Genomic DNA, 144,179 nt, shown 5'->3' on the forward strand with positions numbered 1-144,179 from the left:
AATGTAAATAAGGTGACAGACATTTAAGTAGTCAAATTATTTTGGATTACCCAGGTGAGTCCAACGTAATTACATGACCCCTTAAAAGCCAATCACCTCTCCATCTAAAAGTAGAGAGAGATTGCACAAGGATTACTCAGAGAAATTCAAAGTGTGACAATGACTCAATTAGTCATTGCTGGAGGGATTCACACGGAAACCCTAAGAAAGGTTGAGTGTAGCTTCTAGGAGAAAAAAACTGGCCCCCAACCAACAGCCACAAAGGAAACAGTGATGTGAGTCCTATGACTACAGAAAACTGAAATTTGCCCGCAACCTAAATAAGTTTGGAAACAAATGTTTCCTCAGACCCTCCAGTAGGAAATGCAGACCTTTCGGTACCTTAGTTTTAACGTTGTAAGACCTGGAGCACAGAAACCAGCTAACCCCACCTAAACTTCTGACCTACAAAACTGTAAGTTAAAATATTGGAGTTCTTACAGGCTGCCAAGTTTATGGAAATTTGTTACATTAGCAATGAAAATCTAATACAAAGTTTTCCTTAGAAATAAACATCATCCCTTAGAAATAAGCATTATCTTTTAGAAACAAACGTTCCATCTTACACAATATATGTATATGTTTTATTGTTCTTTCATTGCATAATATATGTGTATGTTTTATTACAGTTATTTGTATTCCTTCTTACACAATATATGTATATGTTTTATGACAGTTATTTGTATGTATATTCTTTACTCTTAGGACCTATAAATAACTTGTGGCAGATGTTCTTTAAGCTTGTTAGTATTCCAGTCTATCTAAACTCACCAACATGGGATATATGGCAGATTTGTTTTCCAAAGAAAACCACAATAACATCTCCCATCCCGTATGTGCTTCTGCAAGGTGATTTGCAGCTTCCCTATGAAGAAGTGAAGTTGAATTTTTCACAAACTTAAAACCAGGTGGGCTTTGTAGGCTGGTTTTGAATAACAACAAGGGCAGAAATGACCCTGTGCTAGTTCTGGGTATTGTTCTTAATGGACCTCTCAGCTTCCACTTCCTGCCTGTTGGGAGCCATCCACCGTGAAAAATTTAACTACCCTAAAACCACTAAGTTGTGAGAAACCCTAGTTGCACAGAAAGGCCCAGAAGTTAAGACATCATCAAACCTTTGTGTTGTGCAAATGGGGAGAGACACGGGGTAGAGGAGGGAGAGAGAGATAAAGGGAGAGAGAGAGAATAAAGAACGCTGATTCACCACATATGTGAATAAGGGAGCCACAAGGGAACAGTGTCTTCCAGTCACTCCTGACTCTGCTGACAGACACCAAAAGAATCACAGACGTCAAACTGTTCAGCCTAGCCCTTCCCAAATCCTTTACCCTCAAATTATGAGCAAATCAAAATGGTCAGTAAGTTTGGGAGCAATTTGTTACACAGCCATAGATAACTGAAATAGACTCATTGGAACAGGACTCTAGCCATTAACAAAAAAAAATTAACTACCAATTATCTGCCTCTGGTTGCAGAACAGATACATTCTTGGTCTTGCAATTATATGTTGAGGAGTGTTAAACAAAAAACAAAACATAAACTTTAGACAAATTAAATTTAGCGGGGCTTTGAGCAAAGTAAATTCATGAATCAGGCAGAACTCAGACCCAGAAAAGATTTATGGAACATCACCCAGCTGTGTGAACAGCTGGCTTTTATGGATCAGACACAGAGGCAAAGTACAGAGGTCACCTGGTTGTCCACAGCTGGGTGTCTGCATTATTTGGGCATGGTCTGATGAGTTGGCTGGCCTGTGGTTGGATGAACCTTGGCTGTTTGTTATACTTCTAATTTAGGTTTCAGATTGTTATTGTAGGAACTCAAAGTATAAAGAGTCTCAAGCTAATGTTGTCTTGATTACTGATTTATCAGGAGTCTGTCTTCCGGCCAAAACACTTTTGTGTGATATTTTAGGCCTGATCATAGGCCTGGCAAACCTCATGGGGTAAAGCTACCTTCTCTACACCAGGCTTGGTGCCCAGCCAGTGCACTTCAGTCTGTGATGGGAGTTTCAGTCAAGTACTCAAACTTCGTGGCTGGTTATGCTCTTAGGCATATCTGCTTTATTAACTGTATTAGTTCGTTTTCACACTGCTATAAAGACATGCCTGAGACTGGCTAATTTATAGAGAATGGATAATTTATAAAGAAAAGAGGTTTCATTGACTCACAGTTTCACATGGCTGGGTAGGCCTCAGGGAACTTACAATCATGGCAGAAGGGGAAGAGGCACGTCTTCCATGGTGGCAGGTGAGAGAGAGAGCCCAAAGGGGGAAGAACTCCACACTTATTAAGCAACAAAATCTCACGAGAACTAACTCACTATCATGAGAAGAGCATGGGAGAAACCACCACCATGATCCAATCACCTCCCTCCATCCACACTTGGGGATTACAATTCCAGATGAGATTTGGGTGAGGACACAGAGCCAAAAGATATCACTAACCAGTCGTCTTCATTCTGAGACCTGTTTCCCTGGGACCTTTGACTGAGGCTTTCCTCAGGCACCTCTCTGCTGAGACTTCCTAATAAGAGCAGGAAGGGAAAAAGTTGAAACTTTTGTCTACTCTTAGTATCTAATAAGTAGTTTTCCACTCCCTCTCCTTCCCGCATAATTTCTTGTGACTCCAGGGTCTGTAAAACTGAAAGAAGCTCTTACTGGGGTTGTCTCAACAGTGAGACAATCCCCTAGTTTCTGTCTGTGTAGATCTCTCTCATCCTCAGTCAGTGCAACATTCCATGTGGGAAAATGAAATAGGTGGAGTTGGAGCTTTCTCCAGTTTAGCCTCTTGCTTGTAACATCACAGTAACTGATTAAAGCCTTGACCATTGCTTTCATTGTAGTTTGCTTCTTAAATTGACAGCTGACAGCTGAGTTCTTTCTCAAGTCAGCTGAGCCTGTGACATGTTAATGGTAACTACAGCTGCTTGTATTAGGGTATTCTATGTTATGCTACTATGATTTATATTGAAATGTCAATCCCCAAATCTCAGCAGTCAAAACAACAAAAGTTTACTTCTCACCCAGGATACAATTCCTTCATCGAGTGTCAGTAATGACTTCTCAACATAGTTCCTGAGGGATCCATGAAGACAGAATAGCTATTGTTCTAGTTTTGGTGTTAGTATGTGAGGGGCAAAGAATGTTCTAGAGGGTCTTGCATTGTCATTTTAATATTGTGGCCTAGAAATGGCACTGATCTATTTTGCTCACCCTCCATGTTTTAATTACAGGTCTCCCTCAGCTGTAAAGGGGCCAGGGAATATAATCATATCACGTTTCTGGAGTGTGAGAATCAGAAATGTTTGGCAGTCAATTCTTAATACTATGCCTCTGAAAATGGCTTTCATGTTTATACACACTCGTTTCCCTTAGAACTTGTATCATCTGCTTCTGTACACTCCACAGATTATTTAGTGTGAGGTTCCATGGGTTCTTGTGAGTCATCTTCTGATTAAAGGTGAAGTTTAATACATCATTCCCAAGTCTGAATCCTCATGGGTCTCCCTAACCCTGGTTCCCATTTAGCAAAAGCATCTCCTTCTGCTCAATGGGTCCGCTTTCCACAGGTCTGTCAGACAAGAAATTTTAACTTACATGGAGTCTGATTGATTAATTTACTTTCCATACCAACTCACAAAAAGGGGAGAGGGTCATTTGGAGACTTAGCAAGTTCATTTTGCCTGAAAAATAAGTTTTCCTATTGGCCAGGCATGATTTAATCATCTGCAGAATGAATGATAAATACCAGTATATCCATTACAGATCTCAGTTTTTAAAAGGAAATGGAGACTTTAGAGAATTAAGTCAAAGGCAACTGGAATAAGTAGATGGAGAAAACTTTTTGAAAATGGGCTGTAAACATGTTAGCACTATATGATTAGCAAGAAGGATTCATGATAATGCTTTTGAGACAGAAAGCTCAGTTGAGGTTTATTTTCTAGGGTATGTAAACTTAAAAACACACACGCAAAAAATCTATAAGTTTAGAAAAGGAGGATACTTTATTTCCTATAAAGGGTAACAGCCTGCAAAGTAGCCATCTGCAGGCTGGGAATAGAGCCTCTGTCTGGCCAAAGTCCAGAGATGGGTGCCTCAAATGAAGAGGGAGTGCAGTAGGAGAATTATGTTGAACAGGCTGGTAAAACATACATATTCAACCAGTTACAGGAAGAGCTATGAATATTCATGAAGGTGGTTCTGACACATGCATATTGAACAAACATGCATGTAACATAGAATTCACGTTCACCTTGGGGTGGGACCATAACGTTTAAATGTACTACGATTAGGCCCTTGTGTTAGTCAGTTCTGCCTTGCTGTAAAGGAATACCTGAGGCTGGGCAATTTACAAAGAAAAGAGGTTTATTTGGCTTATGGTTCTGCAGGCTGTACAAGCATGGCACCAACATCTGGCTTGCTTTTTTTGAGGCCTCAGGAAGCTTACAATCATGGTGAAAGGCAGATGGGGAGCCAACATGTCACATAGCAAGAGGGAGCGAGAGACAGGAGGAGGTGCCAGGCTCTTGAAAACAACCAGATCTTGCATGCACTCATAGAGGGAGAACTTACTCATTAACCTGATGAAGGCACCAAGTCATTCATGAGGAATCCACTCCCATGATCCAAACACTTCCCACTGGGCTCACTTCCAACACTGGGGATCACATTTCAACATGAAATTTGGAGGTGAAAAATATCACCATATATATTCAAAGGTCTTTTCAGGACATGAAGTTACACAAGTGTGCAATCTCCATAAACTAGCCAGAACCAGTCCGTGGTTGGTGGTCTTCTTACTAGGAGAAAGTTACTGAATTTAGTAGCTTGTCCAATTAAAGCTGTAGTTATGGCTAGTAGAACAAGGGTTCAGGTAGTCAGCTTCTGTGAGCTGGATGAGTTGTGATTATTTTAATGTTGCTTATCTTGAAGACAGTACTTGTTTAGTTGCTAGGGAGAAAGAAAAACCTTGTGGCCATTAGAACATAGTTTATTTTTTGTAGTTTAAGTCTAGGGATGTGTAACCGAACTCTTGCCTGGCATGGCCTTAAGCCTTGTTTAAAATTTGATATCTTATTGCCACAAAGAGCCTATTCTGTCAGTCTTATGAATTCTATTTTATCATTAATGCTGGTCAGATGTTGTATTGAAACCATAAAAGAGAGGGGCTTATAACAAGGTGTGTCTGACCTCCTGCCTTGGCATGGCTGGGAACTAAGTTTTTAAGTCATTTCTGAGGTTCCCTGGCTGAGGGGGCAACCATGCAGTCAGTGGGGATGGGGGGGGGGGTTAAGATTTTGTTTTTAGTTTACGGAAGCATTAACTCTTTTGTTCTTGGTTATGCTGCAAAAGTTTAAAATTCGTACCCATTCCACAATGTATCCATATATCAAAAATCAATTTGTATACCATATATATATATATGTATGCATATATATATGGTGTACAAAATGGAATATATATATATTTTTCAATTAAAAATCTCCAGCTAGGTCATCTGAATTCCTACGTATTAATTATGGTCTTCGAGCAGATGAAAGGGTTGGAAAAATTAATGTAACTGAGGGATACTCTAGGGACACCCTTAAGATTCTACCCTGTGAGGACAGGCACCTAGATTTACAACTCTATCAAGTTTTCACAAATTGAAAAGCAGTGATTCTCTGGGAAAAAAAAAAAAAAAAAAAAACCTAGAGTTAGAAATGGGGAGCGAAAAACAACAAATATCAACTACTCCTAGGGAATACAATTTGCTCAAGGCAAATTTTACTGACAAGCACAAAGTTTTCCCTAATTCATTTACTGAAAATGCTGCATTCTAAGACAAAACATATTTAGCATGACCTTCATTTTTTTTTTCTTTTCTCAAGGTGGTAAGAACAAAGTAATATGCTACAGAAAATTCTCCATAGCCTTGAAGGGAGCAACTGCCATGCTTCATTTTGGTATGTCTCCTGTGACTTGCTCACTGACTAAATGCCTGAGCCAAAGTCACTTCCTATGATGACAGCAGGTTATTGGCAGATCTCCACAGAAATATCACGGTGAGGCTGATACTAAATTAGGACAAAGCTATTTGGCTTGATTGAAGCTGAAGCTATTTTTCTGTCATATAATAGATCTTATATCAGTACCTTTCAAGAAATAGCCCCGAAAGCATCAACTATATTATTATTTCAGAGACTTGGTCAGATAATGGGAGCTATTTAAAAATAAAAAGTGAAGTGTATTCTTTTGTTTGGACCTAAAGTAAATCCCATGTTATTTTCTAAAACAAAAAATTTATTGATTATGAAAAATGCCTTCTTGCATTGGACATAGTCCATAAATACGTATAATCGGAGAGCTCTAAAATCTGTGAGTATGGTGGGGTAGTGATTTCAGATGCGGTGATCGGGTCAGGATTAAAGGAACAGGAGAGTTCTTGAGACCTATGACATCTTCTGAAACCTGCATCTTTCTCCACATCATAACTTAAATAATTTTAAAGGAAATATACTAATTACTGGAAGATTCTGTCGCTTAAAGGAGAATCTCTGGTCTTGACTTTCCCATGTAATTCACATGCTTTAAAATTTTTTCTTGTTTAGTTCATTGATTTTGATCTATAGCAAAAAAAGTTGATTTGTTTCTCCCTAAACAAATATTAGAATGAAACAATAGGAGGTCATCTAGACCAGATCAAATGGGCTTAACTACTGACTTAATATAGTCAACTAGTTCTGAAGTTCGTTGAAAACAATCGCCTTTATTATTTTTTTCCCAAATGCTTTAGTAATTTGCCAAAAATCATATAAAAAGTAAATAATGAAATTAGACGTAGAATGCAGATCTTGTGAACCCAAATCTAGACCTCTGAATCAATAAATTTTGCAAAACATTGGTGCAAACACTTTGTAAAAACATTTATGTTACAAATTTTTAGAGTGTTATTTAACCCTTATATGCAAAGAATACAATTAATTAGAAAAATTAGATTTTGAAACACAGAAGTTGATATGACCTGACTAAATCTCAGTTGCCCTCATATTAAAATGAGCTTTGTCATATAGACATAAATGGATTAATATGTGTTATAACATCTGGAAGAAATGCAGATCAACAGTAAGATTGTCTTTTCCTCCCTGCCTTTTCCTATTCTCTCTTCCTTGATCTTTCTTTTGTTTTCGTGCCCCTCTTTCTTCCTGTTCATCTTCTTGTCATCTCTTTTTTTATTTTCCTTGCTTCCCTTTTTGTGAATTATTATATTTAATTTTTAAATTTTAATGTATATTTTAAGCCTAGAGAAAACCATTTAATCATGCAAACGTGAGCTTTGAGCACTTTTCAAAGCTGACAAATTCTATAAAACTGGGAGTTTGGTTTTTAGTACTCCCGTTGTTACTATTTTATATTTACATTTTGAAACATTTATTCTTTACTTATTATCTAATTTATTCCATCAACCAGCATTTGTTGGGTAGCTAGTAAACACCAAGAAGATCCTAAATATGGTCAGTTACTGTGAATGAACTTTGAGTACTTTAATGCAAACATCAAGGTGTCTTAATTGATTCCTACTCTACATGCAAACAATTTAATTGTTACTAAGGTTAGATATGTTGCGTAAGTTTTAAATCTTTTTGAATTTGGACAAGTCTTTTCAAGTTGATGATATAAATAAAATTCACTAAATCGTCATGTTAATTGTCTACTAAATTTATGTTGATCATTCTGTCATTTTTCCATGTTAACAAAAAAATCTACATTGAAGTTAACATTATTGAAACATTAATACTTCTTGAATTTGAAATTAAATGAATTTAATTCATCACTAGATGGCACTCTACATTTAGACTGTAATATAAGTTTCTTCAAATAGAAGCTAAATATGTTTTATAAGGAAGAATTCATTTTATAAACAAAAAATTTACCCCCTTGTTCAAACACAAAGTTGAGAATTCCCTTTCTATCTATCAACAGTAACAAAGAAAACCTACAACATGTAATAAAAAGTAGAAAAGCAACTACCAATACAATAGAGTATACAGACTGGATTATAAAAAGAATATGGTGGTTATCTGAAAATATTTCTCATATATGTTTGAATCTTTCTATTTTTAACTTATAATTTTGAGACTTAATTTTTCTATATACAATAATCCAGGAAGTGTTAAAGTGTTTTTGTTGATTTACCCACCATTTTAAAAACTGACTTGCTTCTTAAAAGTTAGTCAGCTTTCAGTATCCACAGGTTCCATCTGCAGGCTCAACCAACTGCAGATCAAAAATATTAGCAAATTAAAAAAAAAACTACAAGTACAATATACAAATAAAAATACAGTATAACAATTTACAAAGCATTTACATTGTATTAGATATTATAAGTAACCTAGAAATGATTTAAAGGTGTCCACAGATTATGTGCAAATACTATTCTATTTTATGGAAGGGACTTGAGCATGCTCAGATTTGGTCCTAGAACCAATCCCTGGCAGTTATAGAAGGATAACTGTATTTTTATTTGTAACAAATATATAAGCATGATGGATACAATAAAAGTGAATGTACTTCTGCTAAAACATGCCTTTTGTGTCAGATATAATTGTATGTAGACTGCCTCAAATACAAGAAAATAACTTGTATAATTCCTTTTCTCCTAAATGTTAGAAGCTGTACAAATTTTTCATTTTTCTAGAGAAGATTTTTAGCTTCCTAAGAAGACTAAGCGCTTTCTTGTGTTACTTTCATTTGTAAGTGATGACATCCCCCATAAAATCATAAGAATGAGCCTTTCGAAACGTAATTCTGACCATTTGAAAAGTATCAGGCCAATGATACTATGACCCCAGTATAATTGAAACCATCAACTGTTCTCTGTTCAGGGACCACAGCCTGGGTGGTTAGCATAAGGGCTGCTGAGGTGGCTCGGCCTCATATTCAGACTCTCAATTAGACTGCATTAAGGAACACTTCTAGCAGGGTTAATGCCACTGCAAGAGTAAAGCAGGCGTTTAAAAATAGCCGACATTTAAAAATATTCTGTATTAGAAGTCCAAATCTTCCATGGATGAAAGTCAATATATTTTGCCCTTATTCTATGCTAAGGTCGTGACTCCAATTATTATGTAAAAATGGGTTTCTCTGAATATTTTTGACTTTGCTGATGACTACATTTTTTTTTTCTTATCCTGACTGCACAGTAAAGATTGACTCTCTAATTCTCTGGGTCAGATATGTGTGGAAATGACTATTATATTCTTGTTTTCCACATCGGAGAATGAGATCTTTGAATAAAATTCCTTCTGGACAAATGAAAAAACAAGTAGAATAATGTTGCATTTCTGCATAGTTTCTTTTTCACTGGGTAAGTCTCTTTGTAATGAAAATGAGGAGAGGACTCCATCATTATTAACATTGATAAACAGGTAAAATTTTAATCTTTATATTTTTATTCTGTTATTGTAAAGATGATATAAAATGAGAAATTTTAAAAATATGTTACTTTGAAATATGTATTTCATAAATATGTATTGTATAAATATGTATTGTATAAATATTTATCTTAGAAAATATTTTTCTTTAAAATCTTCAAAAATGTTCTAATGTATTATAAAAGATAAGAAAACAGATTTATTTTAAAATTGCACTTAGAAATTAAGTTTTCTCTATCAATATTTGTGTATTATAGATAGTAACGCAAGACCAATACTTCAGGAACATATATATTTTTATTCATTGCATGTGAGAACAAACTTTGAAACAAATATTTACTTACTAATGTCAAATTAACAAAGATTTTATGTAGGATATAATTAAAAAGTGCTATAATGTTAAGTGACATTGGCAAAAATTAAAATATGTTATCCAAGTGTTCATAAATTTACAGAAGATTTGTGTCAGGGGATAGAACTTTAGGAAATATACTTAAACACAAACCTTAGTCACAAATTTCTCACAGAAATCAGACTGGTTGCTACAAATGTCTAATTGAATGCATCAATGCATCAGGAGAAGTCCTTCAAATAACCTCAAAAGGTGGGAGACTGGCAGGACTTATTTTCTAGTCACAACCCTGCTGACTAAAACAGGATCTGGTCCAGACTGGATAAAGCAAAAATAGTCAGGAACCAGCAGATGGCAACAAAAGAGATCCCTGTTTGCCCTCATTGCTCATTAGCAGAAGACACTCCCATCAGCACTATGGCAGTTTATAAATGCCATGCCAGTGACCCAGAACTTAACACCCTTTTCCTAGAACGGTCTAAATAACCCATCCCTCAATTTGCATTGATCCACCCCTTAATTTGCATGAAATGGGAAGTGAGTTTATGTAAGTACACATACAGTTGCCAACCCATACATTGCCTAATCTGTGTACACTGCCCATGAATTAGATCTGTTCTGCAAGGAGCAGTACCATCCAATGAAAGATTGCTAACACCACTGGCTCACTCTTGAATTCTTTCCTGGGTGCTGCCAAGAATCCTCCTGGGCTAAGCTCCAATTCTGGGGCTCACCTGTCCTGCAACAAGATGCATTTGTTAAAAGAATAGGCAATTAGAATCGCCCGAATCCTGACATTTTTCTTGCTATATTTGGAAACTTGGACAAATGATTAATCTCTTTAAGCCTAGACTTCCTCATTCTAAAATAAGAAAAATCATGCCTAAACAATCTCACTGGCAATTTCCTCTTTGGAGAAGTCCTAGAACTGAAATGGCTGGTGACTATGTCCAAGCATTCATTATACAGATTAACTCTAGCTTCTTCTGGAACGTAACTGTGTATTTTCATAGTCCTTCCACAAATTCCAGCTAGGCTATATCATTGAGTGTTCTAAACTATGTCAATTACTAGGATTTGAAACACACCACAGATTTTTCTTAAAATAGAGTGGAAACATGTCTTTGAATTACTTAAGAATGCAGCAAGTAACTTTATCATGTTAATGTTCTGCTCATTACAAAAAATGTTTTTGGGCAACTATATGTACCTTTAAATTCAAAATACACTTGCCTAAAGTGCTTGGTGATTTGCCAGGTTCATGTATCATGACTTTTAGCAAGAATTTTCTAGGATATCAAAAAATGTAGGCCACATTTTTTATTTGTTTCAAATCAAGAAATATAAAAACTAAAAAGATATATAGATTATATTAAGAAATAATGTGAATAAAATGATACATGCTTACGCTAAGGATTTGAATTAAGCAAGAGTACTGAGCCCACAGTAATCTGCTTCCACATCTTGATGGTGTGTCCTAAGACCTTGCTAATCAGAATATTGGTTCACAAGCATGCAGGATCCACACGACCTGAGAACTTGTGAAAAATATGGGATTTCACATTACAAAACAGATTTACTGCATTTAGCAACATCTCCACTTGGTTCATAAATACAAAGGTTGGAGAAGCATTTCTATCTTTGCTACTGTACATAAGTTCATAACCTGAACATTACTAAACCCCTTAGTCTTCATTTTATCATTTCATAGAGCCCATAGAGAGCAATGATCTGTAAGTCAATTGTGTTGACTTTGACCGACAATGCCGTTTGAAGATGCCAGAGTAACTATAAACAGCTTGTCTTCATAAGTAGAAAGGGGGAGCTTATATGCTTCTATTTTCAAGACAGTAATCAATTGAATAAGTTGAAAAACTCTTTTTCTTACAAAAAGAAAAAAAAGGCTGAACAAATAATTTTGTTTGAAAAGTCAGACAATATTATTCTCAGGCCTCTATTTATCATCTGTCTCTTCTTTCCTGAACCAGTGTGATCTTTGGATGTATATTTTTAAAAATTATATTTTCTCTGACACATTTCAACCTTTTTTTTTTCTTTATTGTCTGTCACACAGATGCACAGAGTAGGATCAAGGAACTGCAATGGATAAAGAGAATGATCATCTAAAAATGTTTCATTTTCTTTCCAAATTAATAGCCATTAGTGGTTTCACTCCTAGGCCAAGTAATCATAATCACTATCACTGCAAATATTTGTGTTGAATGTAAAATAATATTTCCAAGGGACTCTTCAGCTGGCTTTATCTTAATACACAGCAAAATCAACATTTGATGGCCTTCTTTGTGTCTTATGAAAAAATTGCTCTATTATGTTAAATTTAATTGCTTTGGATCAAATATCCAGTGTTGCTAGCAAAAATAGTATAATATAATATAGAACATTGTTTAAACAATTGTTAAATATTAGGCATTGTGCTAATCACTTTACTTTTCATAACACTGTGAATTAGTCATGGTTGTTATCCTCACTTTATAGATGAGAAAACAAAAGTTCAGATAACTTAGGTTACTTTCCTAAGGCTTGAATCTTCCTCGGTCTGTCTAACTCTAAAATCCTTGCTGATAATTGCTGTAGTATGCCTTACCTAAACTAGAGAATTTATACCTTAAAAAGAAAAATATATATATCTTTTTATATTTTAGGAATTAAACATAGACAATATGAAATAAATATTTGTGATTGTTCAATAAGCTTTGCCTAAAAAATACTGGTTTGGAATTTTTATAAATAAAATTCCACAGATAGAAATATTTGATAAATGTATCTTACACATAAATTTTACAGTCCCTATGTAAATTTATCATTTGTCCAAATAAGTATTTTTTTTCTTCGTGGTTCAAGTTTTCAAACATTAGCTTATCCTTTTGGAAGGAGTGAACTAACCTTTTTATTTAGTTAATTTTCTGTAACACAATAAAGAGAACCAAGATAAATAGATGTGCAGTTTTTGGTTAATATAATGTAATTACCAGAATAGATCAGACTAACTTATCTAAAATTATACAAGTTCCGTACATTTAATGTGTCGCGGTAGAATTGTACCCAGTATTTTGTTCTAACAGCAGAACTAGAAGAAAATTTGTTATCTGATTTTCATTATACTTTCAACTATGGTCTGTAAAGGAAGCATTGATAAGCAGTTTCTCTCATGGATTTAATAGGTTCAGAACAATCCTTTTAAATGTCATCTCTTTCATTTATTTGTTTAGTGTTTTATTATAGATATAGATATATAGATTTATAGTATATAAAGTCAGTTTCACACAGCAAAAAAATCATATAAATGAAGATTTAATCAATAGCTAAATGAGATAAAATAATCCAAATATATTCATAAACAATCATTTCTATTATGCTCATAGAAAATTATATTTATAATTGCTTGCTTTTACTAGAATGATAGAATACAGATTTTGTTTCTCAGTATAACAGTCTACTACTCCCCTCAGAAAACAACTGGTTTAATATTCAGAAAATGATTTTAGATATTAGCATTAAGTACAGTTGAATATTCAGAATCACTATATTTCTAGCTTATAATAGAAAAGCTTTTATTAAGATAATATTTCTTGCTACTATGTAAAATTTAATCTAACATTTTTTAAACCAAGAAGTGCCAATAATTTTAAGATAGCTTGCAAAAAAAATTGACATCAAAGACATTGATATTGTGCATTTTAAGTTCAACTGCAATGAGAAATTCTTATTTTGGAATTAGATACATACATTTTGAGATAGAATATTTATTATGGAAAATTAGAATAGGTGCATTATTTTACAGATAAATAAACAAAGGCTGAGTACAATTTAGTAAGATGTAAGATTGCATTTTATTTTATCGTCTGCGCGCCTGTGAACCTACACTAAACATACTTCCTTTTTAACTTTTATTTTAGGATCGAGAGTACATGTATGAGCATGTTATACAGGTAAATTATGTGTCGTGGGGGTGTGGTGTATAAATTATTTTGTCACTTAGGTAACACACATGGTACCCAATAGGTAGTTTTGCATTCCTCACCTTTCTCCCACCCTCCACCCTCAAGTAGGACCTGGTGGCTATTGTTTCCTTATTTGTATCCATGTGTACTAAATGTTTAGCTCCTGCTTATAAGTTAGAACATGGCAGTATTTGTTTTTCTCTTCCTGTGTTGGTTTGCTTAGGTTAATGACCTCCAGCTCTATCCATGTTGCTTCAAAGGACGTGAGCTCATTCTTTTTTATGGCTGCATATTACACCATGGTGTATATGAACACATTTTCTTTATCCAGCCTACAACTGATGGGCATCTAGGTTGATTCCTTGTCTTTACTATTGTGAATAGAGCTGCAATGAACATTCACATGTATGTGTGTTTATGGTAGAATGATTTCTATTCCCTTGGGTATTTACCCAAATAATGGAATTGCTGGGTCAAAGGTAGTTCTAAGTTCTTTGAAAAATAACCACACTGCTTTCCAAGATGGCTGAACTAACTCACATTCCCACCGGCAGTGTATAAGTGTTCCCTTTTCTCTGTAATCCCATCATCATCTGTTACATTTTGACTTTTTTAGTAAGAGTCACTCTGACTGGTGTGAGACGGTATTTCACTGTGGTTTGAATTTCCATTTCTCTAAAAATGAGTGATTTTGAGGACTTTTTCATATGGTTTTTGGATGTGTGTATGCCTTCTTTTGAAAAGTGTCTGTTCATGTTCTTTCCCACATTTTAATGGGGTTGTTTGTTGATTGTAAATTTGTTTAAGTTTCTTATAGATTTTACACATTAGAGCTTTGTTGGTTATCTGTTTACTCTGTTGATAGTTTCTTTTGTTGTGCAGAAGCTCTTTAGTTTAATTAGGTCCCATTTGTTAATTTTTATTTTTGTTGTAGTTGCTCTGGCCATCTTCGTCATAAAATGTTTGCCAGGGCCTATGTCTAGAATGGTATTTCCTAGGTTTTATTCAAGGGTGTTTACAGTCTTAGACTTACACTTAAGTGTTTAATCCATCTTGAGTTGATTTTTGTATATGGTAAAAGGAACGAGTTCATTTTCAATCTTTTGCATTTGGCTAGCCAGTTATCTCAGTACCATTTATTGAATAGGTAGTTCCTTGCCCATTACTTGTTGATATGGTTTGTCTCTGTGTCCCCATCCAAATTTCATGTTGAATTGTAATTCTCAGTATTGGAAGAGGGGCCTGGTGGGAGGCAATTGAATCATGGGGGCAGACTTCCCCCTTGATGTTTTCATGATAGAGTTCTCATGAAATCCAGTGGTTGAAAGTGTGCAGCAATTCCCCTTTCTTTCTGCCTCTTCCTCCTGCCCTGGCCATGTGAAGATGTGCCTCATTCCTCTTTGCTTTCCGCCATGATTGCAAGTTTCTTCAGGCTTCCTCAGTCATGCTTCCTGTACAGCCTACAGAATCATGAGCCAATTAAGCCTCTTTTCTTTATGAGTTACCCAGTCTCAGGTATGTCTTTATAGCAGTGTGAGAATGGACTTGTTATTGTCAATTTTGTCAACTATAAAATGGTGATAGGTGTGCAGCTTTATTTCTGGGCACTATATTCCATTCTGTTGGTCTATGTGTCTGTTTTTGCACAAGTACCATGCTGTTTTGGTTACTGTAGCCTTGTATTATAGTTTGAAGTTGTGTAATGTGATGCCTCCAGCTTTGTTCTTTTTGCTTAGAATTAATTTGGCTATTCAGGCTCTTTTTTGGTTCCACATGAATTTTAAAAAAGTTTTTTCAAATTCTGTGAAAAATGTCATTGGTAGTTTTGCTTTGGGCAGTATGGCCATTTAATAACATTGATTCTTCCTATTCATGAGCATGGAATGTTTTTCCATTTGCTTGTGTCATTTCTGATTTCTTTCAGCAATGTTATGTAATTTTCAATGTAGAAATCTTTCACTTCCTTGGTTAGCTGTATTCCTACGTGTGTGTGTGTGTGAGTGTGTCTATTGTAAATGAGATTGTGTTCTTGAATTGGCTGTCAGATTGGATGTTGTTAGTGTGTAGAAATGCTACTGATTTTTGGATACATATATAACAAACCTGCACATTGTGCACATGTACCCTAAAACTTAAAGTATAATAATAAAAAATAAAAATAAATAAAAAAAAAATGCTACTGATTTTTGTACCTTGATTTTGTATCCTGAAACTTTGCTGAAGTTGTTTATCAGATCTAGGAGCTTTGGGACAGCGACTACAGGTATAAAATCATATCATCTTTAAACAGATAGTTTGACTTCATCTCTTCCTATTTGGATGTCTTTTATTTATTTCTCTTGTCTGATTGCTCTGGCTGGGACTTCCAGCACTATGTTTACTAGAAGTGGTGAGATTGGGTATCCTTGTCTTGTCCTGGTTCTCAAGGGTAAGACTTCCTGCGTTTGCCTATTCACCATGATGTTTGCTGTGGTTTTTTCACAGGAGGATAACTTTTATTATCTTGAGGTATGTTCCTTCGATGCCTAATTTGTTGAGGGTGTTTAAAATGAAGCGATTTTGAATTTTAATGAAAGCCTTTTCTGCATCTATTGAGATGATCATGAGGTTTTCAATTTTAGCTCTGTGTCTGTGATAAATCACATTTATAAATTTGTGTATGTTGAAGCAACCTTGCATCCCAGGCATAAAGCCTGCCTGATCAGGGTGGATTAGCTTTTCAAAGTGCTGCTGGATTCTGTTTGCTAGTATTTTGTTGAGGATTTTTGTATGTGTCTCTGCTAGGTTTTTGTATCAGAATGATACTGCCTCATAGAATAAGTTAGGGAAAAGTCCCTCCTCCTAAATTATTTTGGAAGAGTTTTAGGAGAAGTATTGCCAGCTCTTCTTTATAGATCTGGTAGGATTTGGCTGTGAATCTGCCTGGTTCAGGAATTTTTCTGGTTGTTAGGCTTTTTATTACTGATTCAATTTCAGAACTTGCTGTTAGTCTCTGCAGTGACTCAATATCTTCCTGGTTCAATTTTTGGGGATTTAGTGTTTCCAGGTATTTATCCTTTTGGGGGGCCAGGGGGTTCTAGTTTCTGTGCATAGAGGTGTTTGTAATTGTCTCTGAGGATATTTTATGTTTCAGTGGTTTTGGTAGCAATATCTCCTTTCTCATTTTGATTGGTGTTTATTTTTTTGGATCTTCTCTCTTCTTTTCCTTTAGTAGTCTAGCTAGCAACCTATCAAGCTTATGTATTCTTTCAAACAATCACCTTCTGATTTTTGTTGATATGTTGTATGATTTTTCTCATCTTAATTCTGTGGTTTTAAGCTATCTTCTTTGTATTGATTTTTGTTTTTATTGTGTGTCTCTTGAATGTCAATGATCTTTAGTCCAAAACTTGTGGTCCATGTTTTGTTGGTATGATTTTTTTTAATTTGTTGAGAATGTTTTAATGATTTATTGTGTGGTGAATATAGAGTATGTGCCATGTGCAGATGAGAAGAATGTATATTCTGTTGTTTTTGTGTGGTGAGTAATGTAGATGTTTGTTATTTCCATTTGGTCAAGTGTTGAGTTCAGGTCCCAGATATCTTTCTTAGTTTTCTGCCTCTATGATCTAATACTGTCTGTGGGGTGTTGAAGTCTATCACTCTAATTGTGTGGTTATCTATGTCTCTTATAGGTTTCTAAGAACTTGTTTTATGAATCAGTGTGCTCCTTTGTTGGGTACATATATATTTAGGATAGTTAATTCTTCCTGTTGATTGAACCCATTACCATTAGATATTGTACTTTGTCTTTTTGGACACTGTAAGTTTAAGTCTTTTGTCTGAGTTTAGAATAGCAATCCCTGCTATTTCATTTATTTATTTATTTATTTATTTTGCTTTCAGTTTGCTTGGTAGATTTTTCTCTATTCTTTTACTTTGAGCTTGTGAGTCTCTTGAAGACAGCACAGAGTTGGGTCTTGCTTCTTTACTCAACTTGCCACTCTGTGCCTTTTAATTGCGAGTATTTAGGTCTTTACATTCAAGATTAATATTGATATGTGAAGATTTGACCTTGTCATTGTGTTGCTATCTAGTAATTATGTAGGCTTGATGTATCTTTGATTCATAGTGTCAATTATTTATGTATTTAACTGTGTTTTGTAGTGGCCAGTAATAGTCTATTGTTTCCATATTTAGCACCCCTTAAGGACCTCTTGTAAGACACTTCTGCTGATAATGAATTCCCATGTCATTTGCTTACCTAAGAAGGATCTTATTTTTCATTTGCTTATGAAGCTTAGTTTGGCTGGATATAAAATTCTTGGTTGAAATTTCTTTATATAAGAATGTTGAATATAGTCCCCCACCATCTCTTCTGGCTTGTATGGTTTCTTATAAAAGGTCCACTGTTAGCTTGTTGATAAGGTTCCCTTTGTAGGTGACCTGCCTCTTCTCTCTAGCTGTCTTTAATATATGTTTTTTCCTGTTGGCCTTGGATAATCTGATGACTATGTGTCTTGGGGATGGTCATCTTGTATTACTTAACCAGAGTTCTCTGCATTTCCTGAATTTGGATATTAGCATCTCTAGTGAGGCTGGGGAAATTTTTATCAACAATATCCTTAAAAATGTTTTCCAAGTTGTGTGCTCTCTCTTCCTCTCTTTCAGGAATGTCAATGAGTCATAGATTTAGCTGCTTTACAAAACATGGCTTTGGGATACTTTTTCGACTCTTTTTTATTATTTTATTTACTTTTTCTGAGTAAGTTTATTCGATGTCCCATTCTTTGATCTCTAAGATTCTTTCCTCAGTTTGATCTATGCTGCTGTTAATACTTGGAATTTTATTATACAATTCTTGTATGTTTTTTAGCTCTATGTGATCAGTTTGGCTATTTCTTAAAATGGCTATTTCATCTTTCAGTTCCTGTATCATTTTATTGGATTGCTAAGATTCCTTGAATTGAATTTCAACTTTCTCTTGTTTTTTTTTTTTTTTTTTGAGATGGAGTCTTGCTCTGTCGCCCAGGCTGGAGTGCAATGGCACACTCTCGGCTCACTGCAAGCTCCGCCTCCCGGGTTCACACCATTCTCCTGCCTCAGCCTCCTGAGTAGCTGGGACTACAGGCGCCCGCCACCACACCTGGCTAATTAATTTTTTTTTTTGTATTTTTAGTAGAGATGGGGTTTCACCATGTTAGCCAGGATGGTCTCAATCTCCTGACCTTATGATCCACCCGCCTCAGCCTCCCAAAGTGCTGGGATTACAGGCTTGAGCCACCGCACCCAGCCAACTTTCTCTTGAATCTTAATGATCTTCGCTCCTATCCAGATTCCGAATTCCATGTCTATAATTTTAGCCATTTAAGCTTGGTTAAGAAGCATTGCTGGGACTAGGTGCAGTGGCTCATGTCTGTAATCCCAGCACTTTGAGAGGCCAAGGCAGGTGGATCACTTGAGGTCAGGAATTCAAGACCAACATGGTGAAACTCCAACTCTACCAAAAAAAAAAATTAGACTTGTGTGATGGTGCATGCCTTTAATCCCAGCTATCTGAGAGTCTAAGGAGGGAGAATTGCTTGAACCTGGGTGGCGGAAGTTGTAGTAAGCCAAGATCACGCCACTGCACTTCAGCCTGTGACGGGGGAAGACTCCATCAAAAAAAGAAAGAAAGAAAGAGAGAGAGAGAGAGAGGGAGAGAGAGAGAGGAGAGAAGAGAAGAGAAGAAGAGAAGAGAAGAGAGAGAAGAGAAGAGAGAAAAAGAGAAAAAGAGAAAAGAGAGAAAGAGAAAAAGAGAAAAGAGAAAAGAACCATTTTTGGAAAACTAGTGCAGTCATTTGGCTATAAGAAGACACTCTGGCTTTTAAAATTGCCAGAGGTCTTGTATTGGTTCTTATCTGTATGAGCTGATGTTACGTTCATCTTTGAAGTTGCTGCCCTTTGGATGGTGTCTTTTCTTCTATATTATCTGATGGCCTTGAGGGCTTGATTATGGTATAAAATGGATTCAGTTGACTTGCTTCATTTCTGGAATATTTTAAAGAGCCAAGAACTCCTGAGCTGCACACTCTAACCCTGGGGAGCTGGTACTAGGCCCCCAATTTTGTTCTATGTCCCCTTAAGGTTAGGAACCTGCTATGCCAGAGGGGCCCAGGTGTTCCCAATCCACTAGCAATAACACTCTGATGGGGGGTTTGTCAGGTTAGTGGCAGCAGGATCCGTACTCACTTGCATGTACCAGAAGCAATGGTGACTCAGCAAGGTATGCATGTGTCATCTGGGCAGAGAACAAAAAGGGATGGAGTGGTGACATCTGTGTGCATGCTTGCAATGGTGGTGGCAACACAGCAAGGTGTCTGCATGTTGGTGAGAGTGGGGCACCAGTGGGAGTAAGGAACTAGCATCCGTGCACACATTCTTACACTTGCAACAGTGGTGCAGAGGGTTGTGTGCACAAATGCACACCAGTTGGGGAGGGTAGGTGAGATCCACCCATGTGCACTTGCTGGTAATGTGGTGGAGAAGGGCCATGGGCAAATGCACACCAGCAAAGTGGCAGGTGGAGGCTGTGGTAGGGGGAGGCTGTGGGTGGGTGGGTGGGTGTGCATTAGTAGGGGCTAGTCTGTTGGAGCTCTCTGACGGTCAGCTGCAGTATGCCGGCAAAGGAACTATGATGATGGCCACCTGGAAGCACCCTGGTTGGGCATCTGAGGCTACATTGCAAGTGGGTGCAGCTAGGCTGGGCCCCCAAGAGAGGCCAGCAGACAGGGAAGCTCTCAGACTGGACTGGCCTTATCCCACAGGCAAGACTACTCCGCATCTGTCCAGGTCTGACAGTTGCCAAAGACCAAAACCACCTAGAGAAGCATGGCAAGCTTTAGGGAACAGGTGTCCCTGGCCATGCTCCACTGCAGCCATTCCCACACCAAATCCTCTGGACTCCACACAGGCTGGAGTTCTATTCCTGCCACCTCTTCAAGCAGCCCTGTCAGCTCAGGTGTCCATGGGGTTTGTGAGGGTCTCTTGCAGCAAGGTTTCTGGACATCCATGGCGCGATTCTATCATTTCTCACCTGTTTAATTCACCCATTCCATGTGGGATGCTGGGGGCCAGAAATAAGTCACAGTGCTTGACAACCTCATGTAGAGTTCTCAGCTTCCACCCCCTTAAGCCCATGATCTGTGTCCTCCCTCCACCCCCTCTCATTGCCTTTGCTATATTGATCTGCTTGGCGTGTGCCATTCTTTCTGATGTCTTTGTCTGGCAGTGGGAGTTGTTCCCACTGCTTCTAGTCAGCCATCTTGCCTTCAAACTCTAAGCATACTTAAAAAAATTTCATCATATGTTTGTTTTTACAAGAACATAATATTCATAAGGGTGAAATCACTGTTGTCTTCCCCACATCATAGTGCTCCCCATGCTCATTATATGTGTGTGTGTGTGTGTGTGTATACCATTATTTTAAAAATTTTGTCTATTCTCATTAAGATGTACTCTCAGTACAAATAGCACATGTGTATATAATGAATATCTGGCATATAATATGCAGTACATAAGTACTTACTGAAAGAAAGAAAGGAAGTGTTATACATTATTTGTATTTACAGCATGTAGCCCAGACTCTGTATCAAAATAGGTTCTCAACTTAATCTTTTTTTTTTTTGCTATTAATTAGCTATGCAACATTTAGCAACTACTTTGCTCTAGTAGTAAGTTACTTCAATGATCTCTAAATTTAGGAAATTGGTTAGATAAAAACTAGGTCTTTTTGATATCAATAATTATGTGGTTTTTTTGTACATAATTTAGTCAAAGTTGTCAAAAAGTATATAAATTGATTTTAATGAAACAATCTGTAGGGGAATATGGATGAGAGTAAATATGGAAAAAATCCTTGAAAAATTAGCAGCCGGATTAATTAAATTACATGTAACAGTATAATTTGGGGGGTTAGACTGGATTGATAAAATTTTTCAAGTAATCATGTTTAACTTTCAATTATGTAGTAACATAATTTAACTGACAAAGATACAGAAGTTTTGAAAATCATGGGCCCACAGTTACAGTTACACGATCACGGCAAGCAGAGGAAGCAAATATACTATGTTCCGTGAGCTAGTAACAAAGAACCATTAAAAAAAGAAACATTCTTGGAGACCCTTGCTCAGTTACAACTTACCTCTTTGGCCCCATTTAGTAGGAAGATAGCTGTGATAGATTGTATTTTCCACAAATGACTGTATTCTCCAACTCATATATACTTTGAGAATCTTTCTACCATCTATCTCATCAAGCAGAATCTTTCATGAATCTGAGTGGTCCATTGTGACTGCCTCCACTAAAAGGGCAAGACACTGTGTGACTTCTGATCATAATAAAAGATATTACAGAAGTTGAGTCCTTTTAGACTAAAGGTGAATAATAACTGTTCTAAATGTATTATGTCAGCTAAAGTACAGGTCTAGTGAAATCACTAAGTAGAAATTTCAGAAAAATGGTTATGGATATGGAGACCAAATCTTTGATAAATAAGTCAGTGCAGATACTGATATTTACCAAATTATATTGTCAATATATGTGTGTGTGTGTATGTGTGTGTATATATATATATATATATATATATTCAATTTAAATATTAGTACCAGAAAATAAGAAACGAATACACATTTCTGCTCTAAATTTAGATAGCATAAAAGATAAAACTTATTAATAGGGATTTTATACTCATAAAAACAAATAAAAACATTAACACTTAAAATATTTTAAATAAATAGGATCAAAAACCATGGTAATATTTTTTATGTTTTCCATCTCTAAATTTTAATTACTGTTTATAAATTGTGCATATGTTAACTAATAAAACAGTTCAAAATGTTTCTCACTTTTATGCCTTTCTTTATAAATAGGAACATATTCATCCTTGAAAAACAATTTCTGTTAAAAATGTACTCAGAAAGATATCATATCTGATCTTCATTTTTTCTATATTTTTACATAGGATTGTTTACTACATAAAAGAAACAACTATTTTTTTAAGTAGGATCTTAATTTCTCTGTGTTTAAACTGTGAATGTTGTATTGAAAATGGGAGGAAAATAGTAACCTTGATACTCTTCAAAAGTTGAGTAATGCTGAAGTATTTATAAAGAAGTATAAGGCTTCCTAAGACGTACATAACATAAACATAGATGCAAAACATACTGTACTCATATTTTGTGTTTATCAATTTTAAAGAAACATAGACTTTAATATTTAATGGAGATCACATTTTAAAATTGTATAATAGTGCCTGCTTTGGAAAAAGCAGAGTGAGAGAAGTTCAATTGTTTTTCAGGCACTATGTCATCTGTTAGATTATGTGCTATTTTCCTTCTTTTTTTTACTGAGTGATATTTTTTCTTTCTAGACTCATTGTTACAATTGGTAGACTGTACTTGTTTCTGGGGTAAAAGGATGAATGTTCTCAAAGTTCTAGTTTGGATGAGTACATTTTAACCCAGATTTGCCCACTCTGATATTTTAGGAAAATACCAACTGTAGTCAATTCTCATCATTCAAAGTAGTTGTATTCTATAAAGTTGCCACAAAACCTCAATTGGCATATATTTAACTATTGTTCCTGGGGGAAATACAGGGTTAGGTCCCCAGTAATTTCTTGTCACAGCATTTTTGTTAAGCACTCAATACATAATCTTGTTTCATGTTAATCTCTCTTAATATATAGTTGATTCGTTAACATTGAACTAATCATTGTGTTATCACCGAGATAGCAAAATAGGAGTTCCCAAGCTTCACACCCCCCGCCCCCCAAAACAAATATCAACTAGCAATCTGGAATAAACAGAGACACATCAACCGATGGAAGGAAATAAGGAGTCCAGATATGAACCCTCATATCTATGATCAATTGATTTTGGGCAAAGCTGCTAGGAGTATGGAATGGAAAACAGTCTCTTTAATAAATCGTGTTGGGAAAGCTAGATATCCATATTTAAAGGCACGAAATTAGTCCCTTATCTCACATCACATACAGAAATCAACTCAAAATAGTTTAGAGACTTAAACATGAGACTGGAAAATATAAAACTATTAGGAGAAAATATAGGGAAAAATCATACAACATTGGTCTCGGCAGAATTTCTAAGTTTGATCACAAAGCACAAGAAACAAAAGCAAAAAATAGAAAATTGGTTTACATCAAAATAGAAAGCTTCTGCACAGGAAAGAACATGATTAACAGACCGAAGAGACAATCTATGCATTTGGAAAAAAAATATTTGTAAGCCATACATGTGATTAATATTCAAAATATATAAGGACTCAACCATATGGGGAAAAATCAAATAATCTGATTAAGAAGTAGGTAGGAAACCTGAATAAATATTTTTTTCAATAAAAAGACATATGAATGAATATCCAACATATGAAAAAAGGTTCAACTTTACTAATCATTAGGGAGATGCAAATGAAAGCCACAATGAGATATCATCTCACACCTGTTAGAATAACTATTATCAAAAATACATAAGATAACAAGTGTTGGTGACGATGTAGAGAAAAGGGAATGCTTGTATACTGTTGGTGGGAATGTAAATTAGTACACCACTATGAAAAACAGTATGACGATTTCTCAGAAAATCTAGAAACAGAATCATCATATAATTCAGAAATCCTGCTCTTGGGTGTTTACTCAAAATATTTGAAATTTCTATGTCAAAGAGATGTCTGCACTCCCATGTTAATTGCAGCACTATTTACAATAGTCAAATTATGGAATCAAAATTAGTGTCGATCAACAGGTAAAAGCATAAAAAATGTGTTACAGATATACATTGGAATACAATTTAGCCATAAATAAGAATGAAATTCCATCATTTATGTCCACAACATGAACAGAATTGGAGAATGTTACACTAAGTGAAACAAGCTAAACAAAGAAAGACAAATATTACATGTTCTCACTTATAGATGAAACCTAAAACAACTGAACTCATAAAAGCAGAGTAGAACTTTGGTTAACTGGGACTAGGGGTTGGGAGCAATGTGGAGATGATAAACAAAAAGCCCAAAGCCTCAGTTAGATTGGAATAATAAGTTTGTTTCTTTTTTTAAACAAAATCTACTACATAGCATGATAGATATAGATAATAATTGAGTATCGTACATTCCAAAATCACTGAGATTAAGTTTAAAATCTTCTCATCCTGTGTCCATGAGTTCTCATTGTTCAATTCCCACCTATGAGTGAGAACATGCGGTGTTTGGTTTTTTGTCCTTGCGATAGTTTACTGAGAATGATGTTTTCCAGTTTCATCCATGTCCCTACAAAGGACATGTACTCATCATTTTTTATGGCTGCATAGTATTCCATGGTGTATATGTGCCACATTTTCTTAATCCAGTCTATCGTTGTTGGACATTTGGGTTGGTTCCAAATCTTTGCTATTGTGAATAGTGTCGCAATAAACATACGTGTGCATGTGTCTTTATAGCAGCTTCACACTCAGGGGACTGTTGTGGGGTTGGGGGAGGGGGGAGGGACAGCATTAGGAGATATACCTAATGCTAAATAATGAGTTAATGGGTGCAGGAAATCAACATGGCACATGGATACATATATAACAAACCTGCACATTGTGCACATGTACCCTAAAACCTAAAGTATAATAAAAAAAATATTCTCATCACAAAAGTGTTAAATATTTGAGGTGATAGATTTGTTTTGTTTTGTTTTGTTGAAATGGAGTCTCACTCTGTTGCCCAGGTTGGAGTGCAGTGGCGCAATCTCGGCTCACTGCAAGCTCCTCCTGAGGTGATGGATATGTTAATTAGCCTTATTTTATTTATTCCAAATTGTATTCAAAAACCATAATATCACTTTGCACCCCATAAATATATGCATCAATAATTTGTCAATATATCATTTAAAATTTGAACTTATAGTCAATAGCACTATAATTCATGCCTAAACAAATCTTACTGAAAAGTTTTTTTCCTCCATAAGGCATCTCACAGCCTTCTTGTGCTTAGGGATGCTAGACAGTACTTCAGCTGTTTGCTTGGAGGCCATTTTAAACAATGACATCACTAACAAAAAGCACAAAAATGCAAAAGCATGGTACTAAATACACTAAAAAATGACACATTTCAGTATGAGAGCTGACACAAGAAGACAGAAAATCACCTTGTGTGATATTAGCTGGGAACATGCATGTCAGGTGATTCAAAATTTTTGCCACTTTGTGCAAGTCCTAAAATGACCACAAAAGCACCCTGAGTATACTCTGGGGACCCCACAGAAATTTTATTAAGCATGGGAATTTGTAATTACAGAATCTGTGAAAAATGTGGATCCACTGTACTGGTTTTACTTATTTTCCCTGGGGGAAAAAAAAGTATGTTTCCTTGGAAATTGAAATATTTGGTTCATTCAGTTGCTCTCTTTTCTGTCCCAACTTGATTTTTATGTGTCTGTGCGCTTTGTGGTGATTTAGCCTAGGGAGAAAATGTTTAAATGAGATTGTAATGAGAAGTCTGTTTCTTACTTTTATTGAGGGTAAGAAGGGTACCTCATGAGAAAGCACAACACAATTTCTCTAAATCACCACCGAACATCTATCTCCCATAGAGCCTTGGAGCTCGAGAAATTTTCCTATGTAGTCATCACAATGTCAGTATTACATAGGAATTACCACATCAATAATGATACAAAGTCAAAAAAAGAATATTTTTCACAATTATGTAAACTTGAAATAAAAATGACATTAACTAAATCTGTCTTTGGACAATTGGCTTACATGTTTCATACATCTGATTCTAATTATTAAAAAAGCTTCATTTATTCAAGTGATATCCTTAGGGTTTAATGAGATGATGCACTTTAAATCATATCTAATGCCTGCCACAGAGTAGGCAGTAATTAATGTTATACATTCTCCTATACAATACTTAAGTATGATATCTATCAAAAGGCATAATACAGAAAAAACTCTTTTACCACAAAATAAAGTACACATTGCTGAAGGTTAAAATCTTTAAAAAATTATTTAAATCTCTTGAGTAAAATTTAAAAGAAAGAAAAAAGTCTTACTGTTTATCACTTGTTTTTCCAAATGCGGTGGTTTGATGAATGAACTCTATGGTCACGAGGAAGTACAGAATATCTGCTTAGTACCTTCTGAAATACATCAAGAAATATACCAGCTTTTTAGCATAAAATGAAATCAAGATAAAGGGTTATTGCTTGAAAAAATGTAAAAGTTTTAGCAAACTTCAACTCAACTTGGCACAATATTCTGTAAAAGCACTATAAAGAGAAACTTGTCGAAGAACTCAGTTGGCAGGTGTGGCAAAACAACTTTCCGAAAGTGAGAAAGTATGTCCTCGGGCAAAACATCTTGACATGGAAAATTTCAAAAGCATCAAACACAACATGAACATTTTTCACTTTCTTGAGTCACTTTATTCGAACTACCTGAGCTCGTCAAGGAGTGCTTTTTGGAATTAACAAGTGTCACCATGCCTAAAGCCATATAATAGCAAGCCAGAAGGACAAACACAAAATCAACAATAGCAACAACAAGAAAGAAAAAAACTCAAGGGAAAATGCAGCATTTTTTCCTTTTATCTATTAATAACTAAACAACTATGAGATACAGAAAGATATTTTTCCATTGGAGGTTTTATGGAAAGTCCTTCTGAGAACACAAGATTTTTCCTGATAATAATCAATAGTTGAAATGAGCATTTTCCAAGACCTCATTGTAATGTATTATAACATAGAAAAATATTAACGGAGAATGATTAGCAATTGATTGATTAAATAAAAAGAGTTTTCTTGCCTAATCTTTCAAAAGGAAGTGAAACTGTCATTTACAATAATTCTAGTCTAACATAATTTACTCATTTGGAAGAGGCATCAGGAAAGTTTAAGATATTTTGAGATACAAAGTATGGTACCTTAACAACAATGAAAGAAACAATGCAACTGTTTTAGTAAGAAATAACAATTTTGTGGGTAGTATACAAATATATTTAATTACATGAAATGCAAAAAAACACAAACATTTGTTGTTATAGTTTTGGAAAAAAGAGTTATTAAATTAGAAGCAAGAGGGTTATTTTAACTGATCCTTTATCACTGCAAACATCCATCTTCCCTGAAAAAAAAATGAGAATTGAAAGTAAATGGTTTGATTAGTTAAGTCAATGCAAACACCGTCTTCACTATTTTGTATGGTTCAGATCAGAGAAATGATGCGGAAATAACGGGTATTTGGGGACAGCCATAACAACTCCATATACGACAAATTGAAAAAAAATGTGATAGAAGCTAGACAAAGCCAGCATAACAGAGTCTGTGGATACCCTTTTATTCTTTTTAAATCCAAGGTAGTAAATTTCAGGAATAATCAAATATGAACTAATTTAAATATTTATATTGTAGAAGACATTAAACAACCAAGACAGCAATGACTCTATTTTAATCTCAAATTGGGGTGTTTCCTCTTAACCTGCTTTAGCTTTTCAATGAAACTTGGAAAGATTACTTCCAACTCCTGTCCAGCTTTTTAAAGTGCACCTGAAGAATGAAGTTTCATAAAAATTTTCTTGGTTCTTTCTTTTCAAGTTTTACCTTTTCAAGAATCTGTGTTGGACATCACTGCATTTATGTCAGGTAGCTTGTGGCTAGAGCAAAATAGAAACTGCTGATGGAATTGCTGACCTGAGTTAAATTTGTGTTCACTGAGCCTCAGAGAGCCACACTGGCACACATACTGGGTTTTCATATCAGTCTGTTTTCGATATGCTTTACTGAGCCTTTTTGTTTATTTGCTATCCTCTCTCTGACTTACTGTGAACTATGTTTCACTCAGATGATAGAAAGTATTTTGGAACTAAGCAGCGATTTCAGTAAAATTGAAATGGTTTCTGTCCTTGGTGCACTTTTCAAAGCTGGACTAATAACTCACATTGCAAAGTTCCTCCATTTGGTGCCACTTTAGTGCCTTGGATCTAGTCAAGAAAGTCAGGCTAAGTGCTTGTATTAAAATAAGTGCTCTGTCGTTTCCCCAATTCCCTTCTGAACCACAGCTATTTGAAGGGACTTCTCAATAGGAGAAATGCACAAAAATCAGAATCCAAGCAGAGACATCGTCTTTCTGATTCTGTAAAGAGGCAGTTCCCACATTAGAAAATGTGACTGATCCAAAGGTGCCTCCTCTGCTTAACCCTAAGGGTGTCTCTGCTACCAAATGTATTATATGTAGGAATTGAAATAAACTTACTTACTAGACTAGTGAGAAATGGTTTTAATGTTTCCTTTTAAGGTACCCTAAAATGGCAAACAATGCGGGATTTTCTGAGGAAGAAAGTAAATGAAAATTTTAAAATCACTAGATTGAAGTTCTACCTTTTTAAAATCAAAATATTTCATATTTGAAAATTCTTGAGGCGTTTGTTATTAAAGCTGATGCAAATTTTAAAACTAGTAAGCATGTAAATGTGGATATTTAGGGACCTGGAGGAATAGTCAATATTTTTAAATTATATCGTATCCTGTGGGTATTATAATTTAAAGTATATAGAATGCCAATGTCAAAATGTATAATAAACAGTGTTCACGTTACTGAAAAAACCATGGACTAATACTTTAAAAAACAGTTTAAATCGAATACAATTTTAACCATGTTTTCCTAATATAATATTGGACTAATAATTCATTTTCAGGAGCTTAAGTTTATCTTTCTGTGAAATAAAGACAATATATTTTAATATTCTTCCAACTAAAGTCTTTTAGAGACAAAATTAAAGTGATTTCATGTCAATGTACTTTTAAATTAGAGATATATAAAGATTCATATAAAAGATGAAATTGGAGTCTTCTCTCTCTCTCTCTCTCTCTCTTTCTCTCATGCTGTCTCTGTCTTTCCCTCTTTGGTTTCTTTCTTCATAATGCTGCTAATGTAGCATAAGGCCCCATAGAGTAAGCTGGACTATTGCATCAAAAAATGCATTTTGGCACTTAAGTGATATGTAAATAAAATAATATAATTTTTACTAATGATGCCACTGAAAAGCAAGTTTTTATGCTATGTAATAACATTCAAATTTTGGTTAGAATAAGAATCCTTACACAGTTACCTAAGGATGTGCATATTTAATTTAAAAAATTGTTTTCAAAATACAAAGTAAATAATTTGCCAACTTAGATTTAAGACAGTCAGAACATTTGGTGTCAAATTAAAATCTTGAATTCTGCCTAGTCATGAATGCATTAATAGGATTGATTCCCAAAATTAAAGCTAATCTATAAAAAGATACATAATTAAGGTAATTAATTTTATAACAAAGTGCTCTCTCTATAAAGTAGACTTTAATTTCATTCTCTCAGGAGAAAGCAAGGAAGTCACTTGAGAATTCATTTTAAAGGCCTGTGTTTGCTATTTGGGAAATAATTAAAAATTGTGTTCTAGGATTCTTGTTTAAACTATTAGCTTTCATTTTTTCATATTTTATTCTTAACACTGATTTTTGTCCTTGTTTTATCTTGGCTAAAGAGAACGTAAGACATGTATAAAGTTACCATAATGTCTGAAAAAGAGGACAAGGTCATCTGTTTAACCATGAAAAGTATGTATCAGTATACAATATTAATGTATTTAAATTCAAATTGTAAAATGTAACTTTCAACTAACCTGCTGTAGATTGGATGTTTGTGCTACTCCAAAATTCAAATATAAAATCCCTAATCCCCAGTGTGATGATACATGGAAGTGCCAGCATCGGGAGGTAATTGGTTTAGATGAGATCATGAGAGAGGAGCCCGAATGATGAAGTCAGTGCCTTTAAGAAAAGAGCAAGTGACCAGAGCTGTCTCTCTGTCTCTCTCTCTCTCTGTTTCTCTGTCTCTCTCTCTCTCTCGTCTCTCTGTCTCTCTCTCCTTCTCTCTCTTTCTCTCTCTCTCTTGGCCATGTGAAGACACAACAAAGAAGACAGTTATCTGCAAGGCAGGAAGAGAGACCTCATTAGGAACCAAATCAGCTGGTACTTTGAACCTGGACTCCAGAAATATCAGAAATAAATTTCTGTTGTTTAAGACATCCAGTGTATAGTATTTGGTTATAGCAGCCCAAGGTAACTAAGACACAACCTAACACTCTTTTTTTTTTTTTTTATGATAACTGCTTTGTTTTAGAATTCAGGGCAGGAAATAATTAAATATTTTCCTGCTTATAAATGAAAAAAATTAGTGGCAGGGGTTAGATGTCACTTAAAATTGCAGATACATACCCAGTTTTAATTTGATCTTTCCTAAAATTCCAATAATGTAAGATAAAGGACATATTAAAACAGTGGGTTGAGGGAGAGGGGGCAAAATTCACAAGGTCAAAAAGACAAGAGAAAAAGGTATCATAAACAAAATCCTGGAAGCTGGTGATAAATGCACAAATGGTAATTCTTTTATCAGATCGGAGAAAGCTGAGATTTAAGCTGGCAGGGAAAAAGCCTGCATTGCAGTTTCCCAGAAATTCACAGGAATTTCTGCCACCGATAATCGTGAAAATGTGGACATATGTGGAATTAAAACTTCCTTGCTTGATGCATCTAGGTTGGAAGTTTATTCTCTGGAGAATTTGAACAGCAGGTGTCCTGTCGAAGGCACTAAACACTGCTGATGGCAGTAATCCAGGCTGAAAACAGAGAAATTAGTGAAGAGTTACACACTGAAAGTTGAGGGGGCCAAGCATTTGAGTGCTCAGCTCCTTCTAATACTAGACGCCCAAGTCTTCATCCACAGGAAGGTCAACGGAGGAATTCTCTTTAGGAAATTAATCAGAGATAATGAATCGCAGCTATTTTTAGTCAGGGTCCAGGGAGATTAGTCTTTAGAAGTGTTCCCATCTAACCTTTGCCTATGATCACACAGAGTCTCTGGGCAATTTTAGAGTTCTTCATTTGCAACTATGGGCAGAGAACCAGGAATCACTGGCCAATTGAAAAAAGCCTCTAAGATGAAAGAATAATTAACACAAGGAAAGAACGCTGAGGGCCGGGCGTGGTGGCTCACGCCTGTAATCCCAGCACTTTGGGAGGCCGAGGCGGGCGGATCACGAGGTCAGGAGATCGAGACCACGGTGAAACCCCGTCTCTACTAAAAATACAAAAAAATTAGCTGGGCGTTGTGGCGGGCGCCTGTAGTCCCAGCTACTCGGAGAGGCTGAGGCAGGAGAATGGCGTGAACCCGGGAGGCGGAGCTTGCAGTCAGCCGAGATTTCGCCACTGCACTCCAGCCTGGGTGACAGAGTGAGATTCCGTCTCAAAAAAAAAAAAAAAAAAGAACGCTGAGGAAACAGACAATGTATGAAGCAGAAAAAAAGCTTAAAAAATACTTAATATCCTCAAAAGAGAGGGATATTAAAGGATCTATAGAGTAAAACATTCAGCAAACACTTAAAGATATCTTTGAAAGTGAAACATGTTCAGTGTGATGAAAAAAAGTGAAGATAATGGTTGGTACGTAAAGTTGAGAATATATGGCAGACTAGAGAAAAAAACTACAAAGAAATTGAAAAGAGGAGAGACGAGACAAGAAAATTAGGGAACAGGTGCAGGAGTTATATCATGTCATGAATAAGAAATCCAGAAAGAGGGAGTAGAGAACATGATAGACAAGGCATTTTCAAGGAATTTAGTTTTATTACTGCAATTCAAAGACATTTGTTTTTGAATAAAATTGCCCACCACTAAGCATCAAGCAAATGAATAAACAAAGAAAAACCTACACTAATGGAAAACATGACAACATTAGAACAAAACTCTAAACTCATCCAAGTTTTGGGAGAAATCCCTAGGGTCAGTCAGAGTAGGGATAAAAGAAGCAGGTTGTAGTACTTCCTACCAATACTAAAAGTAAAGAAATAGTGAAGCATATTCTTCAAAATTTCTATGGGCAATTATTTTCAGTCTATAAAGAGACAATCTATCAATCTAATTCACTGATTCATTTATTCAATTAGCCAAGTATTTTTGAAAATCATTCATGCCTCAGGCATTCTTCTAGGTACTAAAAAGTCGATAGATTCTAAAATAGAGGAAAAGAAAAACCCCACTTTGATGTAGCTTATATTCTAATAATGGAGACAAAATAAACAAGAAACATTAAGAAAAAATACCAAATTTTAGATCTTAGTAAGTGCCAAAGTAGACCAAAGAGACCGGTTGCACTGGCTTACACTGTAATTCTAGCACTATGGGAGGCCAGGAGTTGAATTCAGGAGTTCAAGACCAGCCTGGGCAACATAGTAAGACCACATCTCAAAAAAAAGGAGGCCAAAGAAATATAAATTATGTATGCGGTAGAGGGGGCTTGACAGTTTAGATAGGATGTCTGAAAGAGGCTTCCCAGGGAGTGGGTTTCTGAGTTAAACAATGAAGTGGGTAATCTAGTAATAGAGTGTTTGGAATAAGAGCATTCCTAGGAGACATACAAAAAGCAACAACCTTGGAGTTGTAACACATTTAGCATATTCAAGGTAAAGTCAGAAACCAGTGTGCTGGAAACAATTGAATAAAAAAGAGAGGATAAAGAAGAAATCAGGAAACTAAGAAGAGGAGAGTGGGTAATGTTCCACATTGAAGATCACAGAAAAGATTTCAAGTAAATTCTAAGTGAAGCAGCCAGCCAGAAGAAATGTTTTAAGAACTTTTAGACAGAATTTGACGTAATCACTATGGCAAGGACAAAATCAAGAGGATCAGGTAAGAGGCTATGGCAATGATTCAGGCAAGAAAAAAGGTGTCATGCTCAAGTGGCGGAAATGTGGGTGAAGGGGAATGGGTGAATCCTCGCTATGTAAAATTAGGGTTTTCAGAATTTACTTATAAACTGAATGTAGACTCTGAAAACAAGAAACTGCTCAAGAATGATGCCAAGATTTTTAGCCTGAATAACTAAAATAATAGAGTTGCCCTTTAGTGAAATGGAAAGCTCAAGAGAGTAGAAGAAAAGTAAGATAGTAGCTAAAGGAAAAAATAAGATCAGAATAATTATATATTATATTACATATGATATATAATATGTGTAATTATATAATTTAATATATATTTCATATATACACATATACACACATATATATGTGCATTTATGCATGCACATAATTTTGGAAGTAGTTGAATAATCCTATTTATCTTCATGAATTAGCGAAACTTTAGTAGTAGATAGCACTGCAATTTATAAAGGCTCTGCTGAATGTAACATACTATGAAACATGATTCTGTGCAGAAAATTCAACAAAGCTCAACTAGATAATTACATATATAATATAGAACTAATGATTTAAATATAATAGGATTAAATCATACTATATTAAATATAACCAAATTCTACCCACTGATTTTTCCAACCTATTTTCAAAAATTTTTCTAAGAAACATGCTATTAAAATCACTTTAATCTGAATGTATATCAGAAAACCAAAACACAAAGCAAGGTTTGTACATTTATAAAGTATATCTCTATTATTACAAAGTTTTTTTGATAGCTTAAGAAGATATTTTTTATCCCTTTTTAATGTATTTTTGAACTCTTTTGCTATAACCATTAGCCATAAAAATTACAGCATCTTACTTAAATGCAAAATGGTAGTAATAGGTTTAAGACAGGCAAAACATCAAATAGCTAAGGAAAAAACTTCCTTATCACAGTCAATTCTGGACTTTGGCATCTAAGTAAAAGTAGAAACATCACCCCTTCCTAATAAATAGTAGAAGTGTTTAAAATATTTTTAAAAATTATCTTATAGCCTGTCTGCTCTTCTACTAGGCTGAGGTAAACAATGAAAGGCAGATTGCAGAAACGATGACCCACCCTACAACATGGTGGCTGCCAATCGTAGGTTAAGTGGAAGCTAGCTTTTATCTATCCCCACCTGGGTGATGGGAACAATTTTGAGCAATATGGAGAGTCATCTGGTTCCTCTGACCCACATTCAGGACCTTCATTAAGGCCATGTTCTCAATGGGACACAAATTCTGAAAAATCCTGTGGAACTGTGGAAAACAATAGTTGCACTTTTGAATTATTGCTCCTTGTGGAACAGAGCTTATGAGAATATGTACTGAAGTTTTCCTGGAGAATTCATAATCACAATTCCTCATTTATGTAAAGTATGAAAGCCAACATTCATACTTCCTATATGACCTGAGATATCCTAGTTCAAAAAGTTATAAATAGTTTAAACTCTTAATTTGTTAGAGCACAGACAACAGGCAGAAGCAGGCAAACACCCTCCATTCACTTTCACACACAATCACCACTCTTAAATGATTTTTTAAACCATCATTACAAGAAAAATAGTATTCATTATTAAAAATTACAAAATACCTGAGAAAAAAATCCATCATTAATGATTACCCACTCTGTTAGAAAATCACTGCAACATTAAAATATTGGAAGAATATCAGAAATGGAATCTATATTATATTTTCGTTATATATATTAAGATTTAAGGATATGTGAAATTAAAGCAAATCGGGGCTTAAAGAGAAATCTTATTTGAAAAACTATTTCAGTAAGGGAAGGAAGATTCATGTCATAATGAGGCATTTATAGCCTCAGCCAGAAATGTCTCAGGGAATGGGTGGGTGTGGGCTGAGCTTGTATGAGCTGAGACTTTGAAAAGATGGTTGTGGAAAGAGTAAGGGAGATGCTGAGGACTATCTAGGGGGCTCCTTGAAACATAAAAAAACTATGTTAAATATGGAATCACAGAAAAGAGTGTGATTAGGCACAGGGGACTGAAGTCTTATGTCTGAGATGGACCAAACAAATTATAATGTGGCAAGTTCACATACATTCCAAGGCTCAACTGTCCTACTCAAGCTAGCCTAAAATTATGTCAAGCAAAAGTTTAATCATGCTTCTCAGAGGAGTTTAAAACTTTGGTGAAATTATAAAAGATTATGAAATTTGATGTGTAAGTTTAGAAAGAATTAGAAAGTACTTCCATAAATGAATGAGGCATTTAAGAATGTTTAAAGAGCAGAATAGACACTTTTGAAAAGAGTGTTAACTAGAAAATAGAGCATTAGAAACAAACAAACAAAAAACAAAAATATATTAAAAGGGTAAGGGCCATGGTGAATAAAGTGTGAAATTTTAACATGTATTTAACTGGTATTCTATAACGTAAAAATAAAGAGAATGGGTGAAACATAAAATTTGAAAAGATACTACCTGAGAATTTGACTCAAATGGTGAACAGGATAAATCCTAATATCAAGAAAGTACAAAAGGAAGCAGAATAAAAATATCAACTCCTAGATATATCTCTATATCGGCTTAACAGCTAATACAACTAGCAGGTCATTTAAGAAAGAAAGAACAGATTATGAGGAAGGAAATACCAATTAGGTTAATAGGTAATTAAAAACAATAACAAAAGCCAGAAATGCTTAATAAATAATCCATTAGAAAAAAACCATATTCAATCTGTAGTTTATTAGCTGCCTGAATAAAAACAAAGGTAGAGGTAAGATATTTTCAAATTAATGAAAATCTAAGTTTGCTACCAATATATACTCATTTAAAATATGTCTAAATATATGATTCACAAATAAGAAGAATACTTTCAAATAACTTCTGAGATGTAGTAAATATTCAAGAAGATGAAAATTATAGGTATATCTAAGTAATTATTAGATCTATAAAAGTGATAATAAATATCTAAATAAGAGGGTTAATCAAAATAGACTTAAAAAACAATAAAATAAAATAGTCTTAAAATGCTAGATAATAATAGCATAAATTTAGTAAAATGCTAACTGTAGAATAAAATATGCATCAAATTTAGGCTTTTAAATATATGCATATTCAATTTCTGGAGGAATAATTAAAAGAGTAGAATGTAAAAATTCAAAATTATGAATAAATAAACTAGCAAAGAATGAACTTTTTGATCCATCTAACAGATGGTAAGAAAAGTAAAAGTAATAATGTCATGACAGTTTCATCACCAAAATTTAGCTGATAAATAGTGGAGGGAGGTTGCTATTGAAAACAACTGACTGACTGGGCAAAAAACACTAAGCTTTTAAAGTTACAGGAACAAGGATTGCACTTAGCCAAGTACTGAGTCCCAAAGGAAATAAAAACTTGCTGTTAGCGGATCTGCAGTTGTCCTTTTCAGTTCTCTTTTGTGCTCAGATAGTATTATGATGTCATACGTCATCATGCTTACCAAGTGACTTTATACAATGTTGATAGTCTTTGAAATTGTTTATGTTCACAAGATAACACTCTCTCTTCCCCATTAGGGTAAGGCCAATTCTCAGATAAAAAGTCAGATGCTGTTTGTTTCTTTGCTTGTTTGTTTGTTTTGTTCCGCTCTGTTTTCTTGGTTCTTTCTCTTTTTTTTTTTTTTTTTTGGTTTTTCTTTTTTTTTTTTAATTATACTTCAGGTTTTAGGGTACATGTACACAATGTGCAGGTTTGTTACATATGTATCCATGTGCCATGTTGTTTTGCTGCACCCATTAACTCGTCATTTAGCATTAGGTATATCTCCTAATGCTGTCCCTCCCCCCTCCCCCTACCCCACAACAGTCCCCAGAGTATGATGTTCCCCTTCCTGTGTCCATGAGTTCTCATTGTTCAATTCCCACCTATGAGTGAGAACATGCGGTGTTTGGTTTTTTGTCCTTGCGATAGTTTACTGAGAATGATGTTTTAGGTTCTTTCTCTTTATAATTACAATTTAAACTAAGATTAGCTCCTCTTGAGTCTTGTTATGTGGATCTACAATGAAAACAGATGCATAGGAAGATCTTGAAAATCAGAAAACATAAACTTCATAGACTTGCAAATCAATATAAATGTACTAAATTCTTGAGATAAAAGATAAATATGCCAGGAGAACTCAAAAAGTAAGTTTTTCATTGCTTATAGTAAAGCTACTAAAATTACAAGAACACACAGAGTCAAATAACAATAAGTAAAAAAAATTATACCAAGAAAATACTGATACTAACCAAAGAAGGCTGGGAAATTAATGATAAAAAATAGATGTTGATATAAAAGCATTATTAGAGATACAGTGAGTCATTAGTTTCATAATAGAACTTTCATCTTAACAGAAAGATATAGTAGTAGCAAATTTGTAGATTTTAATAACTTTGTTTCAAAATATATAAATAAAATATCCAGAAACACGGATTTCCCAAATATCATTTTGTCCAATCTTCAAGACACTTCTTCATCTAAATACACCAGTTTTTGATGCTATTCTTAATGCATGGACTAATTAACATAAATTTCAACTAAAAGCAGGTTTCTAACATAACTAAAAATGAAATGTTGACAGTGGGAGGCAAAACATTTGGTAAGATTATTACCTGTAATAACTAGGTACACATACCACATGTCTGCTAAACTAGGAGCTCTGAGGGAAGTGGTAAAACTGAACCTTAGTGGCCAGAAGTAGTGGCTCATGCCTGTAATCCCAGCACTTTGGGAGGACGAGGCAGGTGGACACTAGGTCAGGAGTTCAAGGCCAGCCTGACCAACATGGTGGAACTCCTTCTCTACTAAAAATACAAAAAATTAGTCGGGTGTGATGGAGCATGCCTGTAATTCCAGCTTCTTGGGAGGCTGAGACAGGAGAATCGCTTGAATCCCGGAAGCAGAGGTTACAGTGAGCTGAGATCATGCTATTGCACTCCAGTCTGGGCAACAGAGTAAGACTCCATCTCAAAAACAAAAACAAAAACAAAAACTGAAACTTAATGCGATGTATTGGTTGTGTTGATTGCTTTTGGCCAGTTACAGAAAAGTAATAATTCAGCCAGTTTTTAAGGAGAAATAAAAAGAAATTGGTCTTTCGTAACACTATGTTCTGAGACTATAAGTTAACCTGATAAGTGATTTAGAGGCTAATTTAAATGATTTAGAAATAAGAATGCTTTTACACTGTTGGTGGGAGTGTAAATTAGTTCAACCATTGTGGAAGACAGTGTGGCAATTCCTCTAGCATCTAGAACAAGAAATATCATTTGACCCAGCAATCCCATTACTGGGCACATACCCAAAGGATTATAAATCATTATACTATAAAGACACATGCACACGTATGTTTATTGCAGCACTGTTCACAATAGCAAAGACTTGGAACCAACCCAAATGCCCATCAATGATAGAATGGATAAAGAAAATGCAGCACATGAACAACATGGAATACTATGCAGCTGTAAAAAAGAATGAGTTCATGTCCTTTGCAGGGACATAGATGAAGCTGGAAACCATTATTCTCAGCAAACTAGCACAAGAACAGAAAACCAAACACCACATGTTCTCACTCATAAGTGGGAGTTAAACAATAAGAACACATGGACACAGGGAGGGGAACATCACACACTGGGGCCTGTCAGGGTAGGGGGTGGGTTGGGGGAGGGATAGCATTAGGAGAAATACCTAATGTAGATGATGGGTTGATGGGTGCAGCAAACCACCATGGCACGTGTATACCTATGTAACAAACCTGCACGTTCTGCACATGTATTCCAGAACTTAAAGCATAATAATAATAATAATAAAGAGCCGGTGTGAAATGGTGGATGTTCTGTCAAATGTTTGGACTATCTAAAGTGAGAATAATAAAAAATTTGACCAGAAATTTATTAAATTTATGAGCTCCTAAAAGAAGTAGAACTTTTGGGTAAGAAACACTAAAGCCTAAAGCGACTGGATGACCCTTAACTGTTTCTAATCTTGGAAAGCTCTTTAGCTAAAACTCATCTCTATGAGCAATTTTGTTGGATTTCTTTAAATTTTAATTTATGTGGGTACATAGTAGGTGTGTATATTTATAGGGTACATGAGATGTTTTGATACAGGAATGCAATGGATAATAATCACATCTTATAAAATGGGGGTTTTTTTGGATTTTTTTTTTTTTTTTTTTGAGACGGAGTCTCACTCTGTCGCCCAGGCTGGAGTGCAGTGGCGCAGTCTCGGCTCACTGCAAGCTCCGCTTCCCAGGTTCACGCCATTCTCCTGCCTCAGCCTCTCCGGGTAGCCCGCCAGCCACCACGCCCGGCTAATTGTTTGTATTTTTAGTAGAGACGGGGTTTCACTGTGGTCTCGATCTCCTGACCTCGTGATCCGCCCGCCTCGGCCTCCCAAAGTGCTGGGATTACAAGCGTGAGCCACCGCGCCCGGCCTTTTTTTTTGGATTTTTAACCGACAAATGCAAGAGAGATTTACATCAGATTTTAATTATTTGTCATTTAACATTTTGAACTTAAACCTGTTTTGGTTTTGGACATTTTTATCTCCATGAGGTGTCTCAATATACAGCATGACTATACGAATGACATTTTTGCAAAACTGTTGATGTTAATGTCCTTTGGTCTTACTTGCAGAAGGTTATTACAGGCCATAGTGGACGATAATAATTTGAGGAGGGAATAATAATTCTGGGAGAATTTTCAATCTTCAGTAATATGCAATTTTGGAGTAGATTTAATTAATTCAATCTTCTGACTCATACAGAGATCTCTAGCATGAAAATCCACACTGTCTACCATAAGATTCTGTTTCTTCCTTTGTTTATTACCCCATCAATTTCTCCAACTCATATGAAGAAATTAACTACCATGTTGGGAGAAGGGATAATAGCCCTTGACTCACGTTTCTGAAAACAGCTAATTCAGAAACACACCTGGGCATAGGAAGTTCAATCAATTATTTTATCCTTCCTCCAACTAAATCAAAAGAAAACATTGAATTGTATTTTTTTTGCAGACTCTGCATTTCCCATTAATGGGGTATCCCTGTGTAGACTGTTAGTATGATTAGGGAGATCTCAGGCTCATTTGACATTTATAAAACTGTGTCTTCTGGTCTAGTTTTACCAGTCATAGAAATGATCTCTTGGTGTTTTATCTGCAGAATCTGCTATTTTACTTCTCAATTTATTCATAACTTGAATAAGGAAGAGGAAAGTTATTTAATGGCTTCTTAGGTAAAGACATATATAATGTGAGCTTTAGGTAATCATGTAAATCTTCTATCTTGAGACATAATCTTTAGGCTGGTAGTTCTTTTTTTTTTTTTTTTTTTTTTTGAGACGGAGTCTCGCTCTGTCGCCCAGGCTAGAGTGCAGTGGCGCAATCTCGGCTCACTGCAAGCTCCGCCTCCCGGGTTCACGCCATTCTCCTGCCTCAGCCTCTCCGAGTAGCTGGGACTACAGGCGCCCGCCACCGCGCCCGGCTAATTTTTTGTATTTTTAGTAGAGACGGGGTTTCACTGTGGTCTCGATCTCCTGACCTCGTGATCCGCCCGCCTCGGCCTCCCAAAGTGCTGGGATTACAAGCGTGAGCCACCGCGCCCGGCCTAGGCTGGTAGTTCTGATTTATGTTTTACTTGCCATTTGCTCTCTTCTGTGCTCTAACTGCATTTCTATAAGTATTTATGGGACACCGTCTACACAGATGTCTCATAAACAGCTCAACCTTAATACTTTTAAAATTAAATTCATTCTTTAATGTTTATCATCCTCTATTCCCTGTCTTGCTCATAATCTTCAAAGCATCTAATCAGAGGTTATGAAGACATTGAGATCTATTGGAACTAGGGCTATTACAAGCATATTCTGTCATAGACCTAACAGCTGTTAGAATTTCAAGACATGCAAATTCACAATCCAAGTATGATAGGCTGATGTAAAATTATTTAGTAATGAATAAGTTTGAGGAGGTTTTCTTATCACTGAACACCTTCCTCTACCCCTTCTTATTAGAATGAGTACCAAGCAAAAGAGGAGTCTATTATTTCATTTGAGATGTACTTCAAAACCTCATCTTAAGAAGCTAACATTGTCGGTAGGGAATGATGTTAAGGGCCAAATGCAGGAGTTTCAAAGGGAGCAGAGTTGTGGAGGATGAGGTGAATGATACAGACACTTTATATTGGGTAGAGAAGTGGAAAAAGCAAAAATATACTCCTTATCACGTGAAAAAGTCTAGGTTTAGCAGAGACATGCATGTACCCTATGTTATTGCCTTACAATGGCCTAACATGTGAATGATCAAAATATATTCAATTAAGTAATAAGAGTGAAATATTCGGGGTCATAACTTCCCTTCCACTTAAAAGAAATTTAAATGGAATTTTTTTCTATAATATACCAATATTTGACTTACTTCCTCAAAGGAATAAGACCTCTACCAGCTAGCCAATCTAAAATGCTGAGTTGTGTATATGCAGAGAACCATAGGTAGAAGGTTCTCCAATTTACTTGAGAACCTCTCCAGTGAGGAAAGCTAGATAATATTCTGCTTCAAGTGTCTTTCATTTATCTTTCCTAAATGTATATTTCTCATTTCCTAGAATTAATGTTACTCTCTTGAAGTGGTTCTCTCATTCCAGATCTCACAGTAGACTCAGTGTTAAAGGTTAGCATTGTTAGAACTTGATCTACTCTCAACAAATTCATATTTTTTTTCCTTTGGCTTCCAAAAGGCCATTTAGGTTTCAAGTTTCCTCTGTTTTCCACAAAAGTCCAAATAAATTAATGATAATGCCAACTAGCTCTGAAGATTTTTTTCATTATACTACAATTAAATAAACATGCTTGAAAAGCAAATTTGGACCAGTATTTTTCTGATGAGCATATATTTTGTGGTAACCAATAATCTGAGTTAGGTAAATAATTATGGCAAAAATATATATCTCTCACGGAAGTTGCATGAAGGGTCTACCTATGTCACACTGGTTTTACAAGTTGAGCATTTCAAATCTAAAAATCCCAAATCTGAAATGCTCCAAAATTTAAAACGTTTTATGCACTGATATAATGCCCAAAAGAAATGCTTATTGGAGTATTTCAGATTTTAGATTTTCAAAAATGGGATGCTCAGCCAGCCTTGTGTAATGCAAATATTCAAAAATCTGAAAAAATCAGAAATCTGAAACACTTTTTGGTTCAAGTGTTTTTGATAATTGATACTAAATCTGTAATATATTCTGGGCCAATTTAAATTTGAGGATGCCACCTTCTATATCTTCTCTATGTCTCTCAACTTTTAATGACATTGCTAGAAGGTCAGGACTGCCTGTACAGTTAAAGTCACATCTTTGCTGGAACACTTCAAAACATCCAGATCAAAAAAAAAAATACAATCTTTTTTTTCTGAGTTTTTTTCAGGAAAGGGGCAGAAAGGTAGGGAACTGATTAGCAGATTTGAAGCTCCTTGGTGAAATAATATAAGTTTTCTATAACAATTCATTGGAAATTTTCTTGTGAGCATTATATATTTATATTCTAGTTCCTATCATCAATGCTCCTAAAACCATCAACCAAATACTCATATAATGAACTAATAATAGTGATTAGACACTCTTCTTTTACTTATTGACAGAGTTAGCTAAATACATAATGGAATTATTTAGGTTTGTTTTTGGTTTTACAATTTGAACATTTAATTAATCTTTGAATAATATACAGAAGAAAAAGAAGGACCCAAATTCCATCCCACTGCCATCTGGCTTGAGAGGATAAATGTCACATGAAATTGGCATATTCTTGCTTAAGATAAATTTCTACCCTTTTGTAAATTCTAAACCATGTTGTCTTCATAAGCACAGAGGGAAGAATGATCTTCAAAATGTATTTTTAGAACAGAAAATGCCAGACTAGATAAATCACCAGTGTTATACCAAATGACATAGTCTATCTTCCCAAGTAACAGGGTAATAGGTGAAATTTTAATGTTCTCACTGAGGGAAATGAGCAAATGCTACATAGCCAGCCTAAAGTGTTTGTTATTCTAGAAGGATGAGTCAGAATATTAATGGAACAAAACTCACATAAAGGTGATTTTTATAATTATTTGATGTTCCCAAAGTTGTATTTTATTTATATCTTTTGAAACATTTTATATTATAATTCAGAATATGTTGTTAAATTAATTATGTAATTATATTTTTAGAATTTCATCCAAACATTTCTGTGTGTGATTCTGTAATACCATAGCCTAAGCATGGAAGTATAATAAAAATTCTAAATCAGTAATATCTACCTTTTTATTAATATGTATTTTTATTTCCCATATTAATCTATATTTTTATCAATGTATTTTATAGAGAAGATTGCATAGCTCTTTCAAAAACTGGATTTAAAAGAATAACGGATTAAAAAGTACAATCCACTGACAGTAGAATAATTACAACAATATAAGGATTTATGGACATATATATACACAGAAAAGAAAATCACATATAAGACAGGTTTACAGAAGTCTCTTGCTATCTCTTATCACTCAGAGGTAAACACTGTTTAAGTATAATGTATGCCTTAATATGTTTATATAATATAGGTAAATAATATCTATAGAATATATTCACATATGCACACAGTATAAATATATGTATACAAAAATTATAACATACTGTATTTTTTCTCAACAGTTAGCATATCTTGAATTTCTTTTTTCTTATTAGTATCCGTAGAATGTTTTCATTATTTTTACTGGTCTTAAAATTTCATTTATTATTTCATCATCATTTGTTAAGTAGGGAATTACATATAATTAATATTATTTTCTTGATATGTATCCATTTACATATTTAAATGTAAAGGGTAAAAAGTAAAGATGGCCAAAGGTTAGTGAAATGTAGCACAAAGTGCATGCATGAAATGATGGAGATTGTGCTAGGTTATTCCCCTATTTGTAGTGTTCATTGCCTTCAAAGAAAAACAAAGAAGGAGTGAAGCTGTTATTTTATTGTTCTTTTATTGGCTAAAATATAGCTGTCAGACATAAAACTTTCCACAATAGACACTTTGGTTTCAGGTAGTTTAAAACTCTATATCGTCAATAAACAAAAGTACTTTTTTGACAAGAGAGAAAATATAGAGGAGAGGAGATAATGGATAAAAGAGTCAGAAAGAAGATAAATAGTTATGCTTACAATGAGGATTGAACTTTAAAAGTCCTAAGGACTAAGAATACATCACACTGATACTTTTGATCATTTTCTCAGGATCTTCTACCACACTTTGTCTTCTAGGTTGTCTCCAAACAGCCATAATTTCTGTCTAATTCAGTCCTATTGTCAGCATCCCCATCACTTTCCTTCCTTCATTTATCTTTTGATTCCAAAAAGAATATTGAAAGGCGCTGTTAGACTCTCAGAAGCATTTCAGAGTGTTCAATATCTTCCCTAATACTACATTTTTGTTCGTAAGAAAAATGGAAATTGGAAACATCAAATAAAAAATTGCAGTTTTCTTGCTAATTCTTCACTGAAAATGAACAGAGTTACATCTTTCACTTGCACATTTAATCAATAATTATACTGGTTTAGAGGAAAGAGTATTGGAATTTTGAGTGTATTTATACACAGAAATTTGTGTCCATCTATTCTTCAATGTGAAGTGTCCAACGCATTCACAGGGTCGGTTGTTAGCATAGACATTGCTGATGCTTGGTCTGTATTTCTGACAATGGCTCATGGAAAAAGGGATGGGTAACTGATCTGAGCTAAGACAATCAGATTCTGTATTCTAGCAACTTGGAAATTAGGTAGATGAACAATAAGTGAGCTTCTGCATGTGACTGAAACTCTGTTGGTTTTTAGCAAATTGTTCTTTCCTTCCAAAGAAAATTTACTTGTAATAAATCACAATTTTAGTTAGCTCCAAATGGAGTAAACAAACAAACAAACAAACAAACAAAAGACAGAAAAGAAAAAGAAAGCAAAATAGTGTTACAGACAACAAAACTCAGCATTCTGACATCTGATTCATGGCAAAACGCTAGTTACCTCCCACCTTACACATCATTCTCTCACACATTCACAAACACACAGAATTCATTATTAATTCCTTTCTTATAGGAGGCCTTAAAATCCCCTGGGCCAAAGAAATTATCAAAATTAGAAACATATTATGCAGCCAGGTTGGCAGTCCAAGGGATTCAAATAATTGGTCTGGATACTTGATGTCATCATGCACGTTATTAACCATTTAAAACAGGAAATATTAGGTCTTGCACCATTGACCAAGGTACTATATATTTTTTTCTCTACATACTTTTGATTCTGAACAGAAGCTAAATTTAGGGTATCGTTTAATGATTATTTTGGGATTATTGGGAGTGGTCCATATTCAGCAGAATACAAATGTCATACTTGTATAAAAATTAGAATACACCAATGGAAATCTGGAATTCACCTTAGCATAACAGACAAAGGAGAGTGACTTCATATTATGGCCCACGAATGTAATAGCTTGATCAGATTTTGTGTTCCCTCCCAAAAGAGGAAGGAATGCTTCTGACATTTGACTTGAGATAGTGATATTTTGATAAAATATTTTATTATTGGAATTGCATATTTGCGAAATGAGAATGTGTACACTGAGCAATAAAGAGATGTAATATCATGAAAACTTAGTCCTATCTTCTGGGAATGGTGCTGTCCACATAGGGAAGTGTTTCTTCAGCATCACTCTTCATACTGCATGCCTTTCATGCCTTTACTATCTGATGACAGAATGACTGAATGAGAAATGCACCTGATCTAATGCTGAGACAGTCAAATTTGGGAATTTGAAATGCGATTTACCAGAGAGCAACTTGGGCTTATCACATGGTAAGTAGGAGGGGGGAGGGACAGCATTAGGAGATATACCTAATGCTAAATGACAAGTTAATGGGTGCAGCAAAACAACACGGCACATGGATACATATGTAACAAACCTGCACATTGTGCACGTGTACCCTAAAACCTAAAGTATAATAATAATAAAAAAAGGAACTAAAATACAAATACACACATTAAAGAAGGTAAGGATGTTTATCCAAATGGGAATCCAAAGGCAGAAAAAACTATCCAAATAAGGGAAAACCTTAAGCAAACTGCCATCAAAATTTTAGTGAGAAATGTAGCTTTTGTATCTGTCTGTCTATATGGAGATATATAATTATATATGAGCCTCTATCTATCTATCATCTATCTATATCTATCTATCTATCTATCTATCTATCTATCATCTATCTATCTATCTATCTATCATCTATCTATCATCTATATCTACCTATGTATCTATCTATCATCTATCTATCTATCATCTATCTATCTATCTATCATCATCTATCATCTATCTATCCTCTTGGCAGCTGTGTGTGTTAGGCTGTTCTTGTGATGCTATAAAGAAATACCTGAGATTGAGTAATTTATACAGAAAAGAGGTTTAGTTGGATTGTTGTTCTGCAGGCTTTACAGGAAGCACAGCGCTGGAATCTACTCGGATGCCTAAGGAAACTTACAATCATGGTGGAAGGCAAAGGGGGACCAGGCATATCACATGGAGAGACCAGGAGAAAATGGTGTGGGAGAAGTGTCACACACTTTAAACAACCAGATGTCATGACTAACTCACTCACTGTCTCAAGGACAGCACAAAGGGGATGGTGCTAAACCATTCATAATTCACCCCCATGAGCCAATCACCTTCTAACAGGACCCATCTCCAACACTGGACATTACATTTTAACATGGGATATGGAGGGGACATCCAAACTAGATCACTCCATAATTCCTGGGCCTGGTCTATTTAATATCTCTGGTTCTATTATTATTCATGACTCCCAGTATAACAGTAAGTGATTTTTTTTTTCTAAAGCTGCCTTATTTTCTCATTTTCCAATTGAGCAAGTCATAACAAATTTTCTTTGGTTTCCTCAATTGTGATATAGGTATAAAAATAACTAGTATATACTTTTTTTTTACAACACAGGAGATAACATGTAAAGACACCTCACAATTTATAACAGTTTGTGTTTATAACGCAATTTATTTCAGTTTATGTAACAACTGATTAAATATTTAAAAATCATATAGTAAGTTTTGAGTTATACATCTTACCATGACATATATATTTACTAACATATAAATAAATATTGGATTAATTTGAGAGGACCAGTAAGTGTGGCATAATAAAAGCCTAACCATAAATATGACTATGATTACAATTTATTTTAGAAAATGAAAACAGAAAAACTAAAAAGTAGGAAATACTGTGATTAGGAGACCAGTATCTGGCATATGATCTTTTTAATTTTTTTTTTTAAGTTCAAATTTGGTGACATTGAGCATGTAGGTCATTTACTTTTTTTAAGTTTCCATTTTTTGGTCTGTAGAATATGGATAAAGTTGAATCTACCTCATAGGACACAAGTTTAAGTGAGAATATGTACACAAAGCCTTTAACCAGTTTCTTAGTGAAGTCCTCAATAACTGTATTCAGAATAGAAATATGTGACATTCCCACTACACTTGCTATCATCATGATGCATCCTAGCTTTGAGACCATCTGCCACAAGATCATGACACACAGCAACATAGATTAGGTAGTGTCTTTTTTGCCAAGTCAGCAGTTCTATAATCATTTACTCCGCAACTAGCATGAGTCAGACCCAGCCACTATGAAGCACTGGTATTTCCATATAAGTCAAATTGTTGATCCCCACCTGGCTCAGTTGGCTAAGAAAGACAGTTAAATAACAAACTAACAATAAAGAATGTATTTTTCCCTTCCCTGTGTTGAATATAGCTCTCATATTCTGTTGTTGTATGTATATCCAAGCTCTTATCAGATTGTATTATTTTTATTTTCCCTCTTTCCCTGATCTCTATATTTGTGAGACCAGGAACCATATACTTTTTCCTTATAGTCTCAAATACTTGGCCATCATGCAATATAGAGGAATTTAAAAAATGAAATCAAATAATTTATATAAGTAAACAAAAATAATTTAAATAATTATATGTATATTAATCAAATAAAGTCAGAAGATATAAACATATCAAAGTTGCAATATATTAAAACAATGAAAAGCAGTACATCTTCAAAGAGTTTTTCTGCTAATAAATTCTCAACTGTAATTTACAACATGAATCTAGTAACTTTTCTGTTTTAATACAACGAAAAATATATTTAGAGCTTTCCCTTAATAAAATAACTTCAACAAATTTATCTTTCTTCCTTTAGAGTACCATCTTTAAAATAATCTCTGTGGTCATTTACTGACCAGAGTGAGTTGTCTGTGTTAGGTTTTTATGCCTCATCAGAGAAATGGACCTAGAGTGCTTTTCTCTACTATATCTATGAAGATCAATGACCTTTCCCTAGAAGCTCTTAGCTGATTTACACAGAGCAGAAAGAAACAAAAATCCTCTTTCTGACTGTAGAACTTAAGTGAGCAAGCATTTGAGCTCCAAAGACAGGTCAAACACTGCTGTCACCCGAGATTATCAAGATAAAATACTTCAGTCTCTGTCTGTGGAGGGAAAAATCTAATGTCTATTATCTCCTAGAGGAATTAATAAACAAAAAAATAACAAATCATTTTTAAAAACCACCCTATGAGGCCAGGCACAGTGGCTCATGCCTGTAATCCCAGCACTATGGGAGGCTGAGGATGGTGGATCACCTGAGGTCAGGGGTTCAAGACCAGCCTGGCCAACGCAGTGAAACATAGTGAAACATTCTCTACTAAAAATACAAAAAATTAGCTGAGAGTGGTGGCACGTACCTGTAATCCCAGCTACTCGGGAGGCTGAGGCAAGAGAATCACTTGAACCTGGGAGGCAGAGGTTGCAGTGAACCGAGATCATGCCGTTGCACTCCAGACCGGGGTACAAGAGTGAAACTCCATCTCAAAAACAAAAAACAAAAAACAAAAAAAACCTGATGAAAGAACATGTATATTCTGAGTTATCTTCTTACAGCTGCTTCTGTAATAAAAGAATCATCACACCCCTACAGAATTCCACTTGCATGCCCATCCCTAAAAGGTCGTTATGTGCAGCCATCAACTTATATATTTTGCTTAACGTTAAATATCAATTATGCTTTGAATCATTTTTCATATAATTATTGTTACCTGAGATGATTTAGTTCTAATTCCTCCCTACAAAGTCCTATTCAGTCCATAATATCCCTGATGTATTTTATTGTTCTTATAAAAACATAAATCCAAATAATTCTACCATCAACAATTTTTCAAGCAAGTGTGTTCAAAGCCTATATTGGAACTCTTCAAATATATCTGTTCTCAATGCAATGGTAACATTTAAGATCATGGACTTTCATATAGAACTGTTAGCTTATGTGTACATTCTAGGTTGAGGAAAGAGACTGGGAACATAGTGGACAAACAGAGACTTGAAATAAAAAGAAATGGAATCTCTCATGGGGTGTATGGCAAAGATAGATAACTAATGGAACGCTTAAGGTCTCTGCACCTTTATACAGAGTAGGATTGTTGGTGAGCAGCTGCTACCTATTTCCATTCATGAGAGACCAGCTCTGGTGAATGGAAATGTAAAGTTAAAGTGATGTGGGTTGCAGTGTTCCTTCCTCATACTCTTTCACCTCTCCTTGAGGCATTAAAGCCCACATGTTAGAGATGATGATATCATAAGTTGGAAGAAGCCTGGATTCCTGAATCACTCCTTGGAGGCCAGCCATGAGCTGCCCAATCGAGTACAAGTGAAAGGAACTCTTTATAAGACAGAAATAAACTTTTATTTTATTAAGCCACTGGGATTTTTCACGTGTTTGTTATAAATCCTGCTTTAGTTGCCCTAACTAAGGTAATGGTAAAGGAGAAGATATGATTTTAGTCAATTGACAGGCAGGGACTAGAAGTAATGAGAATCTTACTTTGCTCTGCTCTTTATTCCTCTTTTTACACATCACACCAGGTGTGTCCAATATTTTGGCTTCCCTGGGCCACATTGGAAGAATAATTGACTTGGGCCACATACAAAATACACTAACACTAATGATAGCTGATGAGCCAAAAATAAAAATAAACTCTCCCCTCCCAAAAAAACTTCCTAATGTTTTGAGAAAGTTTATGAGTTTGTGTTGAGCCCAATTCAAAGCCATCCAGGGCCTCGTGCTTTAAACTGTTTCTATGTTTTGCCCTTATTACCTCCTCTAAAACTTGACGCTCAGGAGAGCTGGATAGGATGGGAGTATGGAACAGGATGGTTGTAAGAGGACAAGAAAAGAGAAGATAAAAGAATAATCCCTTCTTTTCACCTTTCCTCATCTTTCTAACATTTAGTATGGGAAGCAAGAGTAAGAAGGAATAAGGGTGAAGGCCTGTGTTTCGTGTGATGAAAAATAGCAATAAAATAGGTTTTTCCCCTATTTCTTTCTCCTTTCATATTTGGCTCTGTAGTTACAGACCAGAATTAAAACTGCAATTTTAAATGTGTCCAGAGAAGAATCAAGCAACATAAGGGTTTTCCTATGGCTCTGATTTTTAGTGGGTGAGAAAACACTGCTACAGGGTATTGCAGTATTAAAGATATGCAAGTACTAATAAAGGCATACTCGCAGGTACTGTTCATGATGACTGCTTATCCTAACACTGGGAAGTCTTCAATATTTTCTTAAAATTGGAAGGGCTTCAAAATAGCTGACTAGAGGCATATGGTATTTCCCTCCTCCTCAAAGAACCAACAGAATGAGTAGATAATTACACTTTAAATAGGTCATCTAAGAAAGAACACTGGAATTCACCAGAGAAGTGACAGGAAACACCTAGGGCAAATAAGAAGAGAGAGTCAGAATAGCCTACTAAACTGGGATTGGCTAGTACCCCAGATAAGCTCCGTGGTTTGGGAAAAAGGTAAGCGAGAGACCCCCGGCAATCCTCATACCTCTGAGGGACTCCCGCAATCCTACCCATGGGAGAGTCTCTTACCCTTGCATACCCTGAGATTAACATAAAGAGCTTCCTGGAAACAGCATGACAGCTCTGCTCCAGAGGGGGGGCTCAAGATGAGTCCCACACACCCCTTGAGTCCTAAGCAGCTGTAGCAAGGCACCATTTTTGAGAGACCAGCCCCCATCAGACTGCATCCCACGCTGGAGCCCAACACTGCCTGCATCTTTGCATCCCTGGAGCCCTATTGATAAATTCCACTGGCAGCCACTGCTGCTGCCACCAGGGCCAAAGTACAAGCCATTAGCAGTAACTCCACCACCCCCAGCAGTGGGGCTGCAGCTCATCCTCTGCCATCGCCACCACAGCATTCCACCAGGTGCCTGGGAATCAACTCACCCCTACCTACAACAGCCCACACCCGGAGGTACCACCAGGGGGCCTGAGGACAGACAGGCCTGCCAAACCCAGCTTCACTCCTTACCCTTTCCTACTGCCGGAAAAAGTGCCTGGGTGCCTCGGGCTCACACAGCCCCATCCACTAATGTTGGCACCAAAGCACTCTTCCTGGGAGCCTGAGGTCGGGCCAACTCAATCTGCCACAACCAGCATAGTTGTGCAGACCTGGGGAATGTCTCACCTACCCCATCGCTGTCACTGTCAACACCAGCATGAACTGCTTGGGAGTCAGAACTGTGTCTCACCACTGCTACTGCTGTTACTTATGCCATACCTGTTGCTGAGAGTCCTGAATACCTGTCCACCTGCCCAGCCCACCACTGCCACTCTCAGCACCTGAGCAAGCTTCACGAAGGCCCATGCATTGGCTCACCTGGACCTGGTAACCCTGGTGCCAGCTATACTTAAATCATATAAAAGACCTTAAGTCAAAAACAGTAAAAAGGGACAAACAAGGTCATTATATAATGATAAAGAGATAAATTTAGCAAGAGGATATAACAATTTTAAACATGCGTGCACCCAAAACTGGGGTATCAGATAACACAAAACAAATATTATTAGATCTAAAGAGAGAGACTGCAATATATTAATAGTTTGGGACGTTAACACCCTACTCTCAGCTTCAGACAGATCATCTAGACAGAAAATAAACAAAGAAATATAGGATCTAAATATCGAATAGCACTTTAGGTAAAATGGACCTAACAGACAGCTACCGAACATTTCATTCAGCAAGTACACATTCTTCTCATAAGCATATGGAATATTTTCCAGAAGAGACCATATGTTAGGACACAAAACAAAGCTCAACAAATTTTAAAAATCTGAAATCATATCAAGTATCTTCTCTGACCACAATATAATAAAACTAGAGATCAATAACGAGAACTGTGGAAACAGTACAAATACATGGGAAATACTCAGCATACTCCTGACAACCATTGTGTCATGAAATAAGTTAAGGAGGACATTAAAAACAAAATTTGAAGGTTGGATGCAGTGGCTCACCCTTGTAATCCCAGAACATTTGGAGGCAGACAGGGGTGGATTGCTTGAGCCCGTGAGTTCAAGACCAGCCTGGGGAACATGGCAAAACCCTGTCCTACAAAAATACAGAAATTAGCCAGGCACGGCAGCACATGCCTGCAGCCCCAGCTACTTGGGAGGCTGAGGCAGGAGAATTGCTTGAGCTTTGGAGGTGAGGTTGCAGTGAGCTGAGATCATATCATTGAACTCTCCAGCCTGGGTGACAGTGCAAGACTGTCAAAAAATAAAATAAAATAAAACAAACAAAATCAAAACAAAACATATGAAAAACCTACGAAATTCAGCAAAAGCAGACCTAAGAGGAAAGTTTATTGGAGTAAACACCTACATCAAATAATATTCCAAATAAACAATCTATTGATGTACCTGAAGGAAATGAAAAAGCAAGAACAAACCAAATCCAAAATGAGTAGAAGAAATATAAAGATCAGAGAAGAACTAAACAAAATAGAGACTTAAAAAATACAAAGAATTCACTAAGTGAAAAGTTGGTTTTCTGAAAAGATTAAAAAATAAATTATGAATTGCTAGCTAGACTAACCCAGTAAAAAAGACAGAAAACCCGAGTTACAATCAGAAATGAAAAAGGAGACATTACAACTGATACCAAAGAAATACAAAAGATTATCAGAACAACTATAAGCTAGCAAACTGGAAAACCTAGAGAAAATAAATAAACTCACAGGCACATACACCTACAAAGATTGAATCAGGAAGACATAGAAAACCTGAACAGACCAGGCCGGGTGTGGTGGCTCACACCTGTAATCCCAGCACTTTAGGAGACCGAGGCAGGCGGATCATCCAAGGTCGGGAGTTCGAGACCAGCCTGACCAACATGGTGAAACCCCATCTCTACTAAAAATACAAAAATCAGCTGGGCGTGGTGGCGCATGCCTGTAATCCCAGCTACTCGGGAGGCTGAGGCAGGAGAATCCCTAGAACCCGGGAGGCGGAGGTTCCGGTGAGCTGAGATCGTGCCACTGCACTCTAGCCTGGGCAACAAGAGCGAAACTCCATCTCAAAAAAGAAAAGACAAGAAAAGAAAAGAAGAAAAGAAAAGAAAAGAAAAGAAAAGAAAAGAAAAGAAAAGAAAAGAAAAGAAAAGAAAAGTAAAGAAAAGAAAGAAAAGAAAAGAAAAGAAAAGAAAAGAAAAGAAAGGCAAACCTGAACAGACCAATAATAAGTCATGAGATTACCTGACTTCAAAATATATTACAAGGTTACAGCAACGAAAAAGAATGGTATTCGTATAAAAACAGACAAAAACCAGTGGAACAGATGAGGGAACCTAGAAATAAATCCATCAATCTACAACCAATCAATTTTCAACAAAGGTGCCAAGACTATACATTGGGGAAAGGGCATCGTCTTCTATAAATGATACTGGGAAAATTGGATAATCATATTCAGGAGAATGAAACTGGACCTCTATCTCTTACCTTATACAAAAGTTAATTCAAGATTAATGAAAGACTTATATATAACACTCAAAGCTATAAAACTACTAGAAAAAAAAAAACACAGGGTAAATGCCTTCAGACCTTGGTCTAGGCAAAAATTTTATGGCTAAGTCCTTAAAAGCCCAAGAAATAAAAACAAAAATAAACAAATCAGACTTCATTAAATTAAAAATCTTCTACACAGCAAAGGGAACAATGAACAGAGCAAAGAGACAACTTGTTGAATGGGAGGGAATATTTGCAAACTATTCATTCAACAAGGCACTAATGTCAGGAATATAGAAGGAGCTCAAACAACTCAGCAGTAAAAACACAAATAATCCCACTAAAAAGTAGGCAAAGGACATGAATAGACATTTCTCAAAAAAAAGTCATATAAATGGCTTACAGGTACATTCAAAGATGCTCAACATTACTGATCACCAGGGGAATAGGAATTAAAACCATACTGAGATATCATTTTACCCAAGATAATAATAGAATGACTATTATTAAAAAGACAAAAAGTAACAGATCCTGGCAAGGATGTGGAGAAAAGGGAACTCTTATACATTGTTGGTGGGAATGTAAATTTATACAGCCGCTATGGAAAACAGTATAGAAATTTCTCCAAAAAAAAATGGAAAATAGAACTACCATACTATCCAGCAGTTCTCCCACTGTATATCTATCAACAGGACGGAAAAATCAGTAGATCAAATGAATAGAATACCTGTACTCTCATGTTTATTGCACCCCAATGTTTATTGCAGCAGTGTTCACAATAGCAAAGAGATGGAATCAACCTAAGCATCCATCAATGGACAAACGGATAAAGAAAATGTGCTTTACATGCACAATGGAATACTATTTGGCCTTAGAAAAGAATAAAATCCTGTTACTTTCAGAAACCTGGATGTAGCTGTAGGTCGTTATGTTAAGTGAAATAAGTCAGGCACAGAAAGACAAATATCACGTTCTTATTCATATGTGAAAGCTAAAAATGTTAATCTCATAGATGTAAAACGTAGAATGATAGGTACCAGAGGCTGGGAAGTGTGTGTGGGTAGACAGGGTGTGGAGGTTGGATAAAGAAGGGTTGGTTAATGTGTACAAACATACAGTTAGATTAAAATAACAAGTTCTAATGTTAGATAGCGGAGTACGGTGAGTGTAGTCAACAACAGTGTATTGTATATTAATAGGTACATTCTTGTTCATCTGTTCTTGTACCTATTATTTATTAGTAGGCTGAACAGATGAACAAGAATGTACCTATTAATATACAATACACTCTATTACCTTGCACAATTAACAGGTACAAATTAATAGCTACAAGAACGGATGAACAAGAATGAAAGGTCTGTATGCCTCATATAAAAAGTAACAAAAGGGCTCACACCTGTAATCCCAGCACTTTAGGAGGCTGAGGTGGGTGGATCACGAGGTCAGGAGTTGAAGATGAGCCTGGCCAAGATGGTGAAATCCTGTCTCTACTAAAAATACAAAAAAAATTAGCCAGGCGTGGGGGCGGGTGCCTGTAATCCCAGCTACTCGGGAGGCTGAGGCAGAGAATTGCTCGAACCCAGGAGGTGGAGGCTGCAGTGAGCCAAGATTGCACAATTGCACTCCAGCCTGGGCAACAGAGCAAGACTACGTCTCAAAAAAAAAAAAAAGTAACCAAAGTAACAAAATAACTAGAAAAGAAATTTTCCAAAATGTTGAAATAATAAACATTCAAAGTGATTTATACCCTAAATACCTAAAATCATTACAAATTCTATGCATGTAAAAAAATCACATGTACTCAAAAAATATGTAAAAATATTATTTATCAATAAAAAGTTTAAACTTTTAAATGATTCAAACCCTTTATATTTAATTTAATAATGTGTTGAATGTAAATACAGTTGACCCTTGAACAACTTGGGGGTTAGGGGAGTGAAATATACTGTCTTCTTACAATAAAGTCAGCTAGAGAAAAGTTATTAAAAATCATAATCAAAATATATTTACTATTCATTTATTGGAATTGAATCATCACAAAGGTCTTCATCCTCATCATATTCGTGTTGAGTAGGCTGAGAAAGAGAGGAAGAGGAAGGTTGGCCTTTCCACTTCAGAGATGGAAGAGGTCAAAGAAAATCTGCATATAAGTGGACCCACACAGTTCAAACTTTTGTTATTCAAGCATCAACTGTACTTTACTTAAACTAAGGTGAAGAGGATTGAGTTAATCAAACCTAGTTCTCTCCCTAATGTGTGTGTTGTGTGTGTGTGTGTGTGTGTGTTTTGAGCTAAGGTCTCATTCTGTCACCCAGGCTGGAGCACAGTGGTATGATTATAGTTCACTGTAGCCTCAACCTTCTAGGCTCAAACGATCTCATGCCTCAACTTTCCGAGTGGCTGTGACTACAAGTATGTGCCACCACACCTGACTAATTTAGTTTCCTTTTTTCTTTTTCTTGTAGAGACAGTGTCTCACTATATAGGTTGCTCAGGTTGGTCTCCAACTTTTGGGCTCAATTGGTCCTCTCACCTTGGCCTCCCAAAGGGTTGGCATTATAAGCATTGTGAGCCACTGCACACAGCCCCTAAAATATATTATTTTAAAATTTTTTTCATCTGTACGAGTTTCTTTTGGGATTATAGAAGATTCTATTGGGTAGTATGGTAGATTTTTCCAGAGTCCAAAAAGCATAATTAATATCAACATGTAATATTTATGATAGACTTAAAGTGACACACTGTGCCACTTCAAATAGAAGTTCTCAAGCATTTCTAGAAAACATTAGAATACTGGGCCAAAGATGCTACCAAATTAAAATCAGGTTATGACAATGTCTCAAAATTTGCAAACATACAAACATAGAATACACATATATGTATATATGAATGAGTTTGGACTGCCATAAAATATACCACGGACTGTGTCGCTTAAACAACAGAAACTTATTTTCTCACCGTTTGGGAGTCTGAAAATTTTAAGATCAAGATTCCATTAGGTTTCAGTTTCTTGTTGGAGCTCTCTCCCTGGCTTTCAATGGCCTTCTGGCTGTGTCCTTACATGGTAGACAAAAAGAGAGAGAGAGAGAAGGGAAGACGAAGATCTTTCTCTCTTTCACTTTTTATAAGGCTATCAATCCTTTCAGACTAGGGACCCAAGCTTATGACCTCATTTAGCCTTCACTGTTTACGCTCTATCTCTAAATACAAGCACTTTAGGAGTTAGGGCTTCAACATACACATTTTAGGAAGACACAGTTAAATCCATAGCAATGTATATATCACAGACACATAAAGACACACACAAGGCAGACAAATTTGTCAATTTAAAAATTTTTAAATCAGTAAGTTATTTTTGTCTATTCTCACCTCTGTAGATAATGTAATATCTGATGCCATTCACTAATTAAATGAATAAGTACTTATTTGAAAACCTACTATACATGAGATACTGTTTCTGCAATGTAATATGTGAAGACAGACAATTAACAAGAAATAAAAATCAAAAGTAAATGACACAATATGGCAGAAGCTGAAATATACTAAAGAAAAATGTAAAGGAAGTTAATACATACAAGAATGGATGTGCAAGAGTGAAGGGTCTGTATGCCACGTAGAAAAAGAAACATTTGGGCAACATTTAAAGGAAGTTAGGCAATAATTAGTTATACAAATAATTGAGGAAATAATATCCTAGGCAAGGGAACTGTGAGGGTAAAATGCCTAAGAGAAGTTATTTAAAGCAGCAACAGGACAGTGTGGCTAGTGAAGGTAATTAAAAAAGAGAGAAATGGAAACGGTTTAGAAGCTAGATTGCATAGAATTGCACAGGCAGTTAGCTGTAAACTCTTTATTAAACTGTAAGTGAAAATGGGAACCATTAGAGCATTTGAATAGGAGTATTCTAATTTAAGGAAAATTTTTAAAGAATTTATATTGCTGTTATATTGAGAATTGGAGGATGAATAATAAAAGTGGAATCAGAGGCCAGCTAGGTGGCTACTAAAATAATACAGGTAAGAGGCAACTGTGTTTCTGATCAGGGTGGTAGCAATGGTTAGTATTGGGCTTCTGGATATCTCTTAAAAGTAGTGGTATTAGTCCGTTTTTACACTAGACATCTATAAAGAACTACCTGAGACCGAATAATTTATGAAGAAGAGGTTTAATTGACTCACGGTTCTGCAGGCTTAACAGGAAGCATGACTGGGAAGCCTCAGGAAACTTAAAATCATGGTAGAAGGTGAAGGGGGAGCAAGCACATCTTACCATGGCAGAGCAGGAGAGAAAGAGAGAGAGTGAGGTGGGAGAAGTACCACACTTTTAAATCATCAGATCTCATGAGAACTCATTCATTATTACAGGAACAGCATGGAGAAAATTCACCCCCATGATCCAATTACCTCCCACCAAGTCCTTCCCCTGCCACATGGGGATTACAATTTGTCAGGAGATTTGGGAGGGGACACAGAACTAAAACATATCAGTAGTGTTCATGAAAGCTTTATGGTTTGTATGCAGGTACTTAAGGTTTGTAGCATCAAAGGACATCGTTAATTTGTATTTGTTATATTATCATCCTATATTTTGCTGCAAACAGCAACAAGACTTTTATCAAGTCCCAGACCTTGTTCTAAAATTGATAGTCTGGAATGCAAAAATGTTTCAATGAAAGTAGGCTATAGATAGATTCAACATAGACTAGCTTGACATATTAAGTACATTAGAAATCACTGGAGCTTCAGTGAAAAGTTAACTTTATAGTAGGTAAAATGATTATTTATTCAAGTAGGTGGTCTACACATACAGCACTATTCCTTTCTTTAGGTATCATAACAACTTAATAAAGTCTTCAAATATGTTCAGTTCTCTGTAGACAATAGTATGATACATTCTGTTGGCCAAAGACCCTTAAAATGATATCTATCAATGCTTACTTGTTTATGGTTTCAGGAGTCTCTCTAAAGGCATAGCTGGAAAATTTTAACCTTGGATACTGTCACACTTTTGAATTCAGTCTGGGTTGAGGCTGATACTATAGTAGCTGAAGGTCTCTATTAATTAGAATCAAATCTCTTTATATGCTAGCTATTTCTAATTCATTTCTGCTCTCAGATTTCAAGGTCAACATCTGGCTCCATATATGAGACTTTTATTTGCATGAGAAGGGAAGTCTGCATATGTCTCAGTTTGTACATGAACAGCCTGAGATTCATGAGGTCACAGAAGTATAGAATTGCCATTCAGGGGGTCCTGGGAGATCAATTTCTAGTTCTGATATTTGGTTACCATTGAAGATGTACAATCCTGGAGTGGCACAGTCCAATGCTGCTGGCTATTACCTGCTAACACGTGGGCTTCTAGATTCTGTTTCTAACACATGATTGTTTATCTGGGGCACTTTCAGTATAATGCTGGTTCAATAAAATGAACTAACAGTCACCTTAACATCCTTTTTATAGATGTAAAAATGTAGGGGCAATTTTATGGTTTTTTTTAAAGTAAAAATTAAATACAGTATGAGAGCCGGATGCAGTGGCATGCATCTGTATCCGCATCTACTCAGAAGGCTGAGGTGGGATGATTGCTTAAGCCCAGGAGTTCACATTCAGCCTTGCTGACATAGCAAAACCCTGTCTCATATATATATGTATACACACACACACACACACACACACACACACACACAATATCAAAGCAATATCTCTGTGAGAAAATGCTTAAGAAAAAAACTGTATTTAATCTGGAGAGCTGTTCCATGCTGACAGGCGTCTGGATGCTCTTTGCTGAGATAGACAAAGCTTTGTCTTGCCATGCAGGATATGTCTTGCGTCCCAGCTGTTTATTTCTGAAAGCTCAGTCCACAAAGGAAAACTGGGCTAAGAAATCTATTTTAACAAGAGTGCAGAGAATAGGATGTCTTAGTAGGTGACTCTGAAAAGTCCCTGCTTCAACCTCCAGACTATGTCCAAAGATTTTGCCCCAGTTGTTTTGTGTTACCTGCCTACAAGCAGAGAAGCCTGATATAGATCAGGACCCTTGTCAGTGTCACAGGTAACACAAATGCTATTGAGAGTACCAGAACCACGGGAAGTATCAAAAGGAATGTAGAGACCTTAAGAATGGAGAGGGGAGGATGTGCACATTATGAGTATGTCTCTCAATTGCCCAGAGACCCTGATGTCTGAGATATTAGTTTGAAAAAGAAGAACCAAAAATGGTCACATACAGGGGGACTTCACAAAGTTCATGGGAAAATGGAATTAAAAGATAAAAACATAAATATAAACTTTATTTCTCAACATAAGCTCCAGAAAGTTCAAGACACTTTTGCAAGTGCTGATACCAGCCATTTAGTTCATCCCTAAAGAACTGAGTGTCCTTGGAATTTAACCATGTCAATGTAGTCTTTTTTACAGTATTACCTGAAGAAAAATGGATATCCTTTAGAAATTTTTTAAGATTAAGGAACAAAAAGAAGTCAGAAGGAGGCAAATTTAGGACCATAAGGTGGATACGTAATGATTTCACATTGAAACTCGCACAAAATTGCCCATGTTTGGTGAAAGCATTGTTGTGGTAGAGAAGGACTCTCTGATAAGGGTTTTTCCAGGCAAAATTGTGCTAAAGTTTCAGCTAACTCTCCCTAAATGCTCTCATAATAAGTGGATATTATCATCTCTGGCCCTCCAGAAAGTCAACAGGCAAAATGCATTTAGCATACCAAATAAACTGTCGCTGTTATCCTTGCTCTCAACTGGTCCACTTTTGCTTTGACTGGATTGCTTTCACCTCTTGACAGTCATTGCTTTGATTGTGTTTTATCTTCAAGACTGTAGTGGTAAAGTCATTTTTTCACCTTCTATTACAATTTTTTTTTTTTGAGACAGGGCCTTACTCTGTCACCTAGGCTGGACTGCAGTGGCACCTTTGTAGCTTACTGCAGCCTTAAAATCTTGGGATCAAGCAAGTCTCTTGCCTCAGCCTCACAAGTAGATGGGACTACTGACACATACCACCATACCTGTCTACTTAAAAATATATATATATCTTTCTCTATATATTCTATGTATATATATATAGAGAGAGAGAGAGAGAGAGAAATGGGGTCTTGCTGTGTTGCCCAGGCTAGTCTTGAACTCCTGGCCTCAAGAGATCCTCCCACATTAGCCTCCCAAAATGCTAGGCTTACAGGCACTAACCACAATGCCTGACCCTTCTGTTACAATCACTTAAAAAAACTAAAATTGAGAAAAAGCTTCAGAATCTTGATCCCACTTGTTTAGACTTTTCATTGAAAGCTCTGCTCTTGTCTGTATCTGATCTGGATGCAATGGTTTTGCCACCCCTTGAGAAAAAAGTTTGCTTAACTTTCATTTATTCAGTCAAAATTGTGTAAGCTGAATCAATGTAGATGTCCACGGTGTTGGCTATTGTTTCTACTCTTAATTGTTCATACTCTCCAATTAGTGTATATTAGTCTGTTCACACACTACTATAAAGAACTACCTGAGACCTGAGACCAGCTAATTTATAAAGAAAAGAGGTTTAATTGGCTCATGGTTTGCCAACTGTACAGGAAACTTTCAATCATGATGGGAGGGGGAAGCAGGCATATCCTACTTGGCTGGAGCAGGAGGAAGAAAGAGGGAAGGGGAAATGCTGCATACTTTTAAGCAACCAGATCTCATGAGAACTCACTATCAGGAGTACAACAAGGGGAAAATCTATCCCTATGATCCAATCACCTCTCACCAGGCCCCTCCTCCAACACTGGAGATTACAGTTCCACATAAGATTTGGGAAGGGACACAAATCCATGCCATATCATAGGGCATGAAAATTAATTTTTATGTTGCAAATTGATGTGGATGGTGTACTCTTGCAGGTTTCATCTTCAACATTTCCTTTTCCTAAAATGAGTTATCTGTTTCTCAGCTGCTGATTTATCTGGGGCCTTGTCCCCATACACTTTTTGTAAAATGTCAGTGATTTCACCACTTGTATTAGTCTGTCTTTGCACTGCTATAAAGAACTGCCCAAGACTGGGTAACTTATAAAGAAAAGAGGTTTAATTGACTCGCGGTTCCGCATGGCTGGGGAAACCTCAGGAAACTTACAATCATGGCAGAAGGTGAAGGGGACGCAAAGACTTCCTTTACATGGTGGCAGGAAGGAGAGCTAACAAGGGCAGGAAAAACTGCCTTATAAAACCACCAAATCTCATGAGAACTCACTCACTATCATGAGAAAAGCAAGGGAGAACCACCCCCATGATCAAATCTCCTCCCATTAGGTCCTGTCCTCGACACATGGGGATTGTGACCATAACAATTCAAGGTGAGATTTGGGTGGGAACACAAAGCCAAACCACATCACCATTCTTTCACCCCAGCTTCACCAAAAATTTGATGTTTGGTCTTGCTTCAATTTTAACAGAATTTATGTTGCTCTGATAGTGGCTTGTTTCAAACTGATATATTTCTTAGCGCTCCACACTAGATCCTCTTCAGACATTTTGTAAAATTTTAACGAGTTTACTTTGGTGCAGAAAAATTTTGAAATCCATACATAATTTTTCATAATATACATTTTCCTTGAATTTTTGAAGACCCCTCTTGTCCGTCTTATCTCATTATGAAGCACTGTTTTACATTTATATGAAAGGTATTGTCAGCTAGTTTACCTTTTACAAGTATCTGTATCAAGAAGTGAAGAAAGAGCAAAGACTTTCTGAGAAGAATGAAGGCATGGAGTATACATACACTCTTTGAGGAGCTAGTTTTTCCATTTTGAAGCAATCTTTTTCAAAAGGAAAAGTGTGGCTTGATCACCAGCCTATTCTACAATCTAACTGTTGGTGCTATAAGTTTTAGACTAAAAATTTGGCTACAGTGTGGACCAGTCTACTAAGTATATCCTTCCTCTATTTTCTCTCCAAACTCTAACATCAACATGTCACTTAGCTGTGAGCGTCTCTCACATAGATTTACTTCTACCCAACTTTAGAAGCAGGTGACATGATGTGCCCAATATAGTCTGTGGATTTTCTCCTTAAATATAACTAAACATTATTTGTTCAAGATAATGTCAGTTTTATTATTAAGGTAGTCAGGGAGCAAATCTCTAATGTGTTTACATGTCTTTCAAATAAAATCTAAGCTTCAAAATTGATATGATCATGTCTTTAAGACTGTATTTAAAAGAAGTCCAAAAAATTCAAAGAAACATACAAAGGAGATACAAAACAGATTCCTGAACATTTAAAATGGGATAAAGGGTAATCAGTCTGCTAACAGAGGTTTTAAATAAACCAGGTAATTTCTAATAATTTTAAATTAGATAATTTTTTTGGTTCAATTTAAAAACAAAATTTAGTTCAGTAAAATTTAGTAATCAATGTCAAAAACGTTTTGCAATGAAGTGGAATATGAAGCTTCCTCTATAGTAATGTGATAACCATTAATATGTCCTTCAGTCTATCAGACTTGTTTATAGTTTTATTGCTTGAAATAGAGATGATTAACATTTTGGTAGAATGAAGACTAAATCAAAATTAAGTGACAGAAGAGGCTTTTGACCTATGCTTCATAATTAGAATTTAATTTCTGTTTTATCATCAGAAATAATATCATTGTACAGAATAACATGCACTCCATTACAAACTGTTGGAAAATAGTTTATGAATCTAAGAATATTTAAAAGATTTAGAAACTTTAATAGTGTAGATACAAACTATCTATATAGGAAAATGTAAGAACACAATAAACCACATTGTGACTGAAGATTTTATGTGTGAAATAAGCAAAAAGGAACTATATGCCTGTTTGTCTTGATAATAGCATATCAGAAAAGTAGAGCCATTTTGTCATTTTAAATTCCATTTTCTTTAACTTTAATTGAGCTTCTGAATGCTGAACCAGCAAAAAATAATGTAAAACTTATATTAGCCAAAAAAATTGGCAACAAAAGTAAATCATTTGGAAACTCTATTTTGCAAACATCTTTACGCTTTGGAATTAGTCATGACAGCTTCCATTTTTATTCCATAAATGTATTCATTGGTAATCACCTTCTCTCTGTCTGGTAAATACAGCACTATTAAGAGAAAAAGAAATCGCTTAAGATTTTGACATGCTTATCATTCAACAGTGTATTTGTTATTTAGTTTTTTTGGAAAGTATATACAATATATTTTAATTCAACTAGCCCATCCTTATGTAACTGAAATCACTTTAAATATAGTTAGAGTTATGTATTATATATAGTTATAGTTAGTTACTTGGTTAACCTGTTAGAAAGTTATTCTAGACATGTGTGATGTGACATCAGCATTTCTAATAATACTACTAATAAAATCAATTATTATTACTATAAAATTTTATTAAATCCCTTATGATTTCTAAAGAACTCTAATGACAATATTATTTCTTTATTATAAATACAGATTTTCTGTCTCCCCATTAGGGTCATGGTTTTAGTAGTTACACAAGTGTTTATAATCCTTGGATATAATAGCAAAAATTAATCATGTGGCTAGAAATAAGAGGTTCAGGTGAGGTGAGATGGATTCCAAATAATGAACAAGGGACAGAAACAAATATTTATGTCAGAAAATATGCAAACATTGGGGAAAAAATGAAAAGCAGTACTTAAAATAGAGAAGACAGTAAAGAAAGATAAAAGTAGAAGGGCTGGGGAGATAGGTATTTAAGCATTTGAAAGAGAAAAGGAAATGGTATTCAAGATATAAAAGAAACTGAGAAAATAATTTAACTACTTTTCCTAACATAATGCATTTATATAACCTCATTTTTTTGTTTGTGTTTTTGTTTTTTGAAATTTACAGTTCATTAAGGAACTCGCAGTCACAGCTAGCTTCCTGTTTGAAGAAAAAGAAAACAGTCCCTTGTTCAAATATTATAATTCACCAAAATCTCACCATGTTTTTCATTTTTTCTCATATAAATTTATGTTAATTGTATGCCGCTTAAATGTGGTTTTACATATATACTCTCAGCAGCTCACTTTTAGAGCTACATTTATTTTCCCACAAATGAGTCTTTCAAATCTTCGATAAATGCTCTTTCAATATTTGATATGGTGGTATATATGCGGTTGCTGTCTTATCCCAGATTAAATGTTTATTTGAGACACTTCATTTAAAGTGTTTTCATTTTCTACTCATTTTAGTTGGAAAAGCAATCATGCAGGCTCATTGAAGCTATCTCTTCTCTGGCATTATAGTTCTTGTTAGCAGTGAAGTAACCTGAAGTGGGGGAGGAAATAAAGCAAAATGAGAAACACATGCAAACAAATTGTAGCTTCCATTCTTTACAATGGACATATTGCAAACATAAAAAAGGTTTAGCAATAATCTCTAGCTGTGCCAATTCATTTCACAAAAACCTATTCGTTCATTCATAACAACAAAATAATACAAAATGAATGTCACTGGGGGAAAATCCTTTATTTAATAACCGCATTGACAGCACGTGCATTTTCATTTTTTTGTACATTAGAACATGGGAACAAAAAGCTTTCATTATAAATAAGGAATTTGTGGTTTATATGTGAGAAAATGGCTGGATAGCAAAAAATATTTTTCTCACTGATTACAATTGCAGACAAAATGTCACAGAGTCTGTGTACAAACTGTACCACTTCATTTATTTTCTTTCCACTGATGTTTTTCAATATATTAGTATATGCCTCTATCATTTCCAATGCTCACAGCACAGGCATAATTTTACTCCTCTTTCTCCTATTGAAGATAAAACCTATGATTCCTTTACCTCCTTTTTTTTTCCCCTTGGTATTTAGGAAGTAAATGATTCATCTACAAGGGTGTAAACCAAAAGGTCTCAATCAATTTATCAGTTTATTTTGTCAAGGTTAAAAACACGCCTACCAGAAGAAATAAACACGAAATTACAGCAACAGTCTGGTCTGTGCATTTCTCCAAAGATAATTTTGAGGGCTTTGATATTTAAAGGGGAAAAGTTGCTGGCAGAGAAATAAGGAGGGTGTGGAAATCCACATGTTGGAAGAGAAAAGGAGCAGGTAGGGAAATAGTCAATTACGTATTCATCTAGCACTCAACAAACTAGCACTTGACATAAGATAAGGTGAACTTAGAGTAGCTACTTGGGGACATATTTAACCTTTAAATATTTAATCTGTAGCTTTCTGCTTAGGAACAAAAGGAAAGGCAGTTTCCTGCAAGACTCAGTTTTCACCTTATTATTATTTGCATAGTGAATTGTGGTCCCAAGATTTTGTTTTCTTTTTACAAAGGCATAGTCACAAATTCTGAACCAGCATATTTATTTCAGCTTGAGGTAAATTGAAAAACATGTATTTAGAACTTAAGGTAAGATCTCAGAGACTCTTTAGTTGTTGGAACACCAAACTTAACAAATAAAAATAGTGTGCCCAGTTGAAATTTGAAGTAGAGATAAACAGTATGTATCTTTTTAGGATGTGAAAGGAAAATAAATCTCGAGACCATAAACTCACCAAGCCAGAGGGAAAAGTGAATCTGGGAACTGGGTCACACAAATCTGCCTCCCATTTGGTTCCTAAATAAGATAGCTACGAAGATTTAAAAAAAAAACTACATAATTCCCTCACAATTTTCCCACAAGGAAATTCCATGTGGTCCTAAGATATTTACCCTAAAACAGTTCTGTTGAATTTAACCCTGGCAATATAAATTTATAGCTTATCTTCACAGGTGAGGGACAAAGAACAGAACTCAAAGTCATCCCTTTGCTCACCTGAGAAAAATGCGTATCCCATAGCTCCCTCTGCCCTATTCTTTATGTTATCTTATGTAAAAATGCAGATTCGCTGAACCAGACTAAGGCATAAATAACTACACCTCTACACACCTCTCACATGTAAATTGTGTATTTGGTAAAAGGCTGATCAAAGACACAAAAGAATGCAACAGTTTTTCTCTTATATACACACACCTTTTAAAAATTTATTCATCTCTTGCCGATATCCGCCCTTTTCCCTTTAAGTATTAAAGCCCTCAGGGCCGGGAGCGGTGGCTCACGCTTGTAATCCCAGCACTTTGGGAGGCCGAGGCGGGCGGATCACGAGGTCAGGAAATCGAGACCACGGTGAAACCCCGTTTCTACTAAAAATACAAAAAAATTAGCCGGGCGTGCTGGCGGGCGCCTGTAGTCCCAGCTACTCGGAGAGGCTGAGGCAGGAGAATGGCGTGAACCCGGGAGGCGGAGCTTGCAGTGAGCCGAGATTGCGCCACTGCGCTCCAGCCTGGGCGACAGAGCGAGACTCCGTCTCAAAAATAAAAAAAAAATAAAAAAATAAAGCCCTCAAAATCATCTTCCGCAAAAGGCACAGGCCTGTCTCCTGGGCATGTGTCCTTAACTTTGGCAGATAAACCTCCTAAAATGATTGAGACTCACTTCACTAATTTTCATGGATTTACAAGTATTTATATCCAATACCATGTTTGGAACATACATATACTAAAAAAACTAATTGTTGTTTATTTGACATTCAAATTTCACTGAGCTTTCTCTATTTTATCCGGCTACCCTATTTGGGAAAAACATTATGCTCTCAGCTGTAGAGCTTTACTTCCTAATTTTCCCTCTGTCATTTCAGCAGTAAGAAATACTAAATAATACAGTTTCTCCTCCATTATTGTGGTAAATTACTAAAGACTGCAATAAAAGAGAAAAATAATTAAAATTCATTAATTTAATCATCCTATGAAATTAAAAAATATTGAACCCATTCTCTTTATGTTTACTAAGTGAATTTGATTGAAGCAATATTCATTCCCTATTCATTAATACTGTTTATTATTTTATATCAGTTTAAATTTTGTGGTGCTATTTTGTGTACTTCAAGTCACAGATTGCTTCCCCAGAATACTATGTATATTGCCTGGCATTTATTTTGTAATTTGATAAGAAATTTTTTTGTTGTACATGAGTATCTGAGAAAGAATACTATTTCAACTTTTTCTCTACATTTCCTTCAATACTCTCTGGAGTAGGATGGAAGAGGAAGACAGAGGCAATGAGAGACAGAAGGCAAGGTTCCTTCTTGGTAACTTTTCTTTTAAACTTTCTTTCAATGCACAAACTTTTTTTTTTTAGAATATTCAAAGATTCTAATTCACCTCTATTTACATAAATCTCAAATAGAAGAATGTGCTAACCAATGTCTCTTACTTTTTTCACAGGTCTAACCCCCTTAGCAACTTGGTAACAAAGTGGTATGGAATGAATATAGAAATCTTTTATTTCATTTATTTATTTATTTTTATTTATTTATTTATTTATTTTTTGAGAGGAGTCTTGCTCTGTTGCCCAGGCTGGAGTGCAGTGGCGCTATCTCTGCTCACTGCAAGCTCTGCCTCCTGGGTTCACGCCATTCTCCTGCCTCAGCCTCCCGAGTAGCTGGGACTACAGGCGCCTGCCACCACGCCCGGCTAATTTTTTGTATTTTTAGTAGAGACAGGATTTCACCCTGTTAGCCAGGATGGTCTTGATCTCCTGACCTCATGATCCGCCTGCCTCGGCCTTCCAAAATGCTGGGATTACAGGTGTGAGCCACCATGCCCGGTGGAATGAATATAGAAGCCTTTGAGTTACTGTGGCTGACATTATCTATGGTCTTTAAAAGTAACACATGAATTTGGGGGTTAAATGGTACTTATATACTTATGTTAAAATAAACCAAAAGGTCTGCTCGCTTTATTGCTGGCTTTTCTTTTTATCTAATATATATTCCTATCAAATCTTAACTATCTACCCCAGTGTCTTTAAACTCCAGTAAAAGCATCTTTGAAATATAGAAGATATTGAAGCACTAATATTTTGTATCAATATTTCTTCAACTAAGATACAAAAAGTCAATATATACAAATATATATATATACACACACACATATGTAGATGTATATATATATTTACTTTTCACCAATTGCATGAGTGTGAATCTCTGTATGCACATTGCTTTAAGTTAATGCTGTCTGGGAGTATGAACTCCTTCCTTTTATCCTATAGAAACAGGTTCTTCTGAACCCCATATGTGAGAAACTGTATGTCACCTTGGCTTAATGAGCTCCTTCTAGTGCTCCTTTCTTTTTTTACCAAAATTACAGCATCTCCAATGGTGGGCTTCTTCGTATCTAGAGCTGGCATCAGTATTCTGTTTTGTTGTTGCAAATGCCTAGGAATGCCTGTTTATTATAAGTCACCTAGCATAAAAATCCTTGGAAATTATTGGTGCCCTGCCTATTTGACTTTTAGATATTTCCCTAGAGTGATGCAAAGAACAATAACACAAATCATAAAGATATTAATAATTATAATAGTAGAAATATGTCAAGCTTAACGGCTTAGACAATCACACTGTAAAAAGGTAGAGGATTTAATTAAGAGGAGAATTTCTTCTGGAGGCCTAGCCTGGTGTATTTCCCTTAAAATTGATATATTTGTCATAAGTTTGCCAAATGCTTCAAAATTCATAGCACAGCACATCATACGCTTAAAAGAGGAGTTTGAGAGCTATCCATTTTGCAGTGAGTAAACATTTAAAGAGTTTTCTAAAGTTTTTGGTTGATCCTACAAGATTTAACTTTACATTAGTAAATAAGTGTGTTAATTTTAGAAACACTTAAGATTAAGCATTTTAAATCATCCCCTTACTCATGACTTATCATTCATGACATATGAGATATCATGAATTTTCCTCCACAGTAACAACTTTCAAATGCAGTCTGGGAAAATAGTAATTTATAACATGATTTATTATGTTATGTCATCACCTTCAAATAATTTATGTGATTATGTTTATGTGGGGCAACATCCATCACATGTCAGTAATAATATAAATTTGAGCTATCCTTTGCATATTTGCCTTTATTTTTAGTTCTTGTTCATGCTTGGAGGGCTTTAAAGTAAAAATTCAAAAAGTTGGGACACATAAGTACTTTTTAAAAAATCTCACCCAAGCATGCGGAATCATTTTAATAGTCCAAGCAAATTCATTTAAATGAAGAAACATTTAAAAATGAATCATCTAATGTAAGTAGAGCTACTTACATTAATTCTTCTTAAAATGAAATGTTTTAAAGTTCATTTACTCCTAATAATGCAACAAAACAGTTTTCTTTTCTCAGTTTAATTAGCTGTTACTTCTAACAGCTATTTTAAAATACCCCACATTCTGCAAATCTTCATTATCTGAGCCTGAGATTGGCCAGGTGTGCCAAAATAAAATAAGATAAAATACACCTATATGTAAATTCTAGACCCAAATAAGTCAATATGTAAAATATCTTGTATCCAATGACTCATCTGAAGGAAATGAAAAAATTTGTCACCCCCAAGTGACAAAAAAATTAAGTTTGTCTTAGGAAAACAAAATATCTTTGGAAAAATACCAAACATAGACTATAATAATATCTGAGTGGATAATTTTACAAAAGTCTATATAATTTTTGTACTTTAAAAAACTATTTTATAGCATGTATTTATCTTTTTGAAAAACAAAATAAAGGAACTTTTCTCAGAACACCCTTTACCATAATGAATATTTGGATAACAGCCAGAAACACAGACCTAGAGTTCTAGGCCCACCTTTCCTTTTACTTGTACAGTAATCTTTAACAAGACATGTAACATGCTATGTGTTCAGTGCCCTTCTCCATGAAATGACATAACTATATTTCAAATCTGTAAAATATTTAAAGTCCTAAAAATATACAATTTGATAACTCAAAGTTGTCTTCCAGCTTTTCGTCTCTCTTTAACAAAATGAAAGTTCTAAATAACCTGTGAGATTTTTAATATTCTTAAAATTTGATCCTCTGAATGTTTAGAAGTTACTGGTTAATGATGTTATTAAATTTATTATATTAAGTAGATGAGTGTGTTAGGAACTCTTTGTCTCATATTTTTAAAATGTAATCAGTTCCAATTTTTAGTATGATAACACATCATTACAATCTAAATATAACCCTGTTCATAAGATTAACTAATATTATTAGTGAATTTTATATCAATGTATTATATGCCATAAGCATTGAAATGTGGGCTTTTTTGCACTTTGATATCATTGGAGTTAATAATCTGACTCTCCCTGAGAATTATCAGAGCTAGGGTATGAAAAGAGGATAAAACAAGGAAAATATAGACGAGGGAGAGGTAGATAAAGAAAGAAAGACAAAATAAACCATAATGTGTATTATAGGTAGTTTCAAAGCCTGAACCAAAACTAATCACTGTAAAATGAATTGTAAGCTTTCTTTGCCAACCCAGTTTGAACATTGTGATAAGATTAAAATCTTGGTAGACTTATATTGAATATTTTGATATAAAATAATTATGTAAATGTTCAGCATTATGGCTAACATAGGGAATTCAATTATTTTGTTTTTTTTACTACAAATCTGATTACAAACCTTATGAGTTGCATAAATGTTTAGTTTTATTTTCATTCAATTAGCATTAATACTTTCAATATTTAATTTTTTCATATTTTCTATTTTTACAGATCATTAAGTCCAACAAACTTATTTGTTTGGATGTATTAGGTAGGAAAAAGAATAGGATAGTGAGTAGGACTCTTGACAATAACCTCTACAAGCTTATAATATGGTATGACATGGGGAAAAGGGACTAAGGATAAAAACACTGTAGTATCTTGTAGGTTAATTTTTAAAAAATATACGGTAATTAAAACATGAATGAATATATCGCAGCAAGCAGCAAAAAAGAATAGCTCTAGCAAATAGGGAAGTAGGAAAAGCTAAAAAGTCATATTTGATCTGGGTCTTGAAAAATAAGTTTTAATTAGATTTCATGCATTTATTGATAAAGATAACCTATATAAATTAACTTTGAGTGTATTAAATGGCATCAATATTGTGAATTTATTAATACAAAATATTGGTTGAAATAGACTGTGAGCATGGGTTTTGCTTTCAAAACTGATTTGCATTTATTTTATACCTAAGAATCCTCTTTAAAATAATTGTGTTTAAAATATTATAACTGACTCTTTCTGAATTACTGTTGACACACATCTGCTTTTGTGTTTTTAGGCAGGAATCTGGGTTAAATGTACTTTGGGAAGTAGGTTCCGTATTGCCAACAAGTGAGATGTCTTCAAGCAGCACTAAGGGAGTTATTCTAGCAAAATTTATGCTCTAAATGTGTATAGAAATTGCTGTTTATCAGAAATTAATATACTCACGGATCCCTCTAAAATATGTAAAATATTAATGTTATATATGAAATTTATAGTTTAAACATAAAACTCAGGAAACAAAGTGCAATATCCACTCATTTCCATATGTAGTTCATTATACATGCATTATACTAGGACAATGAAACAGATGCTAAACCAGATTTCCTTCTCACACAAATACACAATAATATTGATTCATTCATCAACAATGTGATAAATATTCCAGACATGGTACTAGGTTGTGGACTTATTGTTGAAAATATAAAGGACAAGACCCTTAACTAACTCATGCTTAGGTTGTTATCTGAGATGGATACATGGTGAAGCTATACTGAATTTTGTTCATGAGATAATGAATCCCTAGGCAGTTTGGATCTATGTTTAGCATTTCATCTTTTAAGTAATTCAATGTCATAAAATCATAAAATCTTATAGAGCATGAATAGGGCATTTTAGGCCCCTGAATTTCTGGTATTTTTCTTTCTCTAAAGAAGAGAGCCCTTTCTCTAACGATTTAAAGAAAAGGAGATCATTAAAAGTAACAGATAGACAGAGGTAGTGCCCAAACACCTCAACCCATTGGTGGAGGTAAGGATAGTCTTATCTCAGAGACAGTGCCTTTTTCTCCTTTACCAAGGTATTAAGTAGTAGCCAGGTCAGGGAAGATCCATCTTTTCACATTTGGGGGTCTTTTAACTTTAGTACATTTCGGAGTTCCTTTCTTGGAATTTCTTATACTTAATTTTGATTAACCTGAATATGTAAGAATGAACCTGCAGTGATTTCCCACCACATATACAATAAAAGAGTAAGTAATTTTTCATTGACTTTTGAGCTCATTTTTCAAAATTTCAGCATCCCATCCCTATCCACACCCTACTTGGGCAGAACATCCCCCTTTACACCTGGAATAGAGAAATGGAAAATACAGACTGACTACAGATAGACTAGTTTCCAAGAAAGAACAAGTTAGAGAGACACATTACCAGTGCATGCACAGCATCTTCTGCTAAACCAATCAATCAGAAGAATAATTCCTATTGTTCCTGCCTGCCTAGGTCACATGGGGCACAGAGCAGAGGGCAGTAGGAAGCCAGGATCTCCCACTGCAGGCAGAAAACATTAGGAGTGGAAAAGTAGCTCCCCTCCCATCTCAGTAATGCCCATTTTGCCCATATGCAAGCTAGATGATCTGACATCCTACTATTCCGCCCCTCCAGCTACACTGAACTCCCAATTTTTGCTCCAAGACTGTAAGCATGTTCCCATTTCAGGAAACTCTAGTCTCACAACTTACAATGCCTTTTTTTTTTTTTTTTTTTTTTAAAGATTCCCTGAAGTTTGTGACCTTGTTTCATTTGGGTATCTTTTTAAATGGCAACTTATCTGACAGGCCTGCCCAGACCATCCTTTCTAAGACAGACTAATGCTTTATTTGATTCATAGACATTGTGACTATTTGACATTACAGAAAATCACTACATTACAGAAAATTATTACAATATGGAAAATAATTTTTATTATTTTCTATTTCCACAACTGGATCTTAAGTTTTGCAAGGATTCTGTTAAATACATTTCCTGCAGTGTCTGCTCCTCCTGTACAGTGACTAATAAATTGTAGATGTTCAATATTTGCTAAATAAAGAAAAAGAGTAAGTGGCCTCTTTATGTCTAATAGGGGAAATCACAAAATACTAGGTTTATTCTCCTTTGAAGCACACATAGATTTAAAATAATTACAAATCAAATAACTTCCGCAAAGCCAAGATTAGCAATGAGATTTAAGCTTTTTTTGTGGTATCAAGAAATTAATTTTAGCCATCTTGAATCAATTAAGATAGGCAGTTTTAATTTGCAAGTTATTTATAATACCTCCAAAAAACCCAAGTTTAATCATATATAATAAGTTAAGCAGATTGATTAGACAGATTTAGGTTTTTAAGTCAGACAGATTTGGGATAAAATCTCTATTTAATCACACAGTGTATGACCTCAGACAAATAGGATAGTTTTTTTTTCAAATCTTAAGACTTCATTTTGAGACAGGTAGTACTGATACAAAATGAATTGCTTATATATATTAAATTATTTATAGTATATAAAACATAATACACAGCATAAAGTAAATGCTTTACAAACAATAGTTACATAACAGCAACATTGCAAAACAATAATTATATGAAAACAATCTAAAATGTAATGTTTATATGCAATTGTGCAGAAGTATATCAATCAAATTATTGGTTGATATAAAAAAGTACTGAATCATCCCTGATGATCTACCTCAGTTGGAAACTGGAATGTCAATAGGAGTCAGGCAGGTAGCCTGTGAATGAAGCTGGATACAGGAGGACTGTGGTAGGCTGGAACTCATGCTTCATCTAAAGGCAGCAGCTGAAGCTCGTCTCTGGCCAATTGTTGCCCAGAGATAAAACTGGACCACTATTGTAGGTCTACTGTTGTTGCTTTTTCATTTTGTGTGGATTTTTTTTTTTTGAGAAATGTATGATTTTAAAATATTGACCACTCTGCATACCAAACAGCATACATCTTCCTCAAATTTTCCTATTTGAGGAAATAGGAGAAATAGTAGACATTGCATTTCCATGTATGAAGACTGAAATTGAGTGCATAAAGGTCATTAGGATTTAAACCTATTATAAGACCTGGCGCGGTGGCTCACGCTTGTAATCCCAGCACTTTGGGAGGCCGAGGCAGGCGGATCACGAGGTCAGGAGATCGAGACCGTGGTGAAACCTCGTCTCTACTAAAAAATACAAAAAATTAGCCAGGCGTGGTGGCGGGCGCCTGTAGTCCCAGCTACTCGGGAGGCTGAGGCAGGAGAATGGCGTGAACCCGGGAGGCGGAGCTTGCAGTGAGCCGAGATTGCGCCACTGCACTCCAGCCTGGGCGACAGAGCGAGACTCCGTCTCAAAACAAAACAAACAAACAAAAACAAACAAACAAACAAAAACAAACAAACAAAAAAAACCAACAACAACAAAAAAAACCTATTATAAACTGGATCCACTTATTACACTGGTATCAATGGTGGATCATATCTCTGTTGTTTCAATTTTACTGTAAGCATAGGCTAAGCAAGGATCATGTCTTGATCATGCTTGTATCATAGTACCTATTGCAATGGTAAGTCCATAGAAGCCATTATTCTAGTGTTATCACTGAATAAATCCTGACTGAAGGCCTGGACGTCTATACGATTATACCTGCAGTGGCTGGGAATAATTGCAGCCCTCAAAACAGTTAGTGAAATTCTTGGTCAGCACAACCAAGAGAGGGAGGATCATAAGAGACGAAGGGTAGAATCATTCAACTGAGAATGTCATGTATCATTTGTGTTTTCCCATGCTACTGGAATTCGAAGGTGAAAATGTTCTTTTTTGAAGAAGATGTCTTGGTTATTGCAAGACCTATAACATCTCTGACCTCTGTCCACTAAATGCCATCAAAGCATCCTGATCATTATGAGAAACAACAGTACATGTTGTGCCCCTGTTGAGAACCACAGAAAGTGGAGGGTATTAGTAAGAAGTGAGTAGAGTCATTGGCTGATGTAGTATGGAAACAGAACAATGCTTCTCTTTGACTCCACTGCAATTGGAGTCAAAGATCTAAGCTTTCTGAATCCCACTCACATTAAGTAGAGAGTTCCAGAGTAAAGACTTGGTTCAGTCATGGTCCATTAAAGGAAGAACAATTCAAAATGTAGTCTTTCAAGGAAAGCAAATTTTAAATATAAAAAATATCAACTTGAGATATCTGATCTAAATGGCTAAAGACAGATCAATTTCAGAGCAGCCCAAGAGTGCAAAATCATGAGAGAATAAGCTTGAAAGAAAAGTAAGGAAGAAATACTTGGTAAAATTGCTTAACAATATCCACCTCCTACCTTTATCTCTTTAAGCTATTTGTATTTAATTAAGTTAAGGAGCTACCATTAATTAGAATGGCAGAGACAAAGGAATTATTCTTTCTCAATCCCTGTGTCTGTAACAGCACCTAGAATTTAGTAAAGTAAGTATTACACATATAAATAAATATTCTTTGCACCAATGAGTGAACAAAGCAGCAGTCAAATCACTATTGAAATCAGAGAGGTGAATTCCTTCTTGACTCTCTTCTTCACACATTCACCCTTTGATGCCACCCAATCCGTTAATAAATTCTTTAAAAGGAAAGGTATGCAAATTCAATATATTTTAACATACTGATATAGTAGTTTTCCTTTCCCTTTCTTGTTTTTTTTTTTCTTTTCTGCTCTATTTTCCTTCACTGCAGTAAATGCGATATACATTTTGGAGAACTGAGGAAGGCCAAGACTAATAACTTTCTCATTTCTTGTGTTTCATTTCTTCTTCAGTTGCTAATGCCATGAAATTTTTTTGTTTTTACCTTTTTGTTTTAATGGATTATTGATTTGCTTTTTAGAGAGTTTATTATGACAAACAAAGGGCACTTGATGAGAAAAGTGATATGAAGGACTTGAAGGAGAGAGAAACAGAAGTTAGTAGGCCTCTGGATATATTAGAATTGGAGAATATAGCCTGGAGGTGCCAGTCACGTGCTTCAAAAAGGACCATTGATAAAAGCACTGTTTAAATATATTGGGGCATTGTTGAATCAGGCTTTCTTCTATTGCTTGCATAGAAAACTCTAGTCCACCTGCTGTCTGTAAGGGTAAAACTCCACCATGGCACCCTGCTGACCTTCAGCACATCTGAATAGGCCACATAGGTAAAGGCTTGAGCCACTGCTAATTTGAATCTTGGAAGGATGTCTTGTGATCATGTTCCAAGAAAAACACAACAGGAGGGTAGGCTTGCAAAGATCTGGTGAGGCATTTTCTCACTTACTTCCGTTATCTCCCACTGCAGGCTATCATAGACAATTTTCTGTACCTCCTAGGTTCTGATGAGGTATGGGGCTTCCAGCATTGCCTCGCTCATATTAGAGTTGTAGAATATAAAACCACTTAGTTGCAGTCTAAAAATGGCTCCACAGCAAAAGGGTACTCTCCAGTTTGCAATGTAGTCATCTAGGCTCTGTTGTTTTGTTTCAGTGTTATCATTTTTGGTGACTGAAACAAAAATCAGGAGGAGCAGGCTTTTTTTGCTTATTCTTCTCTTCTCTGGGGTTTTTTCATTGTAAAATTTTAAATTCTATTGTTGGCTTATTTTATCTGTTCTAGTTGAGTTCATCAGGTCTTGGCCTTGCTTTGTCTTTTATGTGTGAGCTGAGACACTATCCAATGATCATGCAAGGAGATAACTCTGAAACATCTGTACTAAGAATTCTGACCAGTAAATCATTCAGAGAACCCCATGCCAAGTCTTTCTGCACCACGATTCTTGTTCCTCACTGTATCAGGCAACCCTAGAAACATTGCACTCCACAATACCTCTAAGAAAACTCCCTAACTTCTAAGAAAACTAGGTGATCCACAGACATACAGAGCACTGATTGAGAGGAGCATGCCTGTTACTGAACTTGTTCTCAAGTTGAGAGAAGAGGTAGGTTAATGAAGAGTGGAAACTTGCTTCTCTGCTAAACTCTATTTCTAAATACATGTTGATTTTATTCTCATGTCTACAAATCCACTGTTGAGAAACAGGACTAGCTGGATTTCCTAGGCCAAGTAAGAATCCCTAAGCCTAGCTGGGAAGGCGACCGCATCTACCTTTAAACACGGGGCTTGCAACTTAGCTCACACCCGACCAATCAGGTAGTAAAGAGAGCTCACTAAAATGCCAGTTAGGCAAAAACAGGAGGTAAAGAAATAGCCAATTATCTATTTCCTGAGAGCACAGCAGGAGGGACAATGACCAGGATATAAACTCAGGCATTCTAGCTGGCAATGGCTACCCTCTTTGGGTCCCCTCCCTTTGAATGGGAGCTCTGTTTTCACTCTATTAAATCTTGCAACTGCACTCTCTTCTGGTCCGTGTTTGTTACGGCTCGAGCTGAGCTTTCCCTTGCTGTCCACCACTGCTGTTTGCTGCCATCGCAGACCCGCCACTGACTTCGGTTCCTCCAGATCCGGCAGGGTGTCTGCTGTGCTCCTGATCCAGGGAGGCGCCCATTGCCGCTCCCGATCAGGCTAAAGGTTTGCCATCATTCCTGCACAGCTAAGTGCCCACGTTCATCCTAATCCAGCTAAACACTAGTCACTGGGTTCTACAGTTCTCTTCCATGACCCAGGGCTTCTAATAGAACTATAACACTCACTTCATGGCCCCAGATTCCATTCCTTGGAATCCCTGAGGCTAAGAACCCCAAGTCAGAGAACACGAGGCTTGCCACCATCTTGGAAGCTGCCTGCCACCATTTTGGAAGTGGCCCACCACCATCTTGGGAGCTCTGGGAGCAAGGACCCCCAGTAACACTGTCACCAAATTGGACAACTAGAATAAAAACTAAAATAAAGATTCTTTAGCAAGCAGCCAGAAAACAAGAAATAGATAAAAGAAAACAAAACAAAAACATTCTGATGGCAGAAAAAGTAAACCTTTTCATAAATTTGGTAAATGTTTTGCTGTCTCTTAATTTATGAATGGGAAAAGATAAAAGAACTTGGCTGGATGTGGTGGCTCACCTTTGTAATCCCAGCACTTTGGGAGGCCAAGGCAGGTGGATCATTTGAGGTCAGGAGTTCGAGACCAGCCTGGCCAACAAAGCAAAAACGTGTCTCTACTAAAAATACAAAAGACTAGCCTGGCATGGTGGTGCACACCTGTAATCACAGTTACTAGGGAGGCTGAGACAGGAGAATCACTTGAACCCAGGAGGTAGAGGTTGCAGTGAGCAGAGATCACACCATTGCACTCCAGCCTGGGCAATACGACAAGACTCCATCTCAAAAACAAAAACAAAAAAAAAAACAATAAAAAGAAAAGATAAAGAACTAAAAGTAGTGCTTGTCACACACATCCGTGTGAAGAGACCACCAAACAGGCTTTGTGTGAGCAATAAAGCTTTTTAATCACCTGGGTGCAGGCGGGCTGAGTCTGAAAAGAGAGTCAGCGAAGGGAGATAGGGGTGGGGCTGTTTTATAGGATTTGGGTAGGTAGCAGAAAATTACAGTCAAAGGGGGTTTTTCTCTTAGGGGCAGGGGCAGGGGTCACAAGGTGCTCAGTGGGGGAGCTTCTGAGCCAGGAGAAGGAATTTCACAAGGTAATGTCATCAGTTAAGGCAGAAACAGGCCATTTTCACTTCTTTTGTGATTCTTCAGTTACTTCAGGCCATCTGGATATATATACCTGCAGGTCACAGGGGATATGATGGCTTAGGCTCAGAGGCCTGACAGTGCTAGGAATTGGGTCATCAAGAAGTGCAAGTCACAAGAAAGTGCATTAATGATTATTGAGTACATTATTAATTCCCTATCAGATTGGGAAGTTCCAGATAGTGATGACCCAATGAGATAAAATTAGTTACAAAAAGTAGATGAATTGGCCCAATAAATAATTTTAAAAATGAAAATAATTAAAAACAATTAATTAGAAAAAATATTTCAATTTACATTGTTTTTATTATAGAGCAACATAACAAATGCTCAATAAAATAATCCAATCAAATAGATTTCAGTCAGCTAGAATCCTGTAAAAAAAGTAAATGGAAATTTGATTAACAGGTAAATGGAAATATTTAACATTGCAGCCAAATAACATTTTTGTAGGTATTTTTAAGTGAATGACAGTATAAAATGACTTTAGATTCTATTGGTTATATTTGTTAAAAGAATGGTTTAATTTTGTAATGTCAATGGTCTAGTTTTAAAATGTCATAATTTATAATATAGTAAAAATTGCTCTTTTAGCAACACACATTTCTGATAAAAATATTTGAAATACAATTTTAAAATATGCAAAGCAGTATATCATTTTTCAAAACATTTTGGAAAAGTTTTGAAAAAATGAAAATGTACTAACCATTGTTGTTAAATATAGGTTTATGTGAAGGGCTGGGCAGAATTATTTGCATAGTATAGACTCCAGATCAATCTTTCAGATGTTGATCAACCACTCCAGGAATGAGAATTACAGATTTAGGCCCTATAGTTGTTAAGTAAACAAATGCACACACACACACACACACACACACACACCCCTTTGTCAGTATAAATGTATTTTCAAAGCACGGTACAGACACTATAGCAGATCTTCATATGACTGACAATATGATTCTTCTACAATATAAATCTGACCTTATCAATCACCTGATTCAAACCACCCAGTGACTTTCTACGTTCCTGAGAATAAAACGTAAATTTCTTAATGTGGTCTGTAAGGCACTCCATGATTTCCTCTCATTACCTTTTCAAAATTATTTCAAATTATTCTCTTCTTTAATGTATTGCAGATACAGTCTTGTGTGGATTACAGACAGGAATATATTCAGAGAAATGTGTTGTTAGATGATTTTGACACTGTGGGAGCATCATAGAGTATATTTACACAAATCTAGATGGCATAGACTACTATACACCTCAGCTATATGGTATAGCCTATTGTTCCTAAGCCACAAACATATATAGAATGTTACTGTACTAAATACTGTAGGCAGTTGTAACAAAATGATATTTGTATATCTAAACCTGTCTAAATGTAAAAAGGTACAGTAAAAATATACTATACTATTATATTAATAGTATATTATATTAATAAACACATTTTTATTAATAAATTAATAAATATAATAATAAACTATATTAATAAATAAATTTTAATATATGATATATTATAATATGTATTATAATAAATATAATAAAATATGTGATATTAATATTATACTATAATATTATATCATACTATAGTGGGACCACTATTATATGTAGCGTGTCATTAACCTAAACATCTGGCTCATGACTGTAAATAGTTAGCTTTAAACTCCTATACAACCCAACTCTTGTTCATTTTAGACCTTTACATTTGCTGTTTCATTTCTTTTTTTTTAGGTTGCTCCAAATTCATTGTGTTTTTAAGTTTTATTTTAATTTCAATGGTTTTTGAGGAACAGGTAGTTTTGGTTCCATGGATAAGTTCTTTAGTGATGCTTTCTATATTTTGGTGCACCTGTCACCCAAACAGTGTACACTGAATCAAATATGTAGTCGTTTCTCCCTCATCTCACTCCTACCCTTTCCCCATAGAGTTCCCCAAAGTTGATTATATCATTCTTATGCATCTGTGTTCTCATGTGCTATTTGGATTTCCGTTCCTGAGTTACTTAGAATTAATGGCCTCCAACTCCATCCAAGTTGCTGCAATGGCCTATTCCCCTTTCTTTACATTACTGGCTTTTCTTTATTCTTTGATTCTTATTTTAATCATGTTTTTCTCTTCTCTGACTTCTGTCTACCTTCATTTCTCTAAGAAGGCTTTCCCTCCCTCACCCTGCTAATCTCTACCTTAGCATTTTCTATTTTTAATCGAGGTATTTATAACAATTTTTAATGACATACTTTTTTGTCACTGGCTTACATGCTCTTTATTTGTTCATCTGAGTTGCATCAAAGTTTATAAGAGGACAGAGTATGCTTGTTTCATTCATCAACATATACTCATAATATTGCCTCATGTCTGAAGCTCTTTAATGTGTCTGGAAAGTAAACACATTTGTGGTGTTTCATAGTTTTTCGTGTCAGCAGTAATAATCTGTCCCTCTGGCAGTCACATTGTAAAGCCAACGTTTGTGCTTAAGGAAATGCTAATCCTACGCCTTCTGGATATTGCATTAAAATAATAATGTCTAGTATATATTGTGTTATAGTCTCCTAAAGAATTAATTTTTCACATATAACTGAGTTAGCAATATGGGCACATAAATTTTAAACCACCTGTTATATCAATCTAATCATTTCTTGCCATCTTGATTTTCTTCATCTTGCCTCAATTTGGCACCTAGTTTTTTTGATAATAAGTGGATATATTTCCAAAATGCTCACTATATAGCAAAATATTTCATTTGTAATTTATGTATATTATTTAACTCTTTATGACACTTCACTGGAGTAGTCATTATCATCTCTGTTTTATCAATGAGGATATTGAGGCATAGAGAAGTAAAATAGCTTACCAAAGAATAAACACTGAGATTTCAATCCATGTTTATATGCTAAAGGGCTACTACTGAAACCTTGATAAGAATTTATTAAACATTTAGTTTTACTTTCAACTTTAGAGAAAATTTATGTCACTTCAAAACATGTGAGCATAGTAAAACAAAGACTCCTTAACATGATAGAATTTTTCAAAACAGCCTCAAAATACAGATCTATTTTATTGCTGGAGGCACCATGCTTAAAATAAAAAGTGTGATTTTTTAACAGAGTAAAAGTTGATTTTTTTAAATGGCAGAAAAATATTCTAGCAATCTGCCAGAAAGAAATGAAGAGTAAAGAAGATACAGAACTGAAAATAACTGAAAACAAGAAAACAAACAAAGAACAAAATGCCTCTTGTAAAGATCATGGAGGGTTTAGGTTATCTGGAAAGAAAGAACGTGCATGCCATACTTTATTTTTCATTTTGTTTTGCTTCTTTGTTCAAGGTTAGAAATGTGAAATCCAGTAGATTACAAGTTACAGTCTACATAGCCTACATGACAAGCACAAAATACTGTGGAAATCTTCTATTTTTTTGTTACTATTTTATCCTGACTTTAAAACATGTCTGATAACCAAATTATAAAACTGATTAGAAATCATTACTGTAACTTCATTTATAGTGTTTTTGATGTTTGCTAGATATGAGAAGAAAACATATTTAACTCAATTATGGTTTTCTTTATAATTATGATTATCTAGATTCCTCAATTTTATATGAAAATCTGTATAATTATAGAAAATAAAAAACTGCATAATTTAGCTTTAACGTTAAAAACCCTCCTCCTACCTTTACTAGTTTAGAAAGAAACCTCAGGCTTTGAAATTAATATGAGCAAATCCCATCAGCAGAGGGCAGAAGAGATGACAATCTCCATGTGAAATAGAAAACTGCTTTTCATTAAGTAAAACTATGCACAATTTTAAGCCTTGTTTTTCAGCAGTCTGTATTCTAATACACATTAAAAAAGAGTGCTGCCAGCAAGGGAAACAAACAAACAAAAAATACTCACCAGAAATTCATAGTGAAAGAAGCGACTATCACAGAAGATATTTTCCCATTTTATAGAGACAAAAGTCTGGATAACAGCTGTATATGCTCTTTCTCTGCAAGTCCAAGGACACTTGAATGATCCTTTTAATTCCAGAGCCAAGTAGTTTTTATGAGCTTTTATAAGATTCAGAGCCAACAAAGATACGGTCTCAAGATGATTATTTTTATAGTTTCCTTTCTTCCTTCTTTCCTAATATCAATCAAACAAATTATGTGGGTTTTAGACACATGTACTAAAATGTTCTTAGTAGTGGTCACATCTGTTCTGTTCTATACAGAGAAACTTAGTTATTTGATATATTCTTTAGTATCCTTTATATCTGCTTCTCATTATTTGATTTACAGAGGATTTTTGATGTTTGCACTCTATTATTTCTAATTGGCAGTGGTCTTGTGTAAAACTATGCATATGATTATTATATACCTTATATTCATAAGGAGGTTGTATTCACATGAGTAAATCACATGTATCCCCAGCTTTTATTCTATTTTTCTGACCCCATTTAGAACAAAATCCCACAGAAATATTGCATTATTCTCCTCACTCTTTTCCCTCTTTCTTGAATTTAGATAATGGCTAGCATGAATATTATAACTGAAAGATTATCAAGTCAGAGGGTGACTACATTAGTCATATATTTTTTTTTCCATTTTCTTAAATCAGTTAACTAAGACTACATACCACCTGGCTTCCATAGCACCACTATTAATGGCCATACCATCTCTCAGTCACTAATAAATGTCAAGAGAGTCCTTTATTCTCATATTATATCCCATTACCACTTCTTTGATCTTCTCACATCTGCTGCAAGAGTCCATACAGGCCTCTGGGTCTAAGAGTGCTTTCGACAAGGCATATGTCCCAATACCACTACACTTACATCTCATTAGAATGTTCAACTTTAAGATCACCAAATCTCATCTCGTTTTGTTCTTTCTTCTAAGTTATTTCAATAACCACAAGAAGTCTAAGACTCAGGTCACCTCTCATCTCACGTAGTCAAACCCCCATAAGGCTCTGCCTTTTCTCTTTATGACGCCATTGACTTCCTGTCTTAAACTCTAAACTCTTTATACCATGCTTATTGGGACTGATAATCAATTATCTGCAAAATCACCTCTATTCTGAACTTTTGTCCTAAATGTCTTCTTTGGCTTCTTAGTCTAACTTGAAAATGGCTCTCTCCTGGGAACACACGTTCTCTTTCTGCCCTCAGAACTCTTAGCTACTTTCTCTTCACACATTTCACACAGTTGGGCCAAGAAATATGCTAAGTGTTCTTCACACTGCTTTCTGATACTGTTTTTTTTTTTTTTTCTCTTTCTCTGTTAGGCACTTCCAACTTTAAGTCATGTGATAGCACACCATAGTACCCACAGAAATGTTGCATCATTATTTCATAGTACTCAATATGCCTGATTGTTATAAACTCCCTAGGTTAATTGCCTTCACTCAGTTGATATTCTATCTTCTAACTCTCTGTTACTCTCTAATATTACTCCTATTGTAAGTACACATAATTTTAATAACAACTTTTTTCTTCCAAAGCCCTTGACTTTCCATTTTTTGACTTCATAGATTTCAATAATTTTGTGCTCCTCCTAGCATTAGCCACTTAATCCCATAGTTGTAATATAGAATCTCTAATCACAGCAACCCTCTCATTATTATAATCTCAATATCTTTCTAGTCTATCCCCAGAGTACAGCAATTAGCTAATTGTTATATTTCTCTTCTCAACAAGAGCCTAAAATTAGCTTAGATCACTTGTTTTCACAAATTATAACCCTCTTCATTTCTACATTTTCATCTTATATAGATTAAATTATCTGTTACAGCATTATAATCAGTCCTTTGTATATAGCTTTAATTCTCATACCTTCTATTTCTTCCTAGTCTTTTGAGAAAACCCTAATCTTGTTTCAGTGATGTCTCTACCCACTGTGATTCTATAACTAGATAATGATACAAAGCACAAAAAGTCTAACCGTCTTACTGCAAATCTGTGGTTACTAAAGTGACCATTAATTGCTGCCCAGTCATTATATCAGTGTTTCATAATCTATTCATTATTCTACTCTTCTAGAAGACAATTACATTTTCTCCTCTCCCCTCAAGTTTGTTAAACACCTCCCACTTTTCCCATTGCCTCATTTATGCCTTATCACACTTTCTCTTTTACTGGCTTCCATTGCCTTTTTATTGAGGAAAATATCCACCTCTCTGTCAGCATGACTAACCATATTCTCTTCCTTTCTTTCTCCAACTAAAGGTGAGCAATCTCTGTTCCTTCCTGGGGCTATCCTGTCTCCTTATGCACTGAACCTATCCTCTCTTTCCTATTCAGTATTACTCTGGCAATTCAATCTCTCTCTCTTGCTTTTTCACTCTCTCCCTTAATATTTTTCTTCATTTAATGGTATTATTCCCTGCAACATGCAACTGCAGTAATTTATCTCAGTTAAAACACACACATAAACACACATATATTAGTATCTATAAAAGCTAAGCATTACCAAGCCCAAAGGCCAATTCTTAGCCCTCATCTTGCATAACCATTGGATAACTATTTTCCTCTTAAACGCTTCGTTTATTTAACGTATATTTTGTTTGTTTGTTTGTTTTGAGATGGAGTTTCGCTCTGCCACCCAGGCTGGAGTGCAGTGGTGCAATCTAGGCTCACTGCAACCTCTGCCTCCCAGGTTCAAGCAATTCTCCCTGCCTCAGCTTCTGGAGCTGCTGAGATTACAGGTGCCCACCACGCCCGGATAATTTTTTGTATTTTTTTTAGTATAGACGGGGTTTTGCCATATTGGCCAGGCTGGTCTTGAACACCTGACCTCAAGTGATCCACCCTCCTAGGCCTCTCAAAGTGCTGGGATTACAGGCATGAGCCACCGTGCCTGGCCTTATATTTTTAATATAGAAGAATGTGCTTTTTATGACCACATAGTGGTGGTCATGTGATGTCAGTAAAATACGACAGAATAAACTTTTGCTTACCTGAAAATTTGCCTCTTGTAGGATATCTGTTCAAGGCTGAGAAAAAGAAACTGAAAATCTATTAATAGCATGGTTGAAACCAAGGGGGAGCAGGGCCTTCTGATTCCAACATAAACAGAAATAATAATATTTAAATATAGAACGAAGAAAGGAAGGAGGTAGGCAGAGAGAGAGAGAGATGGAAAGGCAAGAAGGAGAGAAGTAGGGAAAGTGGGAAAGGACAAAGAACAGCAATTGCTAATAGATACGGTTTCACTCAAATCTCATCTGAAATTGTAATCTCCACGTGTTGAAGGAGGGAGGTGATCAGATCATAGGAGCAGTTTCCCCCATGCTGTTCTTGTGGTAGTGAGTGAGTTCTCACGAGATCTGATGGTTTTGTTTGTGTCGGAAAGTTCCTCCTTCACTCTTCTCTCTCCTGCCACCTTGAGGAGAACATGCCTACTTCCCCGTCTGCCATGATTCTGTTTCCTGAGGCTTCCCCCAACCATGCAAAACTGTGAGTCAACTGAATCTCTTTCCTTTATAAATTACTCAGTCTCAGGTAGTACCTTTATGGCAATGTGAAAACAGACTAATACATTAAATTATTAGGGCATTTTCCTATATTCTAGTTCATTCTAAACTTCAACTAGAAGTCTACGTTTAATGTGGCCCAGGGTTTTAAATGATGGATAAAATGGGCTTTCATCTTACATATTTAAAGTATACAATTTCAATTTTTGAAGTATCAGTGCTCTTTATATGACATAAACAACCTATCAATGGGTTCACAATCCCTAGTAGAATACTTGTAAAGAGTGACTCAAGTATTTGGCAGAGATAAGTTGAAGTAAACCAAGCTGCATGGGTCCTGACACACAAGGCCTGCCACAGGAACACTCAGCCCCAATTCGGTATAGTTTTGTATTGACTTGACTACTCTGTAAGTAATTTCAAAAGATACAGGAAATGTTGGTTATTGCATTAGTATTAATGTCATATACGCTCTATCAGGAAAATGATAAGCCATAAATGAGGCTAAATTATGAGCAATAGTTACACAGTTAATTTGTTATTTGTTAATAACACAGATAGGAATGTTACATCTTCGTTATTGTCAGGAGCAGCATTCACCATGCTCCCTCATATGTAAGGCAATTATGAACGAGCAATTCAAGGTCTAGTGTAATAATTGTATACAGTTTCTTAGTGAAGAGTTATAACCATTATCTAGTAGGACCTAAAAACTGTAATGTTTTTTAATGTTTGTATTTTGAATAAAAGCTTATTTTAACTTATTAGCCTACTAATGATGCACTCTATTTAGCTTCAACAACCAGCCAGTAAATTTCCATTCCTAAGGTGGTTCCAAGATGTTATGATGAAACAGGCCATAATTTGTTAAAAAATAGTTAGCTCTTTTCATGTACATGGAATGTTATAATAATGTTTCCTTAATGTGCTTTTATCATTGCTTCATAGATTTGATTATCAATCTGATGAATATTACCTATTTTCTACAAAGAAGGAGTGGAAAGGTCTGTAAGATCCAAAATATATTATAAAATAACTAGAGCAGTGCAGTGAGAGAAATAACAAATTAATTAGATAAGCATAAATCATATATTTTTAAGCTTATTTGGAATCAATTTACATTATTAATCAGGTGCTTTCTTATTTCTCTTTTATTATCTTGTCTTTTAAGAACTTTTTTTTGTTATGTGGCAAAAATTCTGTCTTGTAGGTATTGACCCATCTTTTTACATATGGAATACTCTTTTAAATATGAAATAATCATAATTTCTCATTCAAACTTGGTGTTTCAAAAATGAGATAATCAAAAACAACATAAAAAATTTTCTTGAAAAAGCTAATTTATATAAACAGTTCTAATAAACTTTATGTACTTCATATTTATAGAATATTGTGAATGTATAAAGTTTTCAATATACAAGAATCATTCTGAAAACCTCAGGCAATTGTCACTGTCATATAGAATAAATAGTATCATATAATAAATACCTGACTGAGAAATAAACAATAAAATAGTTATAAAAGAATTAAAAATTGTCACACTTCAGACAAAATGCATTTTAAAATATTTTCTCAGCATCCTCTCATCCATATCACGTTAGAAACCTCTTAGGTATTAATGATGTTTGGAGTAATCCTGGTGAAATAACTACTAAAACTTGCTGGAAAGAGATTCTTTGCTGATGCTTTGAAATTTAATAGTAAGTCCCTGCAATACACTGAGATAGACTACTCCTATAATGCACTGTGAAATATGTGCAGTATCATTTTTTAGATCTTGTTAACTCTGATTCATAAAATGTGACATTTCCTATGCCATTTGCAAGGCAGTTAATTTATCCAGCAAATCTCATGATATTCTCTACACTCGAAAAACTTTACTATTTAGTAATAAAAACTCTTTTGGAAGAGGTAGAAGTGATATAGATGTATAATGTGATAAATATGAGATTGTGTCATAAACTGTAAAGTAACCCATTCTAGAATGCTGAATTATTAGCTTCCAGATCAACAAGGTGCAAAACAACTACAATAAAATGTTGACTATCAACTTGGCACAATATTTTTTATGTAGCTGTATCAACGTTTTAGTCTCTAACCTTTTAATTGTACATACTTCTCTGAAAAGTGTCTCTGCAGAAAATTGTGCTATTGGTAAAAAATAATATCACAGAAACAAGTTGCATGAAATATTTGTCTTCAGTTTTTACTTTTATTGGTAAATGTTGAAAATATACTAATTAGTCATCTGTCACAACGTCAAATGCTGTTATCTAAACATTAAATTTTACACCTTTAGAAGCTTTAAAATGTCAGGAAACACAATGACTCATATCTTTTCAGCATATTTTGAAGTAATGGAGATTCTAATGTAGCTCATATTTGGAAAATAGTGTATAATATGATACATCCTGTAGAAAGCCAATAAATATGAAGAAAAGAACAAATACTACCTGTCAATCATAAATATAACTACGTCATTACATTATAATTGCTTGGCTACACACTTATAATTTGACTATTCCTAAAGAAAAATTATTAAAATATTACTTATGTCAACCTCCTTTTAAAATAATGGTAATTAATCTTTAAATAAAGCTATGGAATCATTGTGTTTTATAGTATTTTTAAGTGGCTACAGCTTCTTTAGAAAATAATAGATTTGTACAATTCTAAAGTGTGTTACAGTTGTCTGTAACCTAGAAACATTATAACTGTTCACTTCTTAAAAATATATATGAATTTTTAAATATCCCCATAAACAATAATTGATGTAACTGCAGGATGAATGGGTAATCTCAAGTACAAAACACAATTTTTCAACCATTAAAATCACCATGAAACGTGTAAGCACTGTAGATCCTCTATCATCACTCATAATCATCCTTACATTGTTACAAATCATCTGCTAATATTTACTGGAAACTTTCTTGGTACACAGCATTTTCTTAAATAATAAGGAGGTTTCGAATGAGATCGTTTGTGGAGCAAAGAAATTTATGTAGCAAGCGTGAGATAATATTGCTGGCAACTCAAAAAGAACCAAAGAAAAGGATTTTAGTATTTAGTTGTACAGCAAGATGGATGACTTAATCACTAGATTTCCAATAGGATCTACTTCACAAGAAAAAAAGTGGTCAGCAAAAAGAAAGAAGATGATTCCCAAGAGTCTGCTTGCAATGAGAGTGTGCAATAGTTAGGAGTGTTAGTATTTGGAAGGCAATAATGTCTTACCAATTGTAAGCAGAGGAGGGACAGAATGAGGAATTAGAAGAAACAGGAGTGAAAGTGAAAGAAAGAGGAAGTAAAGGTAAGAGACAGAAAATTAAGGGACAGAAGAGAAACATTTCAGCAGCAGCAGAGTGTGAAAGGAGTACAATAAGGAAATATTTTGAAAGCAATTTTACAGAATTTTCACCTAGGATTTTCTTTCAAAAAACCCCACTAATTTTTGTATTGTTTTTTAAAGATTTAATTCAGATTTTTTTTTAAACTGTAATAATGCCCTGGGGAAATCCCATATTTAAGAAATGCATTTTCAGGCTTTTAATATTTTGGTTTTAAGGTACAATGAATACTCAGGTGCATCTTAGATTAAATTTTTACCCTAACTTGACAAGATCACCTTTTCCCTATCTGACTATAGTCTTATCATTAGACTTCTGACTCAAAGGGCTGTCATTGGTCAGCCCTATACTTTAAAACCATGGGAAAACAGTAAAATACAATTGAGGTTTGGGAGAAAATATGCTATTTGAGATTGGACATGCTAGAATGAGAATCAATTTTGGATAGGTTAAAGAAAGCTTACTACAGAGATGAAATGGAATAAAAACCACCATAAACTTACAACCTGGAAATATATCATTAGCCAACTATTAGAGACTGAATATTTGTGTTGTTCCCCCACAAATTCATATGTTGAAACCCTAACATACAAGGTAATGAGATTAGGAGATAGGCTTTTTGGGAGGTAATTAGGTCATGAGAGTGGAGCCATGTAAGGATAAAACAGAAACACCAGTCTGCAACCTAGAAGAAGGTCCTCAAGAGACCATGCCATGCTGGCCCCCTGATCTTTTACTTCCAGCCTACAGAACTGTGAGAAATAAATCTTCATTGTTTAAAACCCACCCAGTCTATGGTACTTTATGATAGCAGCCCAAACTGACTAAGACACTCATTTTCCAGGAATACATAATGTATTAAGAAATTTGAGGTGTTTCTGAATATAAGAAATTGAAATTATTCCAGCTTTTTGCTCTAACATACCTTGGGATTCACTCTTCTGAGGAATTAGACTCTACTCTGGGACTGAAATCTATCATGCTTTAGAAATGCTGGTATTGGCCGTTTGCCATTAGCAAACATTAACTGGAAAATTTAATGAGAAGCCTGGAATGCTGTGCCAACAATGAGAAGATAAAATAACCACGTAGGGATGCCCAAACACTTTGGGCAAGAGGCGTTAATTTGTGGAAGACACACTGTGACAAGATAGCTAGACTAGATATGCCGTAACAGATATTTTAATTCTCCTCTGAGCTCTGAGTCTGATGTGTTTGGGTTTTATCCGTGTAACCTGAAGTTAAAAAACAAAAAACAAGGATGCAAATTATGCGAAGATTCTGTCTATAGGCATTTGCCTGTAAGAGAAAAAGTAGTAGACAATGCCACAGCCTCAATCGCCAACAGCTACTTAGGCACTCTGTGAACAGGGAAAATGATGAACAAGCCAAACCATTCTTAGAGAATGGTTTTTCACAGAATAAAAAATAACTGTTTTCTCATTTCCCTTCACATCCAAATAATTCTCTTTTGCAGGCCCCAAGAGCAGGTGTCAGCAGATTTTTATTATTTTTTGGAAAAACTAGACAGTAAATAACTTTAAGTTTTGTGGGTCATATGGTATCTGTTTCCACTATTCAACCTCACACCATCACACACACACACACACACACACACACACACAAATCTCTGTTCAGACAGGACTCAATTGAGAAACCAATGCCTGTGAGTACAGGGCCCAGATTTACACTATCATCATAGTATGAGAATCTCCAAACCAATGGATTATATCAAAATAAATATCTGTGGCACTTAGAAAAAACTAAAACTGGCTAAAAAATATCACAAGTTCTTGAGATCCTCACAAAAAGAAAACACTGTGGTTGAAGATAAAATCACAATGTAAAAAATGAGATTAATCCAAATGAGTTAATTATAGCAGATAAATAAAAGAGGATTGTAGGCCTAAGAAATTTTTAACATGAAAAAGGAAAGTCTATAAATTGTAATGAAAAGAAACAGAGAGACTGCAAACAGAAAAGACAGGTAGATTTAAACAAAAGTAAAATTATGGAAATTAATTGTGATGCTTAATTTTAAGTGTTTATATGGATGTGGCTAGGCCATAGTATCTAGATATTTGGCCAAACACCGGTTTAGATGTTGCTGTGAAGGTATTTTTCAGATATGATTTACATTTAAGTCAGTAGGCTTGAGTAAATAGATTAACTTCCATAATATAGTGAACCTCATTCAATCAGTTGAAGCCCTTTAAAGAGAAAGACTGAAATCCTCCGAGAAAGTTGAAATTCTGCCTCCAGACTGTTTTTCAACTTCAGTTGCAATATCAGCTTCGCTGGGCCTCCAGTCTGCTGGCCTGCCCTGCAGAGTTTCGATTTGCCAGCCCCACAATCACATTAGCCAATTTATATCTGTGTGTGTATATAAGTACATATTTTATTTTATTTATTTATTTATCCTAAAGATTCTGTTTCTCTGGAGAACTCGGACTAATAAGTAAATCAAGTAGCTCTTGCAATTAAGATGAATGAAAAAAATTGTAGTGGGGTTTTTTTTTTGTAACACGCTGAAAGATATGTTCATGTTGTAATTAATGAAACCTGTAAACATTACCTTATTTGGGAAAAGGGTTTTGCAGATTTAATCAAATAAAGGTTCTTGAGACGAGGAGATCATTCAAGATTATTCAGGCAGGTCTTATTCCAATGACAAGTGTCTTCATAAGTGTGAGTCAGAGGAGATTTGGTAGACAGCATAAAAGAAGGTGATGTGAAGACAAAGGCAGAAATTAGACTGATGTGGTTATAAATTAAGGCATGTCAGCTGCCATCAGAAGCTAGAGGAGGCCTGTAAAGAGTCTCCCCTAGAGAGTTTGCAGAAGACACACTATAAACAGATACTTAAGCTGTACATGCCATACCAGATATTTTAATTCTCCTTGGAGTCTGATATGTTTAAATTTCATAGAGCTGCTGCTAGGAATGAAGTCCTGCTCACACCTAGATTTCAGACTCCAGGCCTCCTATAAAAGAATAAATTACTGTGTATTAAATCCTCGATTTTGTGGTAATTTTATATGGCAGCCCAAGGAAACTACAAGTTTAAATAGCAGATATCACAAATGTTTAATAGGAATTCTAAAAGTAGAGAGTATTTAAAAAGTCACTAATTATAGGCCGGGCGTGGTGGCTCACACTTTTAATCCCAGCACTTTGGGAGGCCGAGGCGGGTGGATCACTAGGTCAGGAGATCGAGACCACGCTGAAACCCCGTCTCTACTAAAAATACAAAAAAATTAGCCAGGTGTGGTGGCGGGCGCCTGCAGTCCCAGCTATTCGGAGGGGCTGAGGCAGGAGAATGGCGTGAAACCCGGAGGCGGAGCTTGCAGTGAGCCGAGATTGCGCCACTGCACTCCAGCCTGGGCGACAGAGTGAGACACCGTCTCAAAAAAAAAAAAAAAGTCACTAATTATAAAAATTCTTTTTTGTTGTGTTGTTTTTGAGACAGGGTCTTGCTCTCTTGCTCAGGCTGCAGTGCAGTGGAGTGATCAGGCTCACTACAACCTCAACCTCCTATGCTCAACGATCCTCCCATCTCAGACTCCTGAGTGGATGGGACTACAGGCATGTGCCACCACATGACTGAATAATTTTAAGAATTTTTTTTTTAATTAAAGATGGGGTCTGCCTATGTTGCCCAGGCTGGTGTGAAATATTCCAGATTGATGAAAGACAGATTAAAGAAATACATGTCTTGAACAACAAGAAAAAAATCAATCCATGTTTATATTCATGATAGAAAAACTGTTATAAGAAAAGTAACCACTGTAATTTAACAACACACTCTTAGATAAGCAATAGCTCAAAGAACAAATCAACAGATATATTTTAGAATATATTTTGAGCTGAATGATAAGGAAAACAAGACCTCACAAAATTTGTGGGACACAGCTAAGCAGTGCTTCGAAGACAATTTACAGCTTTGAAAGCCTATTATCAGAAAGGAAGAAAAATCGACAATCAATGGTCTCATCTTCCAAATTGAAAAGCTGAGAAAAGAAGAGCAAAATTAACCAAAAGTAAATAGGAAAAAGAAATAGTAAAGATTGACTGAAAAATCAGTAATAGAAAACAAACACTAGTAGAAAAAATTAAGAAATCCAAAGGTTAGTTCTTTGAAAATCTCAATAACATTTGCATACTCAGTGTGCTCAAGAAAACAGAGCATGCACATGGCCAAAACCAGGAGTAAAAGACAAGTTACTAATATAGGGGTTAAAAAGAAATTATTTAGGCAGTAAGTAAGGATCAAAGAGTTCTTGGTGGAATTTTTTCTTAGTAAAAAGGCAGCCCTCAAATCACTTCTTTACTAAGAAAAAGCAACCTGAAAAATCAAGCTACAAGCATAGATAAACAAGCTGGAAGCTTGCATAGGTAAATGCCAACAGCTGTGCCAATAGAAAGGGATATCTGGAAGCCAGGTATATTCAACATGGAGGTTTCCTCTTCTCTTTTCTTTGTCGCCACATGTGCAGGTAACATGGTGCCAGCCAGGTAAAGACCTCACTTGCATAATAAAAAACTTGGATGGGATGACCAGCTATCTCTGGCACACTATATAAATGGCACACACCTGGTCCAACCAATCCTCTGCAACTTATGTAAATCAAACACCATCTCCTCAAGCTTGTCTATAAAACCAGTGACACATCTTGCCTTAAACTCAGAAACCCACTCGGGTCCCTTGCCTCTGCATGAGGAAATTCTCTCTTCTTTCGCCTATTAAACATTCCTCTTAAATCTACTCCGTGGGTGTCCATGTTTTCAATTTCCTTAGTGCAAAACAGTGAACCTCGGGTATTTCCCCAGACAGACAACACTGCTTCAGTACCTCTATAGGTTCAATAGACATAAAAAGAAAATTACAAGAATGTTATGAATATAGTATTATGCCAGTTAAATAAACAGCTTAGATGAAATTGATTAATTTCTTGAAAATTAAAGCTGACTAAAAGTAGCATGTGATGAAAAAATCTGAATGGTTACCTATCTGTAAAATAAACTGAATCGATTCCCATAAGTCTTCCTACAAAGAAATTCAAGACATCAGTAATTTTATTGGTAAATTTTAATTTAAATCAATTATTTAAGAAGATACGATACCAATTTTACTTTCATAACATAGAAAAATGTTACCTAATTGTTTCATAAGGCCAGCAAAATCTTTATAAAACCCTTGACAAAAACTTGACATAAAATATGAAATAACTTGTAAGCATAAAACTTAACAAAATGTTACGTAGAATCTAGTAATATGTAAATAAATAATATATGTTAACTGTCTTAATCAGCCTGGGTTGTCACCAAAGACAAGGTGGCTTAAACAGCAGACGTTTTTTTTCCTCACAGTTCTGGAAGCTGGAAGTCTCGGATCAGAATACCAGCATGATCCATTTCTTGGTGAAGAGAATTTTCTTTATTTGATAAAGGATATCTACAAAAGAATAGAGGAAGAGGGGCAGGAGCAGGGAAGAGAAAAAGAGGAGAAAATAGAAGAAAAAAATCTACAACTATGATCATACTTAATGGTAGAATATTGAAAGTTTTACCTTTAGAATTGAGAATAACACAAGTGTTTCTGCTTTATCCATTTCTATTCATCATTTTGCTGGATACCCTAATTAAGAAATTAAGAAAGATAAAATATATAAAGTTTGGAAAGGAAGAAATAAAACTGTTTCTATTCCCAGATGACATGATTATTTACAAAGAAAATTGTAAAGATTAAAAAAAAAATAACTAGAGCTGGGCACAATGGCTTACCCCTGTAATCCCAGATCTTCCAGAGCCTGAGGCAGGTGAATCACTTGCACCCAGGAGGCGGAGGTTGCAGTGAGCCAAGATTACACCACTGCACTCCAGCCTGGGCAACAGAGCGAGACTCTATTTCAGAAACAAACAAACAAACAAACAAAAAACTAGAACTATTAAGTAGAAAATTTATTACTTAGAATTAACTTTAAGATTTTTAAGGAGGCATAAAACTACAGACAGACTAGAAATCATCCTTCCTATTCCATCTGTATTCCCATTCCAACATTTATTTATGCTCATTTATATAATTGTTATAAAAATAATTAGTTTTTTTAATTATTCAACATTAATGTCTGCTTGCATGTCTTTGATATTATCATAGTGCATACAACTGATAAATTTTTAGGTTCAATTATCTCCAAATGTTTAAAAAGTATCTTCCACAGATGCAAAAGAACCAACAGAGCTATAAACAGATCATTATAAAAGAATCTTCCTTTTGTAAGAGGATGTTTGTTTTTAATTACAAAATCAGTGAAAAAGACTAAAAATTTAAATACAGAGCAAAAGATAAAAGCATTGAGAATTTTATCAATGGTTGAGAAAAATATGAAATAAATCATTGATTTCTCAGCTGTCTGGAGAAAAGAGACTCCTTAACACAAAGAAGATCTAAAGACAATCAGGTTTCTTTTTCTCCACCAATTAGGAGTGGTGTTTTTAACTACCTGACAGAAACCAGGTAACCATGAAACTAACTTTCCAGTGTTGGTATTTGAAATAAGGACAAATAGAAACAGACTATATCTGAGCAACTAGAAATATGAAATTGCAATGTACTGAGTTGGATAAAATTGAAGGATAATCTGGTTAGTCACAGGGGGATGTTGTATTAAGGTCTGAACAAGTTTAGGTTCAGATGCTTATCAGAAATCCAAATACAGATTCTAGTAGGTACTTTGATAAATGAGCCTGGAATTTAATGGAAAATTTTGGTAGAGATATAAAGTGGGAAATTATTTATACATGGTAGTCAAAGCCTTGAGAATGGGTGAGATCAATAGACAAGAGGAGAAGTCCTAAGACTGTGCCCTAACATACTCTAGTACATAAAGCTCAGGGATATTAGGCAAATCTAGCCATGGAAACTGCCAAGACCAGCTCCATCACAGAGACCCTAACCCAGAGGTGCTAGAGGAATTAAAGACACACACAGAAATATAGAGTGTGGAGTGGGAAATCAGGGGGCTGACAGCCTTCAGAGGTGAGAGCCACGAACAGAGTTTTACCCACATATTTATTGACAGCAAGTCAGTGATAAACATTGTTTCTATAGATTATAGATTAACTAAAATGGGAAACAAAGGGATGGGCTCTGGCTAGTTATCTGCAGCAGGAGCATGTCCTTAAGGCACAGATCACTCATGCTATTGTTTGTGGTTTAGGAATGCCTTAAGTGGTTTTCTGCCCTGGGTGGGCCAGGTGTTCCTTGCCCTCATTCCAGTAAACCAACAACCTTCAGCGTGGGCGTCATGGCCATCATGAACATGTCACAGTGCTGCAGAGATTTTGTTTATGGCCAGTTTGGGGGCCAGTTTATGGCCAGATTTGCATGCCTGTTCCCAGCAGAAACTAGGAAACAATGACTAGTGAGGTTTAATGAAAAAAAAAAAAAAGAGTATGATGTCCTGGAAATCAGAATAAACGTGGATTCAAGAAGGAAATAGTCATCAGTTGCATAAAATAATGCTAATAGGTGACAATATATGAGAAGTGAGAATTAATAATAGATGCATTTTTTTGAAACAAAGTCTCACCCTGTCACACAGGCTAGAGTGCAGTGACTCACTCTGAGTTCACTGAAGCTTCAAACTCCTGGGTGCAAGGAATTTGGGCCCTCCACCTTAGCCTTCTAAGTAGTGGGAAGCACAAGTGTCCAACTTGACACATTTTTATTTTTTGTAGAGACAAAGTCTCATTCTGTTGCCCAGTCTGGTCTTAAACTCCTGGCCTCAAGTGATCCTCCCACTTCAGCCTCCTAAAGTGCTGGCATTACAAGCATGAGCCACGATGCCTAGCCTATTTTTTTAAGGTAAATGTATTATAGCTTATTTGTTTACTGATAAGATTGACCTATTCAATTTATAACAGTTGATAGTCGTAGATAATGAGGCAAATTGCTGAAACATTATCCATGCAGTTTTTCTCACAATTACTGTAGAATACTTGCTCATAAATTTTAGCAAAATGATTATAGTATTATAAACCAAAAAGTGTCTGAGGCAGGTCTCAATCAATTTAGAAGTTTACTTTGCCAAGGTTAAGGAAGTGTCTGGGAGAGTAGTCTGTGCCTTTCTTTAAATCTGATTTTGAGGCTTCAATATTTAAAGGGAACAGTGGGCTGCAGGAAAAGGAGGACACGGTCATCCACATTTTGCAAGGGAAAATGACCAGGTTGAGGAATGATCAGTTCTGTTTTCGTCTCAGTTATTCAGCACTTTTCATAAGATTACATAACATAGAGTAGCTACCTCTCATATATTTAAGCTTTTATCTGTAGTTGTCTGTTTAGGAGCAAAAGGAAAGGCAGTTTCTTGTATGACTCAGCTTTGAGCTGAATTTTTTCCTCTTGGCATAGTGAACTGGAGTCCTGAGTTTTTATGTTCCTTTCACAATATTATTTTATAAGAGCAAAATGTTGAGACGTTTTCAAGATGGATAAAAGTCAAAAGCTTGACTTAGGAAGAATAAAAACTTCCCCCAAACAGTGCAAAATGGACATGTGGTAGGCAGTAAATACTTAATATTGTCCACAGGTTCTTGGTAACTCTGACTTTAAGATAAACAATATACAATAAATCCTGGAATTACATAGTTTTGTTCAATGACAACTTGTTATAACACTGACGAGGGAAAAAATGGTTTTCTTATTGTTGCAGTTTCCAAAAACCGGCTCACATGTTAAGTGAGGATTTATTGTTATGTGAATAAAAACAATGTATCAATGGATTAGAAAATCTAAAAGTATCTCTCTGTGTGTATGTGTGCCTGTGTGTGTGTGTGTGTGTGTGTGCATTTGAAAAAGAGAAAGACTAAGGTAGAGAATTCAATAGTAATTAACCAGAACGGTGATTAGGGATAACTATAGTCTTCCCAACTGTATATCCATTTAAATATAAGCCATATTAAATATCTTGTGCAACAAATTTCTTAGAAAAGACTCTTGTAAGATTTAAATTATTTTCTGGTTTTTAAATTTTATGTACAAATGATGGGTGAAAAATTGTATCAAGTTACTTTGAGTCACATTCCTTGTTGAATAGGAAGTTCTGCATCTTTTTTAGGTATATATATTTTAATGTTTTTAAAAGACTTCTTTGTCAATTATATGAAACACAAATGATTTTTTTATAATATGTAACTTGTCTTTTTACTTTTTTAAACTTATACAGAATTCACTTATTTTAATATAGTCAAATTATTTAATATTACATTGTGCTTTATGGTTTTTGGGTCTCTTTTTAAGAAATGCTATCCTGGTAGATAATAATATAGATAACTTTGATCTAATGTTAGTGTAAACATCCTGCATTTAAAGATGTGAAACCATTGATGGAGTGGCATGTTCAGCTAGATACATAGAGATGTAATTCTTTTAGCAGCTTGCCGATTCACTGTTGAGAGGTGAGCATATGTTTTGCGTTAAGATACAGAAAAATTAAGCTAGCAAATTTATACCAGTGCAAAAAAGTTTGTATTTAAATGTTTTCCAATAGACAGTTACCAAAAAACGGCCTCTTTTTCTCCTCTATTTCTAAATTGAGATACCATATGCACATCTGTATAGGACAACTCCAGAAAGACAATACTTCACATAACATACCAGGAAGGGCTTGCAAAAGGTGGAAGTGATACGACTGGACAAATGCACTAGGAATAATTTTGATTTGGAAAGTTTCAGTTTACAGTGTGTGGTCTATTTGTGGCTCTTCACCATCAAGGAAAATAGCATCCACTCAGCACTTAGCCAAACTCCAGTGGCTATCTCATGCTCTATTTTTCTCTTCACTCCTGTCTTGTGTTCACTGAGATACAGGGACTACAGATTTTACTTTATTTCCTTTTTCCACAATTTCTCAATTTCTCGAAACTCACAGCCAATATAGTGATTCTTTTTGCTCCAGTCATCTAATAGTTTCTCTGCCTTCCAGTATGGCTTCCCTCCACACATCAATGTAATTATGTCATCTTTCACCTTAAAAATCCTTCAGGGCATGCTGAGAACTTCAAGGAAAATAAGTCACACTTTTTTGCACGTTAGGACTCCACAATCTGCCAACAATTACATCTTTAGCTTCCTCTGCAACCAATCTATCTGTATATTTCATAATTCTCTTAAAGTGTATTATCCTCTCTTAGGCATATATACATTTAAATGCAATATTCTTTCACCTTCATGAGCTAAATTTTATTCTTCTTTCAAAGCTCAGCTTCTCTGGCATTTGTAAGTTTTCCCTGACCGTGAAGTCTGATTCTATATCACTTCTCCATGCTCTTGTAACACCTGGTGTTTCTCTCTCTTTTATTGCTTGACACTGGAGTACGTTTATTTTCTTAATTACTCTAAGTTTCATACATAAAATTTCAATTTACATCAAATTCTCACATAAATCAAACCATGTCAATTGTTTCATTGTTTTCTCATGTATTTGAAGATACAGTCCATTAAACTTATTTCTTATGTTGTATTTTTAACATTAGGTTGTTAATAGTGTACATATGCTGTCACTTAAACTGGAATTGCCAAAACATAAGAATGAGAGTCATTCATAACTCCTTTCTCTCATTTCCAATAGCTACTTAAAAAGAAAAATCTTTACATCCAAATGTCTCCTTTGTGCCATTCTGTCTTCTACCTCCAATAACTCAGCTGTGGTTAAACTCTTCATCAATTGGTTTCAGCACAAGTAAAATGCCTTTTCTATGTCCTATCAATCATTAACAATTTATCAAATCTAAACGGCTTATAACAACATTTTGTTTTATTCACGGCTTTGTGATTTAGGAAATCAGAAGGGCTTCCTTGAGCAATGTTGATTTGGAATCACTCCTGCAATTGCAGTCTGATGGCTATATTCAATTGAAAGCGCTACTGGGCTCCAGAAAGATATTCTCAGCCATGATGCCTGGCTTCCCCAAAGTGCATTACCCTAGAGAACACCAGGGAAAAATTCTATGGCCTTTTGTCACCTGATATAAGATATTACTTTCTTCAATTGCATTTTGTTTCCTAGATTACGAAGAAGTCACTAAATTCAGCCCTGATACAAAGGGAGAAAATACAGAAATCATCATTCCTTGAGCAGAGTATCAAAGAAGTTGTAGACTCTTCCCGTATCCCTCCACTGTCCACTTCAGGAGAATCCTTCCTGTAAGTTTTAATATTCAAAAAACATATTTTTTGTATATATACAGAGATTATTAAACAAAGTATTTGGTAAAATAAAATCTAAACTTTATTACAAAATGGGTAATGCATACATAAACATAAAATATTTGGTGAAATAAAATCTAAACTTTATTATAAAATGTATAAAACATACAGGGAGTATGTCATATAGTACTGAGAATTCAACTTCTATAATTAATTATTCTATATAGTTTGCCATATTTGCAGCAGGTTTTTTTATTAGAAAAGAAAAATCATGTAATAAACATAAAGGTTTTCAACAATTTGACTTTTTCTTAACAAATGTGTGAATATATTTTTACATTTCACTACATTATAGAAGTTTTTCCTATGTTTTAAAGTTTTTATAAATGTTATGATATCACGCAAATTACTGTGACTTGAATTTCATTTAGAAATTAATCCCTACTGACACATTTCAGTCATATGTATGCATCCTTTGCCTTACCAAATAATGTTTTTTTTTTTTTTTTTTTTTTTTGAAACAGAGTCTCCCTCTTGTCTCCCAGGCTGGAGTGCAGTGGCACAATCTGATCTTGGCTCACTGCAACTTCTGCCTCTCGGGTTCAAGCGATTCTCCTGCCTCAGCCTCCCAAGTAGCTGGGATTACAGGCGCCTGCCACCACGCCCAGCTAATTTTTGTATTTTCACTAGAGAACGGGGTTTCACCATGTTGGCCAGACTGGTCTTGAACTCCTGACCTCAGGTGATCCGTCCACCTCGGCCTCCCAAAGTGCTGGAATTACAGGCGTTAGCCACTGTGCCCTACCCCAAAACATATTCCACATCAAGTAATATAGATCTACTTTATTTATACCTATTAATTGAAATTTCAGCTAGTAGCTATTTTTATTACTACCAGATTTTGATAAATTATTTTCTTAGTTGATATTCTTAATCACACCCTTACCAAGCACCTTATAGTTTCTATTCTTCTACATGTCTACTTCTTATTTTCAGATTTTTAAAAACTTTTGCTCAAATTATAAAGGCAAAATTGTAGCAGGTTATTTTTACCCGTTTTTATTGTTGCTGTTCTTGTCTTATGCTTGTTTTTGTCAAATGTACTGCTGATACCCTTCTCCCACAATATATGCCTTTTCTTTTCACTTTGTTTATTTTCACACAAAACTACAAATTTTCGTGTAGTCAAATTAACTAATTTTACTTTGTCCTTTCTGCTTTTTGGGTTTTGTTTAAAAAAATCATTTATTGCTTGACTTTCTAAAAATAGTCCAGATTACTCTTTATATAAATTAACATTATGCTTCTTTCATTCAAGTTTTAAAATCTGCTTTTTAAATTTTAATATTTTTATTCTTAGCTTTATTTTTTAAATTAAATAATTTTATTTTTAATTTTAATTTATTTTTAACCTTCAATTATACACAATTGTCAAATAAAATGCCTGGCTTTCACCTGTGCTATTTTATGTCTATGCTGTAAGTATTTCCTATTTTGGCAAAAATTCTAGGATTACATTAATTTACAGAAAAGTTTTATTCACAGTATAAAGAAAAATATGTAAATATTTAATTAAAAGTCATTTTGTTTTTTATATAAGTACGGTTAATGAGAATTATGAAATCAAGCTCTCTTCATGTAACCAAAGATATACACACATATGTGTGATACCTGCACACTCCATACCTTAGTAATTTTATGTGGTAATACTACTTCTGCATGTCACAAAATATATGTATTTCAAAACTCATTGCCATGCAAAAATAAAGTCATCCAAGGGCGAGTTCTTCTGCTACATTGGGATAAGTCAAGAAAATCTTTCTTCACAAATGAGCTTATGTTTTCCATCCTTCAGAAGTTTATGGAAGGTCAAATCCTATTTTGCATTAAAGACTAACTTTGGCCGGGCGCGGTGGCTCACGCCTGTAATCCCAGCACTTTGGGAGGCCAAGGTGGGTGGATCACGAGGTCAGGAGATGGAGACCACGGTGAAACTTCGTCTCTACTAAAAATACAAAAAATTAGCAGGGCGCGGTGGCGGGCGCCTGTAGTCCCAGCTACTCCGGAGGCTGAGGCAGGAGAATGGCGTGAACCCGGGAGGCGGAGCTTGCAGTGAGCCGAAATTGCGCCACTGCACTCCAGCCTGGGCGACAGAGCGAGACTCCGTCTCAAAAAAAAAAAAAAAAAAAAAAGACTAACTTCAGTGTTTTTATTGTGAGATAATTCAACCCAGCCCAGGTTGGAGTGCAGTGGCACGATCTTGGCTCACTGCAACCTCCACCTCCCGGGTTCAAGCAATTCTCCTGCCTCAGCCTCTCGAGTAGCTGGGATTGCAGGCACATACCACCATGCCCTGCTAGTTTTTGTATATTTTTAGTAGAGAAATGGTTTCGCCATGTTGGCCAGGCTGGTCTCGGACTCCTGAACTTGTGATCCGCCTGCCTCGGTCTCCCAAAGTGCTGGGATTACAGGTTTGAGCCACCATGCCCAGTCCCAACCGGCTTTTTAATGTGAACTTTAGTTATTTGATATAATTAGTCTGCAGGGGACAAAGATGGTATGCTTATAGTAAATACCCTTTAAACAATGGTAAAGTCAAATTTTAGAGTTTTAAGATGTTTTAGGCATCATTGAGTAAGATGAGATCATTTTGCAAGACAAATACTAAGTTCCAGAAAAAGCAAAGTGCACAATTAAATTTATTGGTATACTTAGAATTCCAATTTTATCTTCCTAATGGAATACTTTATTTACTACATCATACTAACATTAAGCTGATTAATTTATTTTACACATTCAAAAATTTGCAAGGTAATTTATTACATCATTATTTTAAACTTTTTAAATAAATGTGAATTATATAAAAAATATCAGTATGCTAGTGCCTGAATATTTTTGAAGTCAACAATAGCCCATGATGAGAATTTAAAGAAAATATTTCAAAGTAATTGAGATTAACATAATGGAATCACGTGTGCATATTGAACAAATCTGAAGCTGGTTCAAATAATACCTTCTCAAAAGGATCCTAATAGAAAGCATCACTCGTCATGAGGATTATCTTGGATATATTACAGTTCCAATTATCTGCAGAAAATAATCATTTTCTCTTAGTCTGCTCTCTCAAATTGTGATTCACAGTTTAATTATCAGCACCATTTTATAATATTTAGTGTCTTTTAATACACATCTACATGACAATCTGCATTTTTTTTTGCATTTTTGTACAGTGTCCTTTCAAAATAAATGCAGCAAATGCTAGTTTAGTAATCAAAATTGTAAATACGGCAAGTAAGGATGGCTGAAATATATATCTGGAAGTTCCACTGGTGGTTTTCAGTAGAAACTATACGTAAAAGCAATAGATCAATTTCAATATCTGCCAGGTAGAAATTTTTCTAACAACTGGGAAATTTGAAGTTGTGAAACGTAAAGCATACAAGATAGCAGATATCCCTTCTTGTGATCAAATCTTGAAGACAATGTTTCTTACGTTGCCACCTTTCCAGAGTCTAATGTATAAATTTACTTTTCTTACTATTGACTTCAATCTAAAAATCAGAGGCACACAGTTTAACAAGTCCTCAAACTAACTTCTCCCTTTTTTCCCCTCAATTTTCAGTTGGTTAAATATTTATAGATTTTGTTGGGCTCATATCTATGATAACTGTTTGGAATATTACACAAATGCATCATGCACATACGTCTGGGTGATGTGTCTTTTTTATCTATGTAACTATGACACTGTCATTCTTAACTGCCTGTGCTCAGCTGTAGTTGAAGACATGGATACTGGGGGAGACTGTTTTCTGATTTGTGACCAATGCTGCAGTTTGTAGAACCTGGCACTGTGACTGCCTGTTACACCCAAGGTCAGCTCAAAGCCTGAGTTGAAAAAAAATACCTCCTCTTTCTGCTGCTCGGCAGGCTGATACATGTAATGCTCTTTATTGTTACAGCTCTGTTGGGTTGCTGAAGTTCTGTTGGAAACAAGCTTTGAAAACTTTTCTTTGCTTACTCATTTATAGCCTTTCTTGGTTCAAAGGGGTGATTGGTGTCTATGGTGTAGGCAGTACATTCTTGTTCACAGAATCCAAATTGTCAATGCCCTTCAGTGAATTATTTTGATTGAACCTGTATGAACTTTAGGATACACTTGTGTCAGACATTTTTATTCATATATATATATATGTGTGTGTGTGTGTATATATATATATATATATATATATATATATATATATATATGCTGTCCTTTATTCTCCTTTTACATTGTTCACTTGTCCTGTAAATGGAAGCCAGAAATCAACATTCCTATCTCACTTATCCAGTGAGATAGAAATAAAATAAATTCCAGTCATTGGGATCTTTAGCACTGGTGATGGGTGGAGTAAAATGTTTCCTTTATATGGGAAGCAAATCATTATTTATTTTAAGTGAACAATGTATTTACAGTGACAGGTCCAGAATTATGATTCAAAACAATTTCATGTAATTAGTTCATTCATCTTCATGATTTCATAGATCTAATTATAGACTTATGTATTTGAATGTGCTACTTTAAAAAGTGAAAATTTGGATTTACAAAAATGGCACTAAAAATGATCAGTAATGATTGATTATTTGTTAACTATATTAGCTAATTGTGTTATTATTTAGATGTTATACCCGATGGATGCATTTAAGGTATGAACTGGTTTATAAAAGAAAATTTGAACAATGTGTGGAATCTTATATTAAAGTATATATAAACCTCATATTTTAAATATATATACATGTTACATTGATTTAGTTTAGAAAATTTTGGCCCAGCTTATTGAAACAGTAGCAAATATGAGATTTTATTAATTTTTATTTTAAGCAAATATTATGTATAATTCCATCAAGCATTTATACACATAAATACATGAAATATTCTTGTACATTCTTTTTTACAATTGATGTGTAGACAGTGTGGCAAGCATAAGAATAATTTATTTCAGTATTGTTACACATAAAATAATTCAAAGAAAAGCTATGATAAACTAATCAGTTAATCAAAACAGGTAGGAAAATGTGAAAATGGAGATATACAATCAATATTAAATGAATGTTATTCTTTTTTGAATTCCAACATATGCCATTTGTAGCCACTGATATCCTGAGTTATTTTAATTAGACCAAGAGATTGTATTGAGACTTTTGCATACTTCATACAGGTACATTGAACATCATTTCTTCCTTTTATTTATCTTTCTTGGCTTTTACCCACTGTTTATTTCCTAAGGCTACTGTAACAAATGAGAACAAGCTTGTTGCTTTAAAATAACAGAAATGTATTCTTTCAGATTTCTGGAGACCAGAAGTCCCAAATTAGTTCCACTTGGCTGAAATCAGGGTGACAGTAGGACTTTACTCTCTCTGGATGCTCTAAAGAAGAACTGTTTTTTGCATCTATCAGCTTCTGGCAATTGCCAGCATTCCTTGGCTTGTAGCTGCATCACTCCAGTCTCTGCCTCAGTAGTTACATTGCCTTCACCTTCTGCCTGTGTGTCAAATCTTCCTCTGCCTTCCTTTTATGAAGATATATATGATCGCGTTTAGAGACCACCAGATAACCCAAGATAATCTCCTCATATCAAAATCCTTCACTTGAATCACATCTGCAAAGATCTTTTCCTTGCCCATATGAGAAAATATTCACAGCTTCCAAGGACTAGAGCACTCATACCTTTTGTGGAGGTCATTTTCAAGGCTACTACACAAATTATCCTTTGTTATTACTTTATTTCCCAGCAAGAGTACCTTCCAGTTCAGACATGGATTGGAGACCATTCATAGTTCTTACACAGCATCCTCTCTCCCGCTTTAGTGTTTTTGAACTTATTCTCCTTCTGCCTTGAATGCTATTCTTGATTTACTTAATTCCTCCATATTCTTGTCTAATTTAGACTAAAACAAACAAATGAAAAACGAACAAAACAACAACAACAAAATACTCCATTCAGGCGATGTTGGGACTGATTTCTGGTCCTTGTGTTCTGTGCACATTCTTGTAACCTCGTATTGCAGGGTTTTACTTTTTCTTTCTGAGGTACAAGTAATATAACTTTCCTTTTTAAAAAATATGGCAGTTGTGTTACTCCCTGACACATAGTAGGAGATCAATATGCATCTATTGGTTGCCTTATTGTGTGAATAGAGTTGACTTCATTAGTAGGAATGGGAATTTACTTTAAAATAGCATTCTGCCATTTGGGAAATGAGCTAAATTGCAATTAGAAAACTGGAATCACTAAGTTATCTATAAAACAGGTATTGTATTTTCTTTTACTAGAACAGATATTGATAACAAACCATTCCAAAATTATAACGCAGAATATAAAGAAGGTTTAAAGAAATATATTTTTGTTTGACTATAATACTTACTTGCGTATAAGAAGGTATTAACTTCTTAGTAGAAACTTAGGTTTATTTAAAATGAAATGTGTCATGCACCCTGAAGAGGAATCTGTCTTTCCTGTGTTTTCAAAAGATAAGTTTCTAAACATTTCTTAACATATTAAAATTAAAAAAAAAACCATATGCCATTCTACAAAATTTTCTTTTAAAAAAACATAATGATGATTGTTGGTTTATTCTGTTCAACTCACAATCAATGAAAGACACTCCGAGCTGAGTACTAGGATGGTAAGGGAGGATAGAGAGGAGAGTCAGATGTGGTAATGTACTAAGAAAATCTTTATGTAAGAAGACGCATAAACGAATTAGCACAGTAATAGTAGAGTTTGGTAGGTGATATTGAAGTTACAATATGCTATAGGATCGTAGACTGGAAAGTAAAGTGCACGCATGCACACAGTCCCCACCCCTACCCACACACAGGAGTGAATGTTAATGACTGGTGTGACTCACGTAAGTGCTGTACCCAAAAGGAAAACTGGGAACTTACTAGGCAGTCCAAGTCAGAAAGGGATAAAAGAGATTTAAAACATAATAATAATAAAGAATCAGAGAAGTATGAGGAAAATCAAATAGTCTAGGTTATTGAGAGCAAAGATTCTCAACTCTGACTAATGTAAGAGACTAATTTGAAATATAGTTTACAAGGCTGCCAGAGAGAGTGATTCCTCTGATAGGGCCTGGCAAAGTAAGTTGAAAATCTTCTGAAATGGATTCACCATTCTAGATGCCATTAAGAACATATATGATTCGTAAGAGAAGCCCAGAATGTCAACATTAACAGGAGTTTGAAAAGAGTTGATTCCAAAACTCGTAGATGACTTTGAAGGATTTAAGACTTCAGTGGAAGAAGTCACTGAAGATGTGGTGGGTGTGATATGGTTTGGCTGTGTTCCCACCCAAATCTCATCTTGAATTCCCACATGGTGTGGGAGGGACTAGTGGGAGGTAATTGAATCATGGGGGAGGTCTTTCCCATGATGCTCTCCTGATAGTGAATAAGTCTCATGAGATCTGATGGCTTTATAAGGTGGAGTTTCTCTGCATAAGCTCTCTCTCTCTTTGCCTGCTGCCATCCATTTAAGACGTGACTTGTTCGTCCTTGCCTTCCACCATGATCGAGAGGCTTTCCCAGCAACTTGGAAGTATAAGTCCATTAAACCTCTTTCTTTTGTAAGTTGCCCAGTCTTGGGTATATCTTTATCAGTAGAGTGAGAACAGACTAATACATGGTGGAAATAGGAAGAGAACTAGAATTAGAAATGGAGCCTGAAGATGTGACTGAATTGCTGCAATCTCATGACAAAATTTCAGCAGATGAAGAGTTGTTTCTTATGGATGAAAAAGAAAGTGTTTTTTTGAGATGAATCTACTCCTGGCAAAGATGCTGTGAACACTGTTGAAATGACAGCAAGGGATTTAAAATATTATATATACTTAGTTGATAAAGCAGTGGCAGGGCTTGAGAGGATTTACTCCAAGATCTACCTTGAGAAAAATGCTATCAAACAGCATCATATGCTACAGAGAAATATTTCATGAAAGAAAGAGTCAATTGATGAGGGAAACTTTACTGTTGTCGTATTTTAAGAAGTTGCCACAGCTCTCTCAGCCTTCAGGAACCTCTACCCTGATCAGTCAGTGGCCATCAACATTGAGGCAAGACCTTCCTCCAGCAAACGGATTATAACTAACTGACAGCTCAGATAATTATTAGCATTTTTTAACAATAAAGTATTTTTTAATTAAGGTATGTACATTTTTTTCATATAATGCTATAGTACTCTTAATCAACTATAGTGTAGTGAAAACAACTTTTATATGAACCAAGAAACCAAACAAAATTGTGTGACTTGATTTATTGCAATATTCACTTTATTCTGGTGGTCTGGAACTAAAACTGCAATATCTCCAAGACATGATGTAGAAATCTTACTGGAATTAAAAGACAAAGGAATATTTGTAGTTCACAAGTATTTGTTCATTTGCAATAAATACCTTAAAAATACTGCCTTTTCTTTTTCAAATTAGATCCCATAAGAAATGTTACTTATAGCATTAATGTGCTTGGGAAGCATTTATATAGCAAAATATAAGCTTCATTACATTGTCATGAATTATACCTTTGTGGTCCTAATTATATGTATATTTTACTATAGAAAGTAGATGATCAAGAAAAATATGTTGTGGGCATTTTTAATTAGGTTTTAGGTGGAAAAGTTAATACTATATTTTCAGGATGATACATTTTACTAAGAAAATGTGAAAGTTAGTATGTTGTTGTGGTAAAACTAATTATTATTCTTGTTAGCATACAGTATTTCTTCATTGAAATTTTACTGATTTCATTAGCTGGTCCATTAAGTGCAAGTTTTCACTTGTAATAACCAAAATGAATTAGTGACTTGCTTGTTTTGTTATGCTGTAAACTTAACAGAAAATCTCTGCCTCTCTCTCTCTCTCTCTCTATATATATATATATATATATATATATATATATAGCCTGCCTGCTGAGAGCCTTTAGGCATTGCTATGTCTCTGCAGAAACTCAGAATATGCCTTAGGTTTCCATTGGGGAAATTAACATCTCATATATCAACATTTTCTGTCAAGTGAACTGAGTCTTTATTTTACCAACACATTTAAAACTTGTAAGCATTTGACTTATATATTACAGTGTGAGATATATAACATTTTCAAAATGATTCTACCGTACTGTAATTAAAGTTGATATTTTTCCTCCAAATGCTAAAAAGATACAAATCTGTGCTCCCGTTACAGTTTAAATACAACAGAACTGAATTAGCGACAATAAAAGCCAAGCCACAAACCGACATTTGGCGATCCTCAGACAGCACAAGATTTCGTTATTTTCTCCTTTGTCAGGCAGTGTTTATTTCACTTTAAAATTCTTCAAGCTATGGATCATATATCTCATCTTTGGGGAGACTATTCCACCATCAGTACAGTTCACTAGCTATGTCGAAGTCTGACTTTACTGGCTGAGAATCAGGGTTGAGTAGAATTTCCTTCTAACAGAGGGGCTATTTGACTCATTTTATTATTTTTATTACTGAACACCATAGTGAACTAGGCAGTCAACAGTGCAGTCAAAGACATGGACCCGCCCAAAGGACTCACATCTCAGCAAATGATCCCTTTCCTCTGCCTGGCTGGCCTAGCAAAGGACAGAGAATGCAATCATCTTGGTCAATGAACCTGAGGAAAAGGAGAGCAGGCAAGACACTAATCAAATAAGTGGATCTGCTGAGGCTCGTCCTTCAACCCCAAACTTTGCCTCTTGAGGGCCTGAAGGAGGTAAGCAGGAAAAAAGAAAGCCTGACAATATGTTGTACTTACATGCTTCAAACTGGCCCTCTGCAGCAGCATTTCCACTTAGTTACCTTGAGAATACAAAGCAATGTCAGAGACTTACAGATGCCTATTTTGCTTCAGATGGACTTTTATATATAATTTTGCTATAGTCAGGAGCCTTTAAAGTTATGAAGAATCACACCTGTAATTGCAAGCATCATCAGAGAAAGACAAATAGGTAGAAAACCAATTTGAAAAGAGTTAGTCTTCATAAAGTTCCCCACATAATATTCTTCAGAGATTGTTACATTAAAACACTCGAGAAAGAATCAGAATCGATCAAAAGTTGAACACCTGTGAACTATGCCACCTTGAGGAAATGATTTCACTTCTCAGCACTTCAAAAGTGTCTGTGAAACAATAATAATAACTACTTCAATAGATTGTTGTGAAGTGTGGTTGGGATAATGCACTCAGAAAGGCCAATCATAAAATGCAATTAACATATGCTATGTTAGATTTTACTCTTTATTGCTAAAACAATCATTAACATATTAATCCAAATCAAAAATTCTTATAAGCTTCTATGTGGTGTTTTGGGAACCGAAAAATGAAAAGTAACTAGTTTTCAAAAAATGAAATAAGAAACTCACATTCATAGGTCATTTTTGCTAATGTCCAGAGTAGGCAAATTATGTAATGGAAAGAGTTCAATGTTATGCCAGATAGCAGAAATGATTGTTTTATTTATTAAATTTAAAATAGCAAATATTAAATAATTTATTTAAAATTCCTTTTCACTATCAGCCTAAACCTCTTTTTTTACATTCTCCTTTTTAATGGTATCAAGTTCTCAGCTTTAAATTGGAATATTTCTTTAAAAAGTGTCTAGCAGAATCACTAGCATATTGAATACTTAAAATATTCATATGTATATTTACAATAGAATACTGTTCAGCCTTATAAAATAATACAAAGATGTCATTTGTATTATCTGTATGACATAGACAGAATTGGAAAACATGCTACGTGAAATAAGCCAGGCAAAGAAAGAAAAATACTGCATGTTCTCGCTTATATGTAAAATTTGTAACAATCGAACTCACAGAAGCAGAGGGTAGAATGGAGGTTACAGAGGCTGGACATTGAGGAGAATGGGGAGATTATGATCAAAGTGTACAAAATATTAGGTGAACAGGAGGAATCCTTTTTTTAATTAGATTTCTATTACATAGTATGGTGAATACAGCTAATAATATAATTTGTGTATCTCAAAATCGCTGTGTATTTCAAAATTGCTAAGAATAAATTTCAAATGTTCTGACAATAAAAATATTAATTATTTGAGGTGATGAATATGTTAATTGGCTTCATTTAATCATTCCATATTGTATTTATAAGTTGTAACATCACTTCGTATAACCTCAAAAGAAAATATTATATGTGTAATTAAATTTAGGGAATTTTTTTTCTCATGGGTCAAGTTTACACCTGGTAAGGGAGCTGATGAATGGACCCCAATGACAACACACAACTGGGAATATTTGAAGGGCAGAATTACATCAAGGAGAACAGGAGTGTGAGAAGTTGAACAACAGTGAGATCTGCAATAATAAGAACTGGTGACTTAGATTCCAAGTAGTTATGTCTAAGAAACTTACACACACACCCTACAAGACAATCAGCATTTGGCATGTCATGGAAAGGAGAATGAATATTGGCCAAAGAGTTTTGACAGCTAACATCAAGAGAAGTATACAAAAGATCAGTGATGTAAGGGATTATTTTGTCTCCAATATCTCTCTTCTTCTACCCCAAATGCACTGGTAGAATCACGCCTTAAAGGAGAAAGGAAAGATGTGTCTCAGCCAAATACTCTACCCATCAATGAAAATAATTAGCATGTTTAAGGTGACTGAGGCAGTCATCTCAAATGCAAAATGTAAGGCAGAAGATCAAAAGACTTAGTAGTTAACATAAATTATATTAATGTATTTTAAAATCTACATTGGAAAAAATTCCATGATGAAAGAAATATAAATATTTTTCATAAAGACAGATTCACCCAGATGCAGTGGCTCACACCTATCATCCTAGTGATTCAGAAGGCTGAAGTGGGAGGATTGCTTGAGGCTAGATGTTCATGATCAGCCTGGGCAACACAGTGAGATCCCCATCTCTAAAAATATATATTTTTTAATTAGTTGGGCATGGTACAGCATGTCTGTAGTGCCAGCTACTTGGGAGGCTGAGGTGGGAGGATAGCTTAGCCCAAGAGTTTGAGGCTGCAGTGAGCTATGGTCACACCAGTGTACTCCAGTTGGAAAACAGAGTGAGATCCCTTGTCTAAAACAAAACAAAACAAGACATATTTAGTCAGAGTCACGACATCGAACCTGTGATGTTGGAACAGAAGTTTGACATGTATTACTCTAGGCTATCTAATAGCCTAGAACTAATAATTAGAAACTAATAATAGTCATTAATGTAGTTTTTTTAAATTCATAATACTAATTATATGCAAAAAACCCACTCTGTCAGATAAAAATACTTTATGATAGGTTTTACTTTGAATTCATACAATTCAATAATCTATTTGATATTTGGGCAAGGGGGGAGGTAGGCAGGATAGACTGTTCTGTCCTGTTTTAGCGGCTTCATTTCTATGGTTGATCCACAGGTTTCCTTCAGTCTCACAAATGAGACTCAGTTCCTGCTGTTTTCTGTGTTGTCATTTGTCATTTTTATTATGTGATGGTGCTTCAGGGGCTATCAGAAACGAAGAAGTGGGTCCCTTTTATGCTTATCTCGGTTCAGACCTAATTGTATTTTATTTTTTAATTTAAAAGCAGAGTTGGAAGACAGTTATTTCAACTGATTTTTTTCTGCATACTTTACTCCAGCTGGTATCTCTTAAGATTTACTATTTTAATTAATTATAGTTTAGACATCATGAAATTATTTAGAGTCAAAAGCAAGCCTGATTGTCTTTGGAACTTTGATAACGAGGGGAAACTACTGAAATATGATGGTGTGTGTGTGTGTGTGTGTGTCTGTGTGTGTGTGTTCACTTATATAATAAATATATGTTATGTAGCATATTTACGTAATTATACGTATAGTTTATAAAACTACGAAATATAGTTTATGCCAAAGGCTGAGTTTATCTTTTTTATTTTAATCTGTCTCTTGAGGAGCATTTAAAATGTGCTAGCAGGTTGTATAAAAGACATAAGAGGTGAAGCTATTTCATGAACTCCTAACACATAGCTCGGTGAAGTCTTTTGTCTGCAAGCCAACCTTCAATAAATCGCCATGTCAGAGAGTATGCGGGCACCTAAGCTCTGATTTCCAGGCCTGGCAAGTGTAAAGGCAATGCTGGAGGGTAATTCCCTCCTCCTATTTCAATGCTTCTGAAACCCTGACAAAGAGTACATGGTGGATGCAAAGACCTTTCCTGCTAATGAGCTTGCTGTTCTGATTTCTGTCATCACAGACTATTTTTATATGACAATAAATTAACCTAGATGAGTAGATACTTAATTATTTAGAAATTAAAAGAATAAAAACGTCTTTCTTTTTTAGGTAAAAAAAAAGAATTTTTTCTCAGTGCAGGTAGCGTATGGTACATTTTTCTGATTTCTACTAAAAAGATGAGCTATAAATATTGGCATGTTCTCCCAGTAAAATAAGAAAAACACTATTTTTAAGTTATGCTTTTCTCTGAAAGGACATTTCCAATTAACATTTCTACCTGCAATAAAGATAGGCTCTGGAGTTGTCACTGTAGTCATGACACTGTAGTCAAGATTTGACCTGACCTATAAACTATAAAAAAGCAAAAGAATAGGAAAACAAATGATACCTTCTTTTTTCTTTTTTTTTCTCTCTCTTTCCTCCCTTTTCCTTCTTTCTCTCTCTCCCTTTCTTTTTCTTTCTTTCTTTCAAAGAAAGTTGCAGTTATGTCAATTTTTAATGGTGACCTTCTACAACTATATTTTCTTAGAGATATATAAAATTTAATGGTAGTGAATTTTATTTAAAAACTTGCTGATAGCATTAACGTTTAATTATATTTTATAGTTATTTTATTTAGCAAATAGTTTTTGATCTTCATTCTTATCTTATGATATGGTTTGCCTGAGTCCCCACCCAAATCTCATCTTGAGTTTTAGCTCCCATAATCCCCATGTCATGGGAGGGACCCGGTGGGAGGTAATTGAATTATGGGGGCAGATTTTTCCCATGCTGTTCTCATGACAGTGAGTAAGTCTCATGAGATGTGATGGTTTTATAAAGGGACGTTCCCCTGCACATTCTCTCTTGCCTGCTGCCATGTAAGACATGCCTTTGTTCCTCCTTTTACTTCCGCAATGATTGTGAGACCTCCCCAGCTATGTGGAATGGTGAGTCCATTAAACCTCTTTTTCTTTATAAATTACTCAGTCTTTGGTAGTTCTTATAACAGCATGAGAATGGACTAATACATCTTAATTCCAAAAAACTGGTTATAAATCTACTGAGCAACTGAAAAAACAAAAAACACACAATAGTACACTACATAGTCATTTCTATAATTTCTATAAAAGTATCACTCCAAAATAATTAGTAAACTGTTTCCAATATTATTAAATAAGATTAATAAATATAAAAACAAAATTAAAAAAATATTGACATCTAGTAAAATTAAGCAACTTTTATATGAAGACTAATTACAATACCATATGACTGAAATTTGACTAATTTTATTATTACAAAACTTTCTAAAAGTACTTAATAAGTTTAGAACACTGATTTGTTACATGTAGATGATATATTTTATAATTTGTATGAATTGCATTATATAAGTAAAAAAGCTATTCTTAAAACTTACATGTCAAAGAAGATGGAGTAGGTATATCTTTCTCTATTACTTGCACTAAGTGCAACTAAAAGCCCTGGAAATCATATATAAGGCAAGCATAAGTGGACTCTAAAAGGCAAATAGAGAAAGGAAGATCATTTAGGGACTTTGGGAATGACATGCTAGTGTGTTCTCTCAATTTTCTTTTAGCTTCATAAATTCTGAACTTGAAGCTGAACAAACTGACCACCCCAAAATGCCCATAGGTCTGCACAACAAAAGCCCCAACAAAAGCCTGCTATCTCTAGACAAAGGACCAAGAAAAAGAACAACTTAGCAAGACAGAAAACCTTCAGAAAATTACTGCTCTTTGCCTGCCTAAAAACACAGGAAAACAACAACAAAACTGGCTTCCTAGGCTGTAATGAGTCACCTAAACATCCCACCACAGTGGTGTTAGACAAAGCGCATAGGGATCTGAGGTTTTTATACCTGCCAGGGGTCAACAGGTACTCGCACCCTCTGATATCTGTAAACTAGAAACAGAATTCTAAGCCCGTCAGTTGACTGAATGGACCCCTCCTCTCAGTCAAGACCATTCCAAAGTAAACCTGAAAAACTAGTGCATCCATGATGGGAAGAGGCGGGTCAGACATGTCTCATTTTGCCTGCCTCCCTTTGGAATTAAGGCACAACTGACCGGCATTACATTAAAACAGAGATCTTAAGACTGACAAAAAGACTCTTTACCACAATGAAATACCTAATTCTAACCTGACTCCAATACAGCATCACATGACAGATAGCCGGCCCTAAAAGAAATCAAAGTATTCACCCCAAAATATATTTCATTGATATATTTGAAATGGCCCTGCAAAGCTGTCACTTATGAGGAAAATCTATATTCTGCAGAGAATCCTCCTCTCTTTCCAGGCCTTTTCATGACACAGGATAGATTTAACTGGCTGGCACCTTTTAGGGTCTGATAAGAGACATTTATTTTCTATTCTCTCTGAAGCCAGCTTTCTGAAGTCTTCATCTACACAGTAAGAACCTTGGTCTCCAGAGCTCCTTACCCTAACCCAGAAACTCCTTTCTATTGATTCCAGATCTTTAGATAATAACTTCACTCTATCAACCAATTGCCAATCAGAAATTTTTGAATCCACCTCTAACCTGGAAGTCCCTCAACTCTGAATTTTCCTGCCTCTCCAGGCCAAACCAATGTGCACCTAACATATATCGATTGATGACCATCTGTAATATCTGTCCCCCTAAAATGTATAAAATCAAGCTGTAACCCAACCATGTTGGGCACATGTTCTCAGGGCCTATTGAGGTTGTGCTTTGGGCCTTGATCACTCACATTTGGTTCAGGATAAACTTTTTTAAGTATTTTACTGGAATAAAGAACTGGAATCAGTACTTTTGTGATCTTCTAGTGGCAGAGAGGTCACCCCCAGTGCAATGTTAACAGAAATCCACATGGGAGGCTAGAATGCCCTCAGCTCCACCAAAAGCAATCCTTCCCTCAGTTATCAAAGGAGGATAAATGGAGAACTTGGACTTTTACCTCTACCTGTCAGAGAAGTGGGTACCTCTGCCTATCCTTGCCCTGCCAGAGTGTTGTCAAGAGAGCCACTTAAGACAGAAAATTTAAATAAGATCATATTTTAAATATGTAAATATCCAGGTTTTAATCAATCATTTCTGTCATTCCCAGAAGCTGCAAGATCTCAAACTGAATATACAAAAGGACAGTCTATGGATGTCAATCCTGAGATAACAGAGAAGCTAAAGTTATCTGAAGCAAAATGTAAAACAATCATGATAAAACCGATGAAGTGAGTAATTATGAACAGATTTGAAATAACTGCAAAACTAGCCCCAGCAAAAAGAAAACATGAAGGTGAAACAAGTGGAAATTTTGAAACTGAAACATACAATAATCAAAATTTTAAAAACTCCAGGAATGGACTCAACAGCAGAATAAACAGGGCAAAAAAAATCAGTCAACTTGAAAATGGAGTAACAGAAATTACCCAACTTGAATGACATAGAAAAATAGACTAAATAAATGAATGAACAGACCATCAGGGTACTGTGAGAATCCAACAAAAGACCTTACATTCAGGCCATAAAATTCCATGCCTTAGTATTTCATTCCATTTTGGATATCTTTTTATACTCTAACACCAAGAGCATATTGAATTAGATTAGCCAAAGTCTTGAAACTCCTGTGAAATATTTTGAAATAGCCTGTTTCTAAACCTAAAAGTTTGGCATATAAAAAAAGTTACTTTAGGTTTTCACTTTGCCAAAACACACATTTTTGTATTCTGATCCAAGAACTCCCCCTGAGCCCAACAAGTCTATCTTGGTAAAAATAATTTAGTTCAATTCAGTGCAACAGATATTTATTAAGTACCCACAAAGGGCCAGGTTCTGATCCACTCTATTTCCACGTGTTGTTCTTCTTTCCTAGGATGGCCTTTTCTGGTCCGCCTGGTAAACTCCTATTCTTCCTTCAGATTCAGCCCAAATACAGTCTTCAGTAATGTGAGTTCCTTCAGCTTGACATATAGTTTACCTGTCAATAAGTTTGTATGGTACTCAACACATCATGCACTGATTTTTGCCCTTGTGACTAAACTGTGTATTCCTGGAGGTTAGGACACTGTCTTTTCATCCTTGTTACTCCAATTGCACTGAAATCTCCTTTATCACGAAATGTGTTTGGTAATTTCCTGTTGCATAAATAAATGAATTCATGTATTCAGCTATGCTTCTGATATTTTTAAATACCTACTGCCTACTAGGCAGAGTAATGGGCCTAGGTATATGTGGTGAATGAATGATGTTACTCCTTGTACTGAAGACTGCAAACTGTAGCAGAGATGACATGCCATTGGAATACAGAATTAACTGTAATAGAAAAGTTGTTGAAAGGTTTTAAGAATAAGAATGATCTTGTTCTTATTCTAATTTATATCCAAACTTAAAGTATCCTTTAGAAACATGTTAGGTTTTAAGTAATAAAGAACAGTGCCTTTAACACATAAGAATTCAATTTTCCCTTATCTTAAGAATTACAAAGAGAGGAAGTTCAGAGCTATTGCATATGTTCAACAAAGTTTACAAATACCACTGTCCTTCAGTCTCCTGTTGTTCCAACATGTGACTTTCATCTTCATGCTTACATGATCACTGCCACATATTTCACCTTATATTTGTTATACAGACAAGAAGATGAAATCAAAATAAGGGAGCATAAAAGGCAAAAAAACTGAAGAGAAATTTCCTTACAATATTTTCTAACACAGCTACTCATTGTATTTCAATGGCTAGAACAGGGTCACAAGTCAACCCTGAGATACAAATATGTCTGGAAAGATATTTAGGCTTAATCTGCAATAACAGAGGAAGAAAATGAAAAAAAGGGTAATAAATGACTTTTGGGTAAATATTCCACTTTTAAAAAATTTAATTGTCTATCAGTTGAAAATGGTAGTGACTAATGGGCAAAGAAATGATCAATATATTAAAATCAAAATACACAGTTATTTTATTAACTATGGAAAGAAAAAAATTGTTCATGTCTCTGATAGTTATTTTGAAAAGTACTTGAAAGGTACTTTTCAAAAAATATATTGTTAAGATATGGCCTTAAAACCACCAGAAACTTTTATTTCAATTATTTTAAACAAATAAGAAAAAAGTTTCTAAGTTATTTATGCTATAATATGAAAGTTCATGAAGATGAAGATTTTTGTAATGAAATTATGTAATTTTATAATAGTTCTGAACCCTTTTTTCAAGTGCTCTTTCTCTCTATAATAAAGTACACTGAAAATGAACAGTCTTTGGTAGCACTATCTTTAAACCCTCAATGTTCCAAAACTCTCAACATTCCCACAGAATTCTCGCTTACTGGACTTCGTGCTTGACTGAGAGAGTGACGCAGAGTAAGTCTATATATAAATGTTGGGAAGGATACTTCTTTCATTTTGGGTAAAGTGGAATTGAATAGCTTTTTTTGTTTGTTTGTTTCATCCAAAGAAGATGACTTTGGACACTACTGGTGAAAAATAAGGTAAGATTCTTAAACTTCAAATTTTCATAGAAGTGTTTTAGAGAGCACTACAGTAGGTATTATTTATAATAATCAACACCTTTATAGGATGTGATATCCTAGAAGGTAAATTTCTTTGAAACTTCATTGAAAGGTAACATCATAACCATTGGATTTCAAATTCAAAATTTGGAACTGGGGCCAAATCCTTTCTGATATTACTTCCCTTTCTCACTATTTCTCAGTTTTCTATACCAATATACTGCGACTCAAAGAAACTACTTAAAATTTCTCACTTATGGAAAGAGTACTTGGAACAGGTCCATGTTATAGTAGCTCTATGTTACAACTTGTTTCAACAGGTTACACTTTTAATGCAAATTTAATACAGGATGCATTCAGCTACATGTTTTCTTCTTCAAAAGAATGTTTCATTTTAGGATTTTGGAATCATACTCATATGACATTTTCTTTTAAATAGTTACTTTCCATTTTTGTGGAATTTTTTTAAACCTAGGATATTAAACTAATTTTATACACGCTAGTCGAATCTTCACCATTTTTTAAAAATATTAAGGTCTAAACTACTTAATTACACGTGTTTTTTCATACCTCTGTTTGATTTTATCCCCAAGTAGAATTTCCTATTCAAAAATGGATCTAACTTGATAGCACACCTTTCTGATAATGAATAACTAATATACATTGTTAGCACATTCATTGTGATTATTTCTTTAATTACTAAAGGTATATTTCCTGCTTTTTAGTTATTAATTGATTAGTATGATAACGAAACAGTTGGAGAGGTGTTTTTTTTCCCCAGAAGAAGAGCATGTGTCTTGAGAATATGACTATTTCTTAAGACCATAGATTTATTTGTTTTCTTGAAATAATGCTTACAATACTAGGAATGTGGCAACTACCAATAGTTATTGAACTAAAATTCCATGTCCTTTCATGTAATAATACCAACATATTAAATAAATAAATAAAAATGACTTACCAAGATTTATATGCCTTTCCTTTAAAATATTATACTTCCATTTTTTAATAAAAATTTTGAAAATACATTTAGATATTCTTAAATATAGATTTGATATTATCCTTTTGGTGGAAGAATGTGATCTTGCAAAGACTTTATAATTGAACCTCCAGGGGCTTGTACATTACTCACAAATTTTAGGTTGCACTTTGTCTGTGTGGTCAGTGAGACTGAAACTTATGCAATTAAAGCAAATATTTAATCATATTAGGATTTATTTTAGCAATAAATCATCCTTGCCAGTTATTTATACACGTTGAAGGTTAGTGCAACAAATCACCTTTGCTTCTACTCTGCGTCAAACACTTTGCCTCAGAAATAAGAAAGGATAGATCATTATAAATCTGACTCTATGATATGCTTGGCACATTAATTAATGTAATTCAGGTCCCGGCATCACATCTTTAACCACGTGTGTGCAGTCACAGAAGCATAAATCAGAAAAAAGGGGCTATTGATGTCCTTTTTTATTCATGTTTCTTTTCTCTCTTTTTTTTAACTTGTGTTTCAGTACTTTTTACCTTGAACATAGCACAATGTAGAAGATAACTGGTTTGATGTAGTACCAGGGAGACTTTACCCCAATGAAAATGTGTGCTCTGTCAAGGGATTAACTGTGAGGTCCACCCAGGTTTTCTTTTTTTCATTAATTAATTAAAAAACAAATTTATTTAAAACTGCATACCCTAATATGTAGGGTACTTTTACCTTGCTTAGTGATAAGAAATTACAAAGATAAAAAGAAGAATATAAACAACCCAGCTCTCAAAAACCTTATATTGTGTCTTAATGGCTTCTCACCAACATTTCTATAGCTTTGACTATCTACTGGAGTATGTTAAGCTTGTTTTCTCATTTCACAAGTAATTCTCTATTGATGAACAAATAATCAAAAATACTTTCCTGTCAACTTTCTTATTTTAGCTAATATTACTATATATTCAACACTAACAGACACTGCTTATGTGCTTTACATAATTGCTTTTTAATCCTCTGAAAAACTCCATCAAGAAAGTGCTTATTGTCTACATTTTATAAAGAATAAAATTGTGACTTCAATGGATGAAGCAACTTGTCTGAGGTCCTGCACCCAGTATCTCACTCTACAATCACATGGACAAAGTTTTCAGACTCCAATGCCAAATTTGTAGGACTGAGGCAAAATACTTAATAACAATTTCTTTTCTCTTTAAGTAAGTTTATTTGACCCAATCGATTTCCAAATTGCTAGTACTAAACAGGGAATAGGGCTACTTTTCAACTGTCTACAACATTTACCTGTCACTAATTTTTCAACTACGTAATGTAATAGAGTTCTTGAAAACAATCTTAGGAGCCAGGTCCCACTCTTCATCATTTTCAAATGAAGAAAATATGGCTGAGAAGCTCTAGATATTTTGCATAGTGTCATATAGCTGATAAGTCTTCAAGCTGAAATTGAACTCTTATTTTTTGTAGCTATTTGTTTTTCTGCTACTTCCACTGCCTAGGTGTTCTTTTTGACAAATCTTGGCCAAAGAAGGCCAATGTGCCCTACCACTCATCACACAACTCGGCTTATTCCAACAATGTACAAAAACACAGAAATAGGAAATGAAATGGGAATAGTTTAGGTACCTATATTTATCCAACAATAGAGAGAAGGAGAGGAATAGCGGTGAGGGGAGTGACAGAAGAGTAGATGAGCCAACTCCTTCTCAGGACCCCTGACTCCACAGACCAGGGCAAAACAGGGATTTGAATTCACCTAACTCTCTAGTGTTAGCCTCAATAAAGGAATTCAGAAGCTTATTACGGGGGGTTACAAACTAGCAAAGAGATACTTTCAGCCCTTGATGAAAGAATTATTTATTCTTTACTAAATGACATAGGCCATGTAATGGCAAAGAGAATAGAAACCGGGAACTTCCTAGTTCAAAATTCAGTAACACAGGGTTTCTGAGTGAAATAAAAATGGTTTTGTTCTTTAATTAGGGCAATTATTTAGCATGGTAATAAGACAATATACAATCTGCTCTCCTCCCACCTGCTTCCCACAAGCTTCATTTCCGATTATATCTTGCTCATGACTACGGTCTTTGCATGCAGTATAATTTTAGATGTCTTGCCTCACCTGGATATGCATTCCTTGCACTAGATCACTAGATATTCTTTTTTTTTTTTTTTTTTTTTGAGACGGAATCTCGCTCTGTTGCCCAGGCCGGACTGTAGTGGCGCAATCTCGACTCACTGCAAGATCTGCCTCCTGGGTTCACGCCATTCTCCTGCCTCAGCCTTCCGAGTAGCTGGGACTACAAGCGCCCGTCACCAGGCTGGCTAATTTTTTGTATTTTTAGTAGAGACGGGGTTTCACCGTGTTAGCCAGGATGGTCTCGATCTCCTGACCTCGTGATCCGCCCGTCTCGGCCTCCCAAAGTGCTGGGATTACAGGCATGAGCCACCGCGCTCAGCCTAAATATTCTTTACCTAGCATTTTCTGTTTCTTCAGTAATATCTAGCTCTCTGAAGTCTTTTGGTTGCTTGTCTGCCTTCACAAATAGCTAAAATTCTTGAGGGGAGGATTGTGTCTCATTTAGTTTATTGACATCAAACACAAGTCCTGGTAATTGTGTAATGTAATAAATGTTAAAGAACTAGATGAATTTATACCATTAGTTTTCAAAATAACAAGTTATGGTGTTTCCTTCTAGACAGCTAAAGAGAGCATATTCTGTTTCCTGTAGGTCTTTGTATAAAGGGAAATTCCAACATCTTCTTGTTTCTTTCTGTTAACAAATAGCTGTGACTATCTTAAAGTGCCCTCATAACCATGTCTCCAAGAGATTGTAATGATATCAAATTGTGATGCAGCACCATAAAATTCTACATATTTAATTTGGAAATAAAATTTATTGAAATTTCTAATTTATTATACCAGTAAACGCTCTTCCTTAGATTTTATGCAACATAATAATTGCCTCAGAACTTAAAGAAATTAAAGGTAATCCAGTAATCAGTAAGAACGGGTCATCTAGAAAATGAATATGATACATATCTAATACTGTAGGTCTATTTCTGAAAAACCATGGTACATGCTCAAATTTTCTGTATTTGTTCCTGTAGACAAAAATACCCTAAAAAACAGCGATTTTCAAAGTTTAATGTGCATACAAATCACCTGTGGATCTGGTTAAAATGTAAATTTAGATTCAGTTAGTTTAGGGTGGTGCCTGAGTATCTATCAGCCTTTCCAACAAGCTCACCAGGTTCATCAAATATACATTAGAATGTGAGACACACTGACTTGAAAAGATATTTGCATGTATGTCTAGCAACTTAAAAAAAAAAAAAAGTGAAATATTGAGTAGAATCGCTCCTTCACACTTACCCGGTATCTATTTTGATCAAGAGATGTAACAAATTGAGGGATAAGGAGACTGTTTGGAATTAACTTGAACTACAATAATATCTGCATATTATTGTAGTTCAAGTTAATTCCAAATATATATATGCTTTTGAAGCCAAATGACAAGTGTAGATTCAGTGTCCTGGAAAATGATAAAGATTCTCTCCTTGACCAAACTTTAGTCGGGCTCTTCAGAGCCTAGCTAGGTGCCATCTTAGGGCATATTCCCCTAGACCCCAACTGTAGAAAACTCCTGTTAAGTCAGTTTATCCAGAATCCCCCTCCCTCGAAATCAGATCAATATCCTCATCCTCTCAATGTGACCTACCTCCAATAAAAATCTTATTAGGTGGGTTGAATCAGAATCTCCCCAGACCCCTGATGTTTCCTCTTAGTAATTTTTTCCCATGGCCCAGCCTTTAACTATAAAATTCAACTTTATCTTATTGTATTTAGAGTTGAGCTGAATCTATGCCCCCTATTGCAAGACCCCTCACAGTAGTCCCAAATAAAGAGTGCCTTACGTTTTGAAGAAATGTCATGAATAGTATTTTTCTTTAACAGAAAAATATCCCCCTGAAGCAAGAAAGTGTGGAGCTATTTAATTGGATAGATAGGGTAATATAAGTCTGTGCAGAGAAGGGGCAACTGGTTCCAGGTGGAACAACTAGTTTCAACTACTTATAACTAGAAAATGCTTCTAAATTGTCCGAGTGAAGTGTGTACACTAGGAGAATAGAGAGCCAAATGTCCAAAAATAAATAATTACAAAATAAGATTGCTAAATATTTTTGCTATCACCTTCAGTCAAGTGAATAGCAATTGAGAAAGCTTCAGTCAACTACCCTGGCTAAACAGGAGAACAGAGTCATAAGCCTGAAAAGGTTAAGAAACCTACCCAAAAGAGGCCTGATTTCCTATTAGTGAGGCAGACGTGACATCTGAATAACAGATTAAAAATTGTGCATGTCTCTGTAATTTTAGTCCAACTATATTAGCAAGTAAACATTGTAACATATAATGTAAAACATAAAGTTACATTATTATAATACTGAGAGTTTGTTTTATATTCTGAATGTTAAAACATCTTAGGCATTTTGTGCAGCTTGCTTTTTAATATCTTAACTCTAATGTCAACTCTGTGGATAACAGCTATAACAATCAGACTTAAGCATGCTAAATGTTGTCATTTAAAATTTTAATGGTATAAATAATTATTATAAAATATGTTGATTTCTCATTGTCAGTGAAAATTACAATGCAATACACAGCAAGCTTTTAACTGAGTGAAAATAGTTTTTATAGTGTCAGTTTATGGCATTGCATAAGTAATTGTCTAAGCAACCAATTATATGTTTATTGGGGACACATATGGCAAAACAACTGAAAGCTTAGTGTGAAATGTTTATATTTTTTTGAACATTTGTGTTACATTTAAATGCTGTTATTTCCAAGTTTATATTTATTAATATAGTGAGCTCCAGGTGGGAATATTTTGACATTCAGGTACAACTAGAAAGTATTATACTGACTACAAAATCCAAAATGTGACACAGTTGTAAATTTTTTATGAACACATGCATCATTATACTCTACAATAATTTTTTTCTTGCAAAGTACAAGGGCACATTGAAATCCTAGGAATCACATGAAACATGCAAATGGCCACAGGGTAAGACCAAAAATTACAAAATATCCCTGATAAGTCCAATGGACCTCGAAAGAGGAGGAGGGAAGCATCTAATAGCCAATTAATGGCACTTTAGACTTCAAGAAATATCCTAAAAGTCTGAGGTACGAGGAGTAACAGGGTTCTCAGAGACACAGTGGTATCTCAAGATATCATTTGGTCATTTGGACAAAGTATCTACTGCTAATTACTGCTAACATTTTATTGCTTTCATGTTCAGGTATTCTTAAGCTCAGTTGGCCCATTCGGTAATGCAAAGCCCTCTAAGCATTGACTTTGTCCTCCATCCAATCCTTAGCTGCTGTGCAGTATAAAGGCAACCTTCACCGTTTTGACAAATGTATTTACAGATTATGTTTGAAATTTAAAATAACTCAGTATATAGAGCAGTGTGCGTGTGTGTATGAATTAATTTTATCCTATACCTGAGGGATTTTATGGTACATTTGTAGGACCCTAATTAAGACTACACAATTTGGAGGTAGATAATTAGCATTTGAAAGTCCTTGATTGGGGATTCAGACTTCAGAAATCTTATACAAACTCTTTATACATCATTAAGTAAATATGCAACACAAGGCTCATACTTAACATTATAAATATTAAAATGTTTTATTTGGGAAGAATAAGGGATATTCAGGATATATGGTTGTCTAAAAAGAGTGTATAGTACATTCACACATCATACAGCAATTTTTCTCTCCCTCTTCTTTTTCTTAATCAAATATTCTGATACCTGAACCAAGTACAAGCATGGCTGGACCTTCTTTTAAGTTATAATTTTATCTGCTTTAGAGTAAACTGAGAATTTCAAAGTTCTTCTAAAAGTGCCTCAAATAAACAATTAACATTATAAATTACATTATGTGATTTTTTTATATATAATTGGTGATAAATATTTGTATGTTTATCAGAATCCATTCTGAAGTCTACTTTCATTGTAACATGTTCCACGATATCAGGTTAGAAGGAAATTTTATACAGCCACCACCTGTCTCTATTTACTAAACATACCTGACAATTGTTCACTGCAAACACTTGCTTAGATTAATACACAGCAACTCCTCTGATTGTCAATACCATATTAAATATATACATAATAAATACGTTAATACATATTAACACTTAAAATAATAACAGAACACTGAAATGTATATTTAAACAGAACACTAAAAATGTGTATTTAAAGAAAAGCAATATAAATTAGTGGTATTTACAGAAATTCTGAGCCTTAAAATTAGAAGCTTCAAATACAATAAGCAAACAAATCTAAATTTCATTTTATAAAAACAACACATTGTTCAGATGATTATAATTCTAAGTAGTACGTTAATATGTATATACTTAATTACCATTCAATGTTGATTATAAACCACTTGATAGTCACAATCTTTTAAATGAATTTGTACTTCAATAATTACATAGAATAATTTACTTATCTTTCTTTTTAACTTAGATCATAAACTGAGAACACATGCACTATCATTGTAACATGTTCCACGATAGCAGTTTAGAAAGAAATTTTTTCGAGCCACCATCTGTCTCTATTTACTAAAAGAAACTGACAACTAGAGAAATGGGTGTCTTTGGCCATGTTCTGCTACAGACACTCCTGCACCAAACCCTCTGGCCTCCACATCTCCTGGCATGCTGATCACACAGAAGATGTTTTCATCCTGTTGATGATGTTTCACCCTGTTGTTGCCTACTCAATATCTAGTCTCTTCTATTTCCTTATCAGCAAAGTTTCCATTTTGTTTAGGGTGACAATGTGTCCAGTTGATAAACTGCATTTCCCAGCCTCCTTTGCAGTTCAGTCTAGTCATGAGATAGAGTTACTGCTGATGAATAACTGCTAGGGATTTCTGGGAAATTTTGTTGTCTTGAGATAAGTATCACCTCTTTCTCTTTGTTGCTTATTTATCCCCGTAACTATTCTGGCATGGATTGCAAATATGAAGCCACAGATGGAGCATGACCATACAACCATAATGTTATTGAAAAAAAAAAAAAAAAAGGCTTGTACTCAAGATGGTCAGGCAGAAACGTAGAAGGAGATTGGATTGGAATGTTGCTGATACTATAGAGCTTTAGCTGAAGCTCCAGACTGCTTGCCTTTGAATATTTCTTTATGTGAGGGGTCACTGGTAATAATTCAATTACTTGTAGTCAAGGAAAATCCCAAACTGCTCTAAAGATCGTGATAACTGCTTTTCATCCTACATGTCAAAAACAAGACCAATATTAAATCATAATTCACTAGAAGACATTTACAATAAAAATTATAATTTTACATACATTTATCTTAATTTTTATGAGGAAAATACAAGCGTCCATTAACTCACAGACCAATTTCCAAAGGAAGCAATTTAAAAAAATTTACCCATGACAATCTGTTTAAGGAAATTCACATTTTGGGGGTGAAAAAGAAATCAGTCATAGAGAATTAGTCTCAGTTTATATTTTGAACATCTGTATTTATTTTGTATAGATAATCTAACTTTGAATAATACTGAGGATAATAATTGTTGATGATTATGATAAATGAAATCATAACTTTACTTTTGAACATTTACATAACATACCATGTACTTTTACATACCAATTATATTTATACTTATAATAACTTGAGTGAAATATTTCTTTTCATAATTTTACAATAAAAAATAATTGAGGCTAAGAGAAGTCAATGACTTGCTAATTATGGCTGCTATGTTGAGAAGTCAAATTTCACACATTCCCTTGTTATTCTGAATTGAATGTTTGTGCATGGGCAGGTTTTACCATCCTTGCCCTACCAGCGCATGTGTGTATATACACCTTGCTCTGCCACTGCTGAGGCAAAGTTCACTCGGAACCTATACCCCCACTAATCTGCAATGTAGTTATAGCCTTGGAAGACACACAGCCAGCCAGCCCAGCTCCACCAGTGCCCCACCCTTGCACCAACACTGCTGGAAGGGTGAAACTAGGCAGTGAGAGTAGTGGATCCTCCCATACCCTGAGCAACCACCCCTGCCTGTGGCACACAGAGAGCATACACAGACCTGTTCCCACCAGTTTCCTGACCTCATGATAATACCACCACCAGCAGGACCACAAACAGTCACCAGCAGGGGTTCCTTGCCCCACACGCCCATGATGCCTCTGCCACTGTGGTGAATGCCCACATAGAGGCAGGCATCCTGGCACGCACTAGCACCCTGCCACAACCAATAAGCCTGCACTCCACTGCACTGCCACTGCCACTGCTGCTAGCAAGTGAGAATGAGGACAGATCCCATTGCCACCACATTGTGAAATGCTTTGGCTGACACCACCCACAGAGTATAGTGACCAGTTGTCCAGGAGCAGCTTGGCCCCACCAGTCCAGAGGATTCTTAACCTTGAGTAGCCAGAAAACAAAGTTGGGGCTAATACAAGACACCCAGAGTTAGAGCACATAGTCCAGAAATTGGGAGCTGAGTGCTGACCCCCTAAAATCTTCCAGAAACAAAGCCAGTAAGGTGAACCCACCTTATACCACAATCAAACCCTTAAGGTAATTAAATAAGATAAACGGGAAAAGAAAAAAACCCAAAGGTCATCAACTTCAAAGTCTGAAGAATCATCAGGCCACAAGGATGAAAAAGAACCAGCACAAGAGCTGTCTGACAACTCAAAAAGCCAGGGTGCATTTTTTCCTCCAAAAAAACAAACTACCTCTCCAGCAAGGGTTCCGAGCCAGGCAGAGATGGCTGAAATGACAGAAATAGAATGCAGAATATAAATAGAAATGATGATCACTGAGATGGAAGAGTATGTTGAAACCTAATCCAGGGAGGCTAATCATAGTAAAACAATAAAAGAGCTGACAGACAAAATAGCCAGTATAGAAAAACAATGTAACCCCTCTGATAGAGCTGAAAAGCCCACTACAAGAATTTTATAATGCCATCACAAGTATTAATAGCAGAATAGGCCAAGGTGAGGAAAGAATCTCAGAGCCAGAAAACTGGCTCACTGAAATAAGACAGGCAGACAAGAATAGAGAACAAAGAATGAAAAGAAACGAACAAACCATCTGAGAAATACAGAGTTATATAAAGAGAAGAAATGTAAGACTCACTGGTGTCCCTGAAAGAGACAGGGAGAGTGTATGCAACTTGGAAAACATATTTCAGGATATCATTCATGAGAGCTTCCCCAATCTAACTAGAGAGGCCAACATTCAAATTTAGAAAATACCTAAAACCCCACAAACATACTTCACAAGATAATAATTGCCAAGACACATACTCATCAGATTCTCCACAGAAAGGAAAGAATTGCTAAAAGCAGTTCAAGAAAAAGGTCAGGTCACCTACAAAGAGAAGCCCATCAGACTAAGAGTGAACTTCTTGGCAAAAACCCTACAAGTCAACAGAGACTGGGGGCCAATATTTAACATTCTTAAAGAAAAGCAATTCCAGCCCAAAATTTTATATTCAGCAAACTATGCTTCATAAGCAAAGGAGAACTAAGATCCTTTTCAGACAAGCAATAGCTAAGGGAATTCTTTACCACCAGACATGCCTTAAAAGAGGTCCTGAAAGAAACATTAAATATGGAAAGGAAGGGCTGTTACCAGCCAGACAAAAACTCACTTAAGTACACAGACCAGTGACACTATAAACCTCACAAACAAGTCTGCATAACCATCTAACATCATAACAAGATTAAGTGCATACATATGAATATGAACCTTTAATGTAAATGGCCTAAATGTCCCAGTTAAAAGACATAGAGTGGCAAGCTGCATAAAGAAGCAGTATGTTCAAGAGACTCATCTCACATGCAGTAACAATAGGCTCAAAATAAAAGAATAAAAAAAGTTACCAAGCAAATAGAAAACAGGAAAAAAGCGAGAATTGCAATCCGAATCTTAGACAAAACAGACCTTAAACTAACAAAGATTTCTAAAAAAAGACAAAGAAGGGCACTACATAATGATAAAGGGTTCAATTCAAGAACAACATCAAACTATCCTAAATATATATCCACCCAATAAAGGAGCACCTACATTCATAAAGCAAGTTCTTAGAGACCTTTAAAGAGACTCAGACTCCCACGGAACAATAGTGGGAGACTTCAAAACCTCATGGACAGTATTAAATCATCAAGGCAGAAAATTGACAACGTATTCAGGAACTAAACTCACTATTGGACCAAATGGACCTGAAGTCCAATCTTTGTTGGTTTGAAATCTGTTTTTTAATCTTGACTGGTTTAAAGCCTGTTTTGTCTAAAATTTGGATTGCAGCCCATCCTTTTTTCTGTTTTCTATTTTCTTGGTAGATTTTTCTTCATTCCTTTATTTTGAGCCTATGATTCTTATTGCATGTGAGATGAGTCTCTTAAAGACAGTGTATTAGTCTGTTCTCATGCTGCTAATAAAGACCTAACTGAGACTCTGTAACTTATAAAGGAAAGAGGCTTAATTGACTCACAGTTCTGCAGGGCTGGGGAAGCCTCAGGAAACTTACAATCATGGCAGAAGGGGAAGCAAACACATCCTTCTTAACATGACAGCAGCAGAGAGAAGTGCAGAACAAAACGGGGAAAAGCCCCTTATAAAACCGTAAGATCTCATGAGAACTCATTCACTATCAGGAGAACAGGATGGGGGAAACTGCCCCCATGATTCAATTATCTCTACCTGGTTCCTCCCATGACACGTGAGGATTATGGAAACTACATTTCAAGATAAGATTTGGGTGGGAACACAGCCAAACCCTATCAGACAACATGCTTGCCACTCTATGTCTTTTAATTGGGGCATTTAGGCCATTTCTAAAGAACTCTTCACCCAAAAATAACAGAATATTCTTCTTATTGCCAAATGGTGCATACTCTAGAATTGATCACATAATCAAACACAAAACACTCCTTTGCAAAGGCAAAATAACTGAAATAATTACAACCACTCTCTTGGACCACATTGCAATCAAATTAGAAATCAAGACTAAAAGTTCACTCAAAATTATATAATTAGATAATGCCACTCTCTTCTAATTCCTTTCTTACTTTTTTGGCTACTGTGGGGTTAGTAAAAAAAAAAACAAAAAAACCCTGCTCTTTTGCTATTTCCTGAAAAATCAGTGTTTACCATAAGTAACCCTGCTGTTGATCCTATATTTTAAATATCTCTCATGTATTTTTCTTTCCTTCCAATGAATTGTTTTCTACTACTATAAGACCACATCTAATACTCATAGTATCCTGCATTATTATATTAATTCATTTAGTTTTGATATCCATTTCCCACAAAAACCATAAACATTGTTTTTTACAGCAGCTAAATTATATTGTATATTTATAGGTAAAGCAATGAAAGCTGTGGTCAAAAAATGTTAACCTGGAATTGTTCTTTATTGTCTGGCTCTGAGAAATATTTTCTAGCACCATTTTCAGAAGCTTATCCCCGGAAAATGTTGTTCCAGCTATGCAAAAATGGCTTGCAATTATAAAAATGTGATATGCTCTAGCACATGTGTCTTGTAACATATGTTGTTCTTTTCCTGTACTGCCCTTCTTCTGCTCTACCAATAAGTTAATTTCTATTCTTTCTTCAGGGGTCAGCTCAAAAATTCTTTTCCTGGTAAACCTTATTCTAAAATAATGTTAAGCCCTTCTTCACAGTTCTATAGCGTTTGATAACTACTAGCATTAAATCAATTAGTCATACCATATTGTAGTTTTCTAGCAATTTTCACAATTTTAACACTAATAAAAGCTAATATTTGAATGCTTTCCATACAAACATGCATTTTTCTTAGTAACCCTGTGAGATGGGGTTTGTTGACATTCCTGTATTATAAATGAGGAAACTGAGGCCCAGAAATGGTTAAGCAACATGCACAAAGTTTCATGTCTACTGAGTGACAAAGGCAGGACACTATGTATGAATTTTATTCCATTTTCATATTCCTCTGTAAAAATCTCAGCAACCAGCATATTCAATTACTTACAGCAGGGAGCTAACGTGTGTTTACCAAATGTTGAATGAGATAGGAGAAATATAGTAATAGACATGGGAGCATGCAAATAATCCAGTTAAGTACTTACTGGAGTTGCTCTATCATGTCTGCTTAATTACTGTTCACATGAGAGGCATCAACATTTAAAGGTTAACAGCTTATGTGCAAACTCACATATGGCAAATTCTCCATTTTTTTTTCTTTTTTCTCTCAGGTGGGAATGAATTTAGTTGACAGCCAGTTACTTAATTTATGTGTGTAGCAGAAACACTAAGGAAGAATTGAGCAGAAATGTAGAGAGGATCAATGAAATAATAAAACAACATTCCATTCTTTCTATCCTAAAAGTCTCTAATGATTCCTTTGAACTCTCCAGTGGCATTATTTTGTAATCCTGGAACCCTTTATCATTTTAATGCTTTGGGAAGACACTTTTAAGTACATGATCATAAATAACAGTGAGGATAGAGCAAGAACACTTTGTAGGTTCACTGGTCCCAGTGTCATTTTTTGAGAAGACACTTCTGTGTGTTTAAGTGATAAGAGAAAGAAGATTCTGAAGGAAACATGAGCAACTTTCATTTCAGTTGTTATTTTACATCAAAAATTATATGCATTGTATGAAATATTTAAATTGATAAATTTAAATTTTAAATACTTAAAACTTTATATTAGCAGTTTATAATTCTTTTATATGTAAAGTTATTTTCCTTCAAAATCCTCATCAAGCTTGTCTCACATATAATATGTTCATTGATGACCTTACTCATTTTCTCCATTTGCTGAAAACGTTATTTTCTTACCATCTCATACCCTACCATTCCAGGGTTTCCTGAAATAATAGTCTTAATTGAGCTCATTTGAATTTTTCTAAGGCTTACAAATCTGTTCTACATTATATAACACTTCATTCCTTATACTTACCTTGTTTTGTAAATTGCTTACTCACTTAGTATGCCTTTACTGTGCAACTATTACAAACCAAGCATTATACTAGCATCAAAACATAAGGTGGTGAAAAGGACAAAACTGGGTGGTGGAGCTAAGGAATGTGGGAAACAGTGAGCTGGAAAGCTGTTCAGAATCATAGACTGGGCTCTAATCAAGAAACATTCCCAAACACCAGTGAATGGTCCCTTTGCAATTTCTACCCAGTAGGATTTCAGGATACTAAGGAAGAGTAACTGCTATGTGCCTTTCTAAATGAAACCATTAACTATGATTATATTATCCGCATTCTACTACTTTTATGCTAAACGTGTGGATTCAGAAATCACAGAAGGAAGTGAGAAGAAGATAATGTGACAATTTCATATATAAATCTCTGGGTTTAATGTAATCCTATTCAGGTCTAATGTGGCGGCCATCAAAAAAATCCTCAACTTGGACTTGATGTCATAAGTGAATGGGGCAATGCATTGTCTACCTAGAAAAAGAATGACTGTATTTTTTTGTGCTTAAATGAAAAAAAAAATATTTTGAACATGAGGATGGATTTTTTTTTTGGTATTCTCAAAAGCTTTGCTTTTCCTCTGTACCAGATATATCCTTGTGGAAGAATTATACTTTCTAATGAATTCGGATTGGTCATATGAATTGCTTTTTTGAATGAAATGTGAGTTTGTAGTGCATGTGTCACTTTTGAGCAAGAGCTTAAGAGTCTTCACGAGAGCCTGCTTTCTCTATTTTTTTTTTTTTTTGAGACGGAGTCTTTCTCTGTCCCCCAGGCTGGAGTGCAGTGGCGAGATCTCGCTCACTGCAAGCTCCGCCTCCAGGGTTCACGCCATTCTCCTGCCTCAGCCTCCCGAGTAGCTGGGACTACAGGCACCCACCACCACGCCTGGCTAATTTTTTGTATTTTTAGTAGAGACGGGGTTTCACTGTGTTAGCCAGGATGGTCTCGATCTCCTGACCTCGTGATCAGCCCGCCTCAGCCTCCCAAAGTGCTGGGATTACAGGCTTGAGCCACCGTGCTGGCCTGAGAGCCTGCTTTCTCTATTTTCCCATGTGTCATGGGTCTTGGTAATCAGAGACAAAGACTGCTATTTAGCTGGTGTACTGTAATAAAAAAGACTTGAAACAAAGCAAAAGTTGACTAGCAATAAACATTAAAATGTGTAAGAAATAAACTTTTGTTCTTGCAAGCTAACAATATTTTGCATAGTTTTTTTTCTACAAGTAAGCCTAGTCTAAGCTGATATCGAAATCAAAACAAAATGCACATTGTATACACCATCATGAAACTCTAAACAAGGAAAGATTTTTAAAAATATATTTTTAATTTTTGTGGGTATTCAGTAGATGTATGTATTTATGAGGTACATGAGATATTTTGATACAATTATACAATGCATAATAATCGCATTAGATTATTACTATCAAGGCCACTAAAGAATTAGCTTGAAGGACTGATAGGTGAAAACATGAAGTCTGAAGAGATAATCAAAAAAAGCAAACACATCCCTTTTCCCAAGAAGAATCTTGGGAGCTACAGAGGTGAAGCTACAGAGGTGTTAAATACATACAAGCCCCCAAGGGCTTAATCCTAGGGTCTTAACTCCTAATCCTGAGGACTTCTCTGTATTTAACACCTTAAATTGCTTGGGGGCCAAGTGTGGTCATTTGGGGTGACATTAGGAGGTGACATTTAAGGTGATATTATGATTGGTATTAGAGTTGGTAATGGTAGTGTGAATAATTATGACGAGGTAGAAATTGTAATCAATTTTAAAAATATGGAAAATTGGGTAATATTTGAGGGTGAGGAAGTGAGATTACTTGGTGAGGATTCTATAGGTGTGGCCGCATTATATAGCTATGAGAGTTGACTCGTGGTGGTTGCTGGTTAATCTTTTTTTGTTAGTATTTTCGTTGCAATAGAGATTACCCAGGGAAGTAGAGTTAAATGATTAAGAATAAGGTTAGGAGAGATGGAATAAAGAAAGAGAAAAAGTGGAGCATAATTAGGCTTTTCTGGGCAGGTACAGTGGTTGAGGCTATGATCTGAAGTTGGGCAGTGTTTTTGGTGTTGTCCTTTCTATTCAGATTAGATTTAGTAGAAGGGAGGCTATATTTTGGCTTGCAAGGAAGTTTGAATATGGTGTTGCACAGTGCATTGTGGTTGAATAAATCCTAATACACTGGAAAATTTAAATATTTGTGATGGGTATATAAGTTTGAGGTTATTAGTGATAAGGTTGGGTTATAGTGCTAGTAAGAAGCCTAGGATAGTTATGCCCAGAACTGTGAGCTTTATGTGGAGAGGCATAATTATTTGGGGAATTGATATTGGGGAGATATTGTGGGAGATTAAAAATCTGGCAAAAATGCTACCAATTGTTCAATGTTTAATTGAATTAATTAGGAGGGGATTATTTTTGTTAATAACAACTAAGGTTGTGAAGCGAAGTTGTCCTACCAGTGCGAAGAAGATAATTTGGGTACTGCAGACAGCTGTTAGGGAGGTGGCAATGAGTGTGATTAAGAGGGCTCAGGCATTGGTATATGATAAGATCTTTGGAGTAGAAGCCTTTGAGGAAAGGTATACACCTGAGTGCAAGGCTGCCAATAATATGTGAGGAAGAGGTAAAGGACAAGGCTTTAAATAGCCTACGTATGTTTTGTATAGCTTGCTCATCATTGAGGTTATGAATAATAGACCTGAAGCATATAAATAATATAGCTTTGAAAAAGGCACGTGTACAAATATGAAGAAATGCTAGGTAAGGTTGGTTAATGCCAGTTGTAACTATTATGAGTCCTAGTTGACTCGAGATGAAAAATGCCACAATTTTTTTTATGTCATTTTGTGTTAGAGTGCAGATTGTTGTAAATTGTGTAGTAATAGCTCCTAAGCATAATGTGAGTGTTTGAATAGGTATATTATTATCTATTAGGGAATAAAATTGGATCGGTAGGAAAACGCCTGCTACCACTATTGTGCTAGAGTGGAGTAGGGCTGAGATGGGTGTTGGAGCTTCTATAGCTGACAGGAGTTAGGGGTGGAGAACAAATTGAGCTGATCGGCTAGCTGCTGCTACTAGAAAACCAATTAGTGGGAGAGTACTGGGGCTAGGGTTGAGGATAAATATTTGCTGAAATTCTCATATATTGGACAAGAGAAATCGTGCTATTGCTAGGATAAAGCCGATGTCTCTGATGCAATCATGTCAGATTGCTTGAAGGGTTGTTGTGTTGGTGTCTGTTCTGCCATACCATCAGCCAATTAGCAGGAAGGACCTAGTTAGGTTTTGAAGGTAAGGTAAAGGTTGAAGAAAGACAGAGAGAGAGTTGGCGGCTCTACAGCAACACAGGTTTATTGCCAGCACTACGTGCGGAGGTGGGGGACCAGCTTAATGCCAGAGCCCACTGCTGCTTACAGGCTGGGGTAATTTATAGGTTCAGGGTTGGTGGTCTTTGTGGTGTGGCTTGCTGTCTGGAAGGATGTTCAGAAGGATGTTCCTACAGTTGTGCCTTTGCCCGGCAGGGTATGATAAGGACGTTCCTGTGCCTTGTGGTCAGGTGGTTAGGCAGGATGGTTGTCATGGCCTGAACCTCTGTGGAATGTTTCACTCTGATTAAGGTCTGCAAAGTGGCGCTTACAAAATGGTGCAGCTTGGACCAACAATACCTACACCTTCCCATTTGATAAAGAGTTGGAATAGGTTGTTGGCAGTGACTAGAATTAGTAGAGAAATGAGAAAAATTAGTAGATATTTGAAGAATTGATTTATGTTGGGGCCTGAGTATATATATACAATATTGAGAATTCTATAATACATCATGTGACAAATAGTGCTACTGGAATGAATATTGTAAAGAAGTAATCTAGTTTAAAGCTGAGTGAAAGCTTTAGGGTTTGAACTGTCATTCAGTGTCAGTTTGAAACAATGGTTTATTGGCCTGTATAGATGAATCTGGTGGTGGGGATGAGGCTGGTAATAAAGGCACATGCAATGGATGATTTTACATCATTGGGGTACAAACTGTCTTTATAAATGCTAGTTGAGGTAATAATAATTGGAAAAGTTAGTAGGACTAGTGAGTCAGTGTAAAGAAAGAAAATATATTTATTACTTTTATTTGGAGTTGCACAAATGTTTTGGGTTCCTAAGACCAACAGATAAGTCTTATCCTTTAAAAATTAAGAAAGACTTATTGTTAAATATGGGGGCATGAATTAGCAGTCCTTGCATACTTTCTTGGTAGGTAAGAAGTTATAGACTTCTATTATTAGATCCATAGTCGAATGTTTTAATTAAACTACAGCTACATTATATAAACCCCAAAATTACCTTGCGGTTTAGTGATAATACAAGGGGTAGAAAATGTTTACATATTAGGGTATTTTCTCATGTGGGGGATGATTTAATATTATAAGTGTGATTATGTGAATACTCTTCATTGTGTAATAATTAATATATACAGAGAATAAAGGGCTGTGAGTAATACATTACATTCTATAAACATAATAGTAAGGTTAGATCAAGAGAATGAGGCTATGGTTATGAAAATTTCTCCTACTAGATTAATGACGGGGGTAGGTGAAGTGAGTGAAATTGGAGGCTGTTGAGGTTTGAGGTTGGGCGAAGCCAGAGAGTCATCAAGTGGCTATTATCATCATGTGGTGGGAGGAGTTTTTGAAGGCCCCAGGCTAGCAGTATGGTTTGGCTATGGACTCGTTCATAGTTTGAGTTTGTAACGCAGAATAATATGGATGAGGTGAGTCAATGGGCAATTATTAGGGTCATTACGCCTACAAAACTTCAGGAGGTTTGGATGAGGATGGCTATGATAACAAGTGCTATGAGGCTTTCAGAGGAGTAGGCAATGAGTGACTTTAGATCAGTTTGGTGCAGGCAGATGAAGCTTGTTATAATTATTCCTCATATGGATAGTATGAAGAAGGGGTATGACATAAATTCTGTTAGGGGTTTAAGGATTAAGTTGACTTGCATTATTCCATAGCCACCTAATTTTAGGAGTACTGCTGGGAGGACTATTGACCCAGCAATGGGGGCCTGTACATGAGCTTTTGGCAGTCATAGATGGAGTCCATAGAGGGCTATTTTTACTATAAATGCTGTGAAGTATCATAGTCATAAAAGACTATTGGATTAAGAAGTTATTATTTCTTGAGCACTATATGATGTAATTAGTATATTTAGGGAGCCTAGGGAAGTTAGGGTATAAATGAGTACTATGGGTAAGGATAGAGATCCAACCAGCATATAGCATAAAAAGTGTAGTCCTGCGTTAAGGCATTCTGTTTGATTGCCTCGGCAGGTAATAGTAACTAGGGTGGGGACTAGTGTGGCTTCAAAGAGGATATAAAATACGATAATTCTGTGGCAGTAAATGCTATAATTTGTAATATTTGTAGGGAAATTAGTATTGAGATGTAAAGTTTTTTGTTTTTTTTTTTATGGGAGTGACTCTGAAGAGGTGATATTGGCTCGCTATGGTTATGAGAAGCAATAGTCATTCTGTTAAGATTAGAAGCGGTGATGATAGTGAGTTGGAAAAAAAGGTTAGTGAAAAGTTAGATGTATCATCATTAATTGGTTGAAGAAGCTAACAAGCTATCCTAAGTGCATCTATGTATTTAACACCTGTGTAGCTTCTCAGCCAAGCACTTAAAATCATTCAAGGCTTCTATTGGTCAACAGGGCCACCAGTTGGGAAGACAAACTGGATGCAAAACAGATAGTAGCTGGGACTCTTGTCTATATCTGCCACCATATGTGAACTTATGGCTTTCAGAGAATAATTACTACAGCTTCATTTTTATCCTCCAAATCTCATACAAGATCCTTTTTAGAATATTTCTAATTTGGAATCCTGGAGGGATAGAGGGTCTGGGAAATCCAGTTTCCATCTTAACCAAGTTGACATTAACACAATCCAAGAAACAGAGCATGCATTCAGCTTAAAAAACAGTTTAGGCTGCCCTGAAAATCATTTTATAATATCACTTAAACATAAACATTTTCCAATTTACTCTTCCTTAACTTGCTGAGAACAATTGCATAACTGTACCACAATAATTATGCCAACAAGATTATAGTTCTCTCAAGGCTCTTCATCTAATAGACTTGTAACTTATATTTCCATAGTTAAATCAAATAAATTAAAGTTTATAATTCAGGTTTCCAAAGCAGAAATTTAAGTATAAAACTCATGTATAGTATCCTCGGAATATAACTTTTAACTATGAGGTTTTTTTGTGACCATAAAATTGGTAAACATTGTTTGCCATCAGAAATTGTATTTTTTTCACTTAAGAATGAAATATTTAGTATGGAAATTTGCTCACTTAATCTGCATATTAGCTCATCATCCTAGTGTAGGTTCTCATCAGGGGCTATTTTGCCTTACTCTTTCACATGGATGCATTAAAAAATCATAATAAAATTGTCTCTGACAGCAGAATCAAACCCAAGGCAAAGTTTGATTTTGTTCCACAGTGGTTTCACTTAAAATTCATGACCACAGACTTCACAGAAACTTGATATTGCTTAGAAATCTAACATGTCCCCCCGTATAACCACTTTTCACTCTTGAGACTAATTTATACTTTTAACCTTTTTCCTTAATATTTAACTCCTGTATGTCTTCTTTCTCAGCCACGGGTCTCATGTCAAGACTGTTTGAGAAAATAAGAGTATTCAAGGAGGAGCTCAAATTCTTACCCCCAAATCTCAAAGCCATCCTGTGTCTGAACTATGATCTTAGTCTTTTCTCCTGTTAAATGGAAGAATTATCCTGTTTCCTCTTGAAGTTCAAATATTCTACTTGCCCTCTAGACCCCAAAGCTCTATTAACTGCCTGTTTTAGATTTATTTATCTACTTCTTAAAATTTAACAAGAATTTAATGGAACAAATGACTCCTCTACCTAGGTTATTAATCTGCCAATGCTCCTTATTCTAAAATTAACACCACTGTCTTATCAGCTGTTTGGGCCAAAAACTCAGTAGTCATGCTTGTATTCTCCCTGCATTCATCCAGCCCGCCAGCAAATGCTGGTTACAGCTCCAAAATACATCTGAAGTCCACTAATTTTTTTCACGCCAATTGCTGCTACTCTAACCATGCCCCAATCATCTCTTATCTCAATTTTTGCAATAATCCATTTGCTTCATTGCACTTTGCCTGGGTATTCCTCATGGCTCAAATCCTGCTAATTTACCTGCTCAATCACTAGAGCTATGGGAACATACAGAGTTTCAAAGATGCTCTCTTAAGAACCATGATTTGTGGTGTGGAATGATGTAACAGTGTTTTTAAGGCACATCACCTCAGGGTCCCGTCAAACCCTTTTGGTAATAGTGCCCCCAAAAAACTTATTTGTGTTAGGCTATTTATGTTATTGCAAAGGAATACCTGAGACTGAGTAATTTCTAAAAGAAAAAAGAGGTTTAATTTGATTATGATTTTGCAGGATGTACAAGAAGCATGGTACTGGCCTCTGCTTCTGGTGAAGCCTAAGGAAGCTTACAATCATGGCAGAAGGTGAATGAAAGCAGGCACATCACCTGATCAGAGTGGGAGCAAGAGGACAGGGGAGGTTTCACACACTTTTAAACAGCCAGCTCTCCTGAGAACTCATTCGCTATGGCAAGGACAGCTCTAAGCCATTTGTGAGGGATCTGCCTTAAGACACAGACATCTTCCACCAGGTCCCACCTCCAACATTGGGGATTATATTTTATCATGAGATTTAAAGGGGACAAACATCCAAACTATATCACTCTTACATTTAGATGTCTTCATAACCAGTGTTGGCTACAAAATCTGTGATAAAGTGTAGCTGCAAACTTAATGGGACACATTCAAGCATCTATTCTTTTAAACAGTCATGTGGAAAAGGAAGTCACAAGCTTATTATCCCATCACCTTAGACTGAGAGAAAACTCTCTCAAGAACACTCTCACCAAACTCTATAGTGATTACAGCACAAGAGTAGTTTTTGTAGTTGAATAAACATGCATCTGGTGAATGTTATATCACTCACTTGTCTTGCAAGCACCGCCCATAAGTATGAGTGGTTCCCTAGGAGAACCTTCCACTTGATACAGTAGAAGAAATCATATTTATCTCCTTTCATTACTTCTCTTAGAATATTTAAGGTATTTTGTTCTGGCATCATTCCATATGACTACTGGTCATTAGCAGTTGTGTGAACTAAAAAGTGTTGATCTGAAATTATAAATCCTATTTCTATACATTAGCTTCAATATTGGAAGAACTGAAGTCCTTCTAAACAGTCTGTTACATGTTACACTTACCAATGTTCTGATTGTATGCTGTTGTTCATAAACAGTTTAAGTGCCATAAAGGCAGGAACTATATCTATGGTGCCTAGTATTATATCTGTCATTTATTAAATCAGCAGCAGACAAATACATTTTCTAAATCAGTAATTGTTAAATGGATAAAAGAATAAATGGATGATGAATGAATTACATAATATATTATACTAGTAAAATTTGAGTTAGTGAATGGCTTAACTCCTCCTGTCTATTGGATTACCAATTCTTCCTTCTAGAAATATAAATATTGTAATGTGTGGATGCTGATGTCTGCATTACACATCTAGTAGGCAGTAACAGGAAGGTATGGTTTGAATTACAGACTTGGAAATTATAAGCATATGAAAGATACTGGAGTCTGTTATATATCCAGGGAGAGAATGGAAAATAGTGACTTGCCTCAAATAGAAATCTGGGTGTTACACTGGCAGCAATTAATATTTATTGAGCAACTACTTTATGGCATGCATTGTGCCAACTGATTTTCATGAATGACCTAATTTATTCTCAGTTTTACAGGTGAAAACTAAAGATTAAAGAGCTTAAATGTCACCTCCAAGGTGATTATTTCTAATTGTAGAAGGCAAGATATAGAACACAGGGAGCTTCTATTTATAAATACTCTGCTGTCTTATTCAAACAGAATTGTGCCATGAAGAATAAGAGTCCAATAAATAGGAGGAAATTATTACAATTTTATATGGTATTTGTATTACGCCATTCTCGCATTGCTCCAAAGAAATACCTGAGACTGGGTAACTAAAGAAAAGAGGTTTAATTGGCTGATGATTCTGCAGACTATACAGAAAGCAGGGTGCTGGCATCTGCTTGACTTCTAAGTAGGCCTCAGGAAGCTTACAATCATGGTGGATGAAGAAGGGGGAACAGGCCCATCACATGGCGAAAGCAGGAGCAAATGAAAGAGTATGGGGAGTAGGAGATGCCACATACTTTTAAACGACCAGATCTCACTAGAACTCACTATCATGAAGAGAGTTACCAAGCCATGAGAGATCCACCCAAATGATCAAAGCACCTCCCACCAGGCCCCACCTCTAGCATTGGAGAGTACAATACAATATGAAATTGGGAAGGGACAAATATTCAAACAATATCATTGTTCAAGGCATTGT

At 35.3% G+C, this 144,179-nt stretch overlaps 2 long non-coding RNA genes across 2 annotated transcripts; one reads left to right on the forward strand and one right to left on the reverse strand.

Annotated features, from left to right (window-relative positions):
- Positions 1-64,034: 64,034 nt before the first annotated feature.
- On the reverse strand, positions 64,035-87,252 carry LOC134732541 (uncharacterized). The gene is made up of 3 exons (XR_010115854.1): positions 86,879-87,252; positions 83,834-84,064; positions 64,035-65,721 (listed from the first exon to the last, which is right to left on the reverse strand). It is a non-coding gene; the product is annotated as an uncharacterized lncRNA (long non-coding RNA).
- On the forward strand, positions 87,220-120,403 carry LOC134732542 (uncharacterized). The gene is made up of 3 exons (XR_010115855.1): positions 87,220-87,377; positions 101,811-101,947; positions 118,270-120,403. It is a non-coding gene; the product is annotated as an uncharacterized lncRNA (long non-coding RNA).
- The last annotated feature ends 23,776 nt before the right edge of the window (positions 120,404-144,179 follow it).

Source organism: Symphalangus syndactylus, chromosome 15 (genome assembly GCF_028878055.3).
Source record: "Symphalangus syndactylus isolate Jambi chromosome 15, NHGRI_mSymSyn1-v2.1_pri, whole genome shotgun sequence".
NCBI lineage: Eukaryota > Metazoa > Chordata > Mammalia > Primates > Hylobatidae > Symphalangus > Symphalangus syndactylus.